At 40.5% G+C, this 125,230-nt stretch overlaps 7 protein-coding genes across 13 annotated transcripts; 1 reads left to right on the forward strand and 6 right to left on the reverse strand.

The window, feature by feature from the left end:
* Positions 1 to 1,928: 1,928 nt before the first annotated feature.
* On the reverse strand, positions 1,929 to 19,744 carry plekhm2 (pleckstrin homology domain containing, family M (with RUN domain) member 2). Of its 5 annotated transcripts, none has more exons than XM_040152269.1 (20): positions 18,705 to 19,744; positions 16,282 to 16,388; positions 15,844 to 15,953; positions 15,622 to 15,721; positions 15,311 to 15,398; positions 15,049 to 15,223; positions 14,224 to 14,283; positions 12,299 to 12,587; positions 11,388 to 12,194; positions 11,234 to 11,303; positions 10,467 to 10,557; positions 10,162 to 10,226; positions 9,708 to 9,796; positions 9,198 to 9,330; positions 8,181 to 8,371; positions 7,364 to 7,429; positions 7,068 to 7,227; positions 6,192 to 6,371; positions 5,537 to 5,653; positions 1,929 to 5,360 (listed from the first exon to the last, which is right to left on the reverse strand). In XM_040152269.1, exons 1-20 carry the CDS (start codon positions 18,762 to 18,764, stop codon positions 5,223 to 5,225), a joined length of 3,096 nt encoding a protein of 1,031 aa, XP_040008203.1. In that variant the 5' UTR covers positions 18,765 to 19,744; the 3' UTR covers positions 1,929 to 5,222. The 5 variants fall into 5 exon arrangements, with proteins under 5 accessions (XP_040008203.1, XP_040008202.1, XP_040008204.1 ...); XM_040152268.1 differs by having other exon boundaries at positions 16,282 to 16,424; XM_040152270.1 differs by lacking the exon at positions 14,224 to 14,283 and having other exon boundaries at positions 16,282 to 16,424.
* Positions 19,745 to 19,857: 113 nt separating this feature from the next.
* On the reverse strand, positions 19,858 to 25,373 carry ddost (dolichyl-diphosphooligosaccharide--protein glycosyltransferase subunit (non-catalytic)). Its single transcript, XM_040152274.1, has 11 exons — positions 25,095 to 25,373; positions 24,018 to 24,128; positions 23,829 to 23,915; positions 23,632 to 23,735; positions 23,426 to 23,520; positions 22,813 to 22,906; positions 22,309 to 22,457; positions 21,386 to 21,533; positions 21,130 to 21,250; positions 20,875 to 20,981; positions 19,858 to 20,525 (listed from the first exon to the last, which is right to left on the reverse strand). Exons 1-11 carry the CDS (start codon positions 25,327 to 25,329, stop codon positions 20,376 to 20,378), a joined length of 1,401 nt encoding a protein of 466 aa, XP_040008208.1. The 5' UTR covers positions 25,330 to 25,373; the 3' UTR covers positions 19,858 to 20,375.
* Positions 25,374 to 25,750: 377 nt separating this feature from the next.
* zbtb17 (zinc finger and BTB domain containing 17) lies at positions 25,751 to 37,128 on the reverse strand. 2 transcript variants are annotated; one of them, XM_040153736.1, is made up of 15 exons: positions 36,983 to 37,128; positions 35,393 to 35,658; positions 35,010 to 35,189; positions 34,160 to 34,492; positions 33,916 to 34,005; positions 33,292 to 33,569; positions 32,761 to 32,903; positions 32,344 to 32,644; positions 32,001 to 32,088; positions 30,643 to 30,759; positions 30,391 to 30,511; positions 29,886 to 30,016; positions 29,441 to 29,704; positions 29,189 to 29,278; positions 25,751 to 27,123 (listed from the first exon to the last, which is right to left on the reverse strand). In XM_040153736.1, exons 2-15 carry the CDS (start codon positions 35,595 to 35,597, stop codon positions 26,684 to 26,686), a joined length of 2,781 nt encoding a protein of 926 aa, XP_040009670.1. In that variant the 5' UTR covers positions 35,598 to 35,658; positions 36,983 to 37,128; the 3' UTR covers positions 25,751 to 26,683. The 2 variants fall into 2 exon arrangements, with proteins under 2 accessions (XP_040009670.1, XP_040009671.1); XM_040153737.1 differs by lacking the exon at positions 35,010 to 35,189.
* Positions 37,129 to 38,091: 963 nt separating this feature from the next.
* hspb7 (heat shock protein family, member 7 (cardiovascular)) lies at positions 38,092 to 41,947 on the reverse strand. Its single transcript, XM_040151725.1, has 3 exons — positions 41,550 to 41,947; positions 38,962 to 39,086; positions 38,092 to 38,738 (listed from the first exon to the last, which is right to left on the reverse strand). The coding sequence occupies exons 1-3, from the start codon at positions 41,713 to 41,715 to the stop codon at positions 38,559 to 38,561; spliced, it is 471 nt and encodes a 156-aa protein (XP_040007659.1). The 5' UTR covers positions 41,716 to 41,947; the 3' UTR covers positions 38,092 to 38,558.
* A 6,015-nt stretch (positions 41,948 to 47,962) lies between these two features.
* On the forward strand, positions 47,963 to 66,378 carry clcnk (chloride channel K). The gene is made up of 19 exons (XM_040153476.1): positions 47,963 to 48,107; positions 49,829 to 49,960; positions 50,128 to 50,256; positions 54,532 to 54,671; positions 54,773 to 54,850; positions 56,154 to 56,229; positions 56,793 to 56,918; positions 57,875 to 57,959; positions 58,264 to 58,365; positions 58,866 to 58,950; positions 60,358 to 60,516; positions 61,197 to 61,266; positions 61,462 to 61,572; positions 61,990 to 62,206; positions 64,166 to 64,326; positions 64,776 to 64,846; positions 65,248 to 65,328; positions 65,905 to 65,991; positions 66,291 to 66,378. The coding sequence occupies exons 1-19, from the start codon at positions 47,963 to 47,965 to the stop codon at positions 66,327 to 66,329; spliced, it is 2,094 nt and encodes a 697-aa protein (XP_040009410.1). The 3' UTR covers positions 66,330 to 66,378.
* A 3,638-nt stretch (positions 66,379 to 70,016) lies between these two features.
* On the reverse strand, positions 70,017 to 79,435 carry fam131c (family with sequence similarity 131 member C). The gene is made up of 6 exons (XM_040153700.1): positions 79,405 to 79,435; positions 77,661 to 77,725; positions 75,255 to 75,339; positions 71,556 to 71,801; positions 71,179 to 71,268; positions 70,017 to 70,429 (listed from the first exon to the last, which is right to left on the reverse strand). Exons 1-6 carry the CDS (start codon positions 79,433 to 79,435, stop codon positions 70,158 to 70,160), a joined length of 789 nt encoding a protein of 262 aa, XP_040009634.1. The 3' UTR covers positions 70,017 to 70,157.
* Positions 79,436 to 91,625: 12,190 nt separating this feature from the next.
* On the reverse strand, positions 91,626 to 115,882 carry epha2b (eph receptor A2 b). Of its 2 annotated transcripts, none has more exons than XM_040152341.1 (17): positions 115,642 to 115,882; positions 114,698 to 114,777; positions 112,481 to 113,129; positions 101,457 to 101,612; positions 100,758 to 101,117; positions 100,414 to 100,544; positions 99,925 to 100,096; positions 99,731 to 99,830; positions 98,987 to 99,042; positions 98,745 to 98,870; positions 97,879 to 98,064; positions 97,704 to 97,765; positions 97,285 to 97,494; positions 96,993 to 97,142; positions 96,658 to 96,851; positions 95,003 to 95,158; positions 91,626 to 93,613 (listed from the first exon to the last, which is right to left on the reverse strand). In XM_040152341.1, exons 1-17 carry the CDS (start codon positions 115,811 to 115,813, stop codon positions 93,505 to 93,507), a joined length of 3,069 nt encoding a protein of 1,022 aa, XP_040008275.1. In that variant the 5' UTR covers positions 115,814 to 115,882; the 3' UTR covers positions 91,626 to 93,504. The 2 variants fall into 2 exon arrangements, with proteins under 2 accessions (XP_040008275.1, XP_040008273.1); XM_040152339.1 differs by having other exon boundaries at positions 97,867 to 98,064.
* Positions 115,883 to 125,230: the final 9,348 nt, after the last annotated feature.

Raw genomic sequence — 125,230 nt, forward strand, 5'->3', positions numbered from 1 at the left:
TAGGACCGTATAAAGAACAAGTAAAGCCACGCCCTGCATATATTATCAGACAAGACAGCTTATGAATTGACAGCTTTTCAAGACAGCTTCATCATTCTGTTCACGGTCCCTCACTTGTTCAAAGTCAGTGTAACTCAACTACAGCAGAATGGTCTCTCCCTCTCTCTAATCAACTGTGGGACTAATGCAAACCTGCAAGATCAGGCAAACAAGATGGTCTTTTTCCTTGATGAGGATTCAAATTTCAGTCTTCTACGTTAATGGATGTATTAGTCTGCACAGTCCACAGCAGAGAACAGTAATCATCAGATAGAATACTATGTTTCCCTTCCACGCAATTTGAACCATTGGCTATACAGTAGGTACTAAACACAAAGTGTGAAACTGTTGCGCTTATAATAATCTATTCCGACATTCAAAGGGTCTTGGATAAAGATTTAAAAACTGCCACGATCATCCATACATGCTAGTCGCCCTCCGCACCTGATATCAGTCATTTCAACATCACTCTATGTTGAAAACTGTCAATGAAAGGCCTAATTAGAGGAAAAATGACAAAGCTTAGAGATGAAATAGAATACCAACATTACACGCCATCATATGTGTCTGTTTTAATGTAATAAGTGTATTTCAAATGTCAGCAGTGTAACCTAATGTAACCAGAGCAGTCTACATTTTTAGGAAGGAGACTGCTCTGTATTAGTATTGGTGAGTATTGGAGTTGATAAGGAGTATCAATAGTGGTATTGGTATTAATAAAATCTTAACCATACCCATCCCTAGTTGTAGAGGCTAACTAAGTAACTAACAGGTGCAGATTTCCCATGACACGGTTTGCCGTTGCAACCCTTTCTCTCACTTTCATGGTGACTCGACTTGGGACTTGCTGGACCTGAGCAATGACTCGACTTGTCTTACTTGAGTCTAAACACGGTTACTTGGGACTTGCTTGAGACAAGAAGGTTAAGACTTGAGACTTGCTTGTCTGCTTCTTGATTGGGGAGTTCTTGTGGATGGATTGGATAATCCTAGGAAATTACCACACAGTACCGTATGAAAACAACAGTCTTCGTTTAAATTAGGTCATTTGAAGGTATTTCTGCTACATTATTCACTTTTTATGGAGATTTATACGTTTGTTTAAAAGTCTAGAGATATTTTATGAGAATTGTTTTTTTAATTCTACTATAGTTGGACCGTAAAAACAGAGAATGTCTACAGTAAATATCTGTATTTTTTTTTAAAAATCTCAGTAGAATACCTACAGATTTTCTACTGTCATTTTACATTGTTCGGGAACTCTTGCTGCCAGGCTGTTTACCATTTTTTTAGATGATTTTTTCTTCTTTTAGGTGTTTGACTCTGCCGCTAAATGAGTATACTTAAGTATTTTCACTTATTGTCAATGTCATTGTGTCATTTTGTTGGAATACAAGGCTTGCCAGTCATCATAGCTTAACCGTCTTCCACTAGTACTAATTTAAAACGCCAGAGCGCGGGGACTGTAAGTTTCACAACAGTGGTGCAGGTTCGAAAGAAAGCTTTGGAAGTCAGGAATTCAAGTAGGTTATTACTGAGTCAGGGGCACAAATCCAAAATAACCAACTCCCACAGATGTATTGTCAGTGTGTTGTTTTTTTTGCAGTTTTTGTGCTGACAACCATCATTTAATTTACTCTACACTAGGGATTTTAGCAAGAAAGGACAGTATGCAACGAGACTAAATTTTTTGCGTCAAACTGTGTAAAAGTACAGACGGTTGACCCAACACATATCTGCTCTCTTCTTGTAAATCTTTCATCACTGTTCTAACATGACTGTCCTTGTGTTTTCAATGCACAGCGTTTCACTGCTTTGACCTGTAAAAGAAACGCAGATGTTAAAAGCACTGTAACATTTAGCACATGTATCACCGCAGGAGCCATGGTTTCATTTCAGTTTATTCAGTTACGCAGTCCAATCACAAAGGTTTATTTGTACATTCATGACCATTATGAACAGTATAAAACCTTCTGGACATGCATGTCTTTACTTTATGTGTGAGTTTACAATATGTTATACTTGATTAGTGCTCTATTTACAATTTGATAAAACTACTAAACATAACATAAATATTACATGCAGTATACATTTATGAACAAAATCAAAAAGCGCTTTTTCCCAATACATCACTCAAAGGATGGCATCCATCATTGGCCAGCAATGTCCCACATTCATAACACTGCTCAATAAGACTAACTCTTCTTTATATACACTTCATAGGTCACAACTCCAAGCACTTAATGTTTTATTGACCGTCCAACAAACATTTCACGTTAGTTCAACTATTGCAACTGTTCTCTCCCTGGTCAAAAAGTCTAAGTAATCCACTGGGGGGAGAGGATTTCATAAACACAGCCAACCCATCCTAATTTGGAACCCACTGAATTATTAAAGGACTATTACAGAAAACCTCTTCCCCCAGCTGGTATCACTTTGCAGTCTTCTCTGTGTGCACAAAAATAAATTCATAATGCTGGATGGAACATGGGAGAAACCAAAGTAGAAAAATGGATTTAAAAAATATTGAATGAGACAAAACAGCAGCAATTTAAAAAACTTTTTTTTTTTTTTTTTTTTTTAAATGCATGGTTACTCTTAAGGTTTTGGATGTGAAGTACCTTTTTCACCTGAGATTAGATTTCTTTGTAAAAGAGCAGAAGATGAGTGAGAACAAGTGGCACTTAGAAAGGCTGAAAGCACTGAGTAATGCTGACGTAAAAGTAACAGTGTGATAAAGATGTAGACATTTGTACAAACATATGCAAGTAAGACATACAGTATGTATAGGGCTGGGTATCATTTGAACATTTTTGATACTGGTGCTTATTTAGTGCCCAAGTTTTGGTAATTTTACCAAAATGGTTTTTTTTCCCTCCCCCCAATACCTTACTTTGCTGAATATGCAACATTTGGTAGGAACACGATTATGTCTGCACTCAGAGTATTAAGTTTTGATTCCCATCCCAACATGCAGCACATTTTTGACCTGTTCGAAAACCACAACATAAACTAAGATGATTGTTCAAGTGTTCCAATACAGTCAGCCAAATTGTAGAGTGTAAGGCAACTACTAAACGGAAAAATAATGCTTCATTTAGTTTCAACAAATAGGCCATTTTTCGTCCAGTTCTGTCAGGGCTGTCAAAAAGGCAACTTTGTCATTGCAAAAGAAACCTCACACACATCTTTGCCTTGCAATGAGAGCAGTTACACACGGCCACAGACACAGCAGCAGCACTCTAATCAGTGGTAATTTTAAGGACCGATGGTAACACATGCATTACCACCCGCTGACGGTAATTTGTAGGGAAACTAAAAAGGCTTCTTTTAGGATGTTCTACTTCTTATTCCTTTCCAAGTACAGCTTTGATATTAGTTAACATTATGGGATATATAAAACCACTGATCTGATAAGAGCGGGTGCTACACTTGCTCTAAATTGAAAAACCTCAAACATGGCCCTACGTTGCTAAATGATGACTCGTGCAGAAGGGGATCTTCTAATCTAGTGTCTTGTAGCTTGTAGAATGGCCAGATCTTACCGTACATCACAGTATGACAACACAAACCCCTGGTGTACAATAAAAACGAGAAGACAACCTGTAGCTCTCAATCAGTTAAGGACTCTTCACACAGACCGTAATATCGAATGTGATATTTACCCACACTAAAGGAGAAGTACACATCTGATAATGCAGACACAAGAGTCGATAACGAGACAATGTCACCACTCAGCTAAATAATTTAGTGACAACTGTTCCCACTTTCTTCAAAAACAGGACATTATGATCTTAACACAAAACTACAATTGGTACCATTTAAAAAAAACAAAAACAAAAAAAAAACAGCAAAAACTATGTGCAAGTCTGCACGGAAGCCTCCGCTCGTCTCGAGAGAGTGGAGAAAAAGGCAAGTCTGTTGCATTTCCTGGTAAGTTTTTTTTTTTTTAAATCTTGGTGACAACATTTAAACTGGTAAAGCAAGATGTCAGATAAAACGACACAAGCACGAGCGTGTCATTTAACAGTGCAAATGTTAAATATCCAGGCATACTTCATATTGAGATCCTCCTTCTCTCGAGCTAATGTACAATGTGGATGTGATGATAATTCAGTGAAGAGCCACAACATGAAGACCAGTCACCGGTTTTAATGTTGTGGCTCATTGGTGTATGTGCCCTTTACAAACCAAAACTGAATATCAGACACATACACAACCGTAAGTTATTATGCCTTGATACTGTACAGTGCTGTACATTTGCTCTATAATGACGCCACAATTAGGGTACAGTATAACATCTTGTAACTCGTAGGAAGCCAGGAGTGACTTTATCACCACACAGTCTTGTGAGTTGTGCAAGCAAAGAGGGTTACTGAAGTATGTGCGTGTGAGTGTGTGAGTGTGTGAGTGTGTGTGTGTGTGTGTGTGTGTGTGTGGGCAAGGCAAGGAGTGTGAACTTTTCCACAAAAAAGCAGCAACTGCCCTCTTCATATATGGCTTTCTTAATATACTGTATATCATAAGGAGCATCCAGTTTATCACCGACTCAAAGTCAAATCCTTACTTAAGTGATCATTTTAAGATGGATTATCCATTGAAGAAAAACTGTTTGACCCCTACTTGTGGAGACAAAATCAGAGGATTGGTTTCAAAGTCTATCCATGACACAAGTACGTGTGCGTGTTGTAGATCTATCCATCACCATTTCCTGTAGAGCCCCCCCCCCCCCAAATCAAGAGAATACTATATATCATATCACCTGACACCAAACTTACTCGATTCAGCATATTTTTTCTCCACTGCTGTCTGAAGATCTGCTAATAAAGCATTAATGGTGATGTATCAATAAAACACACTGTCACTCTACTGGAGGTTCATTCAATTCATTTCATTTCGAGGGAGAATGTCTCACCACTGCATCTTTGCGATGTAATGAGCCATATGTATTGCTACTTCTGCAGGACGTTTCTCTGATAGAAACATTTCATCAGTAAATTAGAAGTCCATCACAATGTTACACCATGTCTCATTGGTTTATCTTTGTTTTTCAGCTTAGAACTCTGAATGGTATCCAGTAACACAGACTGTTATATCCAAAACTTTATATCAGACTGTTTAACTATCAGCCTGTTTCAGTGGCTTCCCACAGGTAAGGGTATGTGTGCCTGTGTGCGTGTCAATCAGCACCAGGGTTCACGCTGGGCTCTTCCTCGGGCCAGACTGTCTGCCCTCTGCCAGGCGCTCTTCATCAGGGTGAGGGCCTCACTACAACGCTTCTGCACCGATGGATCAGACACGTCTCTGTGGGGAAGGTCAACCTATGTACAGTGAGGACATACATGATGGTTTAACCAGATGGACAGCCAATGCCAGTAATTGTTGGACTTAAGATCTTACGTGTTTATATTCTGGGACATTTAATGTTGTAATTATTGTAATATTATTGTATCTTCCCTTCCACCTATGATAATAGCAGTCTACAGTACTGCCTGACCTGGAAAACGGCTTTCCATGTGTTGCGTAACACCTCCAGCAGTCGATCTCTCTCCTCGCAGCCGCTGAAGTACAAGACCCAGGGAGGGAGGAACTGGGTCCGATCTGCTGCAAACTCCTAGCCACAAAACAGAGGGAGAAAGCGGGAAATACCCAGTGAAGGCTTACATTAAAGGTATTAAACATAAGAGAATTATAACCACGCCATATACTGGTACATATGTGATGCACTTTCTCATCAACTGCTTGCGCATAGAATAATATTAAACTGACCTAATGGTATTTACAATACTTTGGCTGTGCTAGAGTGTGTGTGCAAGGAATGCAGTGATAGTGGGACATGGGTGAAGCTGAAGAGGCTTCTATCGTGTTATTTAATGGATTAGGAAACCTGATATCAGAGGCTCTAGCTAATGGAAGAGTTCTACTCAGTGACGTCATTCTGTTCTCATGGTCTCGTTTGAGAGTGTTCAAAAATAAAAAATGTTTGCCACCACGAATATAAAACAACTATCACTAATGCCTGTAATTCAGCTGGCTAATTTAAAATGTTAATTAATAAATCAATACATTTTAAATACCATTAAAAAATAAGTCTAATAAAAAAACCATATATTGGACCGACACCAGCGGGAGTTAAACAACCGGTCACTCACAATCACACAGTACTCCTTGTCGGCCTCCAGGCTGACCGTGGTGACATCACAGATATCAGCGCTGCCCAGCGAACGGAAAAAGCTCGTCTGGCAGTCCTGATGGCAGGTTAGCAGCTTACTGTCCGTTACCACCAGGCAGCATGGGATACAGGGGGTGGGTGCCAAGCCCTGAGGGATGACCTGGAGATAACATGGTTGTAGTTTAATTATACCTTGCTTATATTAATGGATCGCAAATCAATCCATGTTGACGGTGTGCATAAAAGAACCTGTGCAAGCAAAAACCTGATGACCCCTGCATACAATGAACATCATGTTGCCTGTACATCCAGCACAGTGCATTTAGGGATTATTTGTCAAGGTGCCTTTATGCATGGTTGCTCCTTGATGAAAGCTGTGGGGAAAGCTCATCCAACTTGAGTTTGATGAGCTTCCCACTTGAGTTAAAGATAACAATGTGTGGGATATCACAATGAGTACTTTGTGTAATTATCCCAAGAAAAGGTGCTCTGTTTGTCCTAATTCAGCATGTTTGGATTCTTTTACTTTGAGGTGAACATGCATCAAGTCAACATGTTGCCTGATTCCTGGAAAAATGGTCATAGTTCAAAGGCAGGCTTCCTGTGGAATGCCTGAATTGGGAGTACATGTGACTGAATGGTGGAAGGTATATGGTCTTACAGCATGTACATACAGTGCCATGTAGTACAAAGTTACATAGTTTTCGTTTGAGGGTGTTTTTATGGACTGTGTAAACCCTGTGTGCACTTTTGAAAAGACAGACTGTGTGACACCCATCACTCCCGGATAAATGCAATATTAGAAATACACCATGTATTTGCCAATTACATAGTGGGTTCAAGTCTCTCTCCTTACCCCTTTGGAGACAGACTGGCAGAGCAGCTGCATCCAGTCGGCCATGTCCTGCTCATTGTAGGCGCTGAGCTCCAGTGGGGGGCGCTCTGTCAGGATGACTTGGAAGGCATGGGGACGCTCTGTGCTGTTTGAGCGACGGCAGCCTCCACAGTGCTCCCCTCTGTGGAGGAATAAGAGGGCCACAAAGAGCATGAAAATATAGCAGCGGTCATCATTGAAGACAGTGTTTTGAACAGTAAAAGCCTCAACGGGTTATATCCATCGCCAGTATCATCTTTCAGACAACTGAAGCTTACCCCATAGTGACAGACAGCAGAGGTATCACATCAGTTCTTTCTGCATACAGGTTAAGAATCCCTTTGCTGTAAGAAAAGAGGACAACTGTTTCTATTCACATACTCAGAAACTCATTATCTTGCATAAATATACAACATTTTAATGTAATCTTTATAATGCATTTAAATCTAGACAGAATACACTGATATCTAATAATGGCAATGTCAGTCACACAGTTGTTTCAAACCATTTTTTTCTAGGTGGGCCTAAAAGGGTCACTGGTGAGGCCTTTTGGTTTATTAAAACGGTACCTCATGATTAAATCATTACCTCATTCATTTCCGATACTATTACGATTACTGTAACAGACAAGACCGCAGCCCCTACCCTGCATTTTATATTATTCATTTTGTACCTCTGGACAGACTGGCAAGAAATCTGCTGGACTGCTTTGTTCTACACACAAAATAGAGCTCAAGCTTTCAGTAAGTCAGACATTGGCAGATGGTGAAAGGAGTGAAAAGCAATAGGAAATATTACTTCCAATATGCGCGACATCTTTCACTAAAGCAAAAGTGCGAAGTGGGGACATAAAAACTGGGGATTATGGTAAATGTGTTCTCAGATACCGTATGTTAGGTGTGAGTCTGAAATGCCATAAATATTACACTGTAATGTGACATGAATGCTTATGATTTTGTAAGAGAAAGTGAAACTGGAAACACATTATAATGTCATGTGCATCATATGTAGTATGGACTCCAACCTATGTATATTTAAAAGAACATAACATTTTACCAGTAGAAAAGGGAACTGACGTGTTTGACCCGCCCATACCTGAGGACGAGGTAGCAGCTTTTCCACAGCTCTTTGCCGAGGTAGGTGGTTCCAGACCGGAAGTGCATAGTCCCTTCCTTGGTGTTGGAAGGTACTCCAGAACTTGGTGGGCCACCTTGGGGAGACAAAGTCATGTCCATAGGATCTTCCCAGTGGACCAGTGAATAGAGCTGGATAGACACTTCTGATACCTGGAAAAATAGGCAAGCATTAGTTTATCAGTGATTTGAAATCAGCCAAATAATATGAGAGCAGTAAAGCAGGGACTACCAACATTTTCTAGAATTACAGAAATACTACCATGTTATGGCTACTAAGCCTTTTCAAAGTAAAATAATCAACATTAGTTGTTGTAAATGCAGATGATACACAATGTCACTACCCATGCACTTTCTTGGTAAATGAGAAAGTAGAAATTATTAAAAGGACCACAAGAGTGTTTTGAATGGTTTACTTCAAATCATGTATAATTTCCATCACTGCTGATCATTTTCCAAAGCATGAAACTGTTTTAGATTTCTGAATTGTGTACATTCCTTTCTACCTTCCAGACAACCCGTTTTTAAATTCATTTATGATATGGAAACTGAATTACAGAGACTTGAGTTAGGTATTTATCACAGTGAGCATTATGTTGGATTTTTTGTTGACAAGATTAAGTTACTGCTGCATGGTGATACAATTCGATAAAGTCTGCACCGGATTACTGTGCAATTTTCATATGTACACAAATATAATTAAATGCAATTTATCAGGTCATTTTTACTGCATTGGATCTTAAATCCATCTACAAAATATAATGATGTGCAGAAGTCAAAGTTATAGTCTGCCACACACTAGCTATGAGATGGGATAAAAAATTTCTTGTGTAAGATTTTCCTAAAAGTTGTTGCTCTTTTACTGGAGTCTCCACTAGAGTAGAGGTAGTCTGATCAGGTCAAAGAAACTTATGTTACATGTGTGCTGGCCTTCTCTCTGTAAAGGCCTGACCTGTGATGCAGATAAACTTTTCTTTACCTCACAGTGAGACTCCTGGGAGACAAACTTAGTGAGAGCCAGTTTTTCCATAGTGGCATCCGTCAGGACAGAGGGGTAAGGAGGCTCACGACAACCCTTCACCATGGCTGACTTGAGAACAGATAGGAACCAGCTGTATTTAAGAAGAGGGATGAACTGGATGAGGACAGAGGATGCGACAAGGATGCCATTTGTGATGTGCCCCATATTGCTCTATAAAGTCAATAGTTCTGCTCGGAAATGTACTGAAATACTTCTTTAACAGCTTATTATGGTTGTAATAGACTAGATTCATAGTCGACTCAAGATGGTCACTAGAATCCTGACCACAGATGCACACGAGTAGTTGAGATTTTGTGTGCATGCTGCCTATTTGCACAGGGAACCAAAAACAGTTGTGCATTGCTCAATGTTGGATGTTCTGAATAGCAGAATAATCTTCATGTGCCAGATCCAGTATGCAGTCAGAGTATCAAGAGACACGAGGCACAGATGTAAGGGTACACTCACAAAGTCAGTGAGGCATCAGCTGTGTCCAACAGGAATTTTCTTCGTCTGTTGGTGCAAACCACTGTCACTGTCTGTTGGTCAAGGCCCACCTAAAGGAAAACAACATTACAACTACTTCATTAGTCACATAACTAACATTATGCTCCATCCCCCTGGCTGTCATATCACGCTTGAGCCTACATAGTTGATGAATGTCATGTAATTATTGGTACACGGATCACACAGAGGACCATGTTGTTACAGTTGAGGCAATTGATGCTGCACTGCACGACTAAAACATACAACTCTCTACTGTACTTTATTAACTCATACATGTTTTGTAACTTTGAACGTTTGCTTTACATAACTGTAAGAGGACAACATGAAAAATAAAGTCAAATCTATGCAACAATAACAGCCCATAGCCTGGACAAATGAGAGTAAATGGCAAACCCCTGTTGTGCAGGATACTTACTGAAAGATAGTCCAACTCATTATAAGAAACAGCATCTTCTACTGTGTAGGGCTTCTCTGCTGCACCTGTGAAGAAAACCAAATGTCAATGTAAATTATATTTTGCCTTCAGAATAACCTTATCCTTTGCTAAAAATAGATACTCTCTGGGTTGCCAGTAAAGGTGGACACAGTGTATGGTTAGACGAAAACCATTTGCAATTTTTTTCCTTGGATAAAAATCAATATGCCCCAACTTATGATTTGAACCGTTGCACCTCATATTACCAAACAAAGCCAGTGCATGCTGGGTCTTTAGCCACCTACCTTTCCTCAGCAGGTAGATGTAACAGTCAGTCAGAAGCAGGTACAGGGGCTGCAGGTCCCCCTCCATGTGGCCTGTACTCATCCTCATCATCTGAAAACAGAAAGATAAATTGTGTAAAGTGTTAGAAAACCACCATATTCATCTGTCTCAAACACTCATGATGGGTTCTGGCAACTAGAAACCAGGTTGTAGCATGTTGCTACAAATATAGCAGATAGGCTGTATAGACTGTTATTTTATAGATATACAGTATAGTCCGTCAGCAGATGTTGGTTTTCATCATTTATGACAAACCAGTCATTTGTATTACACTAAATACATCTGCATTTTTTTTTCCGTTTACACAGTTGGGTTTAATGTGTGAAAAATTTGAATGGTGTTTTTTTTTAACTAATACCAGACAGATAAATTACTACAGCCTGAGTAAAAGGATTGAAAAACATTTTACAATCTGAGCCTTGCAACATTTCGACTGAGCAACAATCTCCAAACCACTTCTTAGATGTCACAACAAGTATGAGTGAAACAACACCAAAACTGGTTCAAAGATGTAAAAAAGAGGATTGACTTTTTACCTCTTTTTTTCCTCAAAAAAGACATGTTAAAATGCCATGACACAATATCTGCGCTTCTCTAAATTTTGTCATTCAACTATTAATGCTGCCATTAAAAGAAATGCTTTGCACTTTCACATTTTTTCCCAAAGAATGAAAAAAATAAAAATAATAATAATAATAATAATAACAACAACTTTCTCTGTCTTCACCTTGAAGAGCTGCTCCTCATTCTCTCTGAATACATGGATCATGAGAAGAAGCAAGTGATTATTGTCCACCCTGAAATATCAAAAGTGAAGAACATTAGACACACATTAAATAACATTACGACAGCAAACAGCTCATTTTGAAGAAACTTCATACTTAAACTCTGCAGGGTGAGAACTTTCTGAGGGACTGAGCTTCTCCTCTTGTAGTTGTTGTTGTGTTTCCTCAGTACATGTATTCTTGTCCGTATCCTCTCCTTGTACGTCCACCTCCTCCTTCATGTCGGGCTCCTGTCCTGCTTGCGCTTTTGCCTCTCCTTCATCTTCAAGGCCACCTGAAAGAGTCTGCGATTGGCTATGCTCTGTAGAGTCATAGTGGCCACCACCTGTGGAAGCAGAGTCTGGACTGTTGGGGGTAAAGCAGCGTAAGTCTGTAGGTGTGGGAGAGGCCTGCTGGAACTTGGGGCCTCTGGACAGAGGGGAGCGGGAAGTCTCTCCTGGGGCTGGGTCAGGTGGCTCGCCCCCTGAATCCTCTCGAAAGGGCTGCTGTGCAGGGGGCTGGGGGCTCTGGTTACAGACTTCACTAGTTTTCTCCTCTTCCTCCTCAGGGTGCTCCCAGGCCTCCTCCCTATCCAGGGCCCCGTTGAGCCGGTCCATGACATCACGGAGGGGTTGGCCCACACTGTCCATGGAGGTGTCCGTCATCTCTGGGAGGCGTAGGAGGCCTACTACCTCATCCTCATCTCCTTCCTCCACAGCTTGTGACCCCATCCCGTTTCTCCTCAACTCTCCTTCATCATCCAGCTGAATTACAGTGCAGTTTAATGAATCCACATCCTCCGAGGCCAGGAGGCTGTTGTCCATTTCCATATGATCAGAGGAGACAGAGTTATGGATGCTGCAGCTGGAATCTGTGGAACCTTTCCCTCGTCGCTTCTTGGCCGGTTTCCTTCTTCTGGCCATCCTGGACAAAACACAGTGGTTAGCTGTGTTTCCTCGGTTTAAATACAATTTGATTAACTCTGCAGACACGATGTGAGCCTACTACTGAAGCTGTGGCTACTGTACCTGATGACCTCCAGCTCATTGCTGGTCCTCTCCGTGCCATCCCCAGGGGCAGTAGTGTTGTGGCGGCTGGCCACGTGAACTGGCGTGACATCGGCCGAGGTGTTGGTAGTGTTGGTGTCTGAGTCCTCGTTGAAGGGGTTGTGTCTGGATGTGGGGCTGTGTGGGGAAGGATGAGCTGCTACCTTCACCTTGACAGTGCTGGCAGAAAGGACCACTGTGTCGCTAATGACCGTTTGGGGATCTGAGCCACTGGATTGTGGGCAGCTGGCCTGGTCGGTCAGGTCACCCTCTATCATGAAAAGCCACAAGAAAAGACTGACTTAGTACAAAAGCAGCAGTTACATACATTTACTTCTACATATTGAAAGAAAGACACCCAAGTTTTGGCACCGTCTCGCTGGTAAATTGAGTGACAAGTTTTGCTTGAAATGTAATTAAGGGGAGAGTTGTTTCTATTCATAGGTTTCCATACATACATGTATTTTCATCAGTATGAAAAAGCTGACCAGCGACACAATGTCACAAAAGCTTTGTGTATTTCTTCATCAGCATCGCACACAATAAATGTTACGGACTGCAGTGTTCTTTGTAGTTCTTAAGCAGGGTCAGAGAGGCACAAAATGCAATGTTGAAGACATCAAGTAAGTACACAGGCAGCAGCTTTCTTTGCAGTGGCACAGGCCTAGGTCAAACATTACTAATGTAGCTTCTAGAGATTGGTCATGCACCACCAATACTTTAATAATAGAACTTCCACGAATCTCTATTTTTTTATGTTTTCATTCATCATGAGTGGACTGCCTAAGGTATGGCATCGACCAAGTCACTAGAGACCTTCTGACATAATTCAAAAACAATCTCCCAATTTCTTTCATTCGTTTTCTACTAACTACGGTTATTAACACTTATGTGTTCATCAGAACTACAAAAAAATGGACAAACTTCAGCGAAGTTAAGGAGAAACTGGTCCAGTGGAAGGTAGGATGTAGTGCTTATCTAACATGATCTAGTTATTTCTACAAGCCAGGAAAAGGGACTTTGTTGATTTTGCATTAAAGCATTTGTACATGACAGAAAACTTAGGTGTGTCTCAGTCCCTCAAGCAAAGAATACTATAAAAAATAAGAATAATTAAAGGTCATCTATAAGAAAACAGACATGTACATAGTCCATGTGCATGTAACAGCGTACTGCAAACAGATGCTGTAGTAATACACAGCAATATGCACTCTTGACTTTCAGCAACTACTCTTGATTTTTACCTCACACTGCAGTTGAGCTGAACCTAGGCCAGTGCCACATATCACACAAGAAGAGAAGACATTACAAAAAAGCTACACCAGACAAACAAAGTCCACACAGTGTACTGGAGAAAGACTGGAAGAGGTGAGTACCAGTTGCATCAGCCATTCATCTTGCTGTGGTAGATAACAAGGCCAAGTGAGCATTAGGATCATTCCCCAGTAACACATGCAGAACAGGACAGAGAAAAGTTCCACTTTTTTTTTTTTTTAATTACTTGTGTTAATTTAACTCATAAAATGTTCATTAATAAAAGCTTCACTAAAATGGATTTGTGTGTCACATTTTACTACAGCTACTAATGTGTGGCAAAAGAAAATTTTTCAGTTACATCAACATTCATGTTTCATATCCAGGTTTAAGAGAAGGTAAACATTACCTTCTCCTATAATGGCAGAGGTTTGTACAATATTAAATTAAGCTTAAGCAGGGTCCCTTGCATCAAGCTAATTTTTACTTCCTCAGATCAGCAGTATTTTGTAACAGCTAGCTGCATTTTACAGTTAACATTTGTTATTACTGGCTAGAGTACCCAGCATGAATCAAGCACAAGCTGTGGGAGGGCCATGCGAGATAGGAGGGAGGGAAGGAAAGATGGATGGGGGGGTTGACCAATGTCCCACCTTCCCAGTCTGCACTTTGCAATGACTGCAACACGGGGAAGATGTCACCAAAATCATAATCTAAAAAAAGGAGGGATAACATTCAACATTAGAGAGATGGAGTTGAGAGAGGAGATTGAGACAATGGTACAGAAACAGAAAAATAACATGACATATGGCATTCCAAATAACTGAAAAATAGACAAGTGGGAACTAAAACAAGGGAACTGACTCAGTGCTCTGTGGAGAGTGATTGGGAAAGCATTGACTGGACACTGCATTCACCCCAATGAGAACACTCTGTAACCGTCTCTCTCTGCACACCATGTGATCCATTTGATAAAATGCACTTCAGTGTTTGTGAGTCACGAGAGTCTGCAAGGATCAATCCAACTTCTGCTTCCACATGCCATTGGGTTGAAATCACTGTATGAATTCATGCCAAAGCATATGAGTTTGTACTTGCACTCCAATGGGGCCAGACCACATTATGAACCCTAAAATAAAGGCTGCCATTCCCTGCATAGTCATTCAGTAGCAAACTAACAGTAATATAACAATAAGTGTCCAGATTAGAGCCATTTCACGTGGTAACAGCATATAGAACCAACATCGGATTTTGATGGTGCTAATTTAAAGAGGAGCAACACCGACTGGCCAGTCACAATTAACAGCCAGTACAGGCCCAAATGACTGTCAAACCAGTTAGGGCACCAGTTGCGTGCCCCTCTTTGAAAATAAGACAGTAACTGCTGATTAAGTGAAGCAGGGGAGCAAACAGAGAGGGAGTTATGAATAGGGAGCAAATGATAAATATAGGGGTTAGAGAACAATAGTGCAATTTACCTTCACTGGAGGGGGCTATGGCACTGTCATCCCACTCCAAGTTGGTGGAGGTGAGGGAAGTAAAGGAATGCAAGGACAAGCTGTCTGAACTGGGCAGCCTTTCCTCAAAGTCCAGCAGGTTCTGGGGTTTGTAGTATTCTGGCATGTAAGGGGCCACATCCAGATAGGGCACATCCTGACCCAACAGGACCCGACAAGATTGTTACTGACATGCTGCTAACACAAACCTTTGTATTGATATTGTAACGAAATAAATGCTAACCAGCTCCAGATCAAAGCGAATGAACTCCAGGCCTGACACCAGCGTGAGGAAGAGCGTGAGGTGGTCATGACTGCAGACCAGTGCATTCCTAGCGTAAAAGGAAATCACTTAACTTCACATGAATGACATTTACTTACCATAAAAATATGTGAGCAGAATTTTGATAAATGCTGATGGTCGTGACAATATATCAATTTGTCCTCCAGCATAAAAACTAAAGAAAGCAATTACTGGAATGCACTCTAACTTCCACTTGTTACAGCATCATTTTTAAATCTGGTAATCAAGACTAGGATTACTGGATGATTTACTTGAAGTAATACTTCTGCAGTAATCCTTGGTTCTCCTGGAAGAGGCGCAGGTAGCTCTCTAAAGAGCTTTCACTCAATGCCAGGTATAACCAAGCACGACCTGCACAGAATAGAGAGAAGTGCATTTCTATACATATAACCACTGAATGATGACAGATACTTTACTCCCAAAGTTCTCTACATATGAGTGTGGATGAGGACTGTATGAGAGAGATGTCTCACTTCGACCAAGGTTGGTTGCTATGTGCTGAAGCTCATCTATCTGGCGGACAGCCTCTCTCCTAGTGAAGTGAAGGACGAGGACCCAGTAGCCTGATGAGATGTCCTGCAGCCTGCAAGGTTGAAAACAGTCTATAATATCACTTGTGAGGCCAAAGGGGGCAAGGGGAGTGGAGTGATGGCACTAGCACTAAATGTATCCATACCTTGATCAATTATTTTTAACTTGAGTGTAAACATTGTCAGAAATTTTGCCCCAAAAAGCAACTGTCGTGAGAGTTAACAAAGAGGGACATGAGGCTTGTAAATATGCCAAAAGTAAGAATAACAGGATTTATAAGAAGACTTTTTGCATGACAAATAAAAACAAATCAGATTACTCACTGCACTATGCACCCTTCCTCTTTCAAGTGTGCAATTTACTCTCAGTAAGGCTCTTACCCATACAGCAGAGCATGGTCAAGGTGTTCACAGAGGCGCTGCAGGACCCGGTCATGATTCCGGATGGCTGGAGTCTCATCTTCACAGGCCGCAAAGTAACTCTGCAACTGTAGAGAGACATGATTTCTCTCCTGCCTGTTTTGCTATGGAGACGGACATTATTACACCAGTTCTAGTTACAAAGAAATTATTGTATTTAAAAAGTTATCACGACAGATACACTTTTAAAAATACACTCATTGAAGTATTTATTTTCTAGACAGTGAAGTTTACTCATGATGACTGGCCGTCTTACATGTATGGATCTCCAGAGGAATGTATTTATTATTATTGTCATCATTATCATTATTATTACTAGTAGTAGTATTATTTTTGTATATACCTGAAACCAGCTGCGTGTGCAGGGCATGCTGTGCAGTGTGCAAAGTTACTTCTACTACGCCCTTATTTGCAGATGTTCAGCCAACTGGCATGTTGAATTGCTCTCAGAGGAAGTTGGTGAAATAGCTTTTAAAAGCATGCAAAATTGTCTATTATGAAATTACTTTAATGCAAACAAGCCAAGCAATGGGGTTCCTTTTTGTCCGTAATGAATTTTTGACCTAATGATCAAGTCATATCATTGTTTTGGCTCTGTACTCCAGCACACTGGAAATGAAACAGAACAATAACTATTAATAATAACTAATTAAGGGTGCTTACTGGTGTTCACATCTGTGTGGGGTGAACATGGGACGAGGTGTAACCCTTTTATACATGGTACCCAAGGTTTGGGAGAATGCAGTAGGACAATGATCCTACAGTAAAACATAGAGTCAAAGTAACCAAGGAATTTAGGGCCAAGCAAAGGAATGTTCCTGACCTAAATCCAAATGAGTATGTGTTTTGCTGATGTAACTCCAATGTGCTTGTACTCCTTGTACTGCAATTTTACTGCTGAAGAACAGGCTGAAGGCAAGAAAACCATGAAACAAGAAGTAAGTGAAGCTGGCTCCAGTACAGGTTTGACAGAGCATTACCAGGGAAGATACATAGTGCCTGCTGATGTCTGTGAGCTGGAGACACAAGCCAAGAATTTAGAAGTATATTTGGTCCCCTTAAAGTGGAGGACTATGTATTAAAGGGGGTTCATTTCTTGTGTTGTTGATCTGATGTGGACGTAATTTATCCTTTTATAGTCACTGTTTCATTTCAAACCCAGTGTGCTGGCATACAGAGCAAAGGCAACACAAAACTTGCTACAGTCTTAATGTTCTCCTTTCTGAATGCATTACACTGTAGGTATCTCATTGGATTGGAACCATTCCTACTGAAACAAACATACAATTTTATCTGCAGGCAGCTTTTCTAAAAGGTATCCTATGTCCATGCAGATGAAGCTAAATTTGTCTCATTGTGGTCCACCGTCATTCAGTGACCCAAAGAACCTTCTTGACCTTAACCTAATTTAGAGCATTGAAACCCTGAGGCATGACCAAGCCAAGTGTAGGTCAAAGTAGCTTTGAGGATTGTGACCCAAAGAGACAGAATTTGTATTATGTGACTATCTCCACATGGCTAAGCAATGTCTGTCTGAGGTAAACACAGTATGCTTTCTTGGAAGCTTGAGACAATTCATTTCATAAACACTTTCAGAGTCTTTATGCTGTCATTGCAATAAAAGAGCTAAATGTGTTAACTGGATTAAAAACTTAGTAGACAAATGTGGATTAAGGAAGCAAGACTCAGTACTGGGCTCACTGCATTAAACACACTGAGATTGGGCTTTCTAATGCAATCATCTGATTATGGGACTGGTGGAATCATAATGGGAAATAACTGAGACAAATTACATGAGAAGGCCATGAAAAATAAAAACTCAGATGCACATGGTTTTGGAAAGTGAATGTACAAACATGCAGGCAGAAGAGGAAGAAGATATAATGCTGTCTATCGGGTTATGAGAAAGGTACTTTCACAACGGCAGGCATAACTGGACAATTAAATCTAAATATTTTTCATGACCTTGCCGGAAAGATTGGGGCAAAGATCCATTGGCTAACCCTTATGTTGAAAATATGTGTCTGTGGTATGGTTGCAGGTGTGTTTACAACACATACCGCAGTGAGCAAACACACGGGCTTGATGCTACTATTGTTCACCGTGGTGAAAAGGAGAAACTAGAGCATGACAACCGAAAGCCGGACCTGTAGAACATAAACATAAATTGAGGAATTGTTGGGAATATTCTATACGTTATTTGATTATAGGATTAAGGGAAAGGCCCTTCCATGACAGCGAGCTGGTAATGCCCCCCCCAACTTGAAAGTTGCCCTCCTTGGCAGACAAAAGATGACCTGACGTTAGCTACACTAATTAAAGCATGTGGAAATGCTTAAATTCTGTGACAATATTCAAGTGTGCTGACCAGCAGCAACGCTTACCTTCTTGACAGATAGGGAGATGTTTTCCAATATGCGGTCCTTTACTTTCAGTTGATCCATCACTGATCTGCTGGCAGTTTACAGAAGGTTGTCAGCTGACTCCTGAAGCGAAGCTCTGTTTTGCTAAAGCTAACACCGCCCGCCTTAGCTAGCCAACATGATCTTGTCCTCCAATGAAGCTGGTTCCCACACTAACGACAGAGCAATGGTTGTCAGTTGTCCTGACAGCAACGCTAGTTCACAACCCTAATGTTAACGCCCAGCAAGCAGCATGATATGTCCACCTCTGTCAACGGATCCGGTTAGCCAAGTACTCTTTGCCTAGCTTCGCGTTGCCTGTAGCCATTTGACTTTTTGTTGATGGTACTCAAAGCGGAGGTGGCTAGCAAGTTTTCTAGTCCAACCATGGGTAACTTTTAGCAGCAATTTTATTTATCATACTCCCTGTTTCAGCACTCTGGTTAGCTATCGTGAACTACTTCAAGTTAACTTCTCGCGAACTTGCCTACATAGCTAATAACCTCAAACTTTTTATGCTAATACCCTTAATGTTCTGAGCGTAGCTCCCACTCAGTGGGTTACGTCACCACTAGCCTCATTACGCTTCATTAATGCGTGAGGGGACTGTAGGAGCTGAAAGGCGTTCAAAAATTTTACAAATAGTTTTTTTTGTTGCTCCGCTTAGTCCAAAAACACAAGACATCGTAAAATAGGACTTTATTTTGTATCATCAGTTCAAATCCCTGAATACGGCGCAAGCGTAAGACTCCCGTGTTTTAACTTAAGTTACTCATACACAGATCTTTTTGGATTGGTACATGCGGTCTTTTCAATAAGTAACTGCGCGCACCGTGGCGAATCGAACAACACAGCAAGATGAATAAACCTATGGCCAGACAGAGCGGACGTTTCTAAGAAGTCGTTAAAAGTCTAACTTAAGTCATGCTGTGTGTGCTGTGCTTCTTTCGCTTTTTGCAAACCAGACTCAGATTTAAATGAACGTATTTTTGTACTGAGAATGGCGTATACAGTCTCCAGACCAACAACAGAGTTTCCATGACAGTACGTCACCACAACCAACAACATTGTTTGTCTGTCACAGCGTGCAGCAATAGTAAGTAAAACAATAGAAATGTCAGGGGTTTCTACTGAGTGGAATGTCAGTTTTTTATTGTTAAGATGACTCCAGCTTTTTTGGAAACACATCAAAAGTCTTTTCAAAAAAAACAACAGTTGGCATTTTCAGTGCATGTAGTTACCACAATAACCTTTCCTGATTGAGAAAATGTGGGTCCAAATTTTTATATGGATTTCTTTCATGTTCCAAGGCAAGTGCTCTACTTAGGAGATCATTTTATCAAATGTAAAGCAACTTTATAAAAAAAACACTGACTGACTTCAGAACGTATACAGGTCTTTGAGTGATTTCAAAGTAAAAAGAAAAAAAAAAAAAAAAAAGGTGCATTGCATTACAGCCAGCACCCCTTTTGGCCTCGACACCCCGATTAGTTGAGCGTTCCAATAACCGAAAAGAAACTGTATTTTTATGGAGGACTGCAGTCCAAGTCCCTGCGTGAAGATTCAAGCCATCAAGACATTCAATTTCAACTCTTCACACCAGAAGTTCAAATCTATAATCTCATTTTTCCTTTCCCCGTTGTTTTCTCTGCATTAGTCTGACTTCTCCTTCTCTTTCATGTGCAGGAAGACTATACTGAAGACAAAGAGTCCTGTCATCATGGAGAAGACGCTGGCGTAGTATGGGTAGGCTGAGGGAATGAAGCGCTCGTACTGAGTGTGCTGCAGGGGACGCACTGATACCTGTGGTAAACAAACACAGTTGAAGAAATTAGCCAACCATACATTTGAGCATTGTGTTGCATGCGTTACACACCGAGGATTTAGGAGATTGTCCTGGAGCTTAACTGCAAGGTATGAGCGAACAAAAACCATCACCATAGAATATGCTGGGTAATAGGCAACTAGGATATCAAGGGGGGTAAAAAAAATTAACTAAAAACAAAAAAAAAAATCTTTATTTTCCATTTAATTAACAAATGTAAATAAAACTCTTTTCATTTGTGTCTTTACTTGCATGGGGATTTCACAAACATAATCATACTGTTGATTTGGGTATGCCCCGTTGAAGTCAACCGTCTGATTAACTTGCCTGGGTGGAGGAGTAGAGGTGCGTGTATCCCAGTCGGTTGTAGTCCACCTTGAACTGGAATACGCCGTACACATCAGGCAGCTTGAACTGGACGCTGTATTTACCTCCTAGTAGAGATGTAATACAGCATTTATAGTGAGTACAGTTTATGACAGAGAAGGTGTGTACAACTCAAATCCCCCAAATCATAAGGATGCAATACATTTAGGTGGAAAGCAGAATTAACGTGTGTGTTCTATAAGCACAGCAACATACCATTTTTCTTGAGGTAAGTCCTGACGAAGGGATCGATCCTCACAAATTCGAGCTGAATATCATCTCCGTCGAAGGGGACCCAGCGGCCCTCGGACAACATCTCGATGACAATGCTGTACTCCTGCACGGGAAAATTTGACACTGATTGAGATATAGATATAGATTAAGTACAAATACACAGCTCCTCAGTCACGCTAAAAACAAATACCTCCATGGTGATAACTGTTCACACAAGTCACTGAAATTTTAAACTCACCACAAGGTCAGTGATGGTGTACGCTGCAGGGGGAGTGGTCTCTCCCACAGGATGATGGGTAACAGCTCCCACCCTGAGGACTCCAGCCTCCTTGAACACCCAACGGGACAGAGCCTCCGCCAGCTCCATATTCCCTGTCTGCTCGTGCCTAACAGAGACCATGACACGGAGAGGAGGGCTACAACCACAGTAGACTGATATCTGGCCAATACTGAATTTTTATGAAAATATCATTTAGTCCAGTGAGAATCATCAACCTCTGATGGGGACGCAGTTTGTTTGATTGAAGAATTTAAAGGGAAAAATGATCAGTGTTTTTCTGTTTGTCAGTAGGAGGATAAGAGTCAATTTCCTCTCCTTCCTTCTTTGGTTTTGTTTTGAGAAGTTCCCATTTGAACATGCAAAAGTCTAAATTTTAAAAACATCAGCTGTCTGCCTGAATCCTGTATACCAATCATGGCTACACAAAAGAATGCCCAACTGTCATTACAGTCCCATATTACAGGTTAACTACACAGGTTTTTAAATGTAATACCTAAATGCTTCTTCAAGGACTACTAAGATTACTTTCCTTTTACAAATTAGCCTGAGGATTTAAAAAAAAAAAAAAAAAAAATGGAGGTATGCACAACTGGTGAAATTTCTCATCAGAAAGGAATGATTTAAAAATGCATAAAACTGGAGGCTCAAGGCAACATTCATGGACTTAAGACACTGAACTGCAAGCACCTTAAGACCAAGTAAGGCTAGCTAATAACACAACACCTGTTATCATGACAAAACACAAACAAGTAAATTGAAAGTAACCAGGATTTCACCAATGACAGTTTTGATTTTGTAACTCTTGGATACTATTACAACTTTAGTTGTAATAGTATCCAAGAGATAGAAAGAACAAGGATGTGATGTACAGTGAGGCCCACCTCTCGGAGCCGGGTGTGGCCTTCTGCACAGCAGAGTTGAAGAAGGCATCGCTGAAGAAGTCCAGTGAGCCACTGAAAACCACTCTGGCATTGTTTCTGGCCTGAAGGCCAGCGATCAGCAGGGTGTTCTTGCCAACAGCATGGGGATACTTAAGAAGTAAAAATTAGTTATTAGTTAGAAATAAAGTAAAATGATGTTAAATCTTCTGCAGTTCATTTTAATACAGATAATCTAATGCTATCTATGGCTTCTGATGCTTCACTTGGACACCTCTTGCAATTCCAAAGCTTAGCTACAGATGGGAAAATGAAATAGAATATCCATTCAGACCTCCAGTAGTTAATTTCCCACTTCCTTATCTTGTGAATTAATGATAGTGTTTCGCAAATAAGATGCTACTAATCAAGTTCAGAACAGAGGAGGATCATGAAACTAAATCGATACAGTTTTTGTTCTAAATAAACTTATTCTTAATTCACAAACTGACGTTATGATGATGTTACCTGAGAGATGGGTCTGTCTGGGAAAAAGGAGTAAGAGGTGGAAGAGCCAGTAAGGATGTCCAGGACAAGAGGGTTGTCTGGGTCTGCCACCATACTGGAATAGAAGGTGGCATGTTTAGAAAAATGTTTATATGGTTTGCATTGCTGTGAGTAGTACAATTAATCTTTGAACATTACTAAACAAGTGCGACATCAAATGCTGTCTCTTCCTTCATAAGTCTTTGCTACAGCCCAGTAAAGATTCTGTGAAAAGTCAACCATTGCTGCTCAATGTAAAAAAAATAAAAATAGGCCAATTTATTTTTATTTAACATACTAATCATTTAAAATTTGTAAAGAGGAACAAGTAAAACAGTGAGTGAATGTTTTCACTACTGCTATTTAAAATATCAGCAGTGCCAACATATTGAATTTAAGCATGGAGAAGTGCAGCAAAATACTTTCAAACCAAGACAAATAACTTTGAACAAGATATTTATCAGAATAACTGAATATTGGGCAGTGATTTATTATTGCCAGAAATGTCAACACCCTCCCAAATACAGTATATTATGGTCATTTAGTCCTGCATGTGGTACGGAGAACACATGGCTGTTCCCATTTAAATGCTTACCCAACACCCTTGAATAAAACAGGTTTATTGGTGGGTTTGCCGACAATAGTGGGAGCTTTCAGTAGGTTCTCTGGGTCAGCGACAATCAGAGTGTGCTGGACACAAGAAAGATCACTTGTAAATAACAATGTTAAATGTCAGTTCTAAAGACAGGATTTGTGGAACAAAGTAAATGTGCCCGCTGTCTTAAACAGAATTCTGTTTACCTCTCCAGGATCAGACACATCATAGTTGTGATGGTCAATGACAGCGGTCTTCTCCTCATCAAACTCAATGCCACACTCACTGCCCAGCTCCCTCAGAGGATCACCTGTGTAACAGGAGAAAGGCATGAATATATGACAATGGTCCAGTATTTTAGATGATGTAATATTGTAGCAAAGCCTGTTAGAAACCAACTGACCAATATCTGAACTGGCAGCAACCAGGACATTGCCTCCACCATCAATGAAGGATGTAATAGTCTCAACATTTATATTTCCTCCAAAGTCTGCAGATGACAACAAAGAATGCATTTTACAGATTGCTTCAATGAGGCAAACATAAGCCATAAAACTAATAACGCCATTTTGGATTAAGAGCATTAATTTACCCTCAACTGATGGTGAAAAGACGATTAAATGGTCATACAGGAACTGGCCATATTTGATCAGAGATAGGGAGGGATCATCAGCTGTCTTGAAAGTGAGGTCAAAGCCACGATCTGAAAAGGAGAGATACATTATCAGCGGCACTAAAACACTGACACACTTGCACTGCATTTTTGCAGTAACTTGAAAAAAGCTGAAGTTCCAAAGGATTGGGAACCTCTGTACTATAACTCCCAAGCTATAAGACCAATAAATATTTGTAAGTATGGATGTCAGATATAAAAAAAAACAACATTGCAATCCAGTCAGTCATACTCACAAGTGTCAAGTGACACTACCAGTATTATAAAGTTGTATTTTCAAAATCATGTCTTTGTTCTGTTTACTCGTCATCTTAAACCAGTATTCCACGATTACCTATGTACATTATAAATTTCTGTCAGTGGGATTGTTGTCTTACAAATGTTAAATTCTACTGGCCAAATGGGAAGGTGATTTTCCCCCACTATATAATCTACGTTTTTGCAAATCTTTTAAGCGAAATAGCCGAAGATGCATTGGCAATTTATAGCAAATTAGCAAGTGAATCATTAATTCACGATAACATGTTAAAATCCTGTTCAGAACCTTATGGAGATTTACATGGTTATCCTAATGTAGCCACGATCACTTGCATCGGGTATTAGTGAATCTTTGGTTGAAAAGGACCGTTAAGTTGATTATAAAATATTAAGTTCGTATCAAATTATTAACCATTTGGTGCACTAGAGGTATGCCTAAATGAAGACTGGCCCCCAGTGCGGTGTAAGTTAGTATTACGAAGCACGAAAAGTATCATAATTTAGGTTAAATACGTTAAACTGCCAGAGACTTGCATTAAGTTTGGCGAGACACAGCAAACAGTGCAGCTAAGCTAATGTTAGCAGCTTTGCTGTGTTGCATGAAGCTCAAGTCTGCAAGTTTAGTCCCAAAAGGCTCTATATTCCCTGCCAGAGACCTGTTTGCCATACAATGGGGCTTTATAACAGTATAGAAGAGAGTATTTATGGATTCAAAATAAGAATGAATCTTGTACTGACCTGCCAGACTGCGGAAGAACATTGAATGGGTGTCTCTGATGTTGAGGTTGTCCAGCAGAACCAACGTCTTACCGTCAGCGAGAACACAATGCAACATGGAGGTTAAAGTGAGGAATAGAAGGACAATGTTGTCCACAAGTCTAAACCTCCTTTGGGCCATCATACCGGTCCGTTTCTTGTACGATGACTTAGAACCGGACCGGTTTGTCTGCATGACTGCTGTCAACGACGCCATTTTGCTGCAGAAGTGGACGTCAGCGTTAGCAGTCGACTTAACTTTGACCCCGAGATCCAGCCAATCACAGGGAGGAACGCGTCATCCTGACTGCTACTCCACCAATGGGATGAAAGATTTATTATAAGATTGACAATCACGGAAATCTCCATCACTTATTGAATAATCATAACCAAAATCAGTAATTCTATGACTTTATCACGAGTTGAAGTGCCTAAATTATTTAAAATAATATCAAGTCAATTTTCCCTATTGAATCTATAAACATAGCTTTACATACCTGGGAAGCACCATTCGAAACTCCGTAATAATCTAGGAATTTCCTGAGTAATGTTCACTTTAAGGAAACAAACAATAGTATATTGTTTTTTTTTAAAAAATAACGGCACGACACAAGGCTGGTCAGACTGTGATGATTCTTTATTCATCTGATGATGATTTCCAGTAAGTCTTAACGATGTTACTGATATTTAACAGAGCATATCTTGCAGGTGTTAATATAAACACAAAACATAATGACACAAAACCATTGGTGACAGGAAACTTACTTTATACTAGTGTGATCAGTATACTGCAAAAAAAGAAAAAAAAATCTGTCTCGCAATGATGGTAAAAGTTGTTGACCAGTTTGTCATCACCACAAATATTTCTTTTTATCTTTTATCAGAGGGAATAAGACTTTTTAAGAGGACACATAACAATTATACAAATATTATACATACACAGCATTTGCAGTGTTTGCCAGAACATGAACAAATGACCTCCCACTTCTGGAAAAAGAAGGAGGTGATAATTACCCCCCCATTTAAATCTATAGTACCCCTACATATCCATGTAAATAATCTCTGTATAATGTGCTTTCCGTGAAAATACTTCAACTAAGTACAATAAAATATTTTGACACTTTAAGGAAAATGTACATATTTCACCTGAGTGAAATGGAAAAATAACACAGAGAAGTCTTTAAGTTATATTAGGTAAGACTGAATTGTGATCTAAGTGTTTTATACAAGGGACAATGCACAATCCTGCATTTCAGTCTAAAAATAAACAAACTATACATAGTATAACCATCTCTGAAAGAATTCTCAACAATATTTACCAAATCACTGAATCTCACCTTGTTTGCTGGAATTAGGACTGTAAATAACAAGATTTATGACCATTAATCATAAGATAAAATTGTTTAAAAGGTGTTGTATGTTCAGTTTATGTAAAGCTTACTTTCAACATCATGGGATGCTGAAACTTTGAGGCCTCATCAACTCACTTCACTTCTTGTGTTTCCTCCTCCTGTATAAGTTAGACTTCTGTCACAAACAATATTTCATACACCCCTCATTAATTTGCTCCACTACGCCTGACTCTCACATTCCATCTCCTCTTCTTTTTCCTCCTCCACCTCTGCTGCAGCTTCATCTTTTCCCTCTGTTTGAAGCTCAGTGTGGGTTTCCACCTCTCCATCCTCCCTCCTCTCCTCATGAATCACCCCTCCTGACCCTTCTTCTTGTTCCTGTGTCTCCTCCACCATCCCTCCTTCTGCTTCTCCCTCTCCTTCCTGGGCACGGAAAATCAGTTCCCCTTCCTGGATGACCTGCTCAGTTGTGGGTTGCCATGTTGTGGCAGTATCCCCCTCAGCGGTGGTGGCTGTGGTGTACTGGTAGAAGTCGGAATCTGCCTGAAACATGACCAAGGCCTGAGCGGTGTGGATACGTACATGCTGGGCAAGGGAGCTTGCATCCAAGAATTTATCACCGCATGAATCACAGGCGTATAAGATCTGTGTGTTGGGGTCTGGGAACAGAAGAAGAGTCGACCAACCGAGTAAGACATTCATATTTCTCATACCGTTTTCCCTTTTAAGTTAGACATTTCCGCCTGGAAGGTCTGACAAACTTTGTGTCTTTCAGTGGTTTAGCTTAGAATGAAACTAAAAACAGCAGTATAGTGTATAATATCACATTTACATTTGTTACAGGTTATCATAGCCACTGTTCAAAATTTACCATTGCAATTTTTCATATTTAAGGCCTTGCACTACTTTAAGTACAGTGGAAACCACTTATAGTGATCAAGGTTACAGTGATCAACTGCTTATATGGTTCAAAAAGCTTGGGACAGGATCATCCCTATACAAATGCCATTTAAATAATTTGCATACAGTAATCGAGTAGTCAGTTTACAGTGTTCATTTTTTAGGTCTTTTGCTACATGACAACATATGGAAAAATAATTTAAAAATTTCTAGCCTACTACTGCAAGCAGTTATATGCTTAGGCCCCAGTGTGTAACGACAATCCCTGCCTGCTCTCCCAACATAAGTTCACTTTGCGCAAGTGTGTTTGTGTGTGTGTGTGTGTACGTGTGTGTGCTGCTTGAACAGGCGCGCCATGTTATTTCTTCCTCTACTCACACCACCGTGACTCAGTGAGTTATTTTGCGCTCCCGTTGCTGCTCTGCTCATGTTTTGGTTCTTGTGCTGTGCTTAATTATAGTCCCCCGCTCTCTCGCAGCAGCAGGTATGTTACGCGAGTTGAGTGTAATGCTTTCACCCTGACCATTCAGACTGGGCTTGAAGCCGGAGAGGTCCACGGCGCAATTTATTTTATTTTATCTTGAAATCAGTAAATGGTGAAGCATTCCATTTCATTACTTTATATTTATGTCAATTAGATGGTAATCTGCATGAGAAATAAAGAAAAAGAAAAAATAGTTGGTTATAATAATCATCCGCTTATTTGACTGGGACAGACATGATAACTATAAGCGGTTTCCACTGTATTATATTTGTGTTTTTACATATTTTAGCCCATTTCATGTAATACTTTATATTTCTGCCAAACATTTCCAAAATATACTGCAGTGCTTATTACAGTACAGTTTGAAAATGAATTTGCAGAGGCTTAAAACTTGACAAGGGTAATTTAATCCATGACAGTGAACATCACTCACAAAAAAAAATACAGTATTGAAATTCTGTTTCCAAGAATGAATTCTTAACCTCAGCTTCTAGGCCATCATGGACAAGGAGTCCTTAAAGTGCTCAGATAAAATAGAAATCTGAACATCTGCGATTCCAGGACAAGTGGACTATCACTCTGCTGATCAAAATTTAGGGGGTGTGGGATATGAATAGCTACTCAATAGGTCTTGTGGTGAGATTGCTCTCTCAACATCATGTCACTTTTATTTTGTATCAAACCTTTTATCATGTTGTAATGCAGTAAAGCAACCACAAATGTACACGAATTTCCATTAAGTTAGAACATGATTTTGTTTATCAATGAATTTGGTGCTGGCGTTGCTGTCACTGCAATTTGCTGCAATTAAATGATTTTCAGTTGAGAATCACTAATTTTGTTATAGAGCAAGCCTGTGAAAAATCACAAGTCTGCTGAAGCATTTGTTTTCATTAGAGTAAGTCAGAATTCTGGCAGTGATGCTTCTATTTGTAGCAATCACTGATTAAATATCTCTATATGCAAAAGTTCTGTAAATGCTGTGTTTTAATGACAAAACCAAAATTATATGCAGTAAGACCAATGACAATAAAACATGTGTTCAATAAAAATAGTTTTGTCATTAAGCTGTTCCTATTAAATATGTTATTCAAAGTGTTTATGACAACTGCTACATTTTAGAATTGATGAGATGTGTGTCCTTGCCAAAATCCCATGTATTTAACTTAAAACTGTCCTGCCTGTCTCAACCTACAAGATGTCTGATATCCTGTTATACTTTCAAGTGCAATTCCTGAGCCCATTTGATTTGCTGATTGCTTGTATGGTTTTCTAATTGCATGAAATTGTTCAAATACAGATTTTTGAGTTCATATAGTGAGTTCTTTTTGCAGTCTTACCTGCTTCCTGCACTTTCTCTACTGCCTTGGTGATTTCAGCTTTCAAAGCCTCGGTCTCATCTGCTGACACTGAAGCAGCCACTGGAACAACTGTAAACAGATACATGACACAAGGTAAACAAACAATTATCATCTTCTAAAAGCTTCTTTTGTTGTCTGCAGGGTGCTATCTGCAGCATTTATCAGGTCCTGGCCAAGATATTGACATTTCCCCTAAAATCACTGAGCTCGGCCTTGGGGATGCTGTCTGACCTGTCAGCTGAGCTACAGCACTGGCTGCCAGGGCCTCGGTTGCCAGGGTGACGATATCCTCTGTAGTGACGGTAACTATGTTGATCTCGCTGTCAGAGGTGGCTGTCCCTGTGCACCCATCAGCCCCCTCATCTGCGCTGCCCCCGGCTACTACCAGCCGCTTCATGCCGGCCTTGCCGTGGTGGACGGTCTTGACGTGGGAGCGCAGATTGTCCACTCGGTTGAACCCTCGGCCGCATTTATCACATAGGAAAGGTTTCTCCCCTGAGAGATCAGGACAGAGATGATAGAAAAAATAATACACAACCCAAGATGTAGGGATGAAAGCTGTGAGTTCACCTGGGTGTAGAGTAGCGGCCAAGGAGACCGAAGTGCTCATCAGGTGAAAGCCAGTGTCTTCCATTAACCTGAAGACCCATAACCATTTGACAGTGTTTGTCCTTACCTGTGTGGATGATGATGTGCTTCGACAGGTCTCCCACATTGACAAATGCCTTGTTGCACATCTGACACTTGTGTGGGCGGACGTTGTCGTGGTGGCGAATGTGATTGGCCAGTTGACTGGACTGCACAAACCTGTCCAGATAGAAACATAAGATAAATCTCTCCTCTGGCTTCCTAAATTTACCCGGCCATTGCATGTTAGGGTCAGTTCTCACTTACTTGTAGTGGTAATTTTTTGTTTAGAATTTCATGCCAGCACAAAATATTTGGTGGAAGACTGAAGAAAACATGTTATTTAAAAAACAAAAAAACAAAAAAAACACTACCTTGGAGGCCGTACAGATAAATTTGATCTGTGTTTCCTGCTATTCCCCTTTGCAGGGTAAAACTTTTAACCAGTAACTAATGTTCTCAGATACCCCGATATGCAACAACATTAAGGTGAGTTTGAAAAATGAGCCTAATATTACAGTATCGCTGTATCTGCGCTCTCAGGCCAAGCTGACCTTTTACCGCAGCGATCACACACATATGGCTTCTCTCCCGTGTGCTGGCGGACATGAGCAATAAGGGAGCTGGCCTGGGTGAAGGCTTTGCCACAGATAAGACAGACGCAGGGCTTCTCTCCTGTAACACATGAATTACTGTCTCACTAGGGTGGGATGTAGATAATATTCATTTACAATTTCACATTGAAAAATGAGAATTATGTATGTTGCATTCACATTCCATAGTCTGTCTGAATGTCATGGGAGTACCGGTGTGGATGCGTTCATGCCGCTGCAGAGCTCCAGGGTCACTGAAAGCTCTCTGACAGTGCACACAGACGTATGGCTTCTCCCCACTGTGAACCCGCAGGTGTCTCTTCAGATTTCCTAAAAAGCAGACACCATCACGTAAGGGTAAGACCAAATGACTCAAAGCAAAGAAACAGCTACACAAGTCGACTTCCTTTCGATAACGTGCACACCAACTGAAAGCAGCAGGAATTTGCTAAAGATAAAATAGTCTACAAAAACAATCTGACTGATGGATGTCACTGTTTCCTTAATGCTATTCTTTTGAATGTTAAATATAACATTCAAATGTCTGAGTAGCTTATATGTCATTAAGGAATTTAAAGTTGAAGCTCAGTCTGTGTGTTGGAGGGGACTGTACATCGATCAACATTAAAAGTAGTAACTGGTTTTAATGTTGTGGCTGACTGGTGTATGCTACATGCCAATTCCCAAAGAGAAGGAATCCTGTTAAAGTTTCCTACCCACCACAAAATCTCACATGTCAACAGGGGTTTGCATGAACAGTAAACTGTAGCTCTGTGTAATGACTGCGTTAACAACACTGGTAGCAGCTTAGTAGCTTTGACTGAAATCATGTGACGACTTGAAATTATTTTTATCATCAATTCATCTTTCCATCATCAAACCCAGAGATACACGATTTATTAAAGAGAAAAACAGCAAGTCCTCATATTTGAGAAGCTGAAACCTGAGACAGGTTTGCTTTTTTCAGCCAATTTCATATACCCTTCACAAATCATAATAAACCCAAGAGCTTTTAATTCATAGTTAGCGTTAATTTTATGGCTATCAACCAATCAAATAATCTAATTGTTTCAGCACAAGACATTATTATATAATAATATATTATCAATAGTGTGTATGAATAAAGAACCAACTGAATCCAATCAGAATAAACCAGATAATTGTATCCTACACATTAATAGGTTCCATGATGAGCAGTAAACAACAACAGCAATTTCTGCATCTACTTTGTTGAATTTTGGTTTGTGACATTTTTTTTTTTCCTGGTTATCCTGAAGATACCAGCTGAAACAAAGTAGAAAATAGTGGACATATATTTTTTAAGCATAAACTAAGCAAAGCATTACATTTTCTTTCTAATAACATCTTTCTGATTTGTTCTGTGCCTCCCGATGTAACAGATGGGAGTTTTTCTGCTCTAACTGAACTGATCTTTACTGGTCCAACTTTAGGTCTGAAGGATCCACGTGCAACCAGGACATTTCTTTGAAAGGTAGAATTAATTAAAATTACTGAATAACAGAAGAAAATAGCAGTTAGGAGAAAGAATATGGCCCATACTGTCTTCTTACCTGAAGTGGTAAACTGTTTGCCACATTCTTTGCACTTAAGAGGCCCGTCTGCAATATGGATTTTTAAGTGAGCCTTCAGATTTCCCAGCTAAAGAGAACACAAAACAATCATGAGAGGTGTCTACACACTTAATATTAAACGTTCTGCTACATTTGACTGGCAGTTAAATCTATATTGGAATACCTAATTAGAGTTAGAGACATTAAAACAGCTTTCTGAAAGGTTTGGAATCAAAGCGTGTGTGTAGTACTGCAGCAGAAAAGTTGTTTTTTACAAAGACAGGTGAAATTGTGGCTGCTGTTTTCTGACAGAAAAGCTAAATGTTAGCAAACATGCCATTACCTGGTTGAAGCGTTTTTCGCAATGTGGACACTTGTTGCCCTTCTCCGTGTCGTGCGTCTCCAGATGTCGCATCTTGGCGGTGGGGTCGGAAAAGGCCTTCTCACAGTAGTCGCAATGATATGGCTTCTCACCGCTGTGCACCAGCAGGTGGCGCTTCAGGTTGCCAGATGTGGTGAAGAGCTTGCCGCACACGTCGCAGCTGTAGCGCGCCTCACCTGTGTGGCGCTTGCGGTGCAGGTTGAGCAGGCTGATCTGACGGTAGCTCTTTCCGCAAGTAGAGCAGCAGTACGGCTTCAGAGGGCTAGGAGGCGACAACAACTCAGCTTAAGACACGAACCTGACAGAGCTCAGTGGGCAGGTGTCATTAGAAAGGAGTGCAGGTAAACTCAATGTCTCTGAATAAAATAAGTAATTCACCTGTGTGTTTTCTCATGGGCTTTACAGGCTGCTGGGTCAGAGAAAGCCTTGTTGCAGTCCCGACAGCTGAAAGGCTTCTCTCCTGTGTGAATACGCATGTGTCTCTTGAAATTACCAGTGTGGGTGAATTTCTTCCCACAGTCCTGGAGAGAAGAAAATATGTCATGAGGAGTGAGCTGACAAACATTTTAATGCCAAGATTTATATGCACATCTAACCAACATTTGAACAAAGACTCCCACCGTCACCAAATTTCCATGTTTGATGCAGATACAATCAGCTTTAATGGCTCAGTACACTGCATCAGGCAAAACAGCGGAATGTACCCGGGGCTGTGTGGCACCAGTGTGACAGTGATGAGCAATGCTATTCCACGCTTTGTGGCAAAACATTCATATTAACTTTCATTCACACGCTAAAATCCGCATTAATTATGACCAAAATGTAAATGCTAAAGTAAAGAAATTACTAATTGTAAATGTACTTAGTTATTTTTTTCTTCCTTCCTGCACACAGACTGATATTTCTCACCTCACATTTGTGCGTCACGGAGCTGTAAGGCTTTGATTCGGATCGGCTGCTCATTGACGCTGACTGACTTTGTCTCCCGTCTTTGTCGCTGCTCGAATCGACTTCTCCCGCCTGCTGGCTGACCTCGCCATCTTCCTCTCCAGCCCCATCTTCATCATCAGCTCCCCCATCGCCAGTCTCCCCGGAGTCGTCCTCCTGTCCTTCAGCCACCTCTGCCACCTCTGCCACCTTCTTCTCGGGTTTTGTCTGTGATGTGCCTTCATCCTCGGAGTCATTGTCTATGAGGATGACAGTAGAGAACACCTGAAAATGACATACCGTCTAGAATCTTGACTACAAACGGCAATTGCTATAGAAGCAAATTCTCAGCAGATTTCAGAAAGACACTTTTAAAACTGTATACATTTTACTGATAACCTGGAATTGAATGTAGGACTTAAAAAAACAGAAACACTAGGATAATCAAACTTGTTATAATCAAACTCAGTTGTAAAAAATCCTGATGAAATCCTGAATGTTTCTGTATGATGATACTCAACACTTTTCATACCCAGTGTATGAGGTTAGGGAAAAGAGGTGCGGTTTAGGTCAATACAGCAGAGTAAACTTGTGCAGCCCGCTCACCAGGTGGGAAGTTTCTTCGAGGAGGTTTTCTGATTCTTCTCCCTCGAGAGCTCATGTAGGATCCACTGCCAGCAGATTTCAACTGCGATTCTGTAAATAAAGAGGAAATGCCTTCTAGTTTATTTGTCAAATAAAATCATGAACACTTGTTAGAGCAACTGCAACGCATCATGTGGGCCTTCAACACTTGGTTTATAGATGCTAGCACGTGTGCAAAATGGACTTTCTGTTAATAAGTACTTACTAGGTGTGTAGTCGGCATCAGAGGGGTCATCCTGAAATCCAGGTGCATCTTGTGCAGGACTTCCTCCGTCCTTCTTTACAAATATCTTCTTTTGAGCAGGAGGCGGGGTGGTTCTGGGCGGTCGTCCTCGGCCTGAGGTGGTTCTGGCAGGGTTGGGCTGAGAAGCAGTCTGTTGTGTTTCAATAGAGATGTCTTCCTTTAAATTGTCCTGATTTTGTGTGGGCTCTTTATCTTCTGTGGGAGTGCAAGAAGGACTCTCCTCTGCTTGTGATGCCCCTTCTGCCAGGTCACTTTCCATCTCCTCCCCCTGCTCCCTTTCACCTGTTTTTTCTTCTGATTTGTTAATGAAAAAAAATAGAAATCCGGTTCTTTTCTTTTTTTTTTTTTAAATAGAATATGGTGGACCACTACTGGATATGAGGGTCCATATTTCACATTTTGATTAGAATGTAGAATCTAATTAAACTGTTGGACCTGAAATAGCTTGGGTTGATATCTTAGCAGAAACCGAAATAACCATTAACTAGTGCACCAAATCAATTTTGCACAAAATGTGGAATTCATGAAACTACATCATAATCATCATATCAAAGAGATGCTTTAACAGAGATGTTATTTTAATATGAGGTTAATATCAGCTCAGTATAACACCAGTCAACCAATATGAATGCCTGAACTAATGTTAGTTCAGCACTGGTAATATTGAGGACAATGACTATTAATTTAAAAGGTACAGATATGAAAAGAAAAAGAAGTTTGATGCATTAATTCTGAAAAAATAATTATCCCGAGTATTTACTGCAAATATACACTGAAATAGCCAGCAAAGCTATGTGAAGACGTGACTCACCAACAGTGAAATCCAGCGTTAAGACGGAAGGAGCTGGATTGGCCATTGACTGGTATGCAGAGCAGGCATTTACAATCTCTTGCATTTGTAGAAAGTTAGCAACAGCCAGCACGTCTTCTACATTCTGTGTACTTAAACTCAGCTTGGCTGTGTACATAAACTCCAGGACCTGACCCAAACCTGCAACAATAATCAGGAATACAATAGGTCTACTGGATAGACAGCAGTGATGGTGGGTTACTTATACCCTTATTTAAGTAAAACGTTGATGATGGTATGCCAAATCAGAGCACTGCAAGGATTTTAAAAAAACATAATAATAAATCAAATGCATAATATTAAAGTATACAAATTGGTGTGTCCACAGCCAGACTGGAACCTACCTGCTGCATTGCTGATGTCCAGATGCACCACATCTTTCTGGTCCAGGAAGAGGGTGCGGAAGTAGATACTGCAGGCTGCCAGCACAGCTTTGTGGGCCTTGAAGTCCACCCCATCCACAACAAAGGTGCAGTCACACAGAAGGCCCTGCTTGCGCTGCCGGTTAAGCTGCTCCAGAACCTTCCCACTGTGCCATGGGAACTCCATCGTTCTGAAGGCTTGAGGCTGGTGGAAGAGGCTGGCAGGCAGGCACAGGCTCTGTGGACCACTGATAAGAAGTAAGTCACATGTGGCACATTAGGAAAGGCTCAAATGGCTGATAGTCAGCTGAACCCGTGAATCGGTTGGTCTTTAATTTGGCACAACATTCACTGGCCCTCTATGAAACGCAACCATTCAATCAGTGTTACTCATCTTTGATAATTATGTTTCCTCCCTGAGCATAGTAAAGTTACTGTCTATAATTTTATTAATAATTAAGCCGATTAACCAGAGGAATCGTTCCGGTGCATGAGATGTGAGTGTTTTGTTAACAAAATAAACATTAGCACCATCAGCCTTCAAAGCGCATATATGTACTGCCAACATTAATAAACTTGCGCAGTATTAAAACTGTAGTCATGAACAACAAGGATGGATGTTTATCTTGAATTTTTTTTTTTTCCACGAGGGCTATTTCAGTGTAATAAAACCCCATCTTTGTGTGCCAAAATATGAGCACTGTGACACGTAAGAAGCTCAAAAATAACAGCAGCCCCATTCCTCACTGACTTCTTTTCAATCTGACACATGGGTCAACTCCAAGTGACCACTTGAAAAAAAAAAAAAGTCTGAGGCAAACAGGGTAAATTCATCCTGCAGTTCAGTGCTATTTCTATGTAACGATGTAATGTAATGTACCAACTGTGTATTGTGCTGTAACGCATGGGTTGTATTAAAACAGTTTACAATGCAAACAGTCCTCAAATTTGTTGAGGTACGTCTTGCTTTGTGTTAATACAAAAGTCAAACTACTTTGTTGATTAATGACAGTGGTGTCTGCACTCATGGGTGTAGATATCGGGCTCCTTTTCCTATAGGACACCACCGGGAAATACCAGAGACAGAAAGACAAGATTCAGGCCCTAAACTGTGTTTTAACCACGACAAAACAGCAATTTAATACACAGCTAAAGTTGGCTACGAAACGTGTTGCACCCAAAATGGGAAAAAGATTGACGTTAGCCAGCTAACTACGCGAGTTACGAATTTAACCAGAATGACACCAGAATTAAGCTTCAACTGATGGCGATGCAACTAGACACAAAATGCCGGAATTTTAAACAGCATTAAAGATGTTTTGTCATTGGAACTGTAGCTTCTCCAAAAGTTTTAACCGCTTGGTTTGACAGTGCAATATATCGATTGCATTTCCTCCATCCTTGTAGCTTTGTAATCAGGGATTAATTTAGCATGCCTTAACATGCATATAACGCAGGGACAAGATGGCGCACGGAGCATTCGGGCCTGTTTTCATCCCTTGTTTACACAGCTAGCTCGCTCTTTGAGCTCGACGGAAGCGCCATTTTAACAACAACTAGCTCCGGAATTACCTCCTTGTTACCTCTTCTTCACTCCGGGTTCAAACTGCTGGACCAGGTGGTGTTTTGGAGTGTTTGACTCAGTTAAGAAAAGCAAACCCAATCGAGTTTTTCGGTGATCGATCCTCCCCCGCTTACGCCATGCACCGCCATCTCCCTCTCTCTGATCGATTGATAGGGACCGGCCGGATGTATCACTGGAGCACGCGCAGTGCGAACACGTGGTGGGATGATAATCACCGCGTGGAGGCACTATAGGCTCGAGCTACGAGATTTATATTATTGATGATAAAATTCCTCAGTACATCCATCTAGGGGGCACAAAACACAAGCACCACCAGCAACACATAAGATGTAATTAAACAAATATATATATAGTTGGAGCCACTGATGTACTTAATGGTAATCCCACACAAAATGTGATAACTCATTCTCTCATGAGAATTCAACTAATATATTATGTGTATTGTAGAAATAATGATAATGAATCATTTCCAAATCACTTTGTAATCAGGCGGCCTTTCTCAGGTAGAAGCGTACCAAAAAGGCCACAGGATGGCTCAAACACAGTTGAGTAACTTCTAGCCACATGGCCTCTAGATTCATTTACATGAATAACACCTTTGAAAATCTTCTCTCTTGAAAGCAGGACCTACGCCTCATAAAAGCCTCCACACACAAAAGACCGAATGGTCTTAATTTTCTAACTTAAGGTCTAAATGGTCCAAATTATTAAATGCCAGTCCTACTGGCCAAAACTGTTATTATTTTGCTGGCTTAAAAAACAGTAACATTTTAAAGTACTGAGCATAAAAATACTGTAAAAATACATAAAAACACTCACTATATACTGTATAATACGGAAGAAATGTTCTGGTCAGCCACCGTGAAAAAAAAAAGATTTTACATGCAGTATACTACATTTTTGATTTGTTGTATCTGGTTAAAATGGAAGATGAAGAGGCTAGTTTTCCAAATTTTTTTTTTCCAACAGAAAATATAAATGAATAAAAACAGAGATTTCACACCCTTCTATTAATATGTCCACTATCAAACGAACCGATACGGCTCTCTCCCCAAACTCAAAGCCCATATTTCAGGCCGAACAAGAATCAAAAGGCTCAAAGATTAGCATGTTTATTGTCAAAGGAGTATTTTATTCACACAAATAATGATATGCAATAAATTATTTTTAATGAGCAACCATCAATTTTGAAATTGTGTGTTGAGTTTGAGAGCTGTGTTGGAGGACAGGAGTGAAGTAGTGAACTGATCAATCAACTGCAGCGTGTGTGTGTGTGTGTGTGAGGCCCTGTGCAAATGCTGTACATGTCCAAGCCCCTATCTCTCAGTCTGTTATGTGCAGGTATGACCTATTGCTCCTGTGTATGGTGAACTAACTCAGAATATAAATGAGCGGCAACAGGCATTGTTGCAGTCATGGAGGGAGGACGTGGCATGTTTTATAGAGCAGTGTCGAGTCTGAGTGTTAAAACGTAAAATGGTTTCAGTGAAGACAGGAAATAGAGGAAGTAGCATAAAAAAAACACAAGACCTAAAGGGTTTGTCATTAAAAAGTCGTCAATCTCTAGATCTTGATCTCGGTGCGGAAGGTCTGTACGAGCTCGTGTTTGGCCGGGTGTCGCCGTGCCCGGACTGTTAGGGTTCCCTCGGCGCCCAGTGATGATGTCACTGAGGTGGGGTCCACATCCTCAGGTAGTTGGCACTTGTGGGTGAATGTGTTCATCACCGTACCATCCTGGGCCAACTGTCAAGGAAGGAAAATTAGAAATGAGTTAGTATATTTTAACTTTAGATAGATGTGTCTAGTGGTTCCTCTGCTCACATTTTGACACCTATGGAGGCAAAAGATCCCTGTTTAATAAGATTTTAGCCCCAGGTTTCCACCATGGGAAGACTAACAACATTGCTTTAACACCTCCGAGACATACAGCATGCTACCATTCTGAATCATAAGGAAAGCTGCCCACCTTTTCTGCACGAACTTCTATCTGATTGTTGGATGTGGTGACGATGACATCTTCAGGGGAGAAGTCTCGCACGTCAACCGTGAATTGGTACGAATCCCCAAGAGTTTTAATATTTCCAGCTGCACCTGAAACCACCACAAGATGAGAAACGATGTTTGACCTCAGGAGGTAACAGGTTATAGCTTCATTTTTTTCTTTGCCAATTAATTTTTCCTCAATTTTCAGTTGCATTACATGCTATTGAGCATAACTCACATCTTTCTGGTGTGATGATTGTGTGCTGCTGATAATTAAAATTAGCTGCAGGTGGTGTTTCATTAACTGGTTTAACTCAGTTAACAGGCACTTGATTTAAAAGTTTACACATGAACAATGTTATTGAAAAAATTGCAGTTAATTCCGCGCCTGTATTTTCCCCTCCAATATGTTACTATTCTGTTGAATGGTATAGATTCCATGCTAAAATCAAACATTATTTTCTGTTTTACTGGGTGTTTTTTGCAAAAATAGCCGGGGGTTCCCCCAGTGTCTCTGATCAGTGGTCACTTCTCTGTTACTTCAGTGGAAGTGGACATTTAAAATGCTTTCTAAACAGGCTAAACTGGCTATTTCCTTGAACCTGTTTTTGAATGTAAAGGTTGAGAAGTGATTATTGTATAGCATTTTATTACTATCACTGAAAATATGCCACATTAATTGTTTGGCCCTCTAATTATTATTCATTTATTTGCATCACAGTACATAATATAGTTTTAAAATTGTTTTTTTTATCATTGGTGTAGTTTCGCATCAATCCCATGTCTGGAGTCTGTTGAGCATAAAGTGTAATTTCAAGCTTCAACCAAATTAGGACTTGGATGAAATAGTTTTCGTTTGTTCATTCAATTTCATTAAAATCTAATTTTAAAAAAAAATATATATATATATATATAACTACTTAATTTAATAGCTGAGAATAAACGATCTGTCTGCAACTTTTCTTTCAAAATTTTATGATTAGGCTCTCTTTTGTCAAACGAAAAAGTTGCAGCTGCACCACAGCCATTTGGCTGCATATTGTATGACAAACAACAGAATCATTGCAAAGTAACTGTTCAGCTGTGTACCGAGAATTTCTCTTTCTACTTTTTGTAACTTTCATTTAAAAAAACAACACGTCTCCTTTATTTCAGCCTATGGCCTTGTGTACTTTCAGGCTGCACTCATGATCTCTGTGTGCCCTCTATAGTTATGCAAGTAGTGTAAAGTTAGTTTGTCAGAGCAACCAGGTGAGGTGAAAACAGTTGGATGCTGTGCCTGTAAATGTGGTTGATGAGCTCGGGGTGAAATTCCAGTGAGCTAAAAAAGAGGCTAAAAAAAATGCTGTATAGAAGGGATCTGCGGACTCGGCTGATAATTATCTGTGGGTTTGTCTATGTAGACATAGTCATTTGATCGACTGTTAATATAAAAAAATGTTGGCTAATAATCTGTGTGGGAAAACAGAGTCATGGCAGCAGTAAACAGTAACAGGATACAGCAGAGAAACATAGATGATGATCATGCAGGCTGATGCATTGGTCTGGTCGGTGACAACCGCCAGTCCCCAGCGATTCTGAGCTCAGTGAGGAACTGCGCGGTAGCACATGAACTCACACATGACTGAAATGAGTGGGAAATGAGTGTGTGAGTGAGTTTAGCTGTGACTTCACATATGCAGGTTAGTGTGATTACATGACATCATTCCAAATATGTGTGTGTAAGTACTGTATATATGAGTGTGTACACTGGTCACCGGGCAACCATCTGGTCATTCCTTACGCAGGCGTCATCCCAGATACTCGTTGTGTGAAGTCACACAGCTGGCAGCCGGTCCAGCATTCCCCGGCTTGCACGTGTGTGTGCATGTGTGCGTGTGAATGCTTTGCTTTCCCTTTAGCTGCACCCACCCTCAGGCTCCTGTGCTGCACCTATAGGATACCGACCGTGGCCCCCAAGCAATTCTACTCTGCCCCTGACAAATGGAGCCCATGGAGTCTGAGTCCATTTAAAGTTCAGATGTCACACATTCACCTGTCTGTGCGCACCAGCAGTGAATTTATACAGAACCGTTCACACCAGCTTCACACATTACTGAGCCAGAAGATGAACCGGGCACTGTAAAGTGACATTTCTCCTGACCTCAATCTGTATTTTTAACACACAAATGCCTGAAACACCTGGAATAGAAAAATGACCAAAAATGCACCTTCAGCTTAGAGTGTGTTCTCTCATGTACATGTTTTCTTTTCATCTTTTTTTACACTTTAGTAGCCCCATCAATCGGCACCATGGCTACACTAGTGCGTAGAAACACATTTGTCCACACACATCAACCATACCAGAGACCTTTTGCCTTTTAAACACAGTCCTTCCCTTTTGTCTCCCTCCTCTGAACTGTCATCTCAGACATGTTTTTTAACCACTTTGTGGAGAAAATGCCAGGCAGTACACAAATCGCTTCGCTGAATCTAAGTCAAAACTGTCCCTTCAATCTGCCGTAGCTATTATTTTATGCCACTTTTGTATACAAAAGGAGTTACAGAGACCTGAAATTGCTTCCAACTTACTGGAAAACCCCAAGGCGTCGCTCCCAGGCCTCATGAAGGAGCCAAAGTCCTCAGCAAACAGTCCCCGGCTTTTCTCCATGTATGGGTTACCAGAGGACGAGGATGAGGATGAAGTCTGGTGGAAACTACGCTCTGATCGATAGGCAGAGGAGTTGGTCACACTCATGGATGACTGTGAGTGCTGGGTAAGGCAGAGGAGGAGAGTATGGGGAGAGAAGAGGGAGGCGGAGAGAGTTGATTCTTCTGGTAGGTCCTCTGGGAGAGGCTTAAATGTTAGAAATAATACACACGGCTCTTCTCTCTTCCCTTTTCTTTTTTTCTTTTTCTCTAGATTGTTTTTTTTTCTCGTTTGTATACAGAAAGGTAACTTATTTTTCCACTATCCTGCAGCCACTCACCCATGGCGCTTATATACTGTATGGCCCCACGCGTGGTTGGGAGGTGCGCACGTGAGTCACAGCTCACCGGGAAAGGGTAATAGTGTTCTATATTTGTCATGAGACGCACAGAGTGATGGAGAGAAGGGTCTGTGGTTGGAAAAGTTCTGGGCTTTGAAGGGCCTGAGGTTAAGAGCAGGAGAGAGAGCAGGATTTGATGGAGAGAGGTAGAGAAAGAGCAGGGGGTGAGGGGGGGTAGCAGTTGTCATTCCAGGCACACCATCCCTGAAATAGCTTCCCTCTCCTCTCTTTAATTCCCCCTGCACTCCATTGCTCCATCTGTGTGCTCCTTCTGCTTTCTTAATACTTGTCTTTCTCCTGAAATTGGATCCTCACAAGGTTCTGCCATTAAATGACATAGTGTCCAGTGTTTTCACAGCATGGTTTCATCTCATTAGAGCGATTTTTGTGTTTTTACAGGCCCCATTTCATCTGTTTATTAATTTAATCTCTCTTTCCGAACATGCAACATTAAGAAAAAACAATTTGCGGGAAAATGCTGTATCCCCTGCTGAGCTGGATGAACAGAGGAAAGTGAATTGAAAAAGTAAAAAAAGGAGACTTGCCTCTTATCTCAGAGGATAAGTAAAGAGCAAAACAAAGATGGAAAGAATGTGCTTGAAAACAAAGCCGTCAGCGGGAGCAGAGGACTTAGTAGTGTCATTGCTTTGTGGCTATTAATATCAACATTGAGAGTACGGCCTATCGTGATTAGAAAACACTCACTGCTCTCCCCCCTAGTTAGTGTTGCGGTCGGCTAATCCATTAAAATACGTTTATGGACTAAATCAGTATCTGTCTATTATGACAACAGGTATTTGACTTTGGCTTTGTCTTTACTTTGTTCAATCATGACTAGGTTGCCTATTTAATTTGCAGATGATACATGCAACACGGCTGATTTAATTACTGACACCAAAAGCTCAATCCTTCAGTCACAGTCACCCTGAAACTGATATTAAACTGTTCAAATAAAACACACAGAGGTTGCCATCTTTTGTTTTGAAGCCATGTTTTAAAAGTTACCCAGCATTACAAATGACACCAAACAGTGTTATGTGCTTCCAGTCTTATCAGTCTAGAGCTCAAAGCCCCCTGTTGAAGGTCTAATTCCAGCCCAGCAACTCACCAGCTCCCTGCCAGACAGCACACAGAGCCCCCTCCCCTCCCTAGTAACAGCAGTAATATTGTTTGTTCACACTAGCCTTTTATACAAAATAAGATGTCAGCTAGACAGCGTTTTGCGCCTCTGATGGAGCTATCATCGAGACCAAAGCTGGGGGCAGTCTGCAAATGTGCTATCAAATGTCATTGACATCGTTCACTTTATTTATTAATTCCTCAATTATGTTTTGGAGGATATTTTAACATAAGAAAGGCCAAATTGATATCAGCTGCTTCCTCAGTTTTCAGAGAGTCTGATCAAATTGCATAGGATTGTCTTCTTTTTAAAATTATGCAGGGAAATAAAAGTCCTTTTACCCAAATCAGTGGTTCCCAACCTGGGAGTCGGGATCCCCAAATAACTCGCAGGATAAATTTGAGGGGTCACATGATGCTGAACCTATCACCAGACACCCCCATTTTTGTGCACAAGCTGAAAAATAATTAACCTTAAATAAAAAAACTTACTGTTGTTCAGCCCTTTTAAATCCAATCAGTCAGAATGAGTATAAGAGATACTGAACCAAAGTTACAGAGGCACAAACATGGTAGAATTGTTAGGTTTTTTTTGCCTTGTCTATTTTTTTATTTTTTATTTTTGCCATATAAAGGGAATAGAAAGGCCTGCAGTAGCACCTTCTGTGTGTAAAACACTCTGAAGCCATAGCCACAAGTCTTAACCAATTTTGTGTCAACAGCTGTTGCAGTGATATGGGGATATTAAAATGCCTTGCACAGATAAAATCAGGGGATTTTGAACGTTCAAACAATGTATAATTTGTGAAGTTTGTGTGACAAATGTGTCCAGTACATACCAAAGCACACCTAGAGTAGCACTACCAAGGCATCTCACAGTGTATTTTAAAAGGTTAACTAGATAGGAAATTTTACCAAACGAAAGTTTTTCTGATGCACAAATTGTGTTTATTTTTTCAACTTTTCTCTAGTGTTCCCTTTTTTGTGAAATACTGAATACTTTCCCTTTTTTTAAAAGCTATTCAAATGAAACTAACTGTGAACAGTATTTGAACTGTTCACAACTCATTAACATTATGAAACCTTTGACAAGGAACCAGATCGGATGATATCCTCAAAATCCACCTGCTTCTTATATACGAAGTCAAATTATGTCTTTTTTAAACTACAAAACTGGTTGAATTTAAAAAAACAAAAAACAAAAAAATACTAGGTCTATACTATAGCTTTAATTAATCAGTGATGGTGTTGGTATCAAACCCTCAATTAGTAAAGAGCTCTGCCTGACCAGGCTGCTATTCAAGAATAACTATGGGTAGAGAGTGAAAGAGGGGTTTGTGTGCAGGGAAGCTCCATAGCGGAGGAATGGGAGAGTGGGGATGAGCATCGATGGGTGAGATGACAGTTGTTGGACAAAGATGAGAGGGTGTCAGGTGAAGTGGTGATAATGGATAGAGAAGGAGAGATGAATAAAACAAAGTAAAGGATGGGAAGGGGTGGCAGAGATGCAACAGTGGTGTTTGTGGCACTGAAGACAGAACAATACTGTCCCAGTCTGAAACGAAGGAGTTTAAAAATATGAAGGTGGGTCAACTTTGATTGAGTCAGTACAATTAACGTGCATTTAAGTGAACAGAGCATGCTATGAAATTAAAAAAAAACATATATATTTATAATTTAAGATGTTGCAATAATACTGAAATGATTCCTATTCATGCACTTGCACAATTCGGGTATTTCAAATTAATAAATTCAAATCATAGATGGAAAAAACAAGGTTCTCTCTTGTTTTCAGTTTCGGTGTGTGTGTGTGTGTATGCACAGAAGCTCTTGATCTACGATGTGTGTTAGGAAAAATCAATGGAGCCCCTTCACAACTTCAAAGAAATGGATGGTCTTTTTTAGGCATCCAGTGTGTTTGCCAGCTTAAGGCATTCAGATATATAGGTCAAAATGAATGAAGATAAACACATTCCAGTTCAAGTGAATGGGAAAGTGATAACTGTAAATACTGTAAGTGTTGTCATGTGAGGTTAAAACCAGGATAATTAATGTTTGTCTTATTTAGCAGTTAAGTTTAGCATCACAAATGGAGTTAAAAATTAAAAAAGAGAGAGAATAAATAAGATAAAATATAGCTAATAATAGCTTCAAGGGTCGGCCAGGAACCAAGGATTATAACAATGACAACAGAGTAGCAGGAAGAAACCCAAGAAAGTGAATCTGATCCAGTAGTCTGTAATCCACCATGTCCCACCAGTGACATTGAGTCACCTCTATATGTGTGTGTTTGTCTGTGCATTCCTATCTGCTGCCATCAGCTGACACACACCCACACAGACACCGTGCTTGCGTTGTGTCTGCTTCAGCTGCTGTGTGTTACATAATGTTGCAGACAGAGGGACAAATTCCACAGTGAGAGACTGTGGCTGAGCTGGAAGGTCAACTCACTGCTGCTAACTTATTTTCATTAGCAACTAGTAATATTGATTAGCGCAGTTTTAAGACATGCATAAAATTCCATACTTGCAATGTCAAGTAAAATTTTTTTCAATGTTTTCTAATATAAAAGTGATAATAATTCAACTATAAATTAAAACAGAAATACTTCCTATGCCTGCATTTACTTTTATTATTGCTAGTATACATATCACAAGAGTAAATGTACAAATTAAGTGCCGATTAACTAACAGCTGAATGTCATGTCTACATTCTGTAGTTACAAACCACTGGATCGGTTCAAGTAGCAATCAAGATGTTTTGAATCGATATTGTGATATTACTAAGTTAAATTATAAAATAAAGCCTACTGCTGATTGGTACCTTTTAGGTCCACTGAAATATAGTTGTTAGTAGAACACGTTAACATGGCAGATGTAGTGTTGTGTTTCATATGGATTTTCTGCTCCTTTTTTCCTTACACATTCCTTTGAATAAAAACAGGGCATTTTACTTGGGACTTTTCAAAAATAAAGCTTTATATTTATTTGTAAATGTATTCCTATTCAGTTCTTTGGATATTGTTACATAATTTGAGTGGCTTATTTTCCTCATTTGTGAGAGGAGAAACTTCTCAGGTTGCTGATTGCTTGATTGATTGATATGATTGTTTATGAGTAAAGTGACCTCCTGCCTGGCTCTCTAGTCGCCTCAGTGCGGTTTTATTAAGCGGATAATGGTCTCTATGCGTGTACATTTCCATAGTGTATATACAAGTGTGTGTGCATGTGACTGATGCTCACAGCCTGCAGATTTCAAATCTCTGAAATAACATAAGTGCTAATTAAATGCCTAAAGGGGAGGTAGAACTGAGGAAAATAAACATTAACTAAGGGCTAATTCAAGAGGCTCTGTGTGTGTGTGCGTGCGTGTGTGTGTGTGTGTGTGTGTGTGTGTCAATGTCCAGATCTGAACAATGATTACCTTGACCTTGAGCAGGCCGCTGAAATTCAGAAAGTGATCACTGACATCCTTCAAAGTGTCAGACATTAAGAGGATTCCTGATTACTATTTCTTGCTGAACCACTTTCTGGTCCATGGGCACTTTTGAGATGAGGGCCAATCACTGACCTAAGGAAGGTCATAGCAGTGACATCCTTTTATATCCATCTGTGAAATGTTTACATGTTTTTTAAAAATAAAATTACACGGGATATGTTGCATTGTGAGCATGGTATGCTGCGGTAGAAAACAATGAAAATGTGTCACTGCTGAGCAGTTTTAACCATGGGTTTCAGTGCCAGCTTAAGGACAGCAAATGGTTAATGTTACAGTTTTAAACAGTCATACTTGAGATTCAAAATAGGTCAGGCCTTGATCTACACTGGTAGAGTGCAGAGTATCCGCTGTTATGGTGGGGGGAATGCTAAAGAAACCTGCAGGGAGAGGTAAAGAAAAACGAAACATTTTCCCACATGAAGACCTACATATTCATCTCAATCACACTGGCCGTTGACAGTTGAACAGTTTTCTGAAAAAGGTTGTAAAAATCAAAATTTAATTTTATTATGCTTAAACTAGTATGACAGGAAATGTCTCCTCTATAAACTGAAATAAAATTGGGGGCTTTTTGGATCTTCCAAGAGGGTGCGTCGTAAATGCATGGTCTATGTAACAACTATAAAGCGTAGTGCGCACTTCGCAGGTGGAGAAAGACATCAGTCAGCTGCTAAATGCCATTTTTCCCTGTTACAACAACTAACTTTTACTGCATATTTTACTGCTTCGGCTGTTCAGGGGATGTTCAGGGGATGCTAGATCTTCAACTGACCTGGGTTCCCATCTACACTACATTATGTTGAAATGAATATTGTATGTAACATATCTATCAGATTGATATATTATCATGATAATCTTCGGTCATAACAGTTGTTATAGCTTAAGTTCATATTTCTAGGATAAGGCATTACGAGATTTTTTTTCTGCAGCGTGGCTGATAATACCAAAAATCTATGAAAAAGCTGAGTAGCATGAAAATGTTTTTTCTCTCACACTGCACTTCTGCAATAGTGACAGATGAAGGACTCTTTCCAATGTTCCTCCAAAGAGTTAATATTAGCTACCCTTTCAACCATGACTGCTCCATCACCTCTATGCTAATACCTTAACAGAGGTCAGCTGAGCTACCAACTCACCTACACTACACACACACACACACACACACATATGATCATACGGACAGATATAACATCTCCAAGGTAAGGCTATCTGTATTTGTATTTTCGAGTAGCTATAGCAATATCAGCCTGCACCCGCTCTTTTTTTTTATCTTTCTTCATGCGGTGTTTGTTTGACACTGTATTAATCACAGAATAACAGAAAACATTTCAAGACAAAATGAAGAGCGTGGACGAGACTCCTGGGAGTGAAACAGAGAACAACAACCAAGAGCGAGAAAATCAATCTGTGACATCCCATAATAGGAGTCTGCTCCTTTCGGATCCCTGGAAACCATACCGACGGCACCGTGCAATTGTCAAAGGTCAGACTGAAGTGGAAAATCATTAGAATCTTATCAATACTGACCAAATCAATACATTACAGATAAGCTATTTATTATATCATGCTTGGGATATTGTACAAGAATTTTTGTTTGACCTTAATCTGTGCATCGTAGATTATTATTGAGTTGAAGGACAACACAGTCAATGTGTTGGTAGACTTTTATATGATAATGCTACTTAAATATGTATTTTCTGCATTAAGAGATGCTGGAGGACAGACTGTGACTTCCTCAATACTGATTGATTTTTATGTTTCATTAATGTTCATTACCCATACTTACGTATGATCCACTGTTATTTTGCATGCTCTGCACATATGCTGTAATTTCAGTTTCATATTTTATTTTTACATACTGTTAATTGGCCTTCGTTTGGGCGATGTTTTTTTTTTCTCTGTAACCTGTTTCTATTTGCATATTCCAAATTTCCACCGCAGGAACTTAACAGCCCTTGGGCATCACATAACTTCATATTTTAAGAACCTTCTGAGGCTTTACTACTAGGTTCTTCTTTTTGTTTCCACTATATTTTACACACCCTTTTCTTCATTGAAAAGGTGACAGTGGAGCAAACTGTTTCATTTTTATGTACTGTTTCGTCAGTGAGTAAAGTAAGCGGTTGCAATATAGACAACAATGGAACAAGTGTGGTGCTGATATTGTGATAATATTGTTCTCTTTCTCGCTTGCATAGAGAAATCTTCTGGTACTCCTTTTTGTTTCTAATCACTGACTCTGACTCCCTCTTAATGGCGTCCTCTCGCCTAATACTTGGCCTAGATGTGTTTCCATTACTCTTCTTTAGTAGCCAGTGCTAGCGGCATCAGTCTATGGAAGGAAATGTCAGTCAGTCAGCAGATCAACTACTTCGGTCAACACTGAAATATCTCAACAACTCAATGGATTGCCGTGAAATTTTGTACAGATATTCATGGTGCCCAGACGATAACTTCCTAATGACTTCTGTGATCCCCTGACGTTTCATTTAGTGCCACCAGCAGGTAAAAATCTTTAACTCATCCACTAATTTCTCAAAATCTACTAAATGGATTGGCACAAGGTTACCAGATGATGTATCCTACTGACTTTGGTTGGTTTTGGAACTTGCATTTGTTCCCAAATTTAGCTCAAGGAACTCCCCAAAGCAGACAGAGAACAGTGGAAACAAAAGCAGAACCCAAGAGAATGGCTATGCGTTACATTACATTTTGTAAGGCTGAAAAAGTGCTATTAGAGGGCATGGGGTGGCTTAACAGACACTGTTGGTCTATAATTCCCATTAAGATATTGTGCAGTATGTGATAGTGGGCTCGGCAAATTAAATGCAGTCCGCTAGCTACAGTATACTAGCCAGTTGTCTTAAAAGCTCTGTTTTTTAGCACCAGTTCTAAACCCAAACATGCCCCTTGTGTTGCAAAAGAATCTCCATAAACAGTTTTTCACTTAAATTTCTAAGTGCTATATGAAGGCAACTGGACATTCTTGAAGTTTTTCAAGTCGTTTCACCTCTCATCTGAAAGACTTCTTCAGTTCTTTAACCCAAGCAAGTCCAGTTGCCTTCGTATAGCAATTAGAAATACCTTGACCGAGATGACTGAGAACCTTCACATATTTCACTTTAATGAATTTTTTTGGCCTCACATGTGTCTGAGATACAAATAGAACTATAGGAAGGCTAACCCACATGTCTGTGTCCACAGAGTGCCTGCTGAAGTTGGGGTGTTGTCTGGGAGCAATGTGTGGGATTGAGTGGTATGGCTATGCTGCTCTAGGCATTTTGATGGCATTCCTCAGCTTCCTCATGGACCTTAGCGTAACAATGCTGCTGAGAGGTAAACACACACACACACACACACACACACACACACACACACACACACAAACAGACAGATAGACACAAACACACACACACACACACACACACACACACAAAGAATAAGAGAGAGAGAGACAGAAAAGAAATTGGATGATTAATGTCTCTCTCTCACTTTACTTGTAGCTCACCAGTGGCTTTATATGAAGTTGGAGGGCAACAGTCTGCTGCAGTTCTTCTGCTGGACTCTTTACCCATCCTGCCTCTGTGCTGTCGCATCATCGTTCTCCCACAACATCTGTCCCTTCTCCACAGGTCTGTCCAGCAACAGTTACAAAGTTTGCCAAGAAAGACTCAGATTGGAGTGGTGAACTTGTTTGCAAACAAGGATAATATGTCAGCGCTGTGTTTACCGCTTGTTTGGCTGGCGGCTACACAGTCAGTTTTTGCAGGTTTAAATATTGAAATACTGATGATAAATATAGACCCAATATTATCCTTGTAGCTTTTTGATATCAAACGATACAATGAGCAATGGCTGCTAGCTGTCAAGCCTAAATGGAAAAGGAGGAATTGTGACTGAAATAATGTACCGTAAGTGAAAAATTTAAATGGCATTGGCTTTTGTCATTCATTCATTTCCTTGGTATTCATTATTATGGAAGACATATAAAGTACATAGGTATAGCTATATAACAAAGAAGAGCAGATAGGCTGACTATCTGACATGACTTTGTAGGACTGAATTGTAATTTGAAAGCACATCAAAGGATAAACAATACAGTATCATTAGGTGGGTTTCCATCTTCGGTAGTACTAAAAAAAATTAGCTTAAGAACAGAGACATACAGTGGCAAGAAAAAGTAAACCTTTGGAATTACCTGGTTTTCTGCATTAATTACTCATTCAGTTCAGCCTGATCTTCATCTAAGTCACAAGTACAGACAAACAAAATATGCTTAAGCTAATATCAAAGAAACAATTGTAATCTTTTGTATCTTTATTGAACACAACCCTTAAACATTCACATAGCTGGTGGAAAAAGCAGGTGAACCCTTTTAATTTAATAACTGGTCAAACAGGTCCCTCTGGCAGCTGCAGATCAGACCTGCGCAACGTTCAGGAGGAATTCTGGACCATTCTTTCTACAGAGCTGCTTCAGCTCAGCCATCTTCTTAGGATGCGTGGTGTGAACGGCTCTCTTCAGGTCATTCCACAGCGTCTCTATTGTGTTAAGGTCTGGGCTCTGACTGGGCCACTCCAAAAGGCATACTTTCTTTGTTTAAAGTCATTCTATATTAGATTCATTTGTAAGGGTGATTACTGCATCACCCAACCTCTACTGAGCTCCAGCTGGTGGACAGCAACCCTGACCTTCTCCTGTATGACATTTTGATGAACTTGGGAATTAATTTTCCCCTCCATGACGGCAAGCTGTCCAGGACCACAGGCAGCAAAGCAGCCCCAAATCCTGATGCTCCCTCCACCGTACTTCTCCGTTGGGATGATGTTTTCATGTTGGTGTACAGTGCCCTTTTTACACCATACGTAGTGATGTGTGTTCTTCCCAAACACTTCAAACCGTATGAAGCATGGCTCATATCAGAAGATTCCTCTTGTTAATAGCCAAGTCAAATTTTGAGTGTTTTTTATAAGTCAAAGTAGCTTTAACCCACACCGCTAACCTGATTTAATTGATCGGACTTCAGATTTGCTAACTGTCTCCAGTTAGCTTTTGCTGATGTCATTAGCCGAGGGGTTCACATACACACATACTTTTTCCAGCCTTCAATGTGAATGTTTGAATGATGTATTCAATTAATGCAAGAACAATACAATGGTTTGTGTGTTCTTAGTGAAAATAGAGTGTAGTTATAACATAGATTAAGATCTGACCATAATTTAAGACAAATTTATCAATAAAAGCACATAATTCCACAAAGTTCACATACTTTTCTGGCCTCTGTATCTTGATTTTCCCTAAGTGTCTTTTAGAAACATTTTTATTTCCTATCTAAAGTAAATGGCATTGAGAAAAAGTCAAGTGTGATGTTATCTTTAAAATTCAGTGAGTTGGAACGGGAGACGTACATATGGAAAGTCAACTGTGATTTTATCTGTCTAACAGAGAGCCTTTCAAGTGCAATGGATTTCCAGGAAACAGGGATCTCTATTCTGTTTATTTGAATGTTGATGTATGCTGGTGTTGAAGGCACTGCAGGAGAAGGCTTGCTGCAGGGACAGACTGGGGCATGAAAGCAGCCCTGGAGTTCGACCCAGGGCTGCAGCCCAATACAGCCAGCACAAGAGTACAATGCGGTCCCTGGCAGGATAGTTAAAAGCCAATTTATTAATGTAGTAGTATCACTAATGTACCAGTGATGTCAATCTGATTCAGTGTTTCATTTGGAATATATTTCTTTCTTTCTTTTTAGTTAAACAACAATACATACTCAGAGATAGCCTGCTGTGCTAAGTATATCCTCATCCTGAATTATAAAATTTGAAGAGATTAAGTCTTCTTAAAAGTGGATTTTCTAGCTAGCCACACCAGGGCTATATCAACTATTAAATGCAATCATAGCATAATCTTTTCTTTACCCCAATGTTGAGTAGAATATCTTACATGTTTGGTTAATATGATGGATTAAGACACAGTTTTTGTTTATTTACTTAGTATCTGATTGCTATGGTGACTGATAAATGGGCCAGCTTTAACATGAAACCAGAGCTATTACTTGACCTCCCCTACTTCACTCTACTACTCAGGGGAACATCTTTACATCTCTCTCCATCCCCTGCAGCCAGCTGTCCTGGTCCTCACTGCTGCAGCTACTACTACTACTTCTGTCGCGGCTGCCACAAAATAACTCTGTTCCTCCAAAAAAAACAAAGGACAGAGGCATTGTGGCAGTTTTTTTCAAACTTTTGAATTGCCTTAAAAACCGTGATCAGGAGCAGGCAGCGGTAGCAACGAAACAACAGCTAATAAATACCTGGTGTGCCAGCTGATTGCTCAGGTACATCAGTTAGGCTGATGATGTAAAAGGCCTGCACAGCTTGTGAGATTTAACAGCGAAAACACAAATCTCTAGAGGCTTTCAGACCACTGTTCAAGGAGGGTTTATATCTACTCATTGCAAAAGCTTCTTCAAGCAGCAGTGCCTTTACTTTGATCAGTTATTCTATCGTTGTTTTATATTATCCATAGGTGATTGCCTCCAGCTTGACTCTAAGTTGTGGGTCCAACCTATCATGAAGTTTTACGATGTCAGTTAGCTGTCTAAATTCATTGCATGATGTCAAATGTTCAAAAATGGCACAATCGGGTCCTTTTGAATGTGAACTTAATCTGGAAATCAAGTAGCCCTTAGTTTTGCCTTAATAATCATGAAGTGATATACCACAGAACTTTTGAACACTTTAAGTGTAGGATCCTTGGAGGATGTAAAGTAAGACGTCTTCCTGGAGCCCTGTATTGTTATGAACTTAATCTCCTTTGCGACATTTTTCTTGATTTTTTTTTTAAAGAGATCTTTGTAGGATTTTTTCTCATATTTTCCAGGCAGATGGATCAATATTTAAGGACAACAATCCCTCTAGAAGTCACTCAAAGGTTTAAGAGAATGCACTTTTTTCAAGCTCTTATCTATTATCCAGTTACAAAAACCAGGATCTGGATCTCCTGGTAATTTTTTTTAATTTTCTGCATTTAGGGGCATTGTTCTTCAACGCTTTGAATTTATTTTTAAATGATTTTTTAACTTTAGCCATTTTCTGTAAAATACCCAATGAAATAGGAGTATAACAATATACATTGCAACTGTTTGCTATTTTGAAAAACAGCTCAATATGGTTTAATGATTAAAGAAAAATGTAGGAAATGCAATAATAGGCAGTGACACAGTGTCTCAAAATGCATGTAAGGTCTGAGGATTTAATTATAATGAAGCTATTAGACAGATAAAGGTAACATAGAAATGTTTGTTAGTATTTAGGCCAGAGGCTGTCAGACAGTTGTAAGCGTTTACGACGTCTGATTATCTTGATTTTGACAATGTCAAGATTATCAATCTGCCTCCGGATTGGTGCGATATGATACAAATGGACAGAGCATAGTTCTACTTTTCCCAAAGGACCTCACCCTGCCTTCTCCCTTTCTGCCCCAAGCTCCCTGACTGGCGCAGGATATTACTACACCGTCCCCATTCAGCTTTAGGTTAATCTTTATCGCCTGTATCTGTACATGCCACTGCTTTATAGATTGACGACACGGCTCTCTTACCGTCAAAACAAAAGCTTTCAGAGGAACCCTACAAGGAGAAAACAAACCTGAAAAATTGGTGTGTAGCTATGACAGCTCAACGCTACCAAACACAAACTGAACTATGCTTTGTTTTCAGTTTGTCTGTTTTGTGCTGATTGTCCTTGAAATCTTGCAGAAGTGCTCTCCACCCCCCTTACCCTCTATCACATTATTCTGAAATCATTCCAGTGTATTCACTTTGAATAGCTTTAATTGGATTTTTCAATTGCTTTAGTACCTCTTGGTTTTTTCAAAAATCTTGTCCTGTTATTATTTCTCCACAGGCTCAGGTATACCAGAGGTGAGAGCCATGTTAGCCGGCATTAAATTGCCTCATTACTTGTCTCTCACAAATATGTTTACAAAGTACCTGGGCCTTATCTGTACACTGGCAGCTGGCAGCACTGTTTTCCTGGGCAAAGTGGTGAGAGACGTCTCATTATACCTATTCTTTAAAAAACTGCATGTTGTTTGCTTTGTTATGAGTTATGAACACAGTTTTTGATATTTGTCTCTTATCATCAGGGTCCATTTGTGCATCTTTCCACCATGGTGGGAGCCTATCTGAACAACCTTTGCACTGTTCTACAAGCCAATAAGAAGGTAAAATCATAGTAAAGTAATTAAAAAGTAGTTTATCCACATTTCCAGTTGTACAATTATTTAAACCATTTGACTTCTGTCATAAATCCAAAAGCTGCTCTAATCAATATATATTAACGGTGGATCAACTTAACATGTTTAATGTGTAAGAAAAAAGAGTCCTTTTAGCCTCTTTTAGCTCATTGTATTGGTTTTCCAGCCTCTCAGCTCTCTTGAACCTTTCTTCCAGCAGTAGCGAACTAAGCTGCTTTTCAGAAAAAAAGCTCTAATTATACCCACTGTGCACTACCTGTCCAGCACCAAATACCAGCCAGACAAAGTTAGCAAATAGCTGGTGAACATAGGTGAGCATTTAGCAGCAACTGAGCCAGATATTTCCCTCAAGAGTTGGTGGAAACCAAAATATGGCTAGAAGGAACGTGAATATGAGACTTATTTTTGACATGTTGTCATAAAACACAGCTTCAAATTAATGCTAAGTTCACTCTTATCATTGGAAATAGTAGTCATATTTATTAACTTATCAGTCTCCATTTGCTGATGAAGACCACGAGATGCAGTTGAAAAGCCATCTCATGGTTATTTTGTAGAAGATAGGAACATGCATCCAAAATCTCTTCAATGAGTACTGAGGCAAACACGAAATATCAAGGTAAAAAAAATACACACACTGTTCCTTTGTTCCCACAATACAGTGTTATTTTATTCACTTTTGCTGACTGGGAACGATTTACAGATTAGAGCGTACTATTTATTGTTGAGATTTCTTTTGCCAAAATAGAAATGGTGGTTAGTGTTTGCTGTAAATAGGCAACTGCTTGCTAACACATTCACCATAAGATGATAATATGTCAGATGTTGTGTTCTGCCCTCAAATGGCCATAAAGTAAGTGAATTTTTAAAAAAAAGAATTAAGGAAGCTTTGAAAAATGCATTTTCAGTAGAATGTACTTATGATAGCCTCACTCTATTTTATGCATATTTTTCAAAATATGACTAGATGGGAATAGCTGATTATCATATTTATTATTTTTAATGATTTATTATTAGTGGTTAAAAGGATTTATATGTTTATATAAATTAATGAAATAACTCAAAGGTAAAAAGCTGTTTTACATCGCCATAAAAGGCACAGTTTGACTCTTAGTCAGGATATTAGCCCAGAAACAGGAGAAACTATGAATTTTCTCCCCACGATGTGGAACAATATGAAAGAAATCATAATGTTTGTTATTATAACTTTCTGTGGTATATAAAAAATTAAAAAAAATGGTAATTACATTAAAGATTCTTTGTCTTTTAGGACAAAGAAGCTGGAGAAATGCTGGTTGTAGCTGCTGCGGTCGGGGTAGCCAGCTGCTTTGGAGCTCCTATCAGCGGTGAGAGAGCCCATAAAGGTTCAGCATTAGGAATCCATGATGTTTATGTATCTAGTCCCACTTTATCTGTCCTTCTCACCATTGTCAGGTTAATGCATTTCCACCTTTGATGTCCCTCTTTTAAGATTCACATATTTGCTCTTCCCTTTTATCCTTGCTAACATCTTTGCTCCTTCGTCATGTTTATACATTAACCCCTTTTCTCTCACTTCTTCCTCCTTTGATCACCTTTCTGCCCAGTATTTTGATCATTAGTTTATTTCATTTTTGTAACTCCAAACTCCATTTGCACTCAAGTTGTAAGATAATTCAAAATGTCATGATTTACAAAAAATATGAATCTATTAACACATGAAATGTATGCATATTTTTATATTATATTTTTATTGGACCTATTTTTTGCCACACATGCAGGCAGCAGAACTGTTTATTAATGTTGTGTGAAGAATTCTACTCTTTATACTTGACAATACCTACAACTGTTTTGCCTAAAATGACTTCAATACACTCATCTCCATCTTTTTCTCTTGTACCTTTGTCGCTCCCCTCCTCTGTTCCTGTAGGTGTGTTGTTCAGTGTGGAGGTGATGTGTTCTCACTTTGCCCTGAGGCATTACGTCCCGTGTTTCTTCTCAGCCGCCTTCGGGGCATTGACGTTCAGCCTTTTCTCAGTGTGGAGTGGAAATGGAGGTAATGGAGGCCCTGATCAGAACCTGCCCCCTCATGGTCAACAAGGAGAAGGTTCACTTTAGGGTCACTGACACCATGACCGGAAGAAAAGGGGACACAAACCCAATAACATGACCTAACATCTAAGATTTTATTAGAGATTTTAGAGAACAATCTATTCACACGCCAGCTACACTCTAAGGCCAAAATTATATGGATACCCCTTCCCACAACCTTTTGGTCAGGGGCTGTTTTTCATGGTTTGGCTAGGCCACTTGGTTCCCCTTGATGTGCAGCATACAATGATATTCAAGATAGTAGCGTGCTTCCAACTTTGTGGCAAAGGTTTAGGGAATGCCGTTTCCTTTCAACATGACAGTGTCCTCATGTACAAAGCCAGGTCAACAATGAAAGCGTTTTCCAAGTTTAGTGTGGTAGCATATCCCCCGGTTACAAAATCTGGTGGAAAGCCCTCCCAGAAGAGTGTGAGCTGTTATGCCCATGGTTTTTGAGATGTAATATTCAACAATCACATATGGCTGTACTGTTCATGTGTCCACATACTTTTGGCCATATAGTGCATATGCTGAAATCACAAATTTTAAAATGCCGAAAAATTGTGTTTTTTTCTATATGTATGCTTACCAAAAAAGCATGGTCATATCAAAATGCTAAATTTTTAAATTGAGTTTGGTGTGGCAGTTTTTCTCCCATGAGGATGTCACATTTCAAGGTAGAATGACACCATCTTTAAAAAAAATTTCATAGTTTATATATTTCCTTGGTAATTTTAGCTTGTTCATAATGTTGGCAACTATCTAATTGTTTGTTACAACAATGACCAGTAACTTCAGCTTTGGGGCTGACAGCTTGTAAATTTCAGTAAAATCTCAATGCAATAAAGTGAGGGAAGATTAGATTTTGAAATGCTGTGGGAGAAATAGGAGATATAACTAAAATTTATTTTGTGTCCACAGAGACTCTCCAGGCATTGTTCAAAACTAATTTCCCAACTGCTTTACCGTTCTACCCGCTGGAGATTCTACTATTTGCTTTCCTAGGGTAAGTTGACATCATCTGCACAGTTAAACAAGTCCTCTATTTGTTCTGATCTTGCAAATAAGAACTGACATTTGGCATTCATATTCATATTAGTCACAATGAAAATCCTTTGACCAGTTCTGCTATGTATTCCTTCCGTTCTAGTTGTTATTTAGTTTTCTTATTCATCATCATTTCCTGGCCTCCTCCCCTTCTTCATGACTTCCCCAAGTCTAATGACTTCCGATAGTCTATTGCTGCCTGGGTTAAAATAAGCCTCTCATCTCTCATCATGGATTCAGCTGGCTTTCTCTCTGGAAAACAGGCTGTTCTGTGGAGCTGTGAGCTGCTGCTACCTCTTCTGCCATCGGTGGATCCTGCAATTTACCAAAACAAACTCAGTCTTCATCAAGATGCTGACGACAGAGTGAGAGTTCAATCCTTACAATGCGAAAGCCATATTGTGATAGTATTTAAACAACTGTAGAAAGATAATAACAATAATAATAATAATAATAATAATAATAATAATAATAATAATAATAATAATAATAATAATAATAATAATAATAATATTATTATTATTATTATTATTATACTTTGTAAATAAAAATATGATAAATGATTGTACAGGGCCTTTCAAGGTACATTTAAAGATCTAAATATCCCTAGTTATCTATCTATACTCCTAAAAATATTGGAAAATCTTGTTTTTTTTTTCAAATAGAATGAATCGGAGTGTTGTAAAATGCTGTAAACCTTTGAAAGCATAGATTGGAACAACAGCAGAGCAGGTTTAGTGCTAATATTTATTCTGATGTGGTCACACAGAGCAGTCAACTGATTAAAACTAATTTGAATTTGAATGACTGAAACAAGAGTGACATTATAACAATGGTGCCTGTATTTGTGAATATATCTCTGCAGGACGGGCCTATACTCAGGCATGGTGGCCTTCCTCCTGGCGTTTGTGACATTTCCCCACTTTGCTGGTCAATTCATGGCTTCTAAGGTGGGAATCAGCAGTCCCACGTCAGTAATGTACATAAACCTTTAGGCAATATCAAAAATGACATTAGGTTGCTTTATAACATTACTCTGTGTTAAACAATATAATTTTGGGAGCGAATGAACTGGCTAACATGTTCTTTCCTTACAATGAACATGCAGACTGTTGTTTATTTTGAATCAGTGCCAAGTACACCTACCTGCTTCAGTAATTTCTCACCACTGCACCAAATGCTTATTATTCCACAGCTGAAAATAGTCCCCAACATACGTACTATTTACTCCTGTTTGAGTAACATTTGCTGAAAACTACTGATAATCAGACTAAATGCCATTTCATTATTCAGTCTGATACTATGTTTATATTAGTTTATGTTTTTCATTTGGAAAACAGTTATTTTATTTTTTATTTTGACTTATCCGATCAGTAGTGAGTAACGTATCTATCCAAGCAATGACCTTTTCAGTGGTCATGGAAGCTGCAGGAGCAGTTGCTAGGAGCAATGTTAGTAGCAGTTAACGTTGCTGTTATTTCTGCATTTATTTCTGTTATTTCTTCAATTTGTAACAACCTGTGAAGCTGAATCTATCTAATCTAGGATTGTCTCCATTTTCTGTTACACTTTTTCCGTCACAATTTCAATGTTGCTGCGCAGGAAGAAGATGTTCCCTTTCTAAATCCTGGTTACAGAAGCTCTGATTAACTCAGTGAGTTAATGAACAACAGACCCATGTGAATCGCTGAAAAAAAATGTAGATGTGGATACCAATTCAGAGGTTAGGAACAAGGCTAAACTCTACGGTCCCCCACCATTTAAGGAAATTACTTTGCCTTTTTAGCCAAGCTAGCAATGTGGCTTTATGGATGGCAATGCCGGTCTGTCGCTTGGTTGGTCGTCATTACACACCTGTGGATCAGACTGAAATATCTCAGGAACTGTGGCATGAGCCTCAGCCATACTTTTTATTTAGTGCTGATTAGCAAATGTTCGTTTGCCAACATGCTAAACTAAAGTATGAACATGTTCAACATTACTTTATAAATATTTTCACGTTAGCATTGTCATTGGGAGCTTGTTAGCGTGTACCTAAGAGCAGTCTGATAGAGCCTCTAGCATGTCTGACTCTTTATTCTTCTTTAAAAAAATGAAACATTATGTCTGTCATCCATTTTTAAAGTTTTACATCTACTACAGGAAAAAAATGGACTTGGACTGACTGCCACAGACAGGGTGGGGAAGTCAGAAAGTATGTCAGACGGACTAATAGGTTGTCTTGTCTCTTTATGAGATTTGTTGACAAGAGAAAAAATATAGTATAACGCTGCCTTATCCTAATGTTGACCTTTTGTCTCATATTAGCTTTTCTTGTGTTCAGAAAGTAATCTGAATGACATCCCTCTCCTTCACAGTATACCACAAAGCAGCTCCTCACTTCCTTACTGGATAGCAGGCAGTGGAGTTCTCGGCCCCACAATGCTTCTGTTCAATTGGAGCCCGAGTCTTTGTTGGAATGGAGCTCGTCGGGGAGGCCTTTCTACCTCTCCTTGGCTTTCTTTCTGCTCATGAAGGTACAAACTATGCAAAGGCCAATTAAGCAGTCTCTTATCTCTGCTATCCTACACTGATAACCACCAGGAATCATAACAAGGCACCGGGCTCAGCTAACCACTCCCCTTGACATACAGTAATTGACATTTTCACGATAGAGTAAGCGAGCTAAAAATTGTTTAACCTTTGAGGCTGAAATGTCTTGTGATACCTGACGCTGACTCATAGCAACACTGCAGGTGGAAATATGAACTTTGCAATTGTTATAACAGCAAGAACTCCATCAGCCACCCACATATCTATTCTCAATTTGTGCTCTAAGCCGAAGGAAAACCTTACTTACTATTTCAGAAAAAAATAGCATTGTATGTGGACATTTCTGCATTACGAACAGTTGTTTCCTTTTCCAGTCAAAGGATCTCTATTAAGCACTGTGAGTAATTCACTTTTCCAGGACGCTCTCAATAGGATCCACTTTCTATGACAGCTTTTTCTCCCATTACCACATGCAAATGTTGCATGTAAATGGACATGATTCGATATTTATTTGAGCAAAACGAATCTGAGAGCATTGCAGACATTTCCCTGCACACAGATTGACAGTGGCTCATCTGCTGTGCTACATGTGCCGTTAGAGTTCTTGTGGCTGTTCAGATGTTGCAGTGATTTGACAGTCTGTGTCTCTGTTGTTGTTTCTGAGATGTGGATGTTGGTCCTCGCCTGCACTCTGCCTGTGCCAGCTGGATACTTCATGCCAGTCTTTGTCTATGGTCAGTGAAGGGAAAGGACTTGGACAAGCTTATTTTGCAGAATAACTTAATGGTTCAAGTCTTAATTTAAGTTTGAGGAATTTGTCTCACTGCATCCTCTCACCAGAATGTGAGAACTCTGCAATGTTTTTCCTTGTAGGTTAAACTGAAATATTAACATAAAGAAACTCTTCTGGTGTGTGTTTTTTTTTCTAGGGGCAGCTTTGGGCCGTTTGCTTGGAGAAGGAGTAGCTTATGTGTTTTCCACTGGAGTAACTTCACGCCAGCAGTGGGGTTCCATAAATCCTGGGGGATACGCACTGGCTGGTAGAAAAACAATAATAGCTTTTTGGTCTTATTAGTAAAGACATGTAGTTTTGCCTGTAAATGTGCAGTGTTTATAGCCCTCTTACATGTACCTTAATTCTCAATATTGCACTAACCAATGTAAGTTTTTGTACGCTGCATATTAGTTTTTTCGCAAAATCTGCCAAAAGCCAGTATTTTATATATATAAATTTGATCATTTTTGTAAACATATCCAAAGAAAACATAAATATTCAGTTCCCCCAGATTGTCATATCAGGATATAAATTAAACTGTATTGGGTTAATGTATATTGTTTTTGATAAATTCTGATTAAATACTGATAAACCGATATGCATGTACATAACCTGAGTACAGTCTAGTTTACAGAAGTATCAGTACCTTAAGTGGTACCTTAATATGTTTTCTGCCTTGAAGGTGCAGCAGCCCTATCCGGGGCTGTGACACACACCCTGTCCCCAGCTCTCCTGGCGATAGAGCTGACTGGCCAGTTCAGCCATGCTGTACCGGTTCTCCTCGCCACTCTCCTGGCCAATGCCCTGGCTCGTTCTGGAAACCGCCCATCTTTCTATGATGCCCTCTCTATCAGCAAGAAGCTCCCACACCTGCCCTCTCTGAAGAAGGCATGCCCTTGGTATGTTTAAAAAAAGTGTCTGATCGAGGGAATACACCATGTTTTGGGATGATCATCTCTGCGGCCAGCTGTTAAATAACAACAGCATAGTCAGAGATATTGCCCATGTTTCTGTAGCAAACCACTGACTGTGGTGCCCCATGCTTACACTTAAGCACTATGTGTGGCAGTAGTGGGCTCCACGCTATCAGCTGAGCGCTATATATGATAACACTTATAGTATATGTGTAAGTCCTTTAGTATTTTCTGAGTATAAGAACTTAATTAGCAACTCTAAAAGCTAAAAATGAAGTTCCATAATCCTAAAAAAATGTCTTTTGTTGAGAATGAAAATTCTCAAGCAACACATTTCTTACATGAAAGCAAGGGGAAAAGGAAAAAAAAAACTCATGATATTTGATTTTTAGGTACGCTAATGGCGACTCTAGGGATGACACATTTAGTCTTTTGGTCCATCACTGGTCCAAATATTGGATGGATGCCATTAAATTTGTTAGAGATATTATGGATCCCACAGGAGAAATCCTAATAACTCAGGTAGAACCAACAATTAGTCAACATTTCCAGTTGTCCAATGTTTCATTTCATGACAGAATAACTCAAAAACTAATGACGGAACTCCCGTTAGCTTCAGCTGTACTTTGGGATCAGTGCTAACATAACATGCTAACTTGATAAATGTTTGCATATTACAATAGCGGTCAGATGTTAACGTGCTAAGATGCTAAATATTAGTCTGAACATCTTAGCTGAGTCTCAGCCACAGCCATTCAGATATCAGTTACATGCCCTTTCTCCTCGCACCACACACAAGCCAAAATGTACACTGTTTGTCCCACTTGTGGTAATCATATAAAAATAGTAGTTTACGCTACATTCCTCTTGTTCCCTTGGGTCACAGTGACCTGTGACTGACATACAGTAATTGACATTTTCACAAAAGAGTAAGCGAGTTAAAACTGTTTAACCTCTGAGGCTGAAATGTCTAGTGATACCTGATGCTCAATCCCAGCAACACTGCAGGTGGAAGGATGGATTTTGTGATTTGTAACAGCAACGATTCTCAGCAACCGGCCAGGTAATGGCTGAGTCATTGTTACTGATTAAGAACCCCATCAACCACCCACATATCAATTAATTTCAGTTTGTGCTCTGAGGGAGGAAAACCTTAACCGCATGAGCAGGCAGAAAAAAATAACATTTGCAGAGTGTGTGGACTTTTTCTGCATTGAGAACAGTGTCTTACACCTGTTAAAGTAAACCATCTCTAATGAATTAAGCTCTTTGAAAAATGCACTTTTTCCAGACAGTACTTTTGCCAGAGGATTCCATTACTATAACTGTTTTATTCCATTACCACATGCAAATGTGAAATGCAAACGGGCCAGTAAGAAATCTTTGTTTTTTCATCCTCATCTGTCTGTCACCCGGACTGGATCACAGCCCCTAATAATATGTTTAGATGGAAATCATGACATCATTACCCACAGCTCCTTGCTGACAGGAGGCAGAGATGACTTCAAGTATTCCTCTGACAAACTCAGATACCTCATGGATCATCGTGTTGTCTTCCAGACAAGTAAAACTACTTGAAAATGTTTTTGGAATAACAAAAATTTTTAACACTGGTTTGAAGCTTTTCCTTGTGACCTTGCTGACAGCTGGAACTGCACTGTCTGAGCCTTCACCCGGCATGACACAACATACTGTAGCAACATAAGGACTACAGTTTACTGTTATTTGCTCTTGTTTGTATTTGGGCACAAACATGTCACCCCCTTTTTTGTTGCCTGCTGGTGTATTGCCAAATCAAACCATTAATTTTGTGAATTCTTACAACCCAAGAATAGTTTTATAAGTCCATTAACCTTGATAAAAAGAGTTATTTAAATATTCAAGTGTTGTCAAATTAAATATTGCTCTGCTCATTTCATTTAACCTCAGCTGCTTTTGTTCCAGGTGTGACATGATTCATCCCTTTTGCAGGCTTCCCTCCACACCGGTTGGACAGGTTTTGGGAGCGAAATCAGTGCAGCTTCAGAAAGCCGCTGGGCCAGCAGAGGTTCAGCATGCTGTCAACTCCAGCACTGAAACACAAATCCCTGTGGTGGACTCAGATGGTACGCAGACAAAGATATTTGATAGTACTGTACCCTAGTCTTATAGCTCATGAGTCATGTTCTATCTAAATCCTTTAACAAAAAATCAAATATATTTGAGGTATTGGAATATTGGCAAAAAAAGACAACAGGAGCCTTAAGAAAATGATTAATGCTGTTCAAACACAGCTATGACACCACATAGAGCCCCTGAAAAGAAAAGGGAAAAATGATAAGAGAAATGATGAAGAATTGTAACCGTTACCAAAGCTGTATCAATTCAGCAGTGTGAAAGTGCCTTGATGACAAGTCGACAAGTGTGAGAAAAATAACCAATTGGCCAGCTGAGCTTTTCAGCAGCAATCACATGGTTGAATTTTTAAGTTTGCAAAAGATAACTCACAGCCCAACAGAGAGTAGCAGGGACTATGGCAAAGAAAACTGATTTCCTCTCTTCTCATCTGTTGAAGAGTCGCAGATTTTACTGGGGTTTGTTCTTCGATCAGAGCTGCTGATGTTCCTGCGTCACTCTAAGACTGAGGTAAAGGGCTGGATGGAGTCAGACAAGTAGCAGTTCAGAAGGAGGTAGAAGAGTGAACGGTCTGATGCTGTATACAATTTTTGTTTGACACTGACTGAATGTAAAACAGTTCTAAAAAAGAGGATAGGAGTAGGATGTACAGACAGGGTTGCTGGCTGACGGAAAAGGTCATTTTATGGTAGCACACATCCAATTTAATACATTGTCTAGTGACCGACAAATATCTGAAGAGGATAGGAAACAGATTTATGAGACTGTAGCAATGCCCAGGCACGCACTAAAGAGAGAGTGGAATCAGCGTGAATCCTATTTTCTCAAGTAATACTGAATGCTGTTACATGAAAAGCATACATCTGACAGAAACTACATACAAATATGAATATGTTTGTGCCGTTCTTCAGACTTTTGAAAAACATCTGGATGAGGTCTGCTGCATTCACCCTACCTCTGTCCTGTTATCACCTCACAACACTGTTCAGGAGGTAGGGAGACTTTGGGAAATGTGATAAGTTTGGACATATTAAAAGGAATTGTTTGGGGAATACTCATATTCATTTTCTTTCTGAGACTTAGATGAGATGTCTGTGCATTAAGTATGATGCTGGAGCAGGGAGGCAATTATCCTAGCTTAGCATAAAGACTAGAAGTAGGGGGAAACAGCTAGCCGGGCTCTCTCCAAAGTTCAAAAATACGCCTACCAGCACCTATAAAGCTCACTTTGTGTAATTTATACACAAACAGAAATATAAAAAATTTAACTGGATAAACTGTTGTTTGTCACAAAATACTTACAGCACATTACTCAGCGTAAAAAACTGCAAATTGTCGTTTATACATTTCTGTTTATGTTTATTATTTAGTTTTTAGGTGTATTTAATTTAATGCTGCACAGAGCCAGGCAAGATGTTCAATTAAAAAAGTCAATGTTATGTTCACAATTTGTTTCTGCTGCCCCCACATGAGATGGGTATCAATCAAATAAGCATATTTCCCAAAATGGTAAACAAAATTTTTTTAAGTCAGTAACTTCAAATCCCTTTTCCTCCGTGTCCTTGCAGGCCCACAGTATACTGAGTCTAGATGGAGCCGAGACCTTATTTGTCACAGAGAGAGGACGGTTAGTCGGACTCATCACATGGCCAGAGGTAGTGAGCGTTTGAATGTTATGTGTGTACTCGCACTCACCAAGACTCACAAAGATAATCTTTACTGTTATCTTTATGATGTGTACAGCCTGATTTTGTTAAATTCCTCTGTTGGCGTTTGTCTCGTCCATACACACTTTTTTTCAAACGAGACCACGCCCCTGTATGGATTTGTTAAAATTATGCAGGTTGTAGGAGGCAAAATGGCTACTTATGAATTCAGAGCAATTTCTATCTCTCCCTCCCTCCATCCCTCCATCCATCCCTCCCTTCCTCTCTTTTTCTATTTTCTCCTCCAGATGAAGAAAATATTAGAGGACTTGGCCGAAGAAATCTAAGCAGTGACACACAGGATATAAGCACATCCCTTGACCTTTTTTTAAGCATACGTGAATCAATCTCTGTCTGATTAGCTTGTAACACAAGCCTCTAATAATGATAAAACTTCTTCATTCCCCAAGCGTAACAATAAAACTGTCAATTAGCTGGAGGCTCCTGTAATAACCATTTATAAGAGCTTATTGTGTTGCCTTTACTGTAATTACCACATCCACTAAGGAGATAGTACACTGCCTCAGTCAGTGAACCGCACTTTGTGACACAGCAACTTTAAAAGTGCGTATACTCAGATTGGTATCCAGTGCAGATGAAAACAAAAGCCTGTGAAATAGTTCGTACACCAACTAAGACAGTACAATCCTGCTGGTGTGTTTTTACTGCTAACCCATGCTCCTTAGTAAGAACTGCCCCCCCAACATCCCCATTTAGTAATGTCAAATAAAATATTGACAGTGAAAAAAGTTTATATAGATGGATTTTCTAACTCCTATCATTCTTTGTCTTACTTCTGGGAAATAATCATGCTAAAGGTTTTGGGGCTTTACTTCCCATATTTTGATGGCTTTAGGGGATGGAAACAGAAAGTGTAATGTCAGAGTCAGTTAACTGTGGTCGACAACCTTAGCACCATTTTAAAATCCTATATTTGCATACATTTTGGCCATTTGTAGTTCCTGTTTTAAAATGTACCCATGAATGTGCAAACCTGATCTACCACTGTGTTGTTTTGATCCTGAAGAAAACTTAATAATGTGATGATTCTTAGGCAAGCTCTGGAGATATAAAGATCATCTTTTTCCTATGATTTCTAAGCAGATACACAAATGTTCATTTGTGATGGAAATCGGGGAGAATGTCTTTGTGAAGTGCAAGTCATATTGAATGTAAAAATATGTCTCTGTGTTCGGATTTGACTGAGTTAAGCAAATTACAGCAATGGGATGCTAAGGGTTTTGAACGTACTGTGGTTGCCTCCAAGCGCTGTGTGTCACAGGGACTGCTGTTGCTCCAGCTGCTGACTGTGTTGGTAAGTGGGCAAAATCAAATAACTAACTTCACAATAACTAACTTCCAGTTGGTTTCAGAACACCGGCATGCACCTGTCCCTTTCACGTCACACAGTATCTTTTCCTAGCATCTGTCCCTCTGTGCTCCCCCTCCAAAGCTGCACCTCACAGCTTTGCTCACTCTGTCACTCTGGATTTGATGTTGTCATTGTGTGTCGCGTTGCAAGTGAAGCAAAAGACACTTTGAAATCCGACTCGAGCAGATTTCAAAGACTGAGACGCTTCCGTAGAAATCAGATTGGAAAACCACCGCCAAATGTGTTTTGCATCCAATTTGCAAAAATCTAATTTCATGTCTTTTTTGCTATCCACACTTTCTCAAATCAATCTGATTTGAGATACGGTCTGCATATGGCAAAAATAGATTGGGGCTGGCAGCCTGAACAAGGCCGTAGATTGCACCAATATTCATTTGGATTTTCTCCTTTTTCTACAAAAAAACCAAAATGTGCCATCAGAATAATATGCATACAAATTGTACACATAAAGCACACAGCGTGACACAACATAAAATGCCAAGGGATTTCTTATAGCCACATCAGGAATATGGCAAGAGTTGCCAAGGCAACCAGGTTCCTGTGTGGCTTAATCAGATCTTGACCTCAGTCTAAATTATTGTTAGTGCTTTTCTGGTGTGATTTTTAAAACCAAGGGAAATGGTGAAAGAGTAACTTGTGTTGTTAGATGAACTTACCAAAAGAAAACAGATAAAGGGAAACAAATTCTTCAGCAACGATGTGGCACGAAATCACGGATGAAATTATGTATCCACGTGGTTTTGTCTAGAAAAACACTCTTAATGACAAATTCTGTCCATCAGTGAAACGTTTGCCTTCCTATGATCATCCACTTTTTTTGTTGCTTAATGGATTGGTTGTCTGTTGGAGACAGATCCTGTTTTCATAGCTTTGGCCATCATTTGTATTGATTATAAAAACATTATACTCACTAAAGTAATTGTTGCAGTCTCTGAAGACTGTAACATCATTAGGGCAGACTTACAAAAATAAAAACCAAGTTTTAATAAACTGGAATTAGCCTCTAAGTAATTCTTTCAGGGGGATTATCATATAAGATGACTTAAAGGGGCTATATGTAAGTTTTCTCTGCAACCAAAGAGGGTGGTGGTGATGGTCGCATGCCGAGAGCTTCAGCCATCATTGCATTTACGATACAAGAGGTTATAATGCAACCTCTGAACAGCACTATCTATTCAGAACAGCCTGGACGCTACAGTGATGTAACTTCAGTAGAAGAAAAGAAGTGATAAAAATAGAAGCAAAGCAAGGGCTAACATTGGTGCTGCTTTCCACCACTGGAGACTGCTCTTGGCAAGTAAAGGAATTAAGTTTGATGATGAACTCGCAATGTTTCTTCTTGACTGGTAAGTAAACAGCTATTAATGATAACGTTGGCTATGTAGCAATAGCAAAAACTTACATGTAGCACCTTTAAGTTACATTTTTGCAGATCGTTTTATAAAGAAATTATAAGTCAACTAAAAAGGAAAACAGTGTTTAGTCGGTTTCCTGTTGTTTCAAGACTCTTCAGGCACTAAATTCTTTTTGATAAACCAATAATTTTGCTTTTATGAACCTACAGTATTTCTCTAAAAACCATAAACCTACAGATCAACCCAGACACACTACTACAACAACTTGCACCTGGTCAGAGAGTAACTGTCAAATTTGACGCTGATATCTTTCACTTTTTTAGTATATCACATTTCCTTCCCACAGCACAGCAACTCCAGATGTTGTTGCACTTGAGCACTAATTAGACCTCAATCAATTGTCTATCCTTCTGAGGGGTTTTGTGTCATGATGGATGGGCTCATGCACAGCCCTTTTTCTCTTTTACCCACATCAGTTGAACACCATTCAAAGCTGCACTGAGGTAACAACAGGGAAAACAGCCACAATGCACCACATAATACAGCTTCACTTTGTGTACACCTGTACTAAAAGAACACCATGACAGGTAACATTAACACCTCCAGTGTCCAACCATCTCTCACTCTCAAATACACAGGTATGCTGACATACATGCAGAAATACACAATGACCACATGCACGCTGATACGTTCTGTCTCCTCCTCCCTTTCTGTTTTCGTACACTCATCTTTTCTCTGCACCGCTCTCCTGCACCTGTCGCATTCAAACAGAAGAGTGTGGATAATAGCTAATCAAAGTTTGGACTCAGATAAGTGGATTTCTTTGCAACAGACTTCTTCTCTGTAGATTCAGATGAGAAATCTCCAAGGAAAACATTTTTAATTTCTTTGGTGATATCATCTCTGTATTGTCTCATAACCAAATTCATCTTTTTAATCCATCAATGTGAAAGAAAAAGGGATCAAAACAGAACTGGACAGCATTATACAGTACATATATTAAAATTGGTGCATTGTAACAAGATATTTACACCAGTAATGTCTGACTCTTGACAGTTCAGTACTACATATAATATGAAAGTGTTCAATGTACATTGAATAAAAAATTAAAATGTAGCAGTGGAACTATAAACATTCACAAAAGTACATGTCTCAACCAAGAAGAAAATACTATTTGGACTTTGTATCTGAAGACCAGGCTCTTAAATCCTTCCAGACAAGCCAGTTGAGAATTTTTCTCTTGAGATGTGTCACAGATGTCTGCGGTTACTTTGTATCAGTCACTGCTGGTGGCTGAGACTCACATCCTCTCAGTGAGGATCATTTTAGATTGCTATCAAGATTTCTGGCTTGTTTTCCTGTTAAGCCTAGTTATAAAAAACATCATCCTCGGATAGCGAGCTGCTGTCTACTTGTCGGACAGAAGCCTCTGCAGTCACAGTGCGTCTGTCCTCAAAAGGATGATCTCTGTCCTGCTGAGTGGTTGACATTGGGGAAACAGAGTCGACCGGTGGCAGAGGGACCAGGTTGGCCGCACTGTTGTTGCCATAAGTCTGGGCGTGGATGCTGTAAAGATGCTGGGGAATGCCGACACTACCACCGTCCAGCAGGAACTGAGACAAGAAGTGGCTCTGTGCCGCTGAGGAGGGATAATAAATACACTATCAGTCAAGTGGTTGCTTCTTGAAAACACTGAAAAATGATTTGAACAACACAAATGAAAACAGTGACATCTGGGGCCTCTAAGGTTGTATAGATTTCTGAAGCAGTAGCCCTTCGCTCTGGTATATTACAGAAATACTATATATAGGCAGACTTGGTCATGTGTGGGTAAAAATGGTGGCCCATGCTAGAGATGGGTCACCATCCCTGATTGGAATATGGTCATTGTTTTTGAGATATCCTGTCAAGGGCCAAAATGTTGGATGTGGAAAAATTCTGACCTGTTAGTGATGCTTAATGAAAGGTCATAGAATACCAAAGTCAACAGGATTCATCCTCTTGAGACCCTGAATGTCTGCACATAATTTCAATTTCCTTCAAAGTATAATGATTTCATTCTTGGCCAAAGTGCTGTTCAATTTGGCCACCATCCCTAAAGCCATGTCTGTAGGATAAAAACTGAATTTCAAGACAAAATGTTTGCAAGGTATCCCTTTGAAACCTGTTCACTCCTATGGGCAAAATAAATAAATACTTTTTGCCATTAGACATTCATCTGCTTAAATAAAGCTGCAATCTTAATTATTATTTATCTTACTTATTGGGGATGTGATCTGTTCTGTGATGCCAGGATGCTGAAACCACGTCTTTGATAAATTAGGCTATATTTCCATAATTAATTCTGTTATCTGTCTTATTTGTCTCACATAATTTTACATGACCAACCTTGTAAACTGGTGGATGGCTTATCTAAGTTGTCATTCATTGCCCACACATTCAAGGCCGCCTCAGCCAGGGCAAACTGCTCCGCCACTCCTGTGAGACAAAAAGCACACAAACACATTTTATCGTGCTGTTCTTGGAAGTTAACCCCCTGCTTTTTTTTCACCATGTGTATCACCCTCACAAACAAAGGGAAATCAAATAAGTGCACTAGATTTGAGTCAATGTCATGGGACACATTAAGGGCTATTGATTTTTGTAGCTGCTCCCTCTGCACAAGCCAATCGAATGAAAACAATGCCCAGAGGGATATGAGTGTCACTTCAACTCCACTGGTCACATCTTGTTTTTCTTGAATTAAATCTATCCGTCTGTCTCACCTGCAGCGAAGCGAGCTTCCTTGATCTCGTCCGTCATTTGGGAGTAGAATTGTTCATCCTCCTGCAGCTCAGCCCCCACCCCCCCCCAGCCTCCTCCTCCTGTACTGCAGGCCCCGCTCCAACCGCTCCCACGTCCCCCTGCCTCGCCGCTTCCACCCCATCCCTTCCACTCAATCAGGTGAGCAACTCGTCCCTGGGCCATTGCCGTCGGCTTGGTGATATGCTCCTTTATCGTGGCCACCAGACCTAAATACAGGGAGGAGAAGGAGGAATACATTTTGATAAAGTGGATTAGATAAAGGGTAACCTGGCTGAAAAGATGGGATATACAGTGAGTGTGGTAGCACAGGAAAGAGGGAGATAATTAGAGGAAAAGGTAAAGTGATAAGCTGCATGAAATGGTGTACGGTAGAGAAGTGTGAAAAATGCCACAGCAAGGGACAGGGATATGGAAATGGAAACAGGTGACACATTAAGGGAGAAGATTCATGAGATGGTTATATTGAGAGGAAATTCAACATTTTTAGCATATTTCATATTTTGAAAGTGAGCATTTACTCTTGATTTGCATAACCTGAACCATGAAAAGAAACATTTCTGCTTTCTGATGTAGAGCTTCACAGAAAACAAATTGGAGAAGTTTGAAAATCAGAGTGTAACACCATCTGAGGTGATTATGGACAGAATTTCAAATTTTCTTATTACTGACAGCGCTTCTACAGCAATGTACTAAGAAGAAGAAGAAGATAGAAAATCTAATTTTAAAATGCTATAACTTGATGAAAACCTTTTTTTTCAATTTACACAAATTAAAATTTCCATTTTAACAACAACACAGAACAACTTTGGTCCTAAGTTTTGAAACTTGCGTGGATGTATCTATCCCTCTGTCATGCCAGGGCAAGGTTATATGGCCAAAAAATAAAATGGGGCTTGGGGCTGATTCACAATTTTAATCGATTTTTACCTGCAAAGCTGTCATCATTATGTATGTTAAAAAAAAACAAAAAACGCAGGTTGTCCTTTGGGCTGCTTCAACTAAATAGAGCACTTTCCTGCACTTTTATAGTCAGTTTCAGGACAGATAGAGTAGAAAAGTCTGTACGGCAATTCATCTGCTCCTGCTGTTTGTGTTTTTTAACTGAACTGGACCGACAGCCAACGTGCGTTAGCTAATGTACTGGGCAGGTAGGGACAGACTGAATCTCTACACTGTTTACTTGACTGCAGTGGCTCTGATACCTCGAGACCAAACACAAACCAAGGGCCCAGATCAGTGAGCAGAATCGTTTTTCATTCTGTCTAACTCGTAAATACAACCGTTAAATTCACAACGAGATAGCCGGGGGCAGCTAGCCACCTGGAGTAATGGGACACCTGGAGTCCAAACAGTGCCATAAGCTATGGCACATCACAGTTTACAAGACTGTTGTGACTCACGACAGTTAATGTAGCCAGCTATCATCTACGTTACTTTTGACTATAAGTAATCTTTCCGTACAAATTACAATAACCTGTATCTTTCCATTGACCTTGTATGCAGTCACTCTCCCTCTAACATTTGCCTTGTGTCTTTTCTGAACACACCTTAATATTTTCATATAATCTCTGACTATGAAAGACCTGCCTTGGCTAAAATCATACTTTCTGTGTCTTCTTAGCACTGTACACACGTGTTCTGGAACATGCTTGTGGGCAGACGTCCAGTGAAGTATAAACAGAAACCCATCCATTTTTGGGTATATCAAGGCCTTTATTTTTTATTGTTCTGTGTTTTTACCAGGTCAAATCTTGAGACTTTTTTTTTTTTCTTTTATTTCAAGTGAAGTTAAGTGTTTAGGGAGTCTTAAGTAAGTCAAGTCTCACAGCTGTCAAGTCCAAGTCAAATCTCAAGTCTTAATCGTAAATCTTTCTGTATAATTCTGACTCAAATCCAAACCTTAAATCTACAGCTCCATTGCTTGCCCTAAATGGACTCTTGTCAAGCACTATCTGTTAGAGTTTGGGTGTCCCTGTGTCTCTACAGTAATATATTATTCATAACCCATGGAATCACTGGGCAATATTATAAAGAAGCTATCATTTCTTTTAATCACAAGAAATGAGGATAGAAAGGTCTTGGGAAATAATGAGTTGAAGTGACAGTGACCACAAACCTGGGTCATACTGCAGAACAGAAAAATTAAACCATGTAAAAGGACAAAAAATGAAAGGTTGAAAAGGCATAGGTAGAAAACGAGAATGAGGAATAAAGGTTAAGGTAAGACAATACCTTACCCCCCCGCGGTCAAGCCAAAAACAAGGAACAGAAGTGGGAAGGAAGAGTATTTCAGAGTGAGAAATGGATACAGTTGAATAAGAAAAGGGAGCCTTGGAAGCTCGTAGCCTTCGCTAAGTGTAACTGAGAAAAACATCATGATATGTTATTTTCATTTGAGCTCAACAGGCTCTGTTTTGTTATGCACCCACTGCTGTCTCAGCCTGGATTCAAGCTGTGACGACTCTGTTATGAGTCTCTGTTCTGGCTGCCCGTTGATGGCGAGAAGGCTGGGTTGTATCTATTTAGGTTATGTGAACACAGCAGGGAAATCCCATTTGTTTTTCAGATTAGGGTATTTTGGGTTTCCTGTACACGATAATACTGAGAAAATACTTAGAAAAATACTGAGCACATTCATACTTTAATGGCCATAAACCCATTTGATTTATTCCCATTGATATTCCTCTGTAACACCATCACCAGTCATTACCTGTATCTCGTTGGTTTGGTGCAACACTATTGCATTTTTGGAATCTAATGAACATTTCAGTTTCTAGGAGCTGATAGCATTTCACTGTTAATAAAACCACTTCAGCCTGACTTATCTATCAAACAGCATCATACCGGAAGCATAAAATTAGCAATTTGTCTATGATATTCTTCTAAAGATGATCATGTTTGTGTAATAATATTGGAGTTTGCATAGTGTGATCTGATTTGAGCAGTTAGGTTGTCAGCTGCACGTCGTGACTGCCCAAGTCTACGGAACCTTTCTTCGCCAACGTCAGTGATGACTGACAAGTGATTAAGTCTGCGTAAATGTTAAAGAGCTTTTTCATTTTAATGGACTGATTCTGTCACTCCCAAAGCAGGTGCCAGCCTCTCAGCTGTCTGCCTGAATGTCTGTATTTGTCTAACATATTCATGACGCTTGCATGACCTTCATAATTATACTGTCAGGGTAATGAAGGACCTTTCACTGGTAAAATTTCAGCAAGGCATAACACATTAACTCAAATAATTAACCTCCCGCAGAGATAGGGAAGTAGTCAAGATGAGGCAGACAGACACAAGATGGAGAAAAGGGGATGAAAAGAGTAGGAGGTACCGACATGAAGAGAGGAGGAAGCCAGAGTCAAAGATGGAGAAGAAAATCAAACAGGAGAAGATAAAATGTGTGTGTATTTTTGCCTGACTGTTTACTCATGTCTGCCTGGGTATATTTGTGTTACAGCATATGTGTTTGAGAGAGAAGACATAAGGGAAGAGGGAAATTACATTACTAACCTCCCATGGTTACTAATTCAATTTTCCAGCTTGCTTTTTTCCCAGTCCCGTATGTTTGATTCATAATGAAACACAGTATGAACCAAACACAACATGAACTAAACCTGTTCATGTTTCAGTGTGTTTGTGTGTGTTCGTGTGTCCAGTCTCACCCATCAAAGAAGAGGTGGCTAGCTCGCCAATGTCATAACGGCTGGGTTTATCTGGCACATTGCCGTTGGAGGGATTCTGGCCATCCTGCACAATATGACGCACAAGAAGAAGAAATAATCACTGATATAATGTGAAAACCTTGTATTTCCAGTGGGAACTGAGAAAATAGCTTTATTTTAGCTAGTTGACACTGCATTTATGACATTTTCTATGGGCTCTGAATGGGTTTCATGCCCAACAGGGATTTCTCAATCTCAGAGAGGGGCATTTTTGAACTCTATAAATAACCAGAAGCAGAGTTATGAGGTTTCGAAGCACACAAATAGCCCCAACCACAGCACCCCCAACCCCGCGCAATACACACACACACACACAAACATCCGCATACATCCTCCTTTGGCAGTTACCTCTTATGTGTTATGACTCAATCAACAAATTTCCCACTTTTTTTTCTTTTGAGGAAAATGGTGATAATGACAATAAAGCCAGCATTAATGGAAACCCTGCAGCATTCACACCCAGTCTAAATGATCTGCCATAAAAGGAAGGTATTTTAAACTCCAACCCGCATGGTGTTCACACTGAAGTAGCTTTAGTAAATATGGAAAGAGAAATTGCACTTCAAATAAATTTCTTGGTTCAGTATGCTTGCCCTAAGAGAGTGAAACCTTAAAGCATTTTCGAAGATGGTGCAAGTGAAATGGGATTGTTAGTAAACACATGCTTACACATCAGTGCATGGCGCAAGGTTCTAATTCAAACTGCTGGAGACCAGCCCAAATTACGTTTTACAGGCAATATAATTCTGCATAAAAGTCACTTGAATGTAAAATGACCACAGTGGGAAAACCAAGCGTCTCCTTGGGTAAATTAAGGCTGTTTCTTTTTTTCACATTGACACACTGCTGCGTCATTGCCAGATGTGTGGTCATTGCAAAACCAAGGAGAGCTTGGTACACACACACACACACACACACACACACACACACAGACGTTTTGCTAATGTCCAGCCAGGTATGAGCTCTTGCTGAAACAATAACTCCATTATTGTTTTGTAAGTACGTTAGTTCATCTTTCCTGTACTTAGTCTTAAGAATTTGTTGTATACATGTAACCAATTTCTGATGTAATACTAATGTGAAGGCTACACTTTAGCTATATGACATTAGCCACACTGTAACAAGACAAGTAACAAGACTAAATGTTTACTTCCTTTCTACTTTACTTCTTTTAGAATATTTTAAAACTTGTAAACGCTGGGGACATTCATTTTAATAGCAGAAAAAGCTTCTGGCTTATTACACCTTTTGGTTTAAGCAGGAACTTGCTGTGCATGTTAGCTTGTTTGCTCGCTAGCAGTAGCTTAACTTAGCCTAGCAATTGGCGAGGCTACAAAGCAAAGGGACATTCTCTTTGTTCTCCATGAAAAAAACTCTCAATTGACTTTTTCTACGTTGTGAACTTAGCATTGTGACACCATATTATGTTAAGATGGCAAGAAAGGAATGTAGAAGTCAGAGCTCAGGACCACACGTCTCATGCTCGACTTGGGAAACTTTATTGGTACCCCGAGCCCAATTACATGATACTATCTGTATCTGTACCCCAGGTGGCAGCGAAGTACCACAGTACAACTGTGATAACGTTACAGTTTCACTCCAGGAGCCTGCATGGAGAGTGTGATCGAGCCTGGATAGGGAGCAGACTGAACATGTTATTTGTGAAAGATATATTAGCCATAAAATGGAGCCACTTTTCCTGCCTACAGCTACACTTATCTCACTGAGCTATAAACATATCACAGGCAGATAATTAGCTAAATGAAAAGCTAAATCTGAGCCATGCTGTTTATGTTAAAAGATTTCAGGATCATCTTCAAGTGAGCCAGTAATGTGAGCTATTAAAAACCTCATTAAACATTATGCTTATTTCACTATTATTCAATCACCAGATCTGTGCCAAAACATTTAAAGGGTTGATTCACCCAAATTGCAGAAAACTATATTTCCATACTTATCTCCAATGTTAATAAGAATGCATATAGTTTAGGTTTTATTTGCCCAGATTTTGAGATATCTGTCTACATAGCTAGAGATTTCTTCCCCTTATCTGATACAATTTGTCTGAATAGAATCTTGTTTGTGATGTTCACAGCATTGAAAAATTTAATTTAAAAAAATAAACAGCAATAAAATGCCTCCTATTTACTCTGGATAACCCACAGAACACATCATCTACTGTTTTTTACTGAGACTTTTTCTTTTTTGGCTAGAAAGTAATTCCAGTGAAAGCTGGTGAAGGGACACCTTAAACCCAATACATGCTTTCAGTCAACATAAGGGACACACTAAAAAGGCAGATATCAGGCCAAAACCTACAGGGGGAAGGTTAGGGCTTTCAGTAACCTTGACAGTGGATGTCTGACCCTCCTCAGCCTGGTCCTGTAGTGCTGTCATGGGAAGGTGGAGCTCTGTAGGGAATCACACAAAAACCAAACATTGTTGTTAGATTCATGCTCTATGTGTGTGGGTTTCTATTGTGGGCATGTCAGTATGTGTGTGTGTTCCTAGGCAGGTATCATGGTCTTCAATCCAAAACCCAGTTCTCTCTAAAGGCCAGGGTTCAAGCGAGGTTAATGTATAATAGATGAGAGCAAAGGAGAAAGAGAGAGAGAGAGAGAGATAGAGAGATCATTGAATCCTCATAGAGTCATTTAACCGGAGTCTCTCTACATACTTTACTTTGCCCTGGACTACACTCTGCCTATTTGCCTTATATTTGATGGTGATAAGGCTCATATGAATGACAAGAGGAAATGAATGTGGTTTAGATGTGGGATTATAAACATCATTACAAAGGTCAGCTGACACACACACACACAAACACACACACACACACACACACACACACACACACACACACACACACACACACACACACACACACACACACACACACACATACACATACAGACTCAAGAATACAAACACACGCTTGGGGTATCCCCTGGTAGGTGTCATCAAGACAATTGGCTGTCGCTATGGAAACACTACAGCAACAGGAGACGAGTGATACACTTCCATTTACTTAAGTCACGGCCGCCAGCACACACACACATACACACCCTGGTGCACAGAGCTGTATCTGGTCTCTGCCCTCATCAGATGCTATTAGCAAACCTTATCATGATTCCTGAACCTCACACACATGTACACACATCTCTAATCTGTTTGTCTGGAGCCTCACAGCTGCCTTCCTTCTTTCTTCCCAGCTTTGAAGCGTTGGTCTCAATACCCTCCTCCTTGTTAAAAGGAAAAAAAGCAGACTTTGTCTCACAAAACATTTTCAGACTGCCTCACAGATTCAGGCTGAAATTAATGTGTGAGAATGTCATGTGATGTTAAATGTCATGTACTGACAAACTAACAAGTAGATTGTTGTTTGGAGGTATTACAGGAAGCTGGTACACTTCAAATAAGCTTTTTATTGTCCTGCAGCTTTTCTTTTGCAACACAGATTAGTACTTGGGTTCTTCCTTATTAGAGGCACTGCTGCCAGCTGACGCATTGAAATTTTATCCAGACAGCTTTAGAGATGCAACAAACACTACCTTATTTTCACCTAAACCAGTGACAGGGAGCAAATATGAGGGAGAAAATTGCAACCCAAGTCACATCTTCAAGTCACGACAAGTTGGAGATGAGCTTTAGATGGAGCTGTTATATTCTAAACCCACTGTTGTTCTCCGCTGATCCTCACAGTCCCGCTCATGAACCTTCCATCCCTGAGACTTGTTTCTAAAGCAATCTCCACAGATTCACTCAAATAAGTTTTCAAATGAATGCTTTCATGGCAGAATTTGTTTTGTATGTCAGTTTCATACTAATTATTCCTATGCTGGATATACAGAAACATGTGTTTTGGGCTAAAAATGAGATTCAGGTGGTTTTACTATCCATCTCTCCTGCTTGCATTCAGCTACAGGATGAAATTATCAAACATTCACTGAGATTTTTCCAGCTATCCACAGCTATCTCTAAAGCATGATGTAACTTTATGAAACAGTTCTGCTCCTTGTTTGTTTGTTGGCAACCCCTCAAACAGACACACAGACATGGATGCAAAAAACAGGTGGACTCAGACACTGACCTTTGTGACCTTTGCAGAGGCAGGCACCCATGGTCTCAGGACGGCCGGGCGGTTATCTGTTCACCATGGTGGCTTGAAGATGAGGAGGATGACTAGTGAGAGGTAGAGAGGAAGAAGGGGAGGAAAAAGAAAAAGTAGAGGCAGCACTTGTAGCAGAAGTATCAGCCGGCAAACGAGCAGAGGGAAGTGAGGAACTGACGGAGGGGAAAAGTAAGAGTGGATGCCAGATGAGCTGTAGACTGATGCACTGGCTGACTTCTGTGTAAAGGAGGAGAGAGGTGAGAGAGCGACACAGACAAAGTGTGGGGAGGGGGGATAGAGAGAGAGAGAGAGAGAGAGAGAGCGAGGAAATGGGGAGAAAGCATGAATGCAAAAAGATTTTTAATCCCCTCCCCTGTATTTCTTCTATTCTCCTCCCACTCCATCTATCTATCTATCTATCTATCTATCTATCTATGTATCTGTCTGTCTGTCTGTCTGTCTATCTGTCTATCTGTCTGGGGCTTAGTATGGTTTTAAATTTTTCAGTAACATTTCCAAAATGATATATACTTTTGGTACTGAGGCCAAAACGATATTGTTTTTAATACCTCACATAAAAGAACAGATTTTAGTGTATATTATGTTTTATATAATGTTTCTGCTCCATAAACTCTGAGTTGAATAGTGCACTTCTAGTTTTCACTGATTTACATTCGATAAAACCCACACACAGTCATACCTTTATATTCATCATTAGGTGTCTTCTACAACCTCATTAGCTCTGTCACAGACACACGCAAACACATACACACACACACACACACACACACACACACACACACACACACACACACACACACACACACACACACACACACACACACACACACACACACACGTAAAGAAATGATCGAACAGAACATTCCTTCCTTGGACCCTGTTGTCCCTGTTTGTCTCAGATTCCTATTGGCATGAATACTGGGATAATATAACTGGGACTTTGCGGACATCACCTGCGTCAACAGTGCCCTCACCTCCATCGTGGGGAAAATCATGCTGCCATGACAACCAAGCTACTCTGTGCTTTTGGAGCTTTTTGGTTGACTTACTGGCCAGAAAAAAGGAGGCAAAGAAACATTATTTGATAGCCAGGGGAGGATGGCGCCGATAAAGTTAGCAAAACATCTGACGCTGATGTCAACACTCAAAGAAATCTCATCTCAGTTAGGAAGAGCTGTGTGATGTGTAGATTAGGGTTCATTTTCCCTTTAAAATAACCTGTTTTGCCCTTGAGATAGAGTATTTTACATTTAACTTAGCTCAACACAGAGAATATAATATAATGCATTAAAAAGTAGGCCATTACTCTTAATTTCAGTGTTTCTCCTCCTTTATGAAAAGTATAACAAATGTCACATTTCCACAAGTCCAAATGGTAAATAAGGTAATAAGGTTTCTCTTACGAAGAGCTTTTCAAACTTGGTAGCACATTTGCACACCAATGGACTGCCCTGGCTTTCAGTAGCAATCTAGGATTCAATTTCTTGCTCAAGTGCACTTCAAAGTGTAGACAGGAGCAGCCAGTGATCAAACTTACTAAACCTGAGATTAATACCTCTTGCAGTGAAGTAAGTTAGTTGATGCAAAGGAGAAAATTTAAAGATAGCATGAGGAACTCAAATTTCTTTTTGGACTATTTCTTGAGCAGACTCAGTTGGACTTTGACAGTCTTATTTCACTATAAAAAGGCAAAGGGACGGGATAAGATGAAGTACAGATAAAAAAGAGGGTAAAGATGTCTATGGCAGGACAATCAAGAACAACAACAAAAAAATAGAAAGAAAAATAAAATCAAATAAATGAAATTAGCATCTAGCAAACTTGCTAAACTTTCAGTATTAGCACTGAACCCCTGCAAGGCCCCCTGGAATACCTTTCAGGGAGACATTAACAGTGTTACAGGCTCCTCTCTGGGGACTGTAGGGATCCATGGGTTTCTGAGGGAGTTCGGTAAGGATTTCGAATTTTGAAGCAATTCCAGGACTTCTTCATGAAACCCATGGACCCATGGAACCCCTTGAAAACAGCCTGAAAACCCTAAACAGACCCCAAAACTTTGAAAAAAGATGAAAATCAAGACCCCAATTCATGAACCTTGGAAAACCCTCAAGTAATCCTGGAACCTCCTTTAGAACCACTGGAACACCCTCAGGGACTACTCCAAGATGTTCAGTGACCCCTGTAACACAGTTTGGGGACTCTGAAATGCTCAAAAAACCCATGGAAAAGCTCAGTGAACTTTGTTAGCCCCTGAAGGGATTCTAACCCCCCTTTGGAACCTTCTTAATGATCTCTGGAACCTTTTCAAAGACTGTCTGAGGTTCCTCAATCCCATACTGGCATGCACTACTTGTCATGACAAAGGAGAGGGCAGGTTTAGGAGGAGTCTGACCTCTTGTGGTAAAAATGCAAAAGTGCAGCAGTGTCGTTATCAGGTACCTTATGCAGTATAACGTCATAACCTTCTACATGTGTTCTGTTTCAGAGAACCTTCTGTTAGCTCCTTGTAAATGTATTGTTAAACCAAACGATCAAAGCTGGAGGGTCTGTTATATTACAGAGAAAGTGTTTCAGTCTTCCCTAAACCCCCAGGGTCGGTTCCTGCCTCTCACCTTGAATGTTATAGTCAACTCCTTGGCTTTTAGATATTTACATCTCCCTTGCCATGTCTCAACCCCGGCTTTTGTCTAAACCAGTTTGATCCTGTGTGCAGTTCTTACATACTGTCTATAAAACTGGTTTTCGATTTTTCTTTTCTGTGAATCTCTACCCTATTTAGATCTTCTATCAAAAACAATGAGTCTTGAATTTGATAAATGAGAATGTGTTTTTTTTCCCTCTGTAATTGAGGAGAGCAAAGGGAGCAGGAAGAATGTTTAATATCCACATACACACATACACAGTGATGCTCCTCACTGGGAAGCCACAGACATTCAGCAATAGTCAATTCTGTGGGGAGAGGAGTGGAGAGGTAGTTGGATGCCTTTCGGTACCGGGTGATTCTCAAATACTGCCAGTTATGTGCACATCATACACGTCAAACATTGTTTTATTGTATACAGTCAAGTTACAATGGAATACAAGTGTGATTACTTCTATTCTCTAGTGGCAAATGAGTAATGATTCAGTTTATGGGGAAATTTAACTTCTCTTTGTTACAGTCTGTCTGGTTGTGGTAACATCCTACCCTGATATAAATGAAAAATGATGAAAAATGATTTATTGGAGGTATATCTTAAACCTGTAACAAGGTCAAGCTGACAGACCACTGTGCATTTTATAGACCCAACCTGCTTCACATTGACACAGATCCAAATTTTACACTTTAAGCAGCCCAGTAAAGTCCTCTACTGTCCGCCAATGGGAGCTGAGCAAAATTCAACAAGAGTAGAAAGGTAAAGTTTTCCCATAGAAGGTTTTATGTGACAACTCAGCATGGCTTGTCCATAATAATTGTATTTGAGGTTGTAGGATCACATGCAACAACAAAATCAGCCCACGGTGAGGCTCTGATGAAGGCTTGTTTGGAAAATGGCATAAGCCTTGATAACAAAAACTGAACTGGTTTATAGCCAAAGTGGCCACTTCAGTATGGAACAAGATAATAGTTGTGATACTGTAATTTACATCTTCCAACAGAGGTTAACTGAAAGCAGAAAGCAGAATTTTGAAATCAGAAAATTCTGATCTAAATGTGCAAGTCAAGTCCAAAAATCAAGTTGCTCTAATTGAATTGATTAAATTCAGACTCCAAACTTCAAGATGAAGTATTCAAGCTTGACCATCCGAAGATACCAAAGATAGTTCTTCCTCTGGTATTTTAGGTAGATCGTATGCTTGGATCATGTGACAGGCAGAACCTGATAGGACAAAGGTCTAAACAGTTCCAGACTTTTTTCACAGTCGTCATTTTGGCATTTCATAACAGGAAAAGCACTGACTGATGACATTAAAAACGACTGCATTCCATTTCGTTGAGCTGGTTCCAGGCTCCTGCTATTGTGCATGCCGCCTCACTGCCATGGCCATACCAATCACACGTACTTATTTTAAAGAGCAGTTATTTAATTACAAAGCTTAGCTCCGTCAGACCATAAATTCCCATCTCATAGCTAGGAATTCTTTATCACTTTAAGCTATTAAATTGTGTTCCTTATATCCATGTTGTTAAACCTGCAAAACTTTATAACTTTCTTTTGGCCAATTGGGGGCAGCAGAAACAAAAGCTGTGAACACTGACATATCATCACCGATTAAGGTCATATGGGGAACATGTTAGCAAGAAGCTGCTTTTCGAGCTTTTTCACCGAATACGGCTGCCCACAGCAGTATTCGACAGTATGAAAATCAGTGACAGTGAACCAAAACAATGAAGCTGTGGGACGGACAGCTGTACAATAAGCTGGAACTCACTATGTAGATCTGTAACGTAAAGGGGAGCTGCCAGTTCAGGTGATAATTCTCTGCAAGTTCATCACTATGAGCAACAACTTTTACAATGTCAAATTGTTCTCACAATGCCAGAAAAGCAGAAAAATAACGATTAAAGAAATAGTTAAACTCTTTGAGAGAAATGTGCTTTTTTTCGCCTTTCTTTCAGAGTAAGACAATAGGGTCGATACTGCTCTCAGGAATAGAGCTGGAGTAGGTAGGCGATTAGCCTAGCTTAGCATAAAGACTGGCAGCAAACTATTTCTTGACAAACTACAGTTTATCAATCTGTCCTGTTCATTAGTGCATATCTCCGGCTATAGTGCTGGTTGCTCCATACGGTCCCTGAACACAAGGTTTTACTAGAGATCTCTGTACAGCCACAGTTTGGACTGTGATGTGCTTGTGATGGTCTAAACTTCAACCTGCAGGATTGGTAGGTTATTTTCTTTGTTCATGTACTCTGGAGTCCTTACAAGATCTAAATTTCACTCTAACATGTAATTCATAAGTCAGCAGAGCAAACCTGTATGGTGTTCTTTGTTCTTTGCTGGCTTTCACTTTTGCTTTTTTGCAGAGGTCAGAGACACACATGCCAAGCACAACATGAAGTATTCTAGGAAATACTTTGTGGAAACAACAGCTGACAGTTTGTTGTCCAACCTGACTAACCATATGAGAGTTTCTGAGGAAGTGTGAGGGACTTTTTGTGGCTTTTCTGCACATGTGGCAGGGGGACTTGAAGCCTCAGCTCCATTTCTCAGTTCCCTTTTTCTTAATAGCCAAGTAATCATCGATGTATGTGTTGTGTGTTATGGCCTTATTCTGCTAGAACTCCCACTGTGCAAAGCACAATGAAACCATAATATTAGCTCTAGAATCACGTGTTAGACTGAGCATGTTGAAAACCACTGTCTGCAGGTTGACCACTCTCCCCTCCTTTTCCTGCCACTTCTGATTTCTTTTTCTGTGTTTTGCAACAGAAGCACCAAAATAGCCCTCTAAGCTATGAGGAAACCATATTTTGATGACACCAACTTAAATGCCTGCTTAACCCTGCAAAAAAAGAATGTGAAAATGGGGAGGATTTTAGCTGGCTAATGGTTCTGGTTACTTGGCCTTCAGCAAAGTTGGCAAGGTCTCTCAAGGCTACACCAACAGGAAATTGCATTAATCCAGAGCTGGGCTGAAGTAATTCACTCCCTTCTTTATTTAAGGCTTTGCCAGAGTTTTTCAGCAGACCACCTTAGCTGTCCTGGTAGAGAAGAACAGGAGTGGGAGGCCTCGGGGCCTGACTGAAACCTCCCCTCCATGTGCTCCCTAATTGGTTTAATGACGGTAATTATCTGCTGGGGTGCATGTTGTGCAGGGGACGATTAATGGCCTCTAAAACATATGCAGACAGGCGGAAATCAAGAGAGGGGAGTGCTGAGACAAAGAATAACGCTACAGAAAAAAAGAGCCATGAAGTTGCAGTGAGAGACACATCCTGCCGGGAAAGAGAAATAAAGTAATTCTTTTTTCTTTTTCATCTTTGTGGGAATTTTTGTTGCTGTTAAAATGCTTCATTAATTTCTAGGCCTTGGCTCTTCTTTTGAAGGAAAAAAAACACATTTAATCAGATGTCATATAAGGCACATATGTGGACCCTTTTGGTCATAACATCCATGTAGGTAAAAGGTAAAAGGGAAAACATCCATATACAAGCAGCCACCACAGTGGCTGAAAGCTGACTGACTTTATTTGCAGTACAACCAATGCCCTCTAGATGCTGGCTTCAGAAGATCTCTGACTTTAGTGAATTCCATTTTAAAAATCTCTGCTTTTCAGTTGAAACATAAGTTAGGATCACTGTAGTGAACTTCATTCTAGGGCTGAAACTCACTTTTTTTAATACTATATAATTTTTTTTATTTAAATTAATCAATTAACCATTTGATCCATAAAATGCCAGAAAATTGTGAAACAATGTCCATGATGATGTCTAATTGGACATTTTCTCCAACTCAAAACCAAGTTTACTACCACATCAAACAAAGAAAAGCAGCAAATCCTCACAAGTGAGGGGCTAGAAGAAGGCATTGTTTGCTTGAAAAATTACTTAAATAATTATTAGATTATTAAAATGCGTAATCGTCTGTCGATCGACTAATTAATTAATCAACTAATTGTTTCAGCACTACTTCACGCAACAAATGCCCTGATGTCATTATGAGAATTATCATTCCATTAAGGAAGGTAGATTTTTAAATACAAGTCAAAACAGGCTGTATATACTGTACATATTAGTAGATGCACATAAAACCACTTCTTTATGTAGAGTTTTGCATTACACATACTCATTTATTTTAACAATCCTTACACTGCCATGCACTCTACAAAAGTACAGCACAGTAGTTGTCAGACCACAGCCCTGTTTATAGACTAAACCAATGTGACCTATATATGGTGCAGAAACTGTATGTTTGTTTTCCTGCTGTTGTTTAACATCATATTCATACCTACGTTCCTATAATAGCCATATGTTTATGTTTGCTTACCTTTGTTTAGCTGTGTTATCTGTTTTTAGCTGTGTTAGTATCTTCCTGTACATTTGTTTTTGGCTCTGTGTAATAATGAGAGCTCCAGACAACCTGAGTCAAATTCCTTGAATGTGTCGACATACTTGGCCAGTAGTTGACTCGGATGTTGTGGGGATATGTTTTTTTAAATGACAGGTATCCACCCTCATGGATCATCTTTTTTGGCAGACAATTTTGTACATTAATGTGGTACTTAAAAATGTGTTGTTTGTAGGGCTGCAACTGATGTATATTTTCAGTATCAGTTAATCTGCCGTCATTTCCTGGTAAATGTCGGAAATGTTTTTTTTTAAATGCCCACCACGAGTTTACAAAGCCCTTGCTGATTTCTTCCAGTGTCTTGGTTTCCTATCATAGAAGACTAATAGCCCCAGAACATGTCAACATTTGAGAAGCTGGAACCAGAGGATTTTGGCATTCTTCTTTAAGAAATGACTCAGTCATCAATATAGTTGCTGACTAGTTGATCAACTAATTGATTAATTGAGTAATTGTTGCGGCTCTAGATGTTTGGAAGTTCTATTTCTCCTTAAATACACTACAGAATGCTCTTAACCCTAAATACAACCTTAAATGAAGTGCTTTGTGTAAATAGCACAAATGTGATGGTGTTCTTAACATCCAGAGTTAGAGATACAATAACTTGAATACCTTCACTCGGAGAGGGTTTGATATTGACAGGATCCCAGAACATCTAGCCACCTGGTTTGATCAGAAAGTGTTGTTGGTAAACACTGCCAAGAGCTTGTCATTATGTACCGACACAGAATCATCTGACTTATTGAAAAAAGGGGGTTATTGAAAGTTATCCTCTCATTTCTGAATTCGTGGGTTATTGCTGCCTCCACTCCAGATCCCATTTACGATTCAGCTTTTAGGTTGATTAATGGACATCATTAAAATACTCATTGAGATATTTTATATGTAGGTTTGGAGCATCTTTCCTAACTAAACAGTATAACAACTGCTGCGATTTACAGTCTACAAAGCCCTTGTCAGAAAATTACATAACATTATAAATGCAATCATTTTAAGATGGCAATTGATTGGGTAAAAACTGCTTAAATGTTAATGTTGCTTTTACAAGGCTGCTATTATTTTCAGTGATCATCTTTTACCTGCCTGTAACTGCTTTAGTTGGGCCTGCAACCAGTTTTTTTGTTTATTATAATGTCCTGTTATCTTTTTATTTAATTTCTCAGTGTAACTGTATCGCTGCAAAAGAGCTAATTCTGTATGTTCAGAAGTCCTACCCTGTTTAAATAAATGTTAAACAAAAAAAAGTGTAAAAATTCAAAACATGTTGTTAAGACTACCTTTGCATATGTGCAAACATCAAAAAAACATGATCTTGTTAGGGGCAATAACTGAAATATGAACCATGTGACCTTTTTCATGCTGTAGCCTTCAATCCTGGCACCTCACTTTTGGACCAGACCTTTTAAACAAACAGTTTTAATAAGATTATAAGTTTGATGTGGCCAGAAATCAGGTACAGATATTTTGTTTTAAACATTTAGTCTTGATAATTCTCGCCTTCACGAAACCTTCTTGAACACAGTGGCAGCCTGAAAAGCTCCTTCCGAACAGGACCACCATGATATGTATAGGCTCTCGTAAAGTCGCGTCTCTGAGAATTTTCATGTGTTGAGTGACATCAGCGGTGTCATTAGCAGGAATATGGAGTGGATTAGGCTGGCATTGCAAAATATACAGAGAGTCTGCAGAAAAACAAGGCTTATGTCAACAGCAGCTTGTGTTTCTGCTCTCCACTCCCCCTCATGTCGCCTTGTGCTGACATCAAACAGATCTCAGCAGCACAGTTTGGGAAATGTAAGATCCTGGTAATAATTACTTGCTCCTCACTGTCTTATTAAATAAGTTCATTACAGCATTTAGTTCAAGCATCTTAGATTGTCCATACATGGATTAAATCCGGAGAGGAGCACTCGCAGCATTCACGGTGTAATCTTGGATCTGGACATTTAAAATCTTTTAGTTGAGAATGCAGTGGATGTAGGAAAATTGAGGGGCTTGGAGGAGATTTAGGGAGAAGAATAATCTGCAAAAGCCCTGGAGTGCTGGTGAGAGAAACAGCAACGGAAAGACGCAGGAAGACCAATATAGACAGAAATTGGAGGATGTGTTTTCTGGTCAGGAACCCATTGCTAAAATTAGCGAGGATGTAAATTCCACAGCGTTGCCGGTTTTCAGATCCGCGCATGACACTGAGAGCTGCCAGGAGAACATAAAACAAAACAAAACAAAACAAAAAAAAAAGAAATGGAAGGGCGGTGGTATTGGGAAAGGTCATACATGAACAGTGCCATGGTAATGTTTTCCTTCTTCCTTACTTCTTTTTAAATTGACCTTCGCCCTGAGAACAAAGACATCTAACAACCCACAAAAAGGAGGGGAAAAGCTATGGAAGTCACGGCCCCTGCACACAGCAGTCCACGGGGGGAGGCTCGGGCCCTGGACGCCAAGCCTTCAACACAATCACCACACAAGCTATTGTGGCCTGCAGTAAAGCCCTGGTATGGCTCAAATCTCCAGCTAACCCTCTCCACCCCCACCCTCACCACCAGGCCTCACTTTCCCCCAGCTCTTTCTCTGTCTCTCCATGCATCCCTGTCATTTACAGTCCTAATGACAAGACACAATATTCCACACATTTAAACCCCGCAGAGCGAGGATAATCACATTACAGCCGACGACAGGGAAGTAAACCAAACTGCTCCAGCAGTCAGTTTGGACGCACTCAGACGTGGATTTGCATAAATCCAAACAGTACAATCAGCACTTAAACGGTGTGGCTCTGTTCCTCTTTTTCCATCGTGGAAGAAAGAGAGAGAGCAAAAAAATCCACCACGCTGCGAAACACTAAGGGAATGGATGGATGAAAATGGAAAACAGTAGAAAACTCTCAGTTAACAGTTGCCACACAAAGCCAGGACTATTTCTAGGTATCCTAATGGTTTAACAGAGGCAAGAATACACAGCCAGCTGGAAGTCAAGGGCAAATACTCATGAGGGACTTGGTGGCAGAGACAAGTTCCCATGCTCCATCTGCATTGGGCTTTTTTATGCTACTTTTCTGTTGACCCACAGATTAAGATTCAATACCTAAATATTGACATTCCTCTTTCTAGTGTGTGGCGCTTATCTCAGGAATGCGTTTAAGGCTTTGTCACTTGCATCAATCAACCGAAGCTGATAATTTTCAAAATGTAAGGCGCCAGGGACTTCCCTGCTACTGCAAGGTCAGAGTGAGTGAGATAAGGCGAAGTGGATCAGTCAAGGTGAAGCACAGAGTGAATATGGGGCATGTTTTGATGAATTCTCTGGCTTGTACAGCTACATTTTGTTTACATTTTCATCCTCAGCAGGTGTGGGTTATGAAATCTGAGAAGGTAACTGATGCAACACGCTAAGGTAACATTTGACACTGACATTTACCAAATCCCCTGCCTGTCCACTGCTATGCTGAGACTGCCCTCCCATAAAAAACAAACCCACAAGTCATGTTTGCAGGCAGCCCATTACAACCTATAGTAACGTTTTACTGTGAAGTGACCTCTAGCAGTCGTATGAGACAACATTGGTCTCTTCGGCAAATGCCCGTAAACGATATGTTCACATTCAAGTGAAAAGGCCTTCTAGTTGACATAGTAATTATGATGGAAACCAAAGAATTAGTCAGGTAATGTAGCAACAGATTCCACGTAGGGAGGAGAATGAGGTGGACAGATGGGTCGACAAAACGTTGGAGACTGCTGTTTGTTTCCCTTTTCGAACCGATAGTCACCATTTTTCACAATCTTCCTCTAAACCTAACAAAGTTTTTGTTTCTAAACCTATCCAAGCCATAGCATTGTCACATTGTAAGAGGGTTAGCATATTTATTTTTCAACACTGATTTTTGCAGGTAATCTGTAGCATATCTCCCGCCGTTGTAAGGAGACTAATACAGAAAAACACTCCTATAGGTTGCATCAGGGCCTAGGCACAAGCAACCTATATGGTCGTTTGGGTTGGAGGACTTGTTTGGTATGCTGCATTCCTGTCAGGGTCAGGCATTGGAGGTACCCCAAATAAGATGTCGTCTGACGTCTGACCTCTATGTGTCAATCAGAGACAGGTTGTGAACAAGCCAACAGTTTAGCCAGATTCTCTAAGCACCTTTATTTGAAAGGAAAAGCACAGGTCTAAATAATAAAATTAATGAAGGCTTAACTACATCCGGTTTAGGGTCTCTTATCCTGCATGTTGGGTCACTGTCACACTAACACCTTTGATTTTCAATAGTATAAGTCAAAATGTAAAAATGTGTGTAAAAAGGGCCTATTATATTAGTATAAAACTATGAAAGTAAAACCCAAGTAGTAATAAACTGGAATTATCTTTAATTGTGAACAAACTACTGACCATGAAGTACTCAGTCTCATGTTTAACCATTCACCACACAGGTGTTTTGTTGCTTTCAATGCTGAAACTTTATTTAGGCAGTCAGGATTATAAGCAGGTGGAAACTATGAATAGTGAAGCTCGGCATAAAGAGACCATAAAGGAGCAATGTCTCTGAAAATGTTATGTTTCTTGTCCATAGTTTCCTACTCAGAAGTCCTATCCAAATGGCCATTCCACTCAATGTTTCCAAGTAGTAAGAGAGAAATTCTGACCTTTGCGTTCGACTTTGTGATGCAACAGAAGAGTTCATGGGAGAAGAGCATCTGATATCACCCTACGGGTCATTTCCCAAGGCAAGAGTAATCAAATGACAGATCACGGTCTGATCTCTGTTTTATAAATACAAGCATCAGATCTAAATTTGAGATGTTCAAGTTTACTTTTATCTCATGGTTAATTTGATTAGAGAGTGGAAATCTGATAAGTATTGAATGAGTGTTTTGTACAGTATGTACAGTATGTGTGTGCGCGTTTGTGTGTGTGCGCGTGTGTGTGCGTTTCCCCCGCAGGTAATGAAGCACTTACATGTTTATTACAGGTTCCAACTGTGGACTTTAACCATCCAGCAGCATCGTTGGGATATCCAGGTGGAAGTATAAACATCCTGGCACCATTTTAAACAAACAAAAACATTCCTCTGCTCTGTTTTGTTTCAATCATACAGCAGGCGTTGTTAAATTCAATTTAAGACTTTATTGCTCCACAAATGCAATGAAAGCAATCTCAGTTGTGAATATTTCAGGAAAAAAAAGAGGGACATTACAGCTTTTTTTTTTATTATTATGAATGAGAGAGCACCTTCAGTTATAATCCCAGCTCAGTGTTTATCAGGATAAATAAATAAAAGTAAAAAATAAATAGACTATTAAATACAGTATAAAACAACAGGCAAAAGGGAAGGAGTTTGCTCTTTGATGACGTAACTCTCAAAATGTTTGGAAAGGCAGCAAAAGGAGTAATCATTGTTTTGGAGGAAAGCGATGGGAACTTCAAAAAAAAAAAAAAAAAAAATCTGTTTGGTAATATGGCAAATAGTGAAATCATACAAAATGTACAAAGTGTAATTGCAACCAGTAAACCAGAGTAATAAAAAAACAAAATCCCTTTTCCAAAGACGGGTCTATTGGCTACGATTGGATTATAGATACATTTGAAAATACAGTAGAAATTCAAGTAGAGGAAGGTGCACATCAGTAACACAACGATTTGCAGTCATCAATTAAGAGAAGAGCACCGGGGGAAACTGTCCACTTTACACTTCCCACTACACTGGAGAGCCGCTTCATTAAAACAGACAGAAGCAAACTTGCTCTCCCACAAACAGGCACTTCAAAATGTCTTAGAATGTCTAGAACAAGTCGAGTGCTTAATTGTCAAAGCATATCGTTTCATTTACAGTCTAGTTTAATCCCGTCAACATGTTACTCAAACCAACAGAAATATGAATGAATATTTGTATAGCTTCTACAAAACTAAATGAGACATTGAAATTGCAAAACAAACTATTATTAAGTATGAAATCCTTTCAACCACAATAAAACTCATTATCCTGAATTTTTTTTCTTTTTTTGGGGGGGGGGGTGCAAACCTCACTATCTCCCTCTTCATTACTGGCACGCTACAAACAGCGTACTGCACTCCAATTAAAACTTGTTTAATTTACACAATTTCTCACTTTGATGCCACTTCTTTTAGTTCAGGAATTTGTGTGTGGTCACCATTTTTCTTGCAATTCTGTGACCAACCAAGATCCTGTGATTCTTGATCCAAGTGCTACATTATAAATTCTTAATCCCAATATTTTCGGTAATCACCCAAACACAAAGAAAAAAAAGTGAATCTGTACACAAAGAGTACCTGATATATTCTAACATCACTTATATGATTATAGCTTCATTTCAGCATGGAGCCAGTAGAAGGGCAATAACAACACCAGGTCAGTCTGTGTTTACACAACTAAGCAACACTGTCTTTTTAACTTTGGGCCAGCTCAAGCTCATTTCAGCCCTCTCAGCACTCCATCCTCGTTGGTCTAACAGGACATGGACCAAAGTGCCAATTAAAGGGAGACGCTGTGACATCAGCACCAACCATAAACTGTGCCGGGGCTGAATTCCACTGCTCCCATACTATCACACTTACTACGTTTCCCTTGTTTGTTCGAAACTGGATGAAACAAGCTCTGGGTGAAATTTTGTAGCTGAAGCTGTTCCCAGAACTGGCTTGATTGTTGATTTTTATGAAGCCGGAATGCAAAATGAAGAAAAAAAAAAAATGCATGAGCAATGAACTGTATCTGTACAGAAGACATGGATAATAAAAATAGATATCTAAATATACAAAGTCTAATTGATACATCTATTGCTGTATATTTGCTCCTTTCCCGTGCAGATATGTTGAAGAAATTAAAAATGTACAGTAAGTCAGTCTGATTCAGTCGGCCCCAAAGGATGGCATGACATTCCTCTTGGTTCTGCCGATCCAACGCCGTCCCTGCAGTTTTGCTCCAGCTCATCTTAGAGTTCAAAGGGCTGCCTGCTTCAGTGCCCGATTTTAATTCCTTTCGTTGTCAGGATCACACTGCAAACACACTCAGGGTGCTAGTCTGGTCCTTTAAACCCAAGATGCTGTAGGCAATTCTTTTCAAATGGCCAGGGAGCCTCACACCAATGTTCTTAATATCCCTGTAAAAGAGAGACATGACAGTATGTATAGGAGGAGCTGTACATGGATTTACACTTTGGACTTGTTCCAACACTTCTCACGCATATCCTTCTGCCTCTCAAGCCTTGAAGTAATCACTGACTCATCCAAATGCCAGCCTTAAGCTAACTCCAGTCATGTCTACCTTGATTGCAGAACCAGTTCAGTTAGGTGGGCTGGCTTCCAAGTTAGTAATCTGCAAAGGTTTCAATTTATCTTTGCCCAACAAAGGATAATACTGGGGGTTTCACTCTTCATGAGCACGGATGCAAAATCCCTGCAAAGTCAAAGCCTTAATTACTTAACGAGGATTCTCCCTGTTGACCATGAATCACTTGTCTGGCAAGCAGAAGGTGGGTTGTAAATAACTGCTGGTTTTCCAAGAGTGCTACCAGATGCCATGAGATGGAAACATGGGGCCATGAAATCACACCATTCTGTATGACAAATACTTCAAAAGGGTTTGTCGCCTGCTTTACAGTCTGCCCCTCCCCCCAAATCATGAACAAGACCAACTGAGACTGAGATACATATACCATGGCAGAGGAAGGAGGGGGGTGGGGGGAGGGGGTCCTTTTGGCTGGTCATGTGGTTAGGCTTGAATCCATTTCATTAAATTTCCTGCTTGGCTCTCCTACACATCTGAGAAGATCCAATTGCCTAAACTATCCTGTGATAAGTTCAAGGGGTACACTCTGAGTACACCTCTTCAATCTTTCTAGAAGTACAAACATGCCGACTATGGGGCTTCAAATCTCATCCATCTATTTCAGTTCCTTAATCTCCTTGCTCCTACTCCACAAGCTATTCTCTCCTCTTCCTTCCCTCCTTTAATGTTGAAAAAGCCACAAAAGGCCTTTGACCTAAACAGGCAAAACTGGTGATTTTCGGGGCTCAAGCAAAAGTGCTGCCCAGGGCATCTAGTGTGTGTGGGTGAAGGGAGGGATGAGAGAAAGAATGGAGAGAGGCAAGAAGAATAAGGACAGCAGCGACCGCAAGCCACCACCACCAGCCTACCACAAATGAGCCGACTCCTTCTCCTTCCCTCCTTTATTTTTTCCATCTCGAATAATTCTCAAGTTGTAACTGAGGTTAGAGATTATATTGTGCACAAACTATTCTGCTGGCTGTTAAAAAGCAACATTTGTCAGAAAACCAGTACATAAACTACTGGAGGGAAGTTCATAACAGACTTCATTTTGGGGAGGGAGGCCTATTTGTGCAGTACGTTGGTTTTAATTTGTGGTATAATTTGACAACCAAATGTCCCTCTTGTTTGCCAAAAAAATATATTTAACAAGTAAATTAAGTAAATAGATCCAAACTGTTTTAATGTGGTGTCACCAAATCTGAAATCATGTCCCACTTACTCGTTCTTCATCTGGAGGACCTGGTCCATTGTGACGATCCCAGCACAGGTGAAGTTCTCACTGTACTGGCTCATCTTGATGGACTCCAGCCACTCAGACACCGACCTGAAGGGGGAACCGTCTGAGCCGCTGGTGCTTGGCAGGCGGATGGATACACTGCAAGGAAAAAAAAAAAAAAAGTAGATCCAAATGATAATGATCACCAGGCCTTCCCACAACAAAGGCAGATGACTGAGGACTGCGATTACTGTGCTGGAAACAAGATGGTGATAGAAACCCAGTTGGAGCAGTCAGGGCAAGAGCCGATTAAGATATGAGCATGACAGCCTTTTGTCCTTTCTCACCATTTCTGGATTTAATGCTCCCTCACAAAAGGGAGAATTTGCGTTCATATAATCCCATACAAAAGAGCTTTAAAGTTCCTCCAGGAGTACACACACATCCCTTCCATTAGCCTGACAGGCAAGGTGTCGGTATGTCCTTTTTAATGTTTTAAGTAGACCTTCTTAAAGCTGTTCCCCTTTCCCCCCCAAAACTACCCTAAATATACCCTGCACTTTTTTAAGTTAAGGTAAATTGGGCGCTGCTGCTAGAGCTGTTTTAATGTCTGTGCGAGCAAGTCCTGGTCAAGTCTCCAGTCAATAGAGAAGTCCAAGTCAAATTTCAAGTCTTTCAAGAAGTCCAAGTCAAGTTGCACCTTGGGCAAGACAAGTCCAAATCAAATTTTAAGTAAATCAAGACGAGTCCAAGTCAAGTCTCAAGTCAGTTGAGACAAGCCCCTGTCTGTCGAAATACATCAAGTTTCAAAACAGGAGAGACAAAGAGTCAAGTCTCAACTCAAATGAGACATGTACGGGGTGTTGTCGTGGCATGGTCCTAAAAACGCTAAATTATTGAAAAAGAAAAAAAAAAAAAAACAAAAAAACAAGCACAAGTTAAGTATCAACTCTTGCTAAAGTCCAAAGGCACATATCTTTAAAAGTATATTAGTCTCCGATGACGTTTAAAATGACACTTTAGCATTTGATTTTCCTTTTAAAAGTGCTTTTACATACATTTGCGCAGACCAAGTCCCTATAGTGCACAGGCCTAGTAATTAAACATTCAACGTGTGTGGATACACAAGGCCTGCTGACATTTCGTTTTCATCGCTCAAACATTTTTACATGAAAAAGTAAGATTTTAATGTTTATCCTTTCACAGCTTAAGTCAAGTCCTTAGGTAGTCTTGATTCACGTCTCACAACAGTGAAGTGTTAAGTCTTTGCTTTTGTGACTTAAGTCTGACTCAAGTCAAAGTTTACAGCTCTGGCTCCAGCAAAGCAGAATGTGCTGAAATTACTGCTGTTTCTTTAAGAAGTTATAGAGCTCTTTCTAAAGCTGAGAAAAGTTCCCCTTCCAAATGACTTTGGGTGCTTATTAATAACAGGATTTTTATGCTACATAAGTAGATATCAACCAGAGGGGAAACAAGAGTACAAAATGAGGTAGCAGAAGTGAAACTAAAAATGTAATTTATATTAGCTGTATTGCAAACATTGTGCTGACAGGGCTGTGTCAAAAAAAATGATTGCTGATAGTGGCAGCTACTGTAGGGTTAGCACTGGAAAAACATGCATTTCAAGCCTTTTAGTCTGGTGTGTAAATAAAACCTACCGTGGGTCAAAGTCTGCAATGGTCTTCAGGGAGTCTGGGCTCCGCAGCAGCTTGTCCAGCAGACTGACAATGTCTCCAAAACGTGGCCTCTTGGAGCGATCCTGAAGCCAACACTGCAGCATCAGCTGGTAAACAGCTGAGGGGCAGTCCATAGGCGCCGGCAGCCTAAAAGCCTCGTTGATAGCGTTCATCACCTGCAAGCAATTAAGGGGGTGACTAATTCGATTTAGCTTCTCATTGGTCAGTTGCAATCAGTGATAGAAGATCTGTGTTAAAATTTGGCTCTAACAGCAAAACCTCAGAGGAAAGTGCAAACGGTAAATACTGAAACTCACCTCATGGTTACTCATGTCCCAGTAAGGCCTTTCGCCAAAAGCCATGACCTCCCACATGACGATGCCAAAGCTCCACACATCGCTAGCTGAGGTGAACTTCCTGTATGCTATTGCCTCTGGAGCTGTCCAGCGAATAGGGATCTTACCTCCCTGTTCAAGACAAATGCTTCAAATTAGAGACAGAGAAACACCAAAAGAACTCAAGCCTTTAGTACCATTCTGTACCTTGCTTTGAGATGACTGAGGTGAATGTTTTTGCTTAAAGCTAACAGGGTGTTTGATATCTACTTACACTTGTCGTGTAAGTCCCCTCAGGATCGTCCTCCAACACCCGGGACAGGCCAAAGTCAGACACTTTACACTCCAGGGTGTTGTTGACAAGGATGTTGCGGGCAGCCAGGTCACGGTGAACGTAGCTCATGTCAGAGAGATACTTCATGCCTGCAGCAATGCCGCGCAGCATGCCCACCAGCTGGAAGGAGGAAAACTCACCATCATGGTCCTGATGGGAGAACGCAAGCACAGATTCATTTTAGTGTTGTGACCAAAACAGAAAGATACATAGACGCAATTGTACAATTCAAAATGAAAAAACAGATCACAGCCCAGAAATAGACCAGTTTTCCAGTTTGCAAATATGTGTATCATCACTGCGGCAATAGTCGTAGTAGAGACATTTCCATCATCGAAAATGATATGTGATGGACTTACCCTAAGGTACCTGTCCAGTGCTCCATTCTCCATGTATTCAGTCACGATCATGGCATGTTTAACTGCACACACACAAAAAACAAATAATTACGTGCCTGAATTGGCCCAAAAATCAGGTGAGAAAATAATGAGAGTTTTAAGTTTAAAAAGTAGCAAAACTCACAGAAATCCTTACATTTGGTGACCACTCCCTCTAGCCGAATGATGTTCTGGTGGGAGAACTGGCCCATGATGGAGGCCTCACCCAGAAAGTCCTGCCTCTGTTTCTCCGTGTAGCCCGGCTTCAGCGTCTTGATAGCCACTGCCACCTCTTTCCTCCCTGGCACCTTCAGAATACCACGGTACACCTCGCCAAACTCCCCTGCAGGAAAAAAACATCAATGGGATAATTGATTTAGGAAGGGGATATCAGATTAATGTGTGTTTGATTTGTCTTCTTAGGTTTCTAGCTGCATGGGTTTGCTCTGCAACAGAGTGAAAATAGGAAAGTTTTGCCTGGGGCTCTCTCATAAAGGTGTGTTCTGGCTGGGTGTTGAGAGACAGAGCCTACGTTGTATAATTGGTGGATGGCCTGTGGTGTGGGAGCATGGGAATCAGCTGTCACATGAGGAGAAAGGAGGGGCATGGTCGTGGGAATCTGGGGAGGGGGTGAATGTTAAAAAAAATAGTTGGTTCAAAGGGTAAAGGTGGTCGCAATTGAATAAACGCATCATGTACAAAAGATCTGGGCAGGGTCCGGGAAGGTGCTGCGATATCCTTCCAAAATACTGTTTCTGCAACACTTTCTTTGTGTAATTGTTCATCAATCAACGTGAGCCAAAACACATACATCCAGCAGCCAAGAGTTGCCACACAACAAAATGTCTCAACTTGTTGTGTGAGAACTCAGCCAGATAGATGTTAATCCCACTAAAGTAACCACTGTCAGTCAGCTTCTTAAGCTGTGGAAAATGCTGAATGTAAACAGAAAACTTTGAAAAATCTTTCAACATCACAGGGTTAAGACCAACAACAGATTGTCTCAGCAGGGTTGTCACTCACCAGCTCCAATGACTTTCTGTTTGGTTATGTGGCTGGGGTGGATTTCAGTGGCAAACTTTAGTACAGCTATGTTGGGGTCCTCGTAAGTATGTGGATCCACGTAGGTCTTTAGAGGCTTCAATTGCTCTGTGAGAAAAAGAAGGAAGATTGTTTTATGTGAATAAACTAATTTTTAAATTTTATATTAATAAAATAAACTGAATAAAGTGAAATAGAGAGAAGAGAGAGATTTTTTTGTCTACCTGAGCTTGAGAAGTAGGTGTCCTCTGGTCCTTGCCTGGTGTGAGAGTTTCTTTTCCTGAATAAAAAAGAAAACCCATATGCAAATGAATATTCCACTTTCAAACAACAAATGGACTTTTTTCTCTATATCATGTGCCTAATTTAATATCAGTAGCAGATAACAACCTTTGTAACCATTTTTTTTAGAAGTTCTAAGGCTTTCAAAAGGATTCCGACGCTGGTGCAAAGCGTTCATTCAGAGAGAAGCGGACCTTTGATAAAGGCTGACGATAGACAGTGTTTGCCAAGCTGATTTAAAGAGTGAAAGACAGACAAACAGGCGGGAGGGAGGTGTACAGATGGGCCACAGTCTGCTACAGTACAGGCCCAGGTCACCTTTACAAAGTACAGTCTAGTACAGAAAGAACCAAGCGCCTCTTATCACCAACAATGTACCACTCTGGAACAATTTCCCTTCAAAGGCTCTAATGCTGACTAGAATATAACCACTGAGCAATGACAAAGCACATTCAACACAAATTCTTCCCTAGTGAGTGCTGGGACACAGATCCAGATAAAAAGAGAAAGGTGGCTAAAGGAAGAGAGAAAAAGAGAGGTGAGGAGAGAGTGAATGCAAAGGCCATTTGGAGGCTCCACAAAGGAAGGGCAGAATAATGAGAGAGGAAGCCAGTGAAGGGGGCGTATTCTAACTGATTAACAGGACAGAAAGACAGGGAGGGCAGCAGAGGGGGGCAGTTACTGACCGTCTGCGTAAGAACAGGACCACGACCACTATGAGCAACATAGCTGCTCCTCCAACTGCGGCACCAAAGACGACTGCTGTGTTGTTTTGAGTAAGGGGTACTGGAAAGATAAAGAAAGCGTAGGCACACATCAGAGAAATCCCATTCTTGAACAAAGTAAGTGAAACTTCCTCTAAAGTGGTTTTCCTCTGTACCTTCCGAAGAGGTCTCAAACTGTTCCTCCATGCTGGAGCCTCCAGGACTGCCATCGCTATTAAGGGCCTGCACCCTGAACAGGTAGGCTGTGCCACGGGCCAGATCACTGATCTGTACAGAGTTCTTCTCGAGTATGAGCACAATGTACGTAGTCACATCCAGGTTATCATCCTGGGAAACAGAACAAGGGAGACAAATTCAGTAAAAAGTACAAGTCTTACTGCTGAAAATGCAGGCCACGTTTTCAATTTTAGCATAGCCAGTTCTGTAATGTTTGTCTCCTATAAGTTTCTGCTGATTAAATTTAGGTTTAAATCATGATGATGGTCAGATCGCAAGCTCTGACCTTAAAATGTTGTCTGTTGAAATTTTAAAAATTAAATATCTTGGAAGCAGCTTTAAACTTGTATAGTGGTAAATGTAGAATACAACATAAAATGAACTTTTTCATTTCAACATATAGCAGAAGAGGAAACAAGAGTGGAAACCTTCTTGCGATAGGTAAGTTCATAGCGGATGGGCCGGGGTTGGACCCGTGGTCTTGGGGATACATCCCAGGAAAGGGACAAGCTGGTGGAGGTTCTCTCAACCAATCGCATAGTGGTAATCTTGGGGGGATCTGGGGACAGAGGGCAGTGAATACTTCAGTATCTTTGGGATGTAAAAACCTCAAAAAATCTGAAAAATATGGCAGCAATGATGCAATCTGACAGTTCATCTCATTTCTGCAGCACGGTTGGACTTACAGAGCAGTCACCACCTCACAGATAGCATCTCTCGTTACTGCGGCACAGATAGCATCACTCCACTGCCTCATATCGGCAGCACTCACCTGTGTAGTGCAGAGATGTAGTCAGAGCGCTGGTGGATGGTGGTCTATTAGCCCCTGGTGTTGCCTGAATGCCGAACAGCGACACCCCGCTATGTGCCTCCACGGTGAAGGTGTAGTTGATTTGAGCGTCCAGCTCACTCACTGAAACCTTGGTGTCAGTCAGGCCCGCGCTGGCCGGCTCATAGCGGATTTTCTCTCCACAGGGCTGGCACACAATGGCCTCGCATCGCTGACATTCAACACTATAGGTGATGTCAGTTCGACCACCGGTGTCTTCAGGTGGGCTCCAAGAGAGGAGGAGTTTTCCTGCGGAGAGCTGGGTTGTAGTGGCCAAAAGGTCTCGCGGGGCAGAGGGGAGGCCTGATGAACACATATTGAGGAAGGTTATGGGATGTTAGAAACAGGGAAGAGAAGAACCAAAGGAAGCAAAATGTGGGGAATTCCTTTCTCACATGACAGTAACATTAGAAAGTCTAAAAAAGTGTGCTGCTTTAAACTATTTACTAATATTTGCAGGGAAAGCATATGCAAAAAGAAAAGAATATTTAATCCCTGCACATCCTATAGAAGCTAGGTCGAAGCTAGTCGGAGTTCACACTAGGAAACTCAGGTGTGACGTTACTTGGTAGCTCATTGATGGCTAGTGCGCCTAAGTTTTGTTAATTCAAGTTCTCATAAGAGATCAAGTGGATTCGTTACTTGAACAGGGTCCAGTAGGGGGATCAGTTGGGGCCCGGTAAAAGCCATCCTTGCAGTGACAAAACAAAGCGCCGGAGTCCAGCTTCTGGGTGTTGGCAGGACACGGCTCACACTTGTCACCGGATGCTGCGGCTTTGAAGAAGCCAGGCTCACATTCTGTAAACACAAAAAGGCATTGTCATAAACAGGTGAAAAAGGACAATAGTGACTTCAGGCAACATCCCATGTGACACAGTGCATAGCCAGTTCCTCCAGATCATTCAAGCCTCTTTGAAAGATCAGTAACGCTGTGAACTTTTCACCTTGCGTGAAAGACAGCAAGGGTGAGTGGACATGTTATTATGTCAAGGCTAAAGGTCAGATTTGGACAAGTGACGGAGATATGGGAGGAAAAAATAGAGGCAAGGTTCTGCACATTGTTGACTCTACTCATTAAAATACTGTCCATTCCTGCTAAGACACTGCTCACATGAGCCCGGCCCTAAAACAAAAACGTAGACTCCCTGCCTAGCCGGCACTCCCACTCTTTACTTTTTCAACCAATAAACCCCTCTGCTGTTGCTTTCTTACTGTCTCTCTCTCTCTCTCTCTCTCAACAAACACAACCTGTCATCCCACATTCCAAAATAATAAGTCTGTCTTCAATGCTGTGAGACAAGAGAAATAAAGGCAACACAAGTCAAGAAAGCTACAAGATTTACAAGTGAAGCAGCTTTATGCAGAGCATCCGTTTCCACTCAACCGTCTATTTTTTCTTTCAGAGACCCACATGCAGACTTTTGAAACTGTATCGCCTAGATAAGATGACACCTAATTTCACATGTCCACCTCGGAATAAAGAAATGCAGGTAGAGGATCCAGCTGTGTGTAGCAGTGGTGAAATACAAACCTAATACGGTGTGAAATTTCTGAGAGAGCACACCATAAAGGAGAGTGAAAATGAGACGCCCCCCCCCTTTAAACTCTGCAAGAGCATTCCAACGGCCGCTGCTCATGTCCTCACACCATCACACATTCATACACACACACACACACACACACACACACACACACACACACACACACACACTCTCATGTATGCAGTGCACACATGCACCCACACCCATATGTATGCACAAAATACACATACATGTATGCAAAGCACACCCGTGGACACATGGGTAAATCTGACATCAGAAGACGGATTATGTCTGCTGCCTGTCACCTGTTCATGTCCCTCTTCCAAGTCAATTCAGCCAAACACACACACACACACACACACACACACACACACACACACACACACACACACACAAGTTTCCTTCCTTCCCTCCAAGTCATTTGCATGGGGCATTTAAACTGCTCATGACAGATGTCATAAGATGTTGACAATGGCCAACTGCCAAAGGACAACAGAAGTTAAAGAGAAAAGAGAGAAAAGAACGGAAGAATGTAAGTGAAGAAGATCATGGCTTGGGAGAGATCAAACAAGAAAGAGAAAATGATAGCCAATTGAAATGAAGCATCCATAGCAAGAGATTGAAGTTCATGCCAGTGACCAGGGAGAAGCAATGAAACATTAAGTCAAAGGCAAATGGAGTTTCGATGTCAGATTCCAGCTGAGGAGGAATCTGAGAAGCGGAGCCAAGCACAAAGATAATATCACATTCTGCCTTTCACTGTGGTTCAGTTGAATGAAGTTCATTTTGGAAGCCACAAGTAACCACACACAACACAGAAAGCGCGCAGCTCCCGCTTCATTTAAGTCATATCAAGAGGATTTACTCGATTGACCATGTGGTTCACTTCGACCACCTTCGGCTTTTTTCTATCATTGTGTTTCACCAAGTTGCGGCAGAGCTCCTGTGAAGAGGTGAGTATTAACTGAAGAGAACGACAACGATGGTGGAAAGAAACATACTCAGCATGAGAAGTATTTGTAAGTTTGTCCAATAGGCTTAGATGTTACTCAGTCGTCCCTGAAAGACAACATCTCCTCTGTCTTGGGCAGCTGTTTCACTAACAACCACTGCTACTCATTAACACACACGAGGCACAGGAGAGGTGGTATGAAGGAACAGAAGGTTCAAGAAGGAGAGATGGGAATACTGTATCCGGCTGATGGCTGAAGAAAAGAGACAGGCCAGGGTGAACTCTTCCATTGAGAAGGGGGAACAGCTGCTGCCTCAAACCCCGATTCATACCCCTACCTCTACTCCTCGTAATCCCCAAATTCCTTCCTCCCCTCCTTTCTCTCCTCCCAGTCCTCACTAAAAGGCTCCCAGCTAACCCATTAACATTGCTATTCACCACTGACCAGCAGGCAAAGAGAATGCCATGCCATTCAAGTGCTGAAAGAAAAAACATACACACACAAGCGTTGCAGATGGGAATAGCCAAGATGCCACATGGCAACTGAATAGAGGAGGACTAGCCTCTTTTTGGCGCTACAGTGCCGGCTGCGATTCATTGTGGTCAGGCCTGCGGAGATGATGGCCTTACGCTGTGATCTGCCTCTATAATCAAGAAGCATTCCAGTGCACACCACCCAACAGGAGGCCTGTAGCAGAGCAGCTTCACTGCCTCTTCATTTTCAGCTGAGTTCTCTGATATAAAGGTGAATGAGTTTTTACATCTTGAACATATGACCACAGTGATAGTAAATGAAACTAGATGACTCTCTGCTGAGGTATTTAACAAGAGGATTCTTCGACAAAAGAGCAAAGAGCGGTGAAAGGAAACTTCCTGGTTCCATGGAGAAGGTGGAGGGGGACTTTGGATTGTTGCTGGACACAACAGGAAGCAGGAAGCGTGAGGCTGACGCAGCCTTCCTTCCTAAAGCAGCCAATCAAAGCATGGAAACACAGGGGAGCGTGACCAAGAGAAGAACCAGTGCTAGGACTACCAGAGTACTGAGACAGAATAATAACCGAAAAGGAAGCCAAAATGTGTTGACCCAACATGAACGCGGGACCTAAACCTAAAGGGGAGGGGGCTTCTGAGATAAACACTTTCCCTCTCTTAAACAAAAGTCTCTAAGCCTCTTCTAAGTTGAAACACAAGTCTTCTTCTGAGTCTGACAAACTTAGACCAGCCACTTTTTCCCTCCCTATTGCTACAGAGCAAGGAACAGTTTGTCATTTGAGAGGACCCATGCACCTTGAGTGGCTCTGTGTTTGTTTATTGAGAGTGGGTGCAGGGGCCTGTTACATTCTGGGAGCCTGAGTGGCTCTGGAGTGGGAGCGCCCAAGAGCCCCCCCGGTTTGTCGGCAGGAGTTAAGATGGATGAGATGACGACAGTGATGAATGTATGGTTGGATATATGGATGAATGGGTAACATGGTGGCTTGACAACAGAAATCGCCCTCAGGTCCGGAGGGGTAAGTGGTAGGGGGGCCCCACAATTGAGTCCGGCGCTGGGCTTCTAAAAGACAGAAGGGTCATGTCTGCCTCAGGGTAGTTGTGAGTTAAACTGTGCATGGCTTACAGGGAGTCAGTGGCCAAGTAAAACAAACACATGCTCGCAATGAGGAGGAGGAGGGAGAAAGAGTTGCAGTAGCAGCCGGTGGCTTGTCTCATGAGGAAGAAGGTTAAATTCAGAAGTATGGCCAGTGAACAAAAAAACATCTTGGAAAAATAAATCCATAAGGACTAAATACTATAAACTATACTATACTATAAAAATAATGTCTTGATCCTTATCCGCGCAGCTCCCCAAATATAGCTGGATGCAAGTGAGTCCTTTCTTTGCCTGTACCCTCATCTACTTCACTTCTCTTCCCCATCCCCCCATTCTCATCCCCGAGTTGGTCAGACCCATAATTGCAGTATGTCATGTCATTTTGTTTGAATGCAGGGTGACAACATGTCATTAGCATTTTGGGGGAGTCGGATGGTAGTGGAACAATGGGGTCTCTGATGGGGGAGGTGAGCTGGTAACATGAGCCAGGGGTCACTGAGGTGGAGGAGGGAAGGGGTGGAGTAGGGGGCAGTAAAGGTGTAGGGGCTGATGAAAGTATGTGCGTGTGGGGGGGGGGCATTAGTCAAAAGGATTAGCTGACCAATGGAGCAGCTGTAAGGGCATTACATCTGTTTTACAATTGCACTCAGGCTTTCATCTGGGGTTGTTAACAAACACAATAAATTCCCTGATCCCCTTCTCCTCTCACTCTCTCTGTCCACTCAGGCTCACAGACAGGAGGAGGGATACAGTGAAAAGTGGATTCAAGGAGACACAAAGCATGCTCAACATGTTCTAAAGGAAAGCAGATACATTGAATAAACAAATCCTGGCTGACATGAAAGTCACAGACACCTTCCAGAGGGCTCAGCTGGACCACAGTCATGGTCATTTGGCCACATTTCTCCACATTGCCGGTCAAATCCAGACAGCCAGGTGGCAAACACAACACCCTTTTACTACACAACACTGAGACAACAGGTCACACACTGAAAGCCGAGGACCTTCCACTTCCTGGTTAGGGGAAGGGGCCAAAGTGGGACCAAATGCACCAATAAACAAAATGACTTATCAGGCAGGACAACAAAATGGAAAGTGGCTGAGCGATGCCGCCGAGCGTGGAGCGACAATGGAAAGCCCTGAGCCAACGGGTCGGAGAGTCACCGAGGGATTAGGTGACCTCCGGTTTCCGCTGTGGGCTCGTCCTGTTAGCAGTGAAGGGTGGGTGGGTGGATGGGTGGTGTGTTGGGATGGCGGGGAGATGGGGTGTGGGGGGGTGGGCGGGTGACTGACATGGTGGAAGTAAAGTGCTGACCTCACACACCAGCAGTACAATACAATGAGCTTCACATTGCTCTGGACTCCCCCACCACAACACACACATAGATACACACAGCCCCCAGGCTCCAGAATGTCACCAAGAGCAAATATGTCCCAACTTCCCCATCACAACCAACACACACGCCAAAACAGCCAAGAATTGCTGACGCTCAGTTATTTGACTAATGGCAGACATTTAGAAAATAAATCAGGTGACTTAATTTTAACACAAAAAAATAGCAGTTCCTCTCAGCTCTACTCATCTTTTTTTGCCTATTTTACTCATTATTTTGGTTTTCTAGTACATAAATTCTGCTTTCATGAAAACCATTAGCAGCTAGCTGGTTAACCATTTAGCAAGTAGGGGGCCTAGATCTTTTTTTTTTTTTTTTTTTCAGGAAATGGTGGCAGTCAAACCAGTGCTGGAAGAAGAGTGAATATTTGATTTAACCCCCCCATTGACCTGAAACAAAACTCCAAATTAATGCATATGTTGCTCTGTGTCTGTTGGATGTGTAACGTACTGCTAACTTTACTGTTTGCTAACAAGTTCACCATATCAGCTACATAAGGTCATAACATGTGAGATGTTGTGTTGTGAAATATTCAAAATACATTTAAGGACGCATTGATGATTGATCTGTATTTTGCTAAGACTGAAAACGCATGGATACACACTCTCGGTTGTCAGATTTTTGATTCGATTGATTCTAATCATAAGCTATCAAAAACACCATCTGTGGGTTCAACGTACAGTGGAGACTGACGTTTACATTGTCAGTCTCCACTGTAAACGATCCAGCAAAAATAGAATGTCGTTAGCTTCAGTGTCAAGTACATCCAAAGGTAACATATTTTCTATAATAGTTGACATAAAAGTTATGTCTATGTTTTCTGACACCTCAGAGGCTCAACCATCACACTGTTCACACAACAGGACAATTTGCTCGAATCCACATTAAAGAGCCATAGGGGCCACCAGATCTCCGCTTTGCTACATTTCCTGTCATTTTCTTCGCAGTAATTGCCAGTGTTCTGTTCACTAAAACGTGACCCAACAAGACGGAGCATGACACCACTTGAAAGTGCCTTCAGAGTCCCCCCATTATCTAACCAACTCCCTCAAGTTCAGCCCGCTAGGCAGACGTTACCTTGGCATGAGATCTGAGGAATCCACAAATACAAAGTAATCACAGTGGCTTTCCAGTGCCGAGGAAGAAAAAGAGAGGTTATATCAAGCCTGTGCATCTAAATGAGCAGCGTTGTCCAATAAGTCAGTGACTTAACCTTTTTTTTTTTTTTTTTCCCTGAGACTGGCAACAGAGATCATGAGCTGAGGGAATTCGGCTGAGCAGAAAATTTCAATGTGGGGATTATCCTGCAGGAGTGAGATGATTCCATTATGGGAAATCCACCGTAAACCAACTAAATCAAATCACCGAGATCCTGAGATGTGGAGCTATGTTCATGTTTCTTTGTATACTCCCCATCAGATAAGCTGAAATTGCACAAGACCTTGGATTTAAAGGGTCTAGGGCGATTATGATGAACCGGCTGGCTCCAGGTACGAGCAGATTTAAAGACTATTCACTATGAAACACTTGATCTCTGTTTATGTAGGATGTATTTCCAAGAGAACAATCAGCAATCCCAATCCAAAACTTCAGCAAAAAAAAAAAAAAAAAAATTGAAAGCTTACATTTCACCTTCACTAAATGTTTATGCATTAACCACTATGTGAACAAAGCCAGTTGTTTCTCTGTCCCTCTCCGCTGAAAACTCTCTGATTGGCAGCATTGTTCAAATTTAGCCTCTATTTATCTTTACGAGTTAGTCGTGAAGAAATGTACTTCTCAGAGAGCAAGAGGAGAACTGTATACAGTCTAAATAGTTCCATCAGGGCCGTGTGAAACGGGATGTTTAAATTCTAGTGGTGTCATATTCATGACCTGCACCAAAAATCCGGCCAAGAATATCAGTCACTCTGTGATTTCACAGAGTGAACAGAACATATAAAGGAAAAACTTTTTGTTTTTCTGTCAGCTTGTTATACTTGGTACAGCTTGCATAACAGTTTCTGTTTCTTGAGTAAATTGCATTAAGGACTGTATGTCCCTAATGGAATTATGTGTTGAGATAAGAAACTATCAAATAAATACAAGACAATACAATTCAATTAAATTTAAATTCAATTTAAATTTATATAGTGCCAAATCATAACAGAGGTTATCTCAGAGCACTTTTCATGTAGAGGAGGTCTGGACCGTACTCTCTAGAGTTATGACAAGAATTGGAAATTGAGGCTAAAACAGAAAGACTCTTCAGGGACAGGGAGGATCTGGGGAGAGAGGTAGAGAACAGCAGGAGAGATTGCACAAAGGCAAAAAAGCAGACCCAGTGGTTACTTCACTTAAAAAGCACAAACACACCCAAGTCAATTACTACCCATACAAATCACTCACCACAACGAACAGTCACACAACTACAACTTAGTCACCAACTGTTTGTTTCATCAGCTAAGGATGAGTTTGGAGACACAGGCAGAAGGAAGGAAGGGGAGACAGAAAATAGTTTACTGGAACCTCTTTGGCGAAAGGAATAATAGCTTTACTGGAACTCAGTGGACAGTTGTTCCTCCCAGACGCCATTTTCTCCAAGACATAAAAACTGCTCTCAGCGGTCCAAATATTCCACACTGTGTCTCCCTTTTTAAATACAGCCTTGTGGAAACCATAATGTGGGATTAAGCCCTATTTGCTGAGGCTTTAGTGCGGCTGATGAGGTGTGGACCTGGACGGTTAAACAAAATCCAGAGGACCAGTCAGGGCAGCCAGTGGTCCTTTGTGGGCTGACACACGGTATGCCGTTCTATTGTGCCAGGGAGGATTATGGGTAAGGAAGGGCGTGATAGGCATTGGAGGTAAACTGTGTCAGTGTCAACAGTGAGTCACAAGTGGAAACCCACAGCGCTGCTGTCGGGTTTAAAGGCCAACCGCTTAAATTTTTGAAAAAATTTCAGATTTTTTTCCAGAATTTGAAAAAAAGAATGTTTATTTTCTCACAAAGAAGGTCAAAAGCATCCTTTGTTTTTTAAACGCTAATTACAGTTATTCAAGTACTGTGCTACTGAGGTACTTGTACTGTCTATTTTATGCTGCTTTGGATACAATGTTTCTACTCTACAATGTTTCAGTAAATATTGTACTTTTTACTTATTAAATTTAATATAGCTACCAGGTTTGTCAAACAAAATTATAAATATGATACATTGATATAGATTAAATTAAAAACTATACAAAATGATCTCCACCTCAACCAGCTACAACATTAAAATGTTGCTACATAAACACACACACACACACACACACACAGTATTTTACACCCTTTACTTAAGTAAAAGATGTGAATACTTCTTTCAGGGTTAGATGGTTATTATCTTTGTATTTCATAAGAATCTAGAAATTTTATAACATATAGTCTTATTGCTGCAGCAGCTGGTGAAGTATGAGAAAGGGTTGGTGAAAAAAAGCACATACACAACAAACAAATATAAACAACAAAATAATTAATAAAAACTAGAATTACACAAAAAAAGCCTTCATCAGTCTTGTGAGGATCATGGTAATAAACATGAATCTTAAAAAACAGCTTTCAAGGTGCCTACTCTATTTCCGATTCATTTTATAGTTGATGCTTATGTATATTGAGAGAGAGAAAAAAATATTCTTCCTTATAGTAGTCTGTAAAGCTTAGATAAAAAACAAAGGCCTGTTTTGTGCCTCAGTTCTGCTGACTGATATGATTTACAGCCAGTTCATAAAAGCTTTTACATTTGCTGCTCCAAACACTCTGGTAGGTCTCTGTGGCACAGGAAGTGATGTGTTATATCTTTAGAGTTTGTTTGTCCAAGAGAAGGTCTCTATAGTTAGTATGAGCAATGACAGCCTCCAAGAGAAGAGCGCCACATGCCACCAACAGATACCTAAACAGGGAGTTTAAGGAAAAAACGAGCCTAGATACACAGTTTGTTGGACGAGTGATCTTGAAGCCAAAAACACACAGCAGTGAGTCGTGATGACTAGGCGGAGACGAAAACCAGATAAAGTCAGATTTCTATTTTAATAGGTCCTACGGGGCCAAGGAGCCATAAAACTGAGTGATCACATCAGTGAACATGGAAACTTTCAACCCAAGAAAGAAAAACCACCACAATTGGAGTTTTTTGGTCTCCCCCTGAACAGCACGCAGTACAGGAAAGAAGTTGGGAGAATGATTAACTGTGTGTCTGTACAAGATTCCGTTTAAAGCCCCTTGAGCCATACATCTCAACCCTACACTGCAACCCTGTGATTCATGTCCACCTTCATCTACAATTGACCTCTCATTTGACTTCATCTTGCTAGTTTTTTCGGGGGGTTTTCTTTGTTTAGCAATTTTTATGTGAAGGCTTGACCTGTATTCCCCCCCCCCCGGAATTCCACAGGTCTTCAGTAATGTTGGGAGGCTCCACCTCGGCAAACTGATCAGGAATGTACCAACCAAGCGGGACAAGAGGTGGAGGTGGAGGTGGGCTCCTCCGGCCTCGCAGGGAAACACAGCTCTTCATTGTTCTTCTACCTTTACATTCCATTCCTCACCTCTCTCTGTTTTAAAATCACACCCCTCCACTAAACACAACCTCTCTATCAATTTTGTATGACTTTTCTCTCATTCCTTCCTGCCTCCTCTCCTCCTCCTCCGTCTCCTCTCTAATCATCTTACCTGGCACTTTCCTGCAGCTAAAAATGATGTATTGACAGAAAACTTCAACACTTTTATCCGGTGTTGCTAATGGGAAGGAAACTAAGTGGGAAAGCAAATCTATTACAAGCAGGCTGCATGTGGGTTTTCAACTGTAGTCCAAGGTGTGTGTCCCACAGTGCGATTAAGAGCATTCATACCTGTGTAAGTGTGTTTCAGGTCAAGCACGCATATTTGTCTTTAGGTGTTCTGTCATTGAACAGATCTCAACAGGCCCTTGCATGCCAGCCTGTGCTGTATGTTCACATACACTGCTGGAGTCACACTATACACCCATCGCTGAGGCTCAGCAAATTTGTGAAAACAGAGGCGAAGAGGGAGAGAAGGATGCAGAGACAAGGGAATATGTAGTCGGCATGCCTGATCGCACGAGGAGGGCCTCTGCTTTCTGTAATGCTTGAGATGAACAAAGTCAGTGAGGCTCACTAGCTTCCGCCTGCCTTCTTCCCTCTCCCCCAGACCAGCCTTAAAAGATACTAATCCATCACAGTACAGTAGCCTCTCGGCTTCTTTCATCACTTTCAGTTACTCTGACAGCCCTTCCCACAACAAAAAAGCCTTCTTTGCAAGACTTAAAACACAACTGAAACATAACTACTACAAAGTCAAAGGACTGAGTGATGGTTAGACTTCGTAGCACACCCATATCAAGATAAGAGAACAAATGATAATGAGAGAGCACGAAATCACCTGATGCAACAGGCTGTAAGTTATGAACTATGAGAGGTGTTGTGATAAGTGAAGTGTTTGATCATAACTTCAACATTCATTTAACAACTTAAATATTTGGTTTCAAAGTCGGTCATGACTGTGACCAAAATAAAACACTATAAAAAAGATTTGTACACATTTTGCGCTACAAAATTAGCTTTAAAGAAGATTTTAGAATTTTATTTCAGATCTGTAACAGAAATGAACATGTTCATGCAGGTTTTAAAAACCAGTAGGTACAAGTGGCTGGCAGCTCAGATGCTTTTCTCAGTGCAGGACTTGGGCATTTGATGACACCAAGGGTGCAGCATTTTATAGCACAAGCAAATTGTGCTTATACAAACTTCTCCATAGAACTGAATAACTTAGGATCATAGCTAAAACTCAAAAGCACATTTCCTAATTTTATAGGTATCAGTTCAGGGTCAGGGATGATGCCGGGACATGTACAAGTAGGCTTAAGCATTCCTTCCATTGCAGAGGGGCCATGTGAGCCAAGGGGATAATTCCACTGAACAATGATAATAACACCTATGATAAATATCTGCAGGCTGCTATAAAGGCTTGTTTTACAACCAATGGCAATTAAAATAAAGGTAAAAGCTGACTGATGCCAAACGATATCTTTAAAAAAAAAAAAAAAAAAAAAACATTCTCATGAGAACTGCATCCTGGGTTTACATACAGAGAGGATGAAGTGTCTGGTGGCAGAAAGACCTTGACAAGTACAAAAGATTCAAGAACACACCCTTACCTTGACACGCGTCTTCGACTTCTTCATAGCCTGGTCTGCACAGACACTGTCCAACCGGTACCACCCACTCACCATCCATAGTGCAGTAGATGCGGGGCAACTCCTCGCTGACTGCGTTATCCACGCACACCCCGCTCACTTCCCTAAGAGCCTGATTTTCACCTCCGGCCACGGTCTCAGGGAACAATGCAAGGCTCTTCACTGTGGCCGGGCAAGTTTTGTAGAACACCCTGACAGAGAGAAGTGCAATGCAGGCTCCGATGTCTTGAAAAGCCAAGTAGAAGCCTTTTCGAGAAAGGTTTTCTACTACCCGCGTCTCTGTGTTGATGCGCAGTTCGTTTTTGCTGGTGATCTCATCAGGAGCTATGGTAGCCACTTTCTTAAACTGGCCCTTGCGGAACGTAGTCCCCACGTCTGCATCTGACTCAGATGTGAAGAGGTTGAAGGTTTCTTTGCAGGTCAGTGAAGCACCATCAAAAGAGTTGCAGTCACGTACGATAAACTGAATTTCAACAAAAACCCGTGAAGCCGATGGACGCCGCTGGATGAAAGTGGTGCGCAGCCAGTTGTCCTGCTCAGGTTCATCAACATTGCAGACGGAATAGGTATAGAACTGAGAGCCATTCAGAGTCCTCTGGACGACCTCCCACTGAAACATAACCACACAAACCAACAAGGTTAGAGGTACGAACACTGACCTCTGGGGAGCCCCTAAGCATGCAGGGCTTAACCAAAGCTATAAGGGAGGCAAAAATAAAAGGGGCACCGTAACACTTCACATGATGGTTCAACCACTGTAATCTGAACCTGGAAACAAAAACAGTCCATGTAAAGGGTCGCCCGTGGCTCCACACATCGCTACTTACTCCTCCTGAATATTTTAACGATCCTATGAAGCAGTAACACATTTCTGCAGTATGGGGAACTCCACTTCATGAGCCTTTACAGCATAACAATACAGCGAGCTCAATTACTTTGTGTGGGAGCGCATTTCTGACATTGCAAACATACCAAATTATTTCCAATTCAGTCTTTCACATGCCATTGCTACTATTGGCATCTTCCCCAAATGGTGTTGCAGCTTGCATACTAAATGCTGCCACAGATATTTCTGAAAAAAGTGACAGCATGATTTAACACAACCTTGGCTCTTGAGGAACAACTGGCCCCCACAGGAGCAGAGCCTGTGGTCTGCTCTGTTCATGCAGCCACTGTGCTATTAATTAAAGGAATGCGCTTTGCTGAGTGTGTGGCTGTGTGTATAAACTTGATGTACAACAGCAGAACCAAAACCTCTATTAAACAGCTGGTGAACATTTTTTATGAGGGGCCTTTAAAACTTAAAATAATTGTCATAAGTGACGGCACTTACATGAGAAAATGTGCACAATAAAAATTGTTTCCAAAAAAGCTTAAAAAAATATAACAACACATGATGCTTATTGGTGCAAAAAGTGAAACTTAAGTGTCAAAGTGGTCACTTAAGCAGTGAAACCTCTTTGATGAAGTTGGGCTAGTCAATGTGAACGGCACATCTGCACATGCCTTTGAGTCATCAAATAAGGCTATTTAGAGCAAATTTGCATGAGCCTGACTGGCCCATTACTTTGAAACCGCAATATGGAAGAAGGCACACAGGCCTCTTGTATACTGGCAAAGAGATAACCACAGTGTTTGGATGAAATAATACAGCTTTTCTGTAGACGCATCTCTGAACATAAACGTTTTCCCCTGGTTTAAGGGAAAAGGTAGCTCTGTCTGATTAGTGCCATCAAAAACCCCTCCCCCTCTAAAAAGAGGTACCACATGCTGCAAACTTTAAAAGTTAATTGCTCTCTAACGTACAATTCTGGAGCTGAAGCCTTGAAACCACAAAAAGCCACAAGTATTCCCAGTTCAGAGCTAGCAGCTACTCTGCCTGCGAAGCTTTGGTGTAGTCCAGACATGCTCTGCAGGCAACTCCCGATATGATCCTACAACTCCTTCTCATATCCATACCCAGGCACTTACTGCCAGATTTTATAGAAATGTGACATGTATACACACGAGGCCCACTGAACAGCTAACCACACAAATCAAATGGTCAAATATTTTGCAACTGGAGGCTCTCAGGTTATCCAGGCTCTTCCTGTGCATTTTTTTCCATGCCGATTTATCCTAAGGCAAATTCCAAGTGAAAAAAGTGGGAGCTGGAGGAGAGGACGGCGCAATACTCACCCCAGGCTTGTCTCCCTGATCTAAGGGCCATGTCAACCAGCCCAGTTCACCTCCTGTTGCCCTCATATCCAAAAGAACCTCTGTGAAGACATGAGAACACAGTCAGTACATGAGAATAAACCTCCAAACTCATCAAAAAAAAAAAAAAAGACATGTTTCGACTTGGAATTGATGATAATCATCGGACTTTATTGATAATATTTTTTGATTTTTACAAATGGAAAGATATTTACCAATGACAGTGAATTTAAGTTTGTTGCACAATCACCCCAAAGCTGACAGGATATAATTACCAACCTAATTTATTGCTCAGGCTGTTCAAAACTAACACCTTAATTAGTTTTAAAAAAAAAGACTCGAAACTCAAAACACTGGGTGTGCTTTTATACGTGTATCTATTTACTCACTTATGTATTTATTACTTATATAACATATTACATCGGCTAAACTTTGTTCAGATTAGGTGGATATCTGAGTCTTAAAATAAATGAATAACGTACATAAAATAAAACGAACACTGCGTATACAAGGCTGATGCAAGCGGGGGGGAAAAGAGATTCAAATGTGATCCCTAACTTCCAGAGACGTGTGTAACTCAACAAGCTTTCTCCAGAATTCACCTGCTGGTGTTATGGAAGCCTCGAGCGGCGCACATGCAGCCGACACACTCAAGTCAGTTGATTATTGATAATTCAATACAAAACCTCAAGGGGAAACTGTTTGTTACAGTTACAGCGTTTTCATGAAATTAGACTTTGAGACACCACACGACTGTCACAAGAGTAATAAAGAATGTTTCCTGGTTTTAAAGTTCCTTAAAGGAAGTTCCCCGGCATGGCACGCGTGCTTTACTTTAATACACTTCTTCAGATTTAAGGTAACCAACTTCTGGGATTTTTGTTTTTTTGTTTTTTTGGTTTTGTTCTTTTTTTAAAGACACTCACCTTCGTTAGTCTGTATTGTCAGTATTAACCCGTTCATGAAAACATAGGAAAATAACAAAGATCTGACTCCAACAAAGAAATCCATTTGGCAAACTTTTCCTTCCCCTCTCTCTCCGCTCGTGGACCTGGCTGGGACTCTGCTCTGCGAGGTGAGCGCTGCGCTCCAGCTCATTCACAAATGGCCCAGCACGTCACGGACTCCGCCTGCTGGAATGTGTGTGTGTGTGTGTGTGTGTGTGTGTGTGTGTGTGTGTGTGTGTGTGTGTGTGTGTGTGTGTGTGGATGGATGGTTGGGTGTGTGGGTTAGTGGGTGTGCATAGTGTGTTATCAGGAACAGGGGGGGCACATGAGAAACTTTCGCAACATTTAGGGGCCGTCGGAATTTTTGCGCTCACTGGGAACGCACGTGACCTGAAATGCCAGGTTGCGCCTGATTCATGTCTGCTGAGCAAATTTTTAAAAAAGGTTATGGAAACCATCTCTCTGTACCTAATATCATTCAACATCAAACCGTCCAAACATGCCGCTATCTTCTGAATTTCCGGAGGGGGGGGTGAAACGGCAATTGCAGGATCAAGCTAAAGTTATTAAGACAATAAAATCAATGAAAGGCCTATAAATAATCAACTAGTTACATTTATCACTGCGTCTGTGGAGTTTTTTTCTATTTGGAAGGTGCAGTCATTTTCTTGTCGTTGGCTCCTTACGGTACTGACAGAAATTGTAGGAAATGATGCAAATTGTTGTTGCCTACCTGACTGATTCCTCTCAGGAATCTGAGATACTAAAAGGCTGCACTGAAGAGGCACATGGCAAAACAGGGTAAGTGATTGAATCCATGAATAAAGAGGTAAGTAAATATTTGCAAAGCCCGGAGGACATTTACAAATATAACTTAGAACTGTGATGAAATGATAAGTGGATTTCTTGGCCAATAGAAAATGAATCACCAACAATTTTTACAAATAATTTATGGTTATTGTCATGTATTAAGCAAAAATGTCGAACATTCGCTGGTCTGGTGAGGATACGATGCTCATAAAATGAAAACAGTCCATTTGAAAGCGTGACATCAGGACACTGGGAAACTGTGATGGATATTTTTTTGACTGAACTTTTCTATACTAAACTATTCATTGTTTAATCAAAAAAGTAATTGACAGATTAATTACCAGTGACAATAATCCTTCAGTGCAGCCCTAATCTGCACTATATTCTCCTCCCAGTAAATTTCAAGTACCAACTTCTCAGCCACCCATGGAGAATTTACAGTAGGCACTTGAAGGCACCAAAACTGTGGTTACAGTTTTGCCTACCTGGCCATCAAGCAGCCTGCAGGGCACAAGAATCATTTGCATGGGGATGTTGATTTAGTATTGTTTGCCTGATTTGAAAGGGCCTGAGGAGGGAAAGGGGAGCGTGAGCCGCTTGCCTTGACATCTCTTTGTTCTGAGCATCCCCACATACAGAGGTGGAATCATTGTGACAAGCGGAGAGAGATGTATTCATATAAACATAATAGCAACGCTGAATACCAGAATTCAAGAGTACAGCTGGCCTACTGATAGCCCATCATAATTTATGTGAAGTATCCCAAAAATGTTGCACCCTGCCAACCCCGCAGATAGACAGTGCTCAAGTCATGAACAAAAAATGTTTAATCTAGTTTTTCAGTCTCAGGAGGGTATGTGGGAGTGGGAGTGGGGGAGTTCACTATGAATATGGGGAATTAAGAAAAGTCCTACCTAGCAACTGGTGTAGAGTGGAATTCACTGTCCAGCTTTATCTGACTTACTTTCATTGTGTGTTGCTCAGTGTTATTATGGCAAAATGTTGGGCAAAGAGCTATGGAAACGATAAGGAGGGGCAGCGCTTTACAGCTTCTTTCCCAGACCTTCCCCCAGTCCTGTATATTGCTGAATGCACTGCTCTAGCCAGAGAGCCGTACCTGGTTCCTAAGAGTTTATTCCCATTTGTGTTTACCTTTGAGCACCAGCCCTGTCCACACAATAGATGATTACAATACAGTGTGTCATTGATTGGACATGGGACTCTCTTTCTCTCTCAAACACACACATGCATTGTTGTTCACACACCTGTGGCGCTGACCCTGCGGGAAAAGAGGTGGGCTTCTGCTGGCCGAGGCTGTGTCCCAGACCCCTGCACCCCCCTGGACCCCCCCCCCGGACCTTCTAGGCACTCCAGTTTCACAAAGGCCCCCTAAACCGCAGAGGAACGCCATGGCTCTCTGTGAGCTTTTTGAACCCCTAAAATCCAACCACTCACCCACCCACTCTCGCCTCCACAGCCACCCTAACGCTCCCTTCGCTCTCTCACCTCTCACTCCTCTCGTCAGTTACGAGCAGGAGTCGGAGGGGTGGGCTCCTCAGTTACAGGTTTAGGTAATGATAAGATGAGTGGAGTTAGAAAGGGTTAAGTAGAGCTGGGGAATGAAGAAACCTTTTAATTCATCCCTTTTCCATGTTGATATGAAACGATTAGACGTACCTGAGGGGCCACATGTGCATTATGTGAGCTCGTAAGCCTGTTGAATATGCATTGTTCTTTGTAGTGCAGCACTAAAAGCTAATGCAGGATGTAAACTGAGAACTAAAGTGGATTGGGGTGTGTGGTTGAGAGCTGGGGGGTGGCGGGTAGATTGGGGTAATGTGCGTGTTGGGGGGAGTGCTGGGAGGCCTGCCAAGCACAGGTGTAAGGCAACTACAGCAGCAATGGCGGATGGGCAAACAGCAGTGCCATTGTTTCCACGTGTACACATACACACACACACACAAAGCGCAACAAGTGTGACGCCGGCCGGTATGTGTGACAGCAGGATATAGGCTCATCTGTTAGTCTGATTAGGTATATGGCTTGGCGCTTCCATCTCCTGCAAATGAGCCCCACCCCTTCCAACAACACAACACCTGATCCTGTTGATCCAGCTATGTTCAGACTTGAGAAAGTAGTTCGATATGCCTTGTCAGATTTACTGCTACCTGATAAGGGTGATGGTGGGGGGGGGGATTAAGAAGCAGGTTCAAGGTACATCAGGCTGTTTGAGCAGATGAATTACAAAATTACCTGAAAGCTACATTCAGCACGGACGGTTCACAGTTAAATGAAAGATAATGATCACTATGAATTTTCATTATGCTACCTTGAACAACCCTTACCCTTAGCAGCCTGAAACCACACAGTGCTAAAAGTTTTCATCAGTCACTCTAGAAGCTACACACATGGCAGCTGGATTTTTACAAATCACCATACAAGGGAGACATCTGTAAATTGTATATGTTATCCATACGAATGTGTGTATGTGGCAATGAGCAAATGTTGGTGGTAATGTGGCCCTGGTGTGTGTGTTAAAGTGAGAAGCTGGGAAGCTCGGGGGCACGTGTGACCTACGCGTTGAGTTTGAATGTAAATGAACCATGTGTGGTTGGCTTCAGTGTGGTCATTTGTATTTCAAACAACTAAAGAGGCCAGTGCTGAATGGAAACATTCAGTGACAGCTGATGCTGAGATTAATCTGCCACACTTTCAAAGTTTAGTCTGTGATACTTTTCATGGTAAACTTTTCATGGTTTGTTTGTCTTTTCGGAGCTATACACAGTGGCATGAAAAAGTTTGGGCACCCCTGGACAAAGTTTCTGTCACTGTGAATAGTTAAGCAAGTAAAAGATGGATTGATTTCCAAAAGGCATAAAGTTAAAGGTAAAACATTTTTTCAATGTTTTAAGCCAGATTACTTTTTGTTTCCATCTCTGATAGTTTCAAAAAAACAAAAGAAAGGAAAAGGGCCTGAAACAAAAGTTTGGGCACCCTGCATGGTCAGTACTTACACCCCCTTTGTCAAGTATGAATGCTTGTAAACGCTTTCTGTAGCAGCTAAGAGTCTTTCGGTTCTTGTTTGAGGGATTTTCGCCCATTTTTCCTCACAATAAAGCTCCTAGGTCTGTGAGATTCTTGGACTTGGTCTTGGTCTCGCATGCACTTGCATGCACTGCTCTGTCGAGGCTTATCCACAGATTTTCGATGATGTTTAGGTCCGGGGACTGTGGGCCATGGCAAAACCTTCAGCGTGCACCTCTTGAGGTAGTCCGTCATGGATTTTGAGGTGTGTTTAAGATCATTTTCCTTTTGGGAAGCCATCCTCTTTTCATCTTCAGCTTTTTAACAGACGGTGTGATGTTTGCTCCCAGAATTTGCGGGTATTCAATTGAATCCATTCTTCCCTCTACCAGTGAAATGTTCCCTGTGCCACTGGCTGCAACACAAGCCCAAACCATGATCATTCCACCACTGTCCTTAACAGTTGGAGAGGTTTTCTTTTCATGAAATTCTGCACCTTTTTTCTCCGAACATACCTTTGCTCATTGTGGCCAAAAAGTTCTATTTTAACTTCATCAGTCCACAGGACTTGCTTCCACAATGCATCAGGCTTGTTCAGATTTTCCTTTGAAAACTTCTGAATCAGAATTTTGTGGTGAGGACGCAGGAAAGGTTTTCTTCTGATGAAAGTCATATTTGTGCAGATGTCACTGCACAGTAAAACTGTGCACCACCACTCCAGAGTCTCCTAAATCTTCCTGAAGGTCTTTTGCAGTCAAACAGGGATTTGGATTTCTCTTTCTAGCAATCCTGCGAGCGGTTCTCTCTGAAAGTTTTCTTCATCTTCGAGACATCAACATGACATCCACCGTTCCGAATAACGGCCATTTCTTACTTACATTACAAACTGAGGAAATGGCTTCCTGAAAACCCTTTGCTATCTTCTTATATCCTTCTCCTGCTTTGTTGGCACCAATTATTTTGATTTTCGGAGTGCTAGGCAGCTGCTTAGAGGAGCCCATGGCTGCCGATTGTTGGGACAAGGCTTGAGGAGTCAGAGTATTTGTAAATCTTTGAAATTTGCATCACTTGGCCTTCCCCAACAATGAATGTAAACAAGCCATAGCCCTAACAAGCTAATTAAGCTCTGAGAACTTGTTAAAAGTTATCCGAGAGCTCAGATCTCCCTTTGGTGCTCCTTTCCTTTTTTCTCCCCTGTAAAATTGTACAAAACAAAAATAATACTTCTCTTGCTTAAAATGTTGAAAAGAATGTTTCATCTTTAACTTTATTCCTTTTGGAGATCACTTCATCTTCTACTCACTTAAGTATTCACAGTAACAAACAAATTTTGACCAGGGATGCTCAAACTTTTTCATACCACTGTATGTGTGTTAATTGAGTGGTTTACATAAAAAAAAATACTGTTTTGTGGCCTCTCTACAAACTTTAAAAGAGAATATTTTAATACATAAGTTTTCTTTTACAAGCACTTGCCACATTGTAAGATACACGTTTCCATCAAGCTGCTCAAATTATTATTACTCTTGTTAAACTACCAACTTTCACCAAAATCAGGTTACAGGGGCAATCCAGTGATTTCTTATTGCATTTCCATTAAACTGGGAAACATACGAAAAACTCCTTAAAAAATGAAGGGTCACAGTAGAGGCAGTAGAAGCCAAAATATCCTGACTTTAGTCCCTAGTGTAAGTCAACCTCCAAGAAACGCTGGGTCCTACAGTTCCATAATGCATCCAGTAGCATCTTTTTGTTATGCTGAATTACCATCACTGCCTTTATGACTTGACAAACCTCCTGCAGAGCCAGAGAAGACTGTTTTCACAGTAGGCTACACTTCACGACTAGCAGACAAACTTTATGTGTAATGGAAATATGGTCTTTTAATAAGACAATAATTTTTGTTGGCCCCAGCCCCCTATAGTATTCATCTTCAGTGGGGTTTTAAATGGGATTTGGATTGTTGAGTCAATCTTGATTAAACACTACTACTTTTACAAGTTTAAAGTACAAGTGAAATCTGTATGTGTAAGTAAAATGCTAATGCAGTGCTAACCTGTGAAAAAATAAACACAATGCTGAGGATGTCACCAGCCCAAAGCTTCAGCTTGAGGTTAATGCTACTAAGTCTTGAAACTAAAAATGTGAAACTGAAAATAACTGCAAAAGTATAAATCTTCACTGTAATATCACTGACTTGAAAAGAGAACTTGAGTGTTTCTTTTTTTAACCCAATGTAGTTAAGTTTTAATAGGCCACTTGATGGCAACTTACTTACTGATTAATGTAATGATTAATGGTTTGGATTATCTGATAGAAGAAAACACAAACTGTCTTGAGCATATCTTATCCAGAGATATTATTTCAGGCTTTCAGTAAGTTGTAGCAGAGAGAACCAATGGCTAGCAATAACTAACTTCATTCTGGGTTTTAGGACTTTACCCTGGACATTTTGGCCATTCATACTGAAAACTACACTGTTGTGGTGCATTAAGTGTCAGTGTTAAGAGACTTTGACCTGACTATCCAAAGATTTCAACAATCAAAAACATTTTTTTTTTCTTTTGGAGGTTACTCACAGATGTCTCCATTAGCCATGATCTCTGAAGTAAACTGTCAGACTGAACTTTAAATAAGGGCTTTATCAGTGCATCTATAATTCATAATTCACAGGGCCCTCCCCGTGTTTTTTTTATTGGAGACACGAGTCAGACTGGAATGGCAGATGTTCTCATTTGCTCACCCAAGTAGAATGACCTGCTCCTTAAGGCGCCTCTTCCTCTCCTCCCTCCATATCGAGTGACTGCCAGCCTAACGGCCATTGTGGATGTTTAAGGAAGCGCAGAGGAAAGAGTGAAAGGAGGCTGAGCTTAAAATTATGTGGTGGTGGATTCCTGTAGAAATCGGGGGGGGTCATCCTCCAGGCTCTGACTGGAAGCCCCTGGGCTGCTCAGAGCCTCCATTGAAAGCCACCTGTTGATTCAGTTCCAGATGACCCTACTGGGTTCAGTAATATCAAATGGGATGGAGAGAGGGAGGAAATTGAGAGGAGTGTTTGGATGAGGGCCGTGTGAAAATGAGCTTTTATGTTCAAGTGTTTATCTGTGCATGCCTTCATGTTTTTGTGTCTGGGTCCTCTATTCTGTCGTCAAAGTCAGAGCAAAAAGTAAAATAGAAAGGACGAAAATTAAAAATATCACAACATTAAACAAAACAAAACTGAACATGACTGGAAGTCTACAGCCATGCGAGCATCTCTATCAGGCTGTACTTTGGCATATCAGTGAAAACAGTGAGTGAAATGGGTGCTTAAGTTTACTTTATTATCTATTTTTTTATTACCATGTTAGCATTATAACATTTGCTAATTAGCACTAAACACAAAGAACAGCCAAAAATACACATTAGAATACTCTAGAATACACATTAGTAGATGGAAATATAATATTAAAAACAATAAAATATCACAGTATTTATTTTAATTTTGGTTATATTTACTTATGGTGTGCAAAAGAAAAGAACAGAATATACAAAAACTAGGAAGAAATAAAAAATATGCATAGAAAAAAGGAAAACCTGGCTTTTATAGTTTGAAATGGAGGAAAAATAAATCTGTGAAATCTGAATTTTAAAATTAACCGAATTTAGTTTAAAACGTTAAAATCAAATTTCAGCATTTGATACAATAGACCACAAAGTATATTTACCTTCAATGAAATTTAATTTAACATCTTCATCTTTTTTGGTGTTCCACAGGGTTTTATTTTAAACCCCATTTTAATTAGGTCTCAGAACATGCTACCTCCTTGGTCACTTTTCCCTCCTTTTTATGCTATTTTATAAATAGTAACTCTCATTTTCTCCCTTCCTCCTTGTGTATTTGTATGGCTTTAGACCTATGTTTTTGCTGTTTTTGTTTTTTCTGAGTCCACGGGTTGGACTCAGATAAGCAAATGCCTCGCTCTACTTCTCGCCCCAGACACCCTGTAAAGAAAACTAATGTTGGCTACCTGTAACCACGATATCATACTTCCTTTGGGTCATCATCAAAAGCTCATGACCACAGGTCGAATTGTAAATTATTTTGTAATTTGAGAGCTTTGGACCTTGTGCACCATCTCACCATCCCTTGAGAACATCATCTACAAAATAGCAATCAGTAAACACTTAAGTAGACTTCCAATGAAAGCCCCACAAACCCAAATGTATTGACAGTCTGTTAGAGTAAGTCTGTGTACTTTCAGCTGGATGTTGAGGAACTTCCAATAGCTCAATGAAAAAATCTAAAATTGCTCTTCCCAGTGCAGCTGACTAAGTATAATCTGCAGTCAATTTGTGAGGCACCTGCCTAAAACAGTGCCTCGAATGTTAAAGCGGAGGTAGGTAAGTTTAAAGATCAACAGTAAGATAAACACTTGTAGTTTCCGTTCCCCTCCTCCCTCCACACACCCTGCCAGTAGCATTTAGCAACAAGTGATTGATAACACAGCTTTCATGTTACACTGATCCTACTTGGTCAGCTGCCCAGGCTACAAACTCACTTTTAAAGCAAACAGAGGACTGACAACTATACCAAGATTCTGACATTTTAAACTAATTATTTATGTTCCCACCACATGGGACTTACTTTTACTGATCTCACACAAAAATCAACTTGTGAAACCTACTCACAGTAACTTTAACTCTTTACCTAATAGACTCAGGCTGCTCTCTGATTATTTAAACAGTTGGACATCCATTAATTATTTTTAAAATAAACTCAGGATGATTTATGCATCATTTCCTTCCTTTGTGTTCCCATGAAGTCCTGCCTTACTCAAATATCTCTGTCATGGCTGCAGGTGATCTTCACTGCTGCTAAAAGCTTTAAGTCTGGTGTCTAACAAAGAGACCAGAGCGGTGCTGGCACTTACATGGTCGGTCACACTCCCTTTATTATTAAATCTCCATTATTTCACAGTTGTAGCTGTCATCACTGCTTGGTCCCTGATATGTGAGAGCATTTCGGGCAGCCCCCACCCACGATAGGCACTGATGTCACCTCAGCAGCACCTGTCCTGGTCGTTGGAGCCCACTTCCCCACAGTGGTTTGTGGTTTGCTGAAGTAGGCATGCCAGGCATGTCTAAGTCTGACTCCAAGTAATGAAGGACTGTTATACCAATGAAAGTGTTGGGACAGCTGTGTGTGTGTGCGTGTGTGCGCGTGTGTGTGTGTGTGTGTGTGTGTGTGTGTGTGTGTGTGTTTCCTCACATGCAGATTTTGAAGTAGTGTGGTTGTGTATTAGGGAGATTTAAGACTTAAGAGACTTAATCTCCTCCAAATCTAAGAGATTTCTTTAAAATCTAATAATTGTTAATAAAACCAAAGATAGTGATACATTTAATTTACTGCATTGTTATAGGTTTAAAGCCTCACCAATCAATAGTTTTATGTTGGCAATGTATCAAATCATTGCGTGTAATGTGAAAGGGGAAACCAATAATGTAGCACAGACATTGAATAATCACACACCTCTGCAGTCCTCTGCTCTACTGGCTGAGCACTTGCGTCTTTTAGCTCCTTGTTTTCCTTAATTTAGGGATAAAATGACGAATCAGTTCATTTAATTTTTGTGAAAGGTAGCTGTACTTGTTGCATCCTTATGCAAGATTCACTATATGTTTTTGATGCGATTCTCTCCATCAATCTCATTTTTGCGCAAGACTTTCATAATGCCCTTGCAACAGTTTACAT

This window comes from Xiphias gladius, chromosome 18 (genome assembly GCF_016859285.1).
Source record: "Xiphias gladius isolate SHS-SW01 ecotype Sanya breed wild chromosome 18, ASM1685928v1, whole genome shotgun sequence".
In the NCBI taxonomy this organism is placed as follows: Eukaryota; Metazoa; Chordata; class Actinopteri; order Istiophoriformes; family Xiphiidae; genus Xiphias; species Xiphias gladius.

Bases quoted from the DNA above. Each gene is read 5' to 3' on its own strand.
- zbtb17 (XM_040153736.1), bottom strand. From the start codon at position 35,597: ATGGAGTTCCCATGGCACAGTGGGAAGGTTCTGGAGCAGCTTAACCGG. The intron at 32,089-32,343 runs GTAATGGCATGT...TGTTCTCTTTAG, and splicing joins GCGAAAAACGCTTCAACCAG to CTGGGAAATCTGAAGGCTCA. The intron at 29,705-29,885 runs GTAAGGACAAAC...CTGATCTCTCAG, and splicing joins GCACATCATCATCCACACAG to GGGAGAAACCTTTCCTATGT.
- plekhm2 (XM_040152268.1), bottom strand. From the start codon at position 18,764: ATGGATCAACTGAAAGTAAAGGACCGCATATTGGAAAACATCTCCCTA. The intron at 12,195-12,298 runs GTACAGTAGCCA...TGTTTTGTCCAG, and splicing joins AATGAGCTGGAGGTCATCAG to GATGGCCAGAAGAAGGAAAC. The intron at 8,372-9,197 runs GTAAAGAAAAGT...CTATTTTTCCAG, and splicing joins CCCAGGAGTCTCACTGTGAG to GTATCAGAAGTGTCTATCCA.
- clcnk (XM_040153476.1), top strand. From the start codon at position 47,963: ATGAAGAGCGTGGACGAGACTCCTGGGAGTGAAACAGAGAACAACAAC. The intron at 57,960-58,263 runs GTAAGTTGACAT...TCTGGAAAACAG, and splicing joins CTACTATTTGCTTTCCTAGG to GCTGTTCTGTGGAGCTGTGA. The intron at 61,267-61,461 runs GTCAGTGAAGGG...TTTTTTTTCTAG, and splicing joins CATGCCAGTCTTTGTCTATG to GGGCAGCTTTGGGCCGTTTG.
- epha2b (XM_040152339.1), bottom strand. From the start codon at position 115,813: ATGAGCTGGAGCGCAGCGCTCACCTCGCAGAGCAGAGTCCCAGCCAGG. The intron at 99,043-99,730 runs GTCAGTAACTGC...TTTTTTATTCAG, and splicing joins GTCCTGTTCTTACGCAGACG to GAAAAGAAACTCTCACACCA. The intron at 96,852-96,992 runs GTGAGTTTCAGT...AATTGCTTGCAG, and splicing joins GGGACATGAGTAACCATGAG to GTGATGAACGCTATCAACGA.
- ddost (XM_040152274.1), bottom strand. From the start codon at position 25,329: ATGGCGTCGTTGACAGCAGTCATGCAGACAAACCGGTCCGGTTCTAAG. The intron at 23,736-23,828 runs GTCAGTTGGTTT...CCTGTTACACAG, and splicing joins TGCTGCCAGTTCAGATATTG to GTGATCCTCTGAGGGAGCTG. The intron at 22,907-23,425 runs GTAAGCATTTAA...CTTCTATTCCAG, and splicing joins GTTTTATTCAAGGGTGTTGG to TATGGTGGCAGACCCAGACA.
- fam131c (XM_040153700.1), bottom strand. From the start codon at position 79,435: ATGGGTGCCTGCCTCTGCAAAGGTCACAAAG. The intron at 77,726-79,404 runs GTCAGTGTCTGA...GATTCCCTACAG, and splicing joins CCTCTGCAAAGGTCACAAAG to AGCTCCACCTTCCCATGACA. The intron at 71,802-75,254 runs GTGAGACTGGAC...CCCTGTATTTAG, and splicing joins AGCCACCTCTTCTTTGATGG to GTCTGGTGGCCACGATAAAG.
- hspb7 (XM_040151725.1), bottom strand. From the start codon at position 41,715: ATGAGTGTGACCAACTCCTCTGCCTATCGATCAGAGCGTAGTTTCCAC. The intron at 39,087-41,549 runs GTAAGTTGGAAG...TGGTGGTTTCAG, and splicing joins CGACGCCTTGGGGTTTTCCA to GTGCAGCTGGAAATATTAAA. The intron at 38,739-38,961 runs GTGGGCAGCTTT...CTTCCTTGACAG, and splicing joins TAGAAGTTCGTGCAGAAAAG to TTGGCCCAGGATGGTACGGT.